At 45.8% G+C, this 133,653-nt stretch overlaps 4 protein-coding genes and 1 non-coding gene across 11 annotated transcripts; 2 read left to right on the forward strand and 3 right to left on the reverse strand.

Moving 5' to 3' along the window:
* Positions 1-15,115: 15,115 nt before the first annotated feature.
* Positions 15,116-19,365, reverse strand: cfap20.L. The gene is made up of 3 exons (XR_005962078.1): positions 19,108-19,365; positions 18,824-18,914; positions 15,116-15,146 (listed from the first exon to the last, which is right to left on the reverse strand). It is a non-coding gene; the product is annotated as a cilia and flagella associated protein 20 L homeolog (transcript).
* Positions 19,366-27,079: 7,714 nt separating this feature from the next.
* LOC108719489 (heat shock factor protein) lies at positions 27,080-51,435 on the reverse strand. 6 transcript variants are annotated; one of them, XM_041566701.1, is made up of 15 exons: positions 51,201-51,434; positions 49,087-49,272; positions 41,549-41,657; positions 40,694-40,830; positions 39,862-39,986; positions 39,333-39,408; positions 38,765-38,826; positions 38,134-38,230; positions 37,030-37,133; positions 36,717-36,944; positions 35,662-35,748; positions 35,270-35,375; positions 34,981-35,046; positions 29,885-29,951; positions 27,080-29,765 (listed from the first exon to the last, which is right to left on the reverse strand). In XM_041566701.1, exons 2-15 carry the CDS (start codon positions 49,192-49,194, stop codon positions 29,569-29,571), a joined length of 1,569 nt encoding a protein of 522 aa, XP_041422635.1. In that variant the 5' UTR covers positions 49,195-49,272; positions 51,201-51,434; the 3' UTR covers positions 27,080-29,568. The 6 variants fall into 6 exon arrangements, with proteins under 6 accessions (XP_041422635.1, XP_041422633.1, XP_041422632.1 ...); XM_041566699.1 differs by having other exon boundaries at positions 35,647-35,748; positions 49,087-49,246; positions 51,201-51,431; XM_041566698.1 differs by having other exon boundaries at positions 35,647-35,748; positions 49,087-49,259; positions 51,201-51,431.
* Positions 51,436-51,723: 288 nt separating this feature from the next.
* bop1.L (BOP1 ribosomal biogenesis factor L homeolog) lies at positions 51,724-82,006 on the forward strand. 2 transcript variants are annotated; one of them, NM_001086889.1, is given in 16 exon segments: positions 51,724-51,883; positions 52,161-52,343; positions 54,894-54,995; positions 76,068-76,222; positions 76,436-76,553; positions 76,706-76,807; positions 77,405-77,617; positions 77,827-77,988; positions 78,582-78,662; positions 79,582-79,651; positions 79,734-79,866; positions 80,004-80,184; positions 80,492-80,780; positions 80,887-80,971; positions 81,253-81,360; positions 81,552-82,006. In NM_001086889.1, coding segments are annotated over 16 exon segments (2,187 nt in total). In that variant the 5' UTR covers positions 51,724-51,832; the 3' UTR covers positions 81,706-82,006.
* On the reverse strand, positions 66,152-74,204 carry scx.L (scleraxis bHLH transcription factor L homeolog; the record flags this gene model as incomplete). The annotated part of the gene is given in 2 exon segments (NM_001098682.1): positions 66,152-66,417; positions 73,684-74,204. Coding segments are annotated over 2 exon segments (543 nt in total). The 3' UTR covers positions 66,152-66,378.
* A 15,400-nt stretch (positions 82,007-97,406) lies between the features above and the next one.
* Positions 97,407-103,908, forward strand: XB5884357.L (uncharacterized XB5884357 L homeolog). The gene is given in 6 exon segments (NM_001095868.1): positions 97,407-97,425; positions 99,646-99,859; positions 100,272-100,337; positions 101,416-101,559; positions 103,126-103,302; positions 103,475-103,908. Coding segments are annotated over 5 exon segments (603 nt in total). The 5' UTR covers positions 97,407-97,425; positions 99,646-99,806; the 3' UTR covers positions 103,638-103,908.
* Positions 103,909-133,653: the final 29,745 nt, after the last annotated feature.

A 133,653-nucleotide genomic window follows, 5' to 3' on the forward strand; every position in this document is an offset into this window, starting at 1 on the left:
GGTCAGGTAGAATGGCAGGTCACTGTGAGTTGGATGATCGTTGCTTTGGTTGAACAAAATCATCATCATTTATTTATATAGCGCTGTCAAGATACGCAGCGCTTTAACAAAATGTAGTCGTTGAGCCCCCAGAAGATGGTCTCTGAATTTGATGTTTTCCATGTCCAAATGAATTAAACATGGTTATAAGATGTGACTCTTCAGAAAAGAAGGAGAAAATTCACTGGCACACAAGACTTCAGTAATAAACGAAAAGGTCTTGTCTTGCACTAAGCAGTCCTAATGTAAGAAACTTACCTATGCGGCGGGGACGCCCGCCGCATGGTCCTCGAGCCGGCGCTGGCGCCGGCGCCATCTTGGAATCTAGGGCGTGCGTGACGCGCCTGCGCGCCTCTTAAAGGCACAGGCACGCTGGCGCATTTGCACCAGCACATTTTTGACGCCCGTTTGGCGCGAAATTTGAACCTATTTAAGGCCCATTCTGTTTCCCAGCCAGTGCCCGTGATAGGATTTGTTTCCTGGTGCTTCTGAGCCTTAGTGCATCTGTTCTTGTTATTCTGTATCTTGATTACCCTTGTTTGACCCTGCCTGTTCCTGACTACTCTGAACTCTGTATCCTGACCCTCATCTGCCTACGACAACTCTTCCTGCTTAACCCCTTGATTGACAACCCGGTTTGACCCTTGCCTGCCTGACGATTCTGATATCCGCCTGCCTCGACCCAGCCTGTCTGACCATCCTTCTGCCTAATCCTTTTGTACCGTGACCTTCGGCCCAAAAAGACTCTGCTAACAGCCGTGCCCCTTCGCCAGCCAGAACATCTCGTCTTGTACCCCTCGTTAAGTCCAGGTGGCACCCAAGTAAGCTGAGGGCTCCTCCTCCCGAAGCCCAACGGTGGTCACACTACTGGTGAAGCTGAGTCCAGGGTGCTTGGCATTTGTTCTGGTATCGGGTGCCGGCCGTGACACCTGTGTGCCGGTGAATTTTCTCCTTGGATTCTTTGGAGGGTGCTGAAACCTCCATCACGGTGCACCAAGCTTATCTTACTGGGTGAGGTATAGGTGCGGTCACTCCACATGTTTCTGTGACTCTTCAGAAATGCCCTTTATATCCAGGAGCATTGCAGGAGGGGCCCTGTGTGTTTTCAACCAAAAGTTCTTGTTGACCTCATCATGGATGAGAAGTCCTGTCCCTGAGAAGTTCTCTTCAGGCATTCCGTGTCCCAACACATGAAGAACACACACACAGATGTGTCACTTCTAGTTCTTGGCAGGAGCTGATGGAGTTAACAGTGACAAAGTCTCCTCCCTCCTGAGCTCAGAGACAACAATGCAGCCGCTCCTGTCGCTTCCTGACAACAGAGATCCTTTCACTTTCATTTCTTGGAGCTTTCTATGATGGCGACCGCAATGAGTGCTGAATTGACCTGCTCTGTGTGTCTGGAGCTCTATAAGAATGCCATGATGCTGGAATGTGGCCATAGCTTCTGTCAGAGCTGCATTGAGGAGGTCTTAAAAAGCCAAGATGGACCTGCAGTCTATACCTGCCCTCAGTGTAGGAGAACATTCCATGAGAGGCCTTCACCCAAGAGGAACCTTGTAGTGTGTAGCTTAGCTGAGCATTTCTTTTCCACTCACCCTGAGCAGGACGGGACCAGGATCTTCTGCACCTACTGTGTCCTCTCTCCTGTACCTGCTGTTAGATCCTGTCTCCTGTGTGAGGCTTCTCTGTGTGATACCCACCTGAGGGTCCACAGCAAGTCAGCAGAACATGTACTGACCCAACCCACCGACTCCTTTGCGAAGACCAAATGTTTGCAACACAAGAAGCTTCTGGAGTATTACTGCTGTGAGGACTCTGTCTGTATCTGTGTGTCCTGTTACATGGTTGGAGAGCACAGGGGCCACAGGGTGGAGCTGCTGAGTGAGGCCTCTGAGAAGAAGAAAGAGACACTGAGAAAAGTTGTGGAGAAACTGAGGCCAGAGAGAGAGGAGACTGAGAGAGGAGCCCAGAGACTGCAGGAGCGCAGGAGAGAAGTGGCAGAAAAAGCAGCCGGTGAGACAGAGAGAGTCACTGCCCTGTTTAGAGACATCAGGGAACAGCTGGAAGCCCTAGAGAAGCGACTCCTGAGTGACATCTCCAGCCAGAAAGAGAAGCTCTCACTCACACTCACTGATCTGATGGAGCAGCTGGAAATAAAGAAGGACGAGCTGTCCAGGAAGATCCGTCACATTGAGGAGCTGTGCAACATGGCAGATCCACTCACTGTCCTACAGGAACGGGAATCACATGGAGCTGCAGATAATGAGGGGGGCAGAGAGGGACATGATATAAAGGTCCCTGCTGTAGGGGATCTGGATGTGGATCTGATCTCAGAGACATTACTCACAGGCTTAGCTGCCATTGTGACTGGGGTAAATACAAAATTAGCCCATCATTTGGGTACATCAACCAGTGGAGGAGAAGGCTCAGAACTTTTTGTGTCATTGATAAAAACAATACCAAGTATTTCCCCATTAAATTCTATTACTAACAGTAGATTTGACCCTGTGTATGGGCAGGAGGCTACAGACCTGTTACTGGATATAAACACGGCTCATAATAATGTATCTGTATCAGGGGACAGGAAATCTGCTTCCTACTCACCCACAGACCCGCGTTGCCCACAATCCCCAAAGTTTATTAAGGATTGGGCTCAGGCTTTGAGCAGCAGGAGTTTCCCCTCGGGGCGACATTACTGGGATGTAGAGGTCAGTGGCTCTAAGTTGTGGGGGGTGGGAGTAACGTATGCCAATATAGGGGGAGCAGGGGAGCAGCCCAACATCGGACTAAATAGCAAATCCTGGGCTTTGATCCGGAGGGACAATAATTATATTGCAGTTCGGGAATCTAAGGGGTTCAGTGTAGCCTACGCCCCTTTCTGCAGGAGAATCAGGGTCTCACTGGACTACGAGGCCGGACGTCTGTCCTTTTATCATCTGAGTGACCCCATTAAGCACCTGTTCTCCTTCACTGCCACCTTCACTGAGCCCCTCCGTGCTGCTCTGTCTATAGGGGAGGGGAGGCTGACATTCCTTACTTAGGGAATTCCGCAGGGCACGGCAGTTGAGTTGCATCTCTTTTATACAATTTATACAATAACTTTACTTTTGGCAACACTGGGAATAAAACAAATGTGTTATATTGACTGAAATGAATCATTATACTTTGTACCACTTCATTCCTATAGACAATCATTCTGCCAAAAATGTCTGATTCCAACACTACATACAATATAATCACAAATTGCCAGAAATAGAGAGTTGGCAGTTTACAATGTCCTGGCAGCCCCCGCAGCTAAATTCTTTGGTGAAAATAAAAGTAATAAGCTAAATAACTTCAGTCAGAGTTTGACTTTCCCTTTAAATAATCTCAATAATCTTCTCATGTAGGTGATTTTATATCAGACATTTGAGGAATTTGATTGGCAGTTTCTTGATTTACTGATATTCTTTTATAAATCTTTATATTGTGATTGTCAAATGTGAACTGTGTCATTATTTCAGTTATAAAATGTCCTTAAATAATCAATAACATTTTATATATTGATATATTTGTGATTTTACTGTACATCTCACAGACCTTATATAAATATTCAATATACATACAGGAATAAGTATATTTTTATTTACTATTCAGTGTTTCCATAACCTTGTTATGAGCTACTGTTACCCCAATGTTTCCTTGTGTTTATTTGTGCCCTGGGTACCCCTGGAACTATAGCAGGGTGACACCCCAATGTTTCTATATATCTGTAACCTTGTTATGAGCTAAGGGGGCCCAGTCTGAAGGTCAGTTAGGGGGAGATTTGGGGTGAGTGCTTATTTGTACCCTGGGTACCCTGGAACTATAGCAGGGTGGACACCCCAATGCTTCTATATATCTGTAACCTTGTTATGAGCTAAGGGGGCCCAGTCTGAAGGTCAGTTAGGGGGAGATTTGGGGTGAGTGTTTATTTGTACCCTGGGTACCCCTGGAACTATAGCAGGGTGACACCCCAATGCTTCTATATATCTGTAACCTTGTTATGAGCTAAGGGGCCCAGTCTGAAGGTCAGTTAGGGGGAGATTTGGGGTGAGTGTTTATTTGTACCCTGGGTACCCCTGGAACTATAGCAGGGTGACACCCCAATGTTTCTATATATCTGTAACCTTGTTATGAGCTAAGGGGGCCCAGTCTGAAGGTCAGTTAGAGGGAGATTTGGGGTGAGTGTTTATTTGTGCCCTGGGTACCCCTGGAACTATAGCAGGGTGACTGTTACCCCAATGTTTCTATATATCTGTAACCTTGTTATGAGCTAAGGGGACCCAGTCTGAAGGTCAGTTAGGGGGAGATTTGGGGTGAGTGATTATTTGTACCCTGGGTACCCCTGGAACTATAGCAGGGTGACACCCCAATGTTTCTATATATCTGTAACCTTGTTATGAGCTAAGGGGGCCCAGTCTGAAGGTCAGTTAGAGGGAGATTTGGGGTGAGTGTTTATTTGTGCCCTGGGTACCCCTGGAACTATAGCAGGGTGACTGTTACCCCAATGTTTCTATATATCTGTAACCTTGTTATGAGCTAAGGGGGCCCAGTCTGAAGGTCAGTTAGGGGGAGATTTGGGGTGATTGATTTGTTGTATTCCTCAGCATTTTCATTAGACTCTGGGAATCAACTTTCCTACCCACAATCTGGCTTGGAATGATCTATGCATCTCATTTTATCTATTGTAGCAGATATTGTATTAAATCAAATCATGGGGACACATCCAGAACAGCATGGGGAACTGGTTTTGGGATGTTTGCCCAAGGGTATGGTGGAGTTTCACAGCTAGGCTTCCTGGCCAATCACAGCAGAGCATGGGCACCTCCACCTTTTTGGTTCCTGGCATATACATAAAATCCTTGCCCTAGATTGCAGCAAGTAATTCAGCCATCACAGGCGCACTGAGCATGCTGGGACACCAGGAAATGAAGTGTCTTGTCCAACATCACAAGGAGTTGCCACAGGGAATTGATCCAGGGCATCTGACATTAGATTCCTTTTCAAAGGCTGGTCACTCAAGTGTAAGGATGATAAGGAAAAAAGAGCGAGAGGGAGCATGATGAGGGAGAAGGAATGATGATGGAGGAGTGGGGATGATGAGGGAGAAGGAATGAAGATGATGGAGGAGTGGGGATGATGAGGGAGAAGGAATGATGATGATGGAGGAGTGGGGATGATGAGGGAGAAGGAATGAAGATGATGATGATGGAGGAGTGGGGATGATGTCAGAGAAGGAATGGGGATGATAAAGGAGCAGCTTCATATATTTATCTTTTTGGAATGAGGCAAAGAGAGTTGTTAGTAAAGGTCAGACTATTGGGTAGAGAAAGCGTAACAAGTCCCTGGTCTCAGTACAGAGAGCACTTACCTGCCCCTGAGTCACATGTGGGACAGAATGTGGGAGTCACATTGCATTATGGGTGCAGGTGGGTGATCTGGGCTCTGTTGTCTCTCTGTACTTGTGAGGGATCAGTTGCCCAAATGGTAAGAGAGGGAGGAGCCTATGACAGATGTTACTGGGGTACCTTTCATACTTAGTACGAGGTTACATGGGTATTACTTACAATAATCTGGTACCACTATGATATTTGCTCCATTTTGTGCCAATGTCTATGTGACCTAATGGGAAGTTGAGTTCATTGAGTGTTTTATTGATGATGTGGATTTGGGACGGGGCAGTGGGGGGCAGGGGGTGCTCAGTTCATGGAACATAATTATAACCAATCACATAACAGTGACACACAGGGGCCCAGAGAGGGAGGGTGGGCGGACACTTCCACAAATGTGGCTGAAAATGATGCTGACAAAATAGTCCCAGTGCTGCAGGATACAGTGAGGTGAGTAAATAGTCAGGTACTTGTGCCTTGTTACTCCCAGTATTAACTGTACCCCATGGAGAAGTGGAGGTGCCGGTCGGGAGTTGATATCACTTTGTGCCAATCAACAGTCAGTCCAGGCCCAGGGAAGTGTGGGTGCTGGGAGTTGGAGCGTTACCATTTGGGTGACCAGCCATCCAGTTACAGAAGATGAATAATTCAACACTGCAGAGAGAGTATTGGGGGGCTAGGGGGGGCCCTTTGTATGTGTGAGGGTAAATAGGGCAGATTTGCCAGGGGGAGGGGCAGTAGAGTAACAGCACACGGGATATTGAGCCCCACTTACTATATAAAGGGAGACTGCAGTTATTTGTATTATTCTATTAGTATTAATGACAGTCCCGTATGTAAATGACAGATACACTGACAGGTGGGGAACAACATCCCATTATTGGGGGGTAACGTCTGTGTCTGTTTCTTGGCACAGCCCCCATTGCAGGTTCTATAAAGTAAAGTTTATTATTGGGCCTTTTATCATTTCTTCCCAGTTGGTTGGGCCAGTGTTTGGGCAGCATGTGTAAGATGGGGGTTATGTGTAAGATGGGGGTTCAGTGTAAGATGGGGGTTCAGTGTATGATGGGGGTTCAGTGTATGATGGGGGTTCTGTGTATGATGGGGGTTATGTGTATGATGGGGGTTCTGTGTATGATGGGGGTTCCGTGTATGATGGGGGTTCTGTGTATGATGGGGGTTCCGTGTATGATGGGGGTTCTGTGTATGATGGGGGTTCAGTGTATGATGGGGGTTCTGTGTATGATGGGGGTTCAGTGTATGATGGGGGTTCCATGTATGATGGGGGTTCCGTGTAAGATGGGGGTTATGTGTATGATGGGGGTTCTGTGTATGATGGGGGTTCCGTGTATGATGGGGGTTCTGTGTATGATGGGGGTTCAGTGTATGATGGGGGTTCTGTATATGATGGGGGTTCCATGTATGATGGGGGTTCTGTGTACGATGGGTGTTCTGTGTATGATGGGGGTTCCGTGTATGATGGGGGTTCAGTGTATGATGGGGGTTCCATGTATGATGGGGGTTCTGTGTACGATGGGTGTTCTGTATATGATGGGGGTTCCATGTATGATGGGGGTTCCATGTATGATGGGGGTTCTGTGTACGATGGGTGTTCTGTGTATGATGGTGGTTCCTTGTATGATGGTGGTTGCGTGTATGATGGGGGTTCCGTGTATGATGGGGGTTCCGTGTATGATGGGGGTTCCGTGTATGATGGGGGTTCCGTGTATGATGGCTGCTTATAACTGATGTGGGTGAAGGAATTTTTTGGTTCTGAGTCAGTAATTTCCATGCACAGAATCTGGTTTTGTATCAGCAGGTGTGGGTGCAGGTGTGGGTGCAGGTGTGGGTGCATGGGTGCATGGGTGCTGTAGTCAGCTGCACTGCTGGGTGATGTACAATATGTGACCCGGGTGCTGCTGTTGATCCGTTTCTGGTTTTCCAATAGTTAGAGCTTCTGGCCTGTTCCAGCATGGGCTGCACTGGTGACTTGGGGATACAGATTTAGGGGGTTCCAGAGTCGCTAGTGTTACTTTGGCAATTGAAAGTGAAGATTCCCCTGCAGTTCATTCCTGTCTGGCGCAACTTCGTTAGGGGTCTTCACTCAGGCTAATTTACATACAGTGGGAAATAATAAAGTGCAATGGACGTATATGTTGCAGCAAATACATTACATTACACAAGTCCAGGGAACCTTAATAAAGACAATAGTTGTTATATTGCCCTACACATGAGCCCACTGTATAGTTTATGTTCCTTATGTTAGAGAATGTAGGGGGGACCCAGTTACCCAAAAAAAATGAAGGACTTTTGCAGCCTGTCACTCTGAAAAAGGAAAAGACCCCAGTGTTTTTAGGGAAACTTTTTCCACTAAAAAATAAGATGTAAGTGACAGAAGACTGAGGAAGATCCTTTCACTCCAGTGAACTTCTTCTGTCTGAGCTGCTGACGGCAAGTCTGGCGAAAGAGGGAACGTTCAGTAAAATCCGCATTTCATTTTCGGAGTAACGACCATTCGCCAGAGCGAAAATTCGTCTGCCGATAGATTGTGAATGAGCGCTAGTGTCTGTGTCTCTCGCTAGCGAAGTTACGCCTGCGCCGTTAGTAAATTTTCGATGTAACAATAGCGAATTGACGCTAGCGTTAACCACTTCACCCTCAGGATAATCTGCCCCTTAGTTTCTTAACATTTTGCCCCAGTGCTTTTCATCAGCAGCAAGTTTGGTTGATCCGCTGCTGATCTCTGGTTGGTATTGGGGTGTGGCTATTGTCAGTATTGGGGTGTGGCTATTGTCAGTATGGGGGTGTGGCTATTGTCAGTATGGGGGTGTGGCTATTGTCAGTATGGGGGTGTGACTATTGTCAGTATTGGGGTGTGGCTATTGTCACATGTCAGTCCACAGTGCCCCACCCCAAGTGATTAAAGGGATTGTTCCCCTTTAAATTAACTGTTAGTATGAAATAGAGAGGCATATTTTGAGCCAATTTGCAATTGGTTTTCATTTTTTAACATTTGTGGTTTTTGACTTATTTAGCTTTTTATTCAACTCTTGAGTTTGGAATTCCAGCAGTCTGGTTGCTAGGGTCTAAACTGTCCTAGTAACAGGCAGTGGTTTGCACGAGAGACTGCAATATGATTAGGAAAGAGCCTGAATCAAAAGAGAAGTCATAAATGTAATAATAGTTTTTTGGCTGCCGGAGTAGAGACTAAATTAACCCTTTCCTGTCTCTGACATGTATTTCTTTCTTACAATTTCATGGTAGAAGCCATTTCTGTGCTCAAGAACAAGGGAAGAGACCACCCAGACCAGGGCCCCCCGGGAATTTCCGGGCTCCCGACAGGCCAGTCCCACCGTTATAACCAGTACAACTCAAACCCTTCAGAGTCATCTTCATTTTGTGAATGTAGCCCAGGAGCTGACACTCTACATTGCCCCACACATCCCACCAATCCTTTTTGAAGCCCCATTCCTAATGGACCAACTGCACTGCTGTGTATTCCTGCAAACTGCGTTACTTTCAGGGGCCGGCCCAGCTCACAGCCCATTATATATATAATATTGTCCATAGCCCCAACCCCAACTGGGACTCACACAAACACACTGCACTGAGAACAAAACTAACACTAACCAGACAGATTTCATTATCTTCAGGATTCACTGTTACTGTCCCTTTAAGACCAGACCAGTCTACTGCACTTGATGATGGGGGTGCACTTGTACTGGCCACGGGGCAACTGATTCAGAACATTTGGCACATGAATTCAACCCAAATACTGTCCTGCACTCGAAAACAACTCCTCCCTCAGTACTGACCAGTGTCATTCAATAAGGAGCCGACCCACAGAGAATTAAAGGGCAACTTTACCCAAACACTTTGTTGCCTAACTTCCCAATATCCATTCATTCCTCATTCTCTGCACTGCTGCCTCCGACTCCTGATACAACTTCCCAATATCCATTCATTCCTCATTCTCACTGGGTTTATAGTCTGTGTAACTGTCATTGTGTCTGTCCCTTTCTCTTCTCTGCACTGCTGCTTCTGACTCCTGATACAACTTCCCAATATCCATTCATTCCTCATTCTCACTGGGTTTATAGTTCTGTGTAACTGTCATTGTGTCTGTCCCTTTCTCTGCACTGCTGCCTCTGACTCCTGATACAACTTCCCAATATCCATTCATTCCTCATTCTCACTGGGTTTATAGTTCTGTGTAACTGTCATTGTGTCTGTCCCTTTCTCTTCTCTGCACTGCTGCTTCTGACTCCTGATACAACTTCCCAATATCCATTCATTCCTCATTCTCACTGGGTTTATAGTTCTGTGTAACTGTCATTTTGTCTGTCCCTTTCTCTGCACTGCTGCTTCTGACTCCTGATACAACTTCCCAATATCCATTCATTCCTCATTCTCACTGGGTTTATAGTTCTGTGTAACTGTCATTGTGTCTGTCCCTTTCTCTTCTCTGCACTGCTGCTTCTGACTCCTGATACAACTTCCCAATATCATTCATTCCTCATTCTCACTGGGTTTATAGTTCTGTGTAACTGTCATTGTGTCTGTCCCTTTCTTTCTCTGCACTGCTGCTTCTGACTCCTGATACAACTTCCCAATATCCATTCATTCCTCATTCTCATGGGTTTTATAGTTCTGTGTAACTGTCATTGTGCCTGTCCCTTTCTCTGCACTGCTGCCTCTGACTCCTGATACAACTTCCCAATATCCATTCATTCCTCATTCTCACTGGGTTATAGTTCTGTGTAACTGTCATTGGTCTGTCCTTTCTCTTCTCTGCACTGCTGCTTCTGACTCCTGATACAACTTCCAATATCCATTCATTCCTCATTCTCACTGGGTTTATAGTTCTGTGTAACTGTCATTTTGTCTGTCCCTTTCTCTGCACTGCTGCTTCTGACTCCTGATACAACTTCCCAATATCCATTCATTCCTCATTCTCACTGGGTTTATAGTTCTGTGTAACTGTCATGTGTCTGTCTCTTTCTCTGCACTGCTGCTTCTGACTCCTGATACAACTTCCCAATATCCATTCATTCCTCATTCTCACTGGGTTATAATTCTGTGTAACTGTCATTTTGTCTGTCCCTTTCTCTGCACTGCTGCTTCTGACTCCTGATACAACTTCCCAATATCCATTCATTCCTCATTCTCACTGGGTTTATAGTTCTGTGTAACTGTCATTGTGTCTGTCTCTTTCTTGCACTGCTGCTTCTGACTCCTGATACAACTTCCCAATATCCATTCATTCCTCATTCTCACTGGGTTTATAGTTCTGTGTAACTGTCATTGTGTCTGTCCCTTTCTCTTCTTCTGCACTGCTGCTTCTGACTCCTGATACAACTTCCCAATATCCATTCATTCCTCATTCTCACTGGTTATAGTTCTGTGTCACTGTCATTGTGTCTGTCCCTTTCTCTTCTCTGCACTGCTGCTTCTGACTCCTGATACAACTCCAATATCCATTCATTCCTCATTCTCACTGGGTTTGTAGTTCTGTGTAACTGTCATTGTGTCTGTCCCTTTCTCTTCTCTGCACTGCTGCTTCTGACTCCTGATACAACTTCCCAATATCCATTCATTCTCATTCTCACTGGTGTTTATAGTTCTGTGTAACTGTCATTGTGTCTGTCCCTTCTCTTCTCTGCACTGCTGCTTCTGACTCCTGATACAACTTCCCAATATCCATTCATTCCTCATTCTCACTGGGTTTATAATTCTGTGTAACTGTCATTGTGTCTGTCCCTTTCTCTTCTCTGCACTGCTGCTTCTGACTCCTGATACAACTTCCCAATATCCATTCATTCCTCATTCTCACTGGGTTTATATTCTGTGTAACTGTCATTGTGTCTGTCCCTTTCTCTGCAACTGCTGCCTCTGACTGCTGATACAACTTCCCAATATCCATTCATTCCTCATTCTCACTGGGTTTATAGTTCTGTGTAACTGTCATTGTGTCTGTCCTTTCTCTGCACTGCTGCTTCTGACTCCTGATACAACTTCCAATATCCATTCATTCCTCATTCTCACTGGGTTTATAGTTCTGTGTAACTGTCATTGTGTCTGTCCCTTTCTCTTCTCTGCACTGCTGCTTCTGACTCCTGATACAACTTCCCAATATCCATTCATTCCTCATTCTCACTGGTTTATAGTTCTGTGTAACTGTCATTGTGTCTGTCCCTTTCTCTGCACTGCTGCTTCTGACTCCTGATACAATTCCCAATATCCATTCATTCCTCATTCTCACTGGGTTATAGTTCTGTGTAACTGTCATTGTGTCTGTCCCTTTCTCTGCACTGCTGCTTCTGACTCCTGATACAACTTCCCAATATCCATTCACTTCCTCATTCTCACTGGTTTATAGTTCTGTGTAACTGTCATTGTGTCTGTCCTTTCTCTGCACTGCTGCTTCTGACTCTGATACAACTTCCATATCCATCATTCCTCATTCTCACTGGTTTATAGTTCTGTGTAACTGTCATTGTGTCTGTCCCTTTCTCTGCACTGCTGCCTCTGACTCCTGATAAACTTCCAATCCATTCATTCCTCATTCTCACTGGGTTTATAGTTCTGTGTAACTGTCATTGTGTCTGTCCCTTTCTCTGCACTGCTGCTTCTGACTCCTGATACAACTTCCCAATATCCATTCATTCCTCATTCTCACGGGGTTTATAGTTCTGTGTAACTGTCATTGTGTCTGTCCCTTTCTCTGCACTGCTGCTTCTGACTCCTGATACAACCTTCCCAATATCCATTCATTCCTCATTCTCACTGGGTTTATAGTTCTGTGTAACTGTCATTGTGTCTGTCCCTTTCTCTGCACTGCTGCCTCTGACTCCTGATACAACTTCCCATATACCATTCATTCCTCATTCTCACTGGGTTTATAGTTCTGTGTAACTGTCATTGTGCTGTCCCTTTCTCTGCACTGCTGCTTCTGACTCCTGATACAACTTCCCAATACCATTCATTCCTCATTCTCACTGGGTTTATAGTTCTGTGTAACTGTCATTGTGTCTGTCCCTTTCTCTGCACTGCTGCTTCTGACTCCTGATACAACTTCCCAATATCCATTCATTCCTCATTCTCACTGGGTTTATAGTTCTGTGTAACTGTCATTTGTGTCTGTCCCTTTCTCTGCACTGCTGCTTCTGACTCCTGATACAACTTCCCAAATTCCATTCATTCCTCATTCTCACTGGGTTTATAGTTTCTGTGTAACTGTCATTGTGTCTGTCCCTTTCTCTGCACTGCTGCTTCTGACTCCTGATACAGTTTCCCCAATATCCATTCATTCCTCATTCTCACTGGGTTTATAGTTCTGTGTAACTGTCATTGTGTCTGTCCCTTTCTCTTCTTTTGCACTGCTGCTTCTGACTCCTGATACAATTTCCCCAATATCCATTCATTCCTCATTCTCACTGGTTTATAGTTCTGTGTAACTGTCATTGTGTCTTTTCTTTCTCTGCACTGCTCCCTTCTGACTCCTGATACAACTTCCCAATATCCATTCATTCCTCATTCTCACTGGGTTTATAGTTCTGTGTAACTGTCATTGTGTCTGTCCCTTTCTCTGCACTGCTGCTTCTGACTCCTGATACAGCTTCCCAATATCCATTCATTCCTCATTCTCACTGTGTTTATAGTTCTGTGTAACTGTCATTGCAGGGCTGTTAATCAGCTAACGTCTACTTTGTTTCATGAGTTAGAAGCAGCAATACAGAGAACAAGTGTTTATGTGGAGTTTCCTTTTAAATGAATTGGCTTTTGAACTTGGGTGTTTAACTCTGTAATTCCCTTGGGGCGGAGCTACTGGCACAAGCCTGGATTGGCTGGAATGGACTGACAAACACACACAAATAAATTAGAATATTTAATATAGAAATAAACCTTCATCTCTCAATGGAAACAGATTGAGCTGAGCTGCACGAGGGGAGCTAAATCTTCTTACTCCCAAAACTATCATCACTTCCTGGGGCCCCCAGGAGCCACTGCGCAGGTTAATAAATGGAATGAACAGAAAGAGTTAAAGGGTCGGACTGGGATTTTTCTTTTGAAATCCATAATTGATCAAGGCACAGAATTCAATGGCGGGTTGAGCTGCTTGTGGTCGGCTGGAGTCGGGCCCTAAGTCAGCGCACGGGGCCAGCCAATAGAAGCAGAGGATTATGGGCTGAATAAATCCATTCGACTGGGAGGAAGGGGGCGCTGATGGATCTGTCACTATATAAAAATTTTTCTATCGGTGACCTCAGGTTCTATTGGAAAAAGAATAAAGTGGGGGGAGAATAAGTTACTTGACAGGGAGAATTAGGGCAAAAAGGGAGGTGAAGAGGATGGAGAAGGGGGAGGGAAATGGGGGGAGGAGACACACTGGGGGGAGGGAAACAGTGAGGAGGAGAGAATAGGAGAATGGGGGGACCAGCAGCTGAACACAAGTTGATGGTTAGAAATGCGTATGGGGGTGAGAATAGAGTGCAGCTCATTTCCCTTGGCTTTTCTTACAGGAAAGATAGAGTTAAATTCAGCTGGAAGCTTCATTCGGAATAAAAAGGCAGAGAAAAAACTCTACGGATCCGACAGTTTGCGTGAATCTAAAGGACCAGAAAATTTTCAGAACCCCATGTCACGGGGCTCATTAACTCTGCGTTGGAATTGGGGGGAAAAACGGATTCCCTGCAACCAACGTTCAATTTAGTTGGTCCCTAGGCGCGTGAAGTCCGCAGGTTGAACTGGATTGGTTCCCGCCGTCTCCAGACCCTCGGGCATCGTGCAATAAATGTTTCACCCTCGTCGTACTTGGTAATTATCGCCCCGGAAAACCCGGGCACGTTCTTATCATCCAGACCTACAAACAACATAGAAACCACCCATCACCCTCAGTGCCTCCCTCCTGTTTCACCCTGCAGTGGAGGGCAAGACTGGGGGGGTACCACAATGAGCGGGCAGGAGGGGAGGAGCAAAAGGGGGCCACTGAACCAGGTCCATACCGAAAGTAAAATATTTTTCAAGTTTTTGATAATTCATCAAGGAAGGGAATTTGATGCAGTGTTTTAGGGTGGCTGGATGTGTTAGTGGTGCTAAAAAGAACAGGAGAGGTTGCCAGTGGGGGAGAATTGTTTTAGTCCCCCCCCCCTGTCCCCGGAACCTCCCCCAACCCCCTCCCCTAATTAAACCCCTTTTTATTTCAAGAATGTCACTCTGTTCAGATGTATAATCTGGCCAATGGGACGGGGCGTTTCACTGGACACACCCTCACTGGATGGACTATTCTGATGAGGGAGGGGCTAAATACTTTATTCCCAGTTCTCAAGCCAATGAGATGGAGGGTTTCACTGGGCACTCCCTCAGATGGACTTTGCTGAGCTAGGACAGTGATGGGGACCCCAAGCTAAGGAAACGGGGGTACCCAGACACTGTAGAAGGATTAGAGCTTATAGTACAGTGTGATTGGTCGGGTCCCTGTGGGGCTGAGCAGGAAGAGCTCTGGGGGCCAAAGTTGGGAATAACAGTATCACCTGATTCTTCTTAAAAGGGGCCAGGAGTTATTCATTTCATTCAGCCCATTCCCTAATGAACAACAATGAAAATAAAGAGAATTCTTACCTGACATTTGTCCCCTTAAACTTCCAACACCGCGGTGAATTATTTTGTGAGCTTGATGTGTCCGTTCCGCACCTTCCCAGAAACAAAACAAATTCACCCCATATGCCCCAGGCCAGAGCCATGAATACCCCAATGCCCACTAATAAAACCCCTGCTCCCCCAAGGTAGTGTAAATCCTGATCCTCACCGGTCAGTGTTAATCCCTGCATCCCACGGCTCTGTTAACTCCCTGATTCCTCAACGGCTATGAATCCCTGCATCCTCCAACGCTCAGTGTTAATCCTGCATCCCCACCCGGTCAGTGAATTCCCTGCTCCTCCACGCTCTGTTAAATCCTGCACCTAACGGCTCTTATAAACTCCCTGATCCTCACCGCTCAGTATAAACTCCTGCATCCTCAAGGGTCGTGTAAACTCCCTGCATCTCCAACAGTTCGTATAAATCCCGATCCTACAGGGCTCAGTATAAACTCCCTGCATCCTCCAAACTCATTAAATCCCGATCCTCCACGGCCCCTAAAACTCCCTGATTCACCGCTACATAAAACCCCTGCTCTCCCGCGGTCCTGTCTCCCTGCATTCAAGGGCTAATATAAACTCCCTGCATCCTCCAACAGCCAAGATAAATCCCTGATCCTCCCGGTACTAAACTCCTGCCCTCACACGGCTCACTATAAACTTGAACCTCCACGTAACTATAAAATCCCTCATTCACAGGGTCACTATAAACTCCTTGCATCCTCAAGCGGCTCATGTAAACCCCTGCATCCCACACGGTAACTAAAAATCCCTGATTCAACGGTAATATAATCCCGCTCCTCCACGGGTATAAAACTCCTTCCCTCACGCGGCTCATATAAATCCCTGCTCCTCCCCCACGGCTAACTATAAATCCCCTGCCTCACAGGGCTAACTATAAACTCCCGCATCCCACACAGCTCAGATAAATCCCTGCATCCTCAGGCTCATAAAAACTCCCTGCATCCTCACAGGTCACTATAAACTCCCTGATCCTCACACGGTCACAATATTATCCCTGATCCTAACACTAGTATAAAACTCCCTGCATCCTCACAGGGCTCACTATAAACTCCTGCATCCTCACAGGGCTAACTATAAACTCCCTGCATCCTCACAGGGCTCACTATAAACTCCCTGCATCCTCACAGGGCTAACTATAAACTCCCTGCATCCTCACACAGCTCAGTATAAACTCCCTGCATCCTCACACGGCTCACTATAAACTCCCTGCATCCTCACACGGCTAACTATAAACTCCCTGCATCCTCACAGGCTAACTATAAACTCCCTGCATCCTCACAGGGCTCACTATAAACTCCCTGCATCCTCACAGGCTAACTATAACTCCCTGCATCCTCACAGGGCTCACTATAAACTCCCTGCATCCTCACACAGCTCACTATAAACTCCCTGCATCCTCACGCGGCTCACTGTAAACTCCCTGCATCCTCACAGGGCTCACTATAAACTCCCTGCATCCTCACACAGCTCAGTATAAACTCACTGCATCCTCATACGGCTCACTATAAACTCCCTGCATCCTCACAGAGCTCAGTATAAACTCCCTGCATCCTCACAGAGCTCAGTATAAACTCCCTGCATCCTCACACGCCTCACAATAAACTCCCTGCATCCTCACAGGGCTCACTATAAACTCCCTGCATCCTCACAGGGCTCACTATAAACTCCCTGCATCCTCACAGGGCTCACTATAAACTCCCTGCATCCTCACAGGGCTCACTATAAACTCCCTGCATCCTCACAGGGCTAACTATAAACTCCCTGCATCCTCACAGGGCTCACTATAAACTCCCTGCATCCTCACAGGGCTAACTATAAACTCCCTGCATCCTCACAGGGCTCACTATAAACTCCCTGCATCCTCACACAGCTCAGTATAAACTCCCTGCATCCTCACAGGGCTAACTATAAACTCCCTGCATCCTCACAGGGCTCACTATAAACTCCCTGCATCCTCACAGGGCTCACTATAAACTCCCTGCATCCTCACAGGGCTCACTATAAACTCCCTGCATCCTCACAGGGCTAACTATAAACTCCCTGCATCCTCACAGGGCTCACTATAAACTCCCTGCATCCTCACAGGGCTCACTATAAACTCCCTGCATCCTCACAGGGCTCACTATAAACTCCCTGCATCCTCACAGGGCTAACTATAAACTCCCTGCATCCTCACAGGGCTCACTATAAACTCCCTGCATCCTCACAGGGCTCACTTATAAACTCCCTGCATCCTCACACAGCTCAGTATAAACTCCCTGCATCCTCACAGGGCTCACTATAAACTCCCTGCATCCTCACACAGCTCACTATAAACTCCCTGCATCCTCACAGGGCTCACTATAAACTCCCTGCATCCTCACAGGGCTCACTATAAACTCCCTGCATCCTCACAGGGCTAACTATAAACTCCCTGCATCCTCACACAGCTCAGTATAAACTCCCTGCATCCTCACAGGGCTCACTATAAACTCCCTGCATCCTCACAGGGCTAACTATAAACTCCCTGCATCCTCACAGGGCTCACTATAAACTCCCTGCATCCTCACAGGGCTAACTATAAACTCCCTGCATCCTCACACAGCTCAGTATAAACTCCCTGCATCCTCACACGGCTCACTATAAACTCCCTGCATCCTCACACGGCTAACTATAAACTCCCTGCATCCTCACACGGCTAACTATAAACTCCCTGCATCCTCACAGGGCTCACTATAAACTCCCTGCATCCTCACAGGGCTAACTATAAACTCCCTGCATCCTCACACAGCTCAGTATAAACTCCCTGCATCCTCACACAGCTCACTATAAACTCCCTGCATCCTCACGCGGCTCACTGTAAACTCCCTGCATCCTCACAGGGCTCACTATAAACTCCCTGCATCCTCACACAGCTCAGTATAAACTCACTGCATCCTCATACGGCTCACTATAAACTCCCTGCATCCTCACAGAGCTCAGTATAAACTCCCTGCATCCTCACAGAGCTCAGTATAAACTCCCTGCATCCTCACACGCCTCACAATAAACTCCCTGCATCCTCACAGGGCTCACTATAAACTCCCTGCATCCTCACAGGGCTCACTATAAACTCCCTGCATCCTCACAGGGCTCACTATAAACTCCCTGCATCCTCACAGGGCTCACTATAAACTCCCTGCATCCTCACAGGGCTAACTATAAACTCCCTGCATCCTCACAGGGCTCACTATAAACTCCCTGCATCCTCACAGGGCTCACTATAAACTCCCTGCATCCTCACAGGGCTCACTATAAACTCCCTGCATCCTCACAGGGCTAACTATAAACTCCCTGCATCCTCACAGGGCTAACTATAAACTCCCTGCATCCTCACAGGGCTCACTATAAACTCCCTGCATCCTCACAGGGCTCACTATAAACTCCCTGCATCCTCACAGAGCTCAGTATAAACTCCCTGCATCCTCACACGCCTCACAATAAACTCCCTGCATCCTCACACAGCTCAGTATAAACTCCCTGCATCCTCACAGGGCTCAGTATAAACTCCCTGCATCCTCACAGGGCTCACTATAAACTCCCTGCATCCTCACAGGGCTCAGTATAAAGTGAGAGACAGTTGAGTAGAGGGATATTATATATATATATATATATACATATACACAGTAGGATATTTAATATATAAATATACAGTATGAGGAGAAACAGAAGGCAGAGACTGTCCATTACCTTCTTGTCCCAGATCTGGAGGGGTTTGCTGCCGATACTGTACAGGATGGAGAGGAATCCGGACTGGAAGGTGTTTTTGAACATGATGAGTCTGAGGGGAGACACCGAGTGTGAGTGGCTGGGGGAGGGGTCACTATGAGGAGTAAATGAGGGAATATTGGGGGACACAAAGTAATGGGAGGATTGGGGGTGAGGCCTGTGCTCGTGGCCCCTGAATGACTCGGGGAGTGACAGGGATAAAACTCGCTGGTGGGAAGGAGACGTTGACTGGAGATTCCACTCACCCGGTGCCGCTCTCTCTCTCTGTGTCTCTCCGTGTGTTCAGGCCGCGCGCCCGTTGCTATGGCGCCTCTCTAGGCCACGGTTACCTCGGTAACGCCTCTTCCTGCCCCTCGCGTCGTCATGACAGCTCGTTCCCGCCCCCCGCGCTCATGTTTGGTCTTAGCGTCGCTTTGGAGATGTGCCGGGCACGTGATCAGGAAGTTGGCCGCTGCCGGTTTAAAAATCAACCATGTTGGATCCTGGCATTGACAGTGCAAGCCTAGAGCAAGCGGACATTTTTGTTTCTGGTAGTGAGTGTCTCCCCCCGTGCTACTATTTGGACACAGCGAGCTTCCGTTTATCAGTCCCACCTTCGCATTAAAACCCCATCCCTTCACTAACTGGCGGTAACTTCTGACCACGCCCATTAAATGAAGGAACCAGAGCAAAATATACATCTGGTTTGTTTTACCTCTTTATTTCTCAAATAACATTCACAGAGGTAAAAATCAGGAAATACAATATAAAATGGTGGGACCAGAAATACAAAATGTAAAATGAGGTAAAACTCATGGGAAATTTTTTTCCCCAAAACCCATCAGTTAATAGTGCTGCTCCAGCAGAATTCTGCACTGAAATCCATTTCTCAAAAGAGCAAACAGATTTTTTTATATTCAATTTTGAAATCTGACATGGGGCTAGACATATTGTCAATTTCCCAGCTGCCCCCAGTCATGTGACTTGTGCTCTGATAAACTTCAGTCACTCTTTACTGCTGTACTGCAAATTGGACTGATATCACCCCCCCCCCAGCAGCCAAACAACAGAACAATGGGAAGGTAACCAGATAGCAGCTCCCTAACACAAGATAACAGCTGCCTGGTAGATCTAAGAACAACACTCAATAGTAAAATCCAGGTCCCACTGACACACATTCAGTTACATTGAGTAGGAGAAACAGCAGCCTGCCAGAAAGCATTTCTCTCCTAAAGTGCAGGCACAAGTCACATGACTGGGGCAGCTGGGAAATTGACAATATGTCTAGCCCCATGTCAGATTTCAAAATTGAATATAAAAAAATCTGTTTGCTCTTTTGAGAAATGGATTTCAGTGCAGAATTCTGCTGGAGCAGCACTATTAACTGATTCATTTTGAAAAAAACATGTTTTCTGGTGACAGGATCCCTTTAAGGGAAATGAGACTGGACCTGAAAGACTGAGCTAAGGCTGGAAGGTCAATGTCACGTGTATCCCGGACTAAGACATTGGGGGAAGAAGCAGGTGGGCACAGAGAGTAAGAGATGGAAAATGTGACCAAATTGTGATCGGAAAGGGGGAAGGGTTCACTGTTAAATCCAGAGAGAGAGAGAGTTTTAGTAAACACTAGATCCAGAAAGTGGCCGTCCTTATGAGTAGGGGTGTTTGTCCACTGCTGGAGCTCAAAGGAGGAGATTAGTCGGAGAAAACGAGAGGGACAGGGTTGTGAAGAATCATCAATGTGGAAGTTGAAATCCCCAGGAATGATTGCAGGGCTGTCAGTGCAGAGGAGGAGGCTGATGGGGGTCTGTAAATGACAGCTACACGCACAGAGAGAGGGGCGAATATGTGAAGGACATACACCTCAAAAGAGTTAAATGAGAAGGCTGGAGGAATAGGAAAAGGTTTGATCTGACAGCGAGAGGAGAATTCCAACTCCCTCACCACTTCCAATGGTTCGGGGGGTGTGAGAGAAAGATAGACCACCATGAGATAGAGTGCAGCCTCAATGGAGGTATCATTGTGTGAGAGGCAGGTTTCTGTTAGTGCAAGAAGACTAAGTGAATTAGAGCAAAAATGATCATGGATTAATGGAATTAATTGGGCTGATAGTTTTGTCTCATCTGCAAACACTGATACATTACTTACAATCCCCTCCCCTAAGTCATTAATGAACAAGTTAAATAAAAGTGGCCCCAATACTGAGCCCTGGGGGACCCCACTAAACCCAATAGGTTTTGCCTCCAATAAGGATTAATTATATCTTAGTTGGGATCAAGTACAGGCGACTGTTTTATTATTACACAGAAAAAGGAAATCAGTTTTAAACATTTGGATTTTATGATTATAATGGAGTCTATGGGAGACGGCCTTTCCGTAATTTGGAGCTTTCTGGATAATGAGTTTCCAACAGGCCCAGACTGGCAATCTGTGGGTTCTGGCAAATGCCAGAGGGGCTGCTATAAGGTCCCATAGAAAGTCACTATTTAATGGGCTGGTGGGGGCTGTTTGGGCCTCTGTGTACCTGAAATGCCAGGGCCTATTTTAATTCTCAGTCCAGACCTGGTTTCCAGATAACCAATCCTACACCTGAATTGGGCAGCTTTGATTTTTTTTGCCAGGGCTGCTTTTTTCTCCTACTCTGGCCCTGGCTGAACTATACCTCTATACTGCCCAAAGATATAAACTAAAGGAAGACAGACGCCAGGGGTTCTTAGTGAATTTAAAGGAGAAACAAACCCTTTACCAAAAAAACCCTGACCCCACCTCACATAGACCCCCCTCCCTCCTAACCCCCCAGGTAAGTTCTGAGCTTTTTTTTAAGTGTATTACAAATTACTGGCAACTACATTGAGGGTAAATTTGTAATACCGGTCCCGGCTTTGGCAGGTATTTTACCAGCTATGCCAATAAAATACCGGCCGGGTGGCAACCCTACCAAAGACCTGGAAGATGGCTGCATGGAAATCCAATCCCTGAATCTGCACGAGGGATACGTAAAAAGTTAGGGGAATACTTAAAGGGATTCTGTCAAGTTATTTATGGTTTAGTTTTTATTTCTAAATTACCCTGCAAATAATTCACTGTACAATATAAAATGTCATTCCTGAAGCAGCAAGTGTATTTAGTTGTAATATTGGTGTGTAGGTGCATCTCAGGTCATTTTGCCTGGTCATGTGATTTCAGAAAGAGCCAGCACTTTAGGATGGAACTGCTTTCCATTTAAAACACACGCAGCATGGTTTTTATTGACGCGTTTCGGGCACAAATGCTTATGATTAAAGGCAGATGTGCCCGAAATGCGTCAAGAGAAACCATGCTGCGTGTGTTTTAAATGGACAAATAAAGATTTGGCTTTTAACAGATGGCCCAGCGTGCGGATCTTCACTTTTCCTCTCTTCCCCACATGTCCGGAAGACCCCAAAGTTAGCAAATTTGACTAAATGGTTTAAAGTCCATTCGCCTGAATGTAGATCTTTGCAGCTTAAAAAGTCTGCCCTGAGGTTTGAGAGACCCGAGATACAGTAGGACGAGCGGAAAAGCTGGTTCCATTCTGCCCATTTGAATATTTTCTTTGTTCTTTCAATAAGATGTTGACTTCTTAAACCCCCTTGGTGGTGGAACTAATATGTCATTGCTACATTGTCTGTATGAATGAGAACATCTTTGTTTCTTATATTCTTATATATGGAGGAAAAACTTTTAAGGCTCTCCAAACAGCTCCCAGTTCTAAGGAATTTGATGGAAGGTCTGACATACCCTTCTCCCGGACACCTTGCTTTGAGAGGTCTTGAAGATGAGCACCCCAACCTCTTTTGCTTGAGTCTGTTGTGACTTGGGTTGCCACCCGGCCGCTAAAATACCTGCCAAGGCCGGGGCCGGTATTACAAATTTACTGGCAATGTAACTGCTGGTAAATTTGTAATACGATCAAAACTAGCCCTCGGCCTGCCCCCAATCCCCTGCAACTTACCTTTTCTTTTGCCTCTTCTAGCGTCCGTGGTGTGGCCCGCCCCTTTTGACGTCACATCCCGCCCCTTTGAGGCCCCGCCCCCCAGCAGCCAGTAATTTTTTTTTTATAAAAGGTGGCAACCCTAGTTGTGACTAGGGTTGCCACCCGGCCGGTAAAACACCTGCCAGGGCCGGTATTACAAATTTACCGGCAATGTAGCTGCCGGTAATTTGTAATACCATTTACAAAATCCCCTGGCCGCCGATGAAAACTTACATTTTCGTTGGCTTCGGCCAGTGGCCCTGCCCCTTGTGTGATGCTACTGCACATGGCCCCACCCCTTTTGTGCCGCTACTCCAAATTACCCCACCCCTTTTGTGATTCGACTCCCCCATGGCTCTGCCCCTTTTGCGGCGACCCTCATCGGCTCCACCCCTTTTTGCATCATGCCCCGCCCCTTTCTTTTCCGCCCCCCCACCATGGCCGGTATTTTTTTTTTTTAAAAAGGTGGCAACCCTAGTTGTGACTAAGATTGTGGGTGCAGGAAACAATTGGGTCCCTTTCATGAGGTTTTCTATCTGAAGCCACCAAGAGAGTGACCTTTTTAGATCTCAGGGTATGTTTACTTTTTTGTTTAAAGATTTCTTTTGATGGTCCCACACCGAATTTAAGAATTGTTTAAGATAAAGGATTTGCCCAATGCTTTTACATTACCTGTCTGACTCTCTGTGATCACCTATGAGGGGGCTGCCATACTTGTGCAGCAGGAGTCCGTTACCATTAGAAACTGACAGGCCGAGATGTGACAGTCAGGTTGGCAAAACAGTCAAGTTTTGAAACTTCAGCTAACAATAACTTACAAAAACAAACCTCTCTGCAAAAAATGATCAACATGACCTATAGGTAACTTTTAATGTACATTCATATTTTAAAAAGTAGTTTTTTAGTGTCAGTATCACTTTAAGGCACCGTCTTCTTTCTTATCCATCAGTCCCGCACTATTTTTAAGAGGAAGTGTGGTTCTTTTAATTGTCTCTGCTACTGGAGGATCCAACTTTGGGGCATTATCCCAAATCTGAGAATCAGAAACATCAAAAGGAAAAAGCGTATTCCATATTTTTGAAGGATATCCAAGTTAGATTTTTTTAAATTTTCCCTTTAATAGCTTCATCCTCTGGGAAACATGTTTTACGTTTATTGATAATAGCAAAATACTTGCTTGTTTTTTTAGGGGATTCTGAAGCATCGTCCAACCCATTTGTTTCTCTCACAGCCGAGATCAAAGAGTCAATATCCTCTATAGGAAAAACATCCTCAGAATCAGAGTATTCTCCTTCCTCACACTCATCCTTATATTTGGAAGAACGGCTTCCACAGATTCATTTGTTGAGCCATTCTCATAAAAAGGGCCGGCTTCTGCAGGCATATCTTTACTCTTCTTAAGGTGGCCATAGACATAGACATCTGCAGATCTCTCCCCGATATGCCCACACTGAAGTGGGCAATAGGCTGATCCGATCGTGGGCCCTAGGGCCCAACGATTGGAGCAAAATGGATCTGATACGGGTGGTCGGATCATGGGACCACATAAACGCATAGATGTGGCCGCGATCCAACGAGATTTTTTTACCTGCCCGATTGAGAACTGGCGACTTTTCTCGGATGGCTCCAGACATGGGCCAATAAGCTGCTGACTCGGTCTGTTGGCAGCTTTTATCGGGCCGTGTATGGGGGCCTTACGTTTGTTTAAAGGACTCAAAGGCTTGTCTCATGCTTCATACCAGTTCCTCAGTCCCAGAGGAGCCACAACCTGCAGGATTTTATCTTTACAAACACCAGAAAGCTTGGTGTGTTCTGCCTCAGTTTGTTAGTACAGAGTAATTGTAGAATGTTTTCGTAGACCTCCTGGCTATCACTTTCTTATCCTTAGGGGGGATTCAGATGGAGAATCTGTTTTTGGTGGTCTCCTTTGCCTTGTTTTTAACCTCCCCCTTGTGAGGTGCAGTATCAGCCATGCTAAAAGACACAAGCACAACAGGAGCTCAAATACCGCACTCCCGAATAAACCTAAAACATTGCCCTGGATTCAGATTTACTTGTAGAGTAACAGCACAGCGTTTGGTGACCCAAATAGCAATGTGTACACCCAGGAGTGGCAATCTATCGCTCTGCCGCACGGTGTAAATAGACGCCAAAGACCCGCAAGTGACCAACTCGCATCTTATCCAACGTCATTTTCCTTATGTGCACAACCAGGGCATCTGAAAATTACTTATGCGATTGTGGAGCACCACCATCTGAATAGCGTCCCAACTCCATTCCTCGCTGACTCTGCATCACTATCTGAAGGCACAGTCATCTAACTAGCGCCCTGTAAAAGCTCCTCCCTCTCTGTAGTCGTTTTCTCCCGGGGCACAAACATCTGTGTGGCTCCCAATCTTAAACGTTCCTTCTTTTTACTCGGAAAACAACACTGAAGGATACAGTTAGGTCCATAAATCTTTCAACAGAGACAACATTTGTCTAATTTTGGTTCTGTACATGACCACAATGAAGATGCAGTTGAACTGCAGACTTTCAGCTTTAATTCAGTGGGTTGAACAAAAAGATTGTATAAAAATGTGACAAACTAAAGCTTTTATTTAACACAATCACTTCATTTCAGGGGCTCAAAAGTAAATGGACAAGAGAGTCAAAGGCTATTTCAAACAGAGAACCCTCCTATGATGTTCCCAAATCAAATGTATAGATACCGGTAAGTGTCCTGGAGGTCTATCCAGTCTACATGGCAAATCATTTGGGCAACATACCGGAGGCATTGAAAGATTTGACATTCAGATATTTGTTAAAGTCTTTGAGGTGTAAATCTTTTACATTTTGAACTGGTTCTGGCAACTTGGGTTTGTCAGAATATACAAATTTTCCCTTGGGAAATTCTTTTTGATATAAGGCATAGCCAGTGGTTTTAAGTGTGTTGAGCCCACATTTCCATGAATTCTCTTAATCTTCTACTCACCTTGGACAGTGGGGCTCACATAATGTAACTTGATTTTTGGTTGATTTTCCTGGTCTGTATTGTTAGGGGTCTTGAAAGGAATGTTTCCTGAAGGGTTTTCTTTCTTTTTTTTGTCTTGGGAAAGAAAAGTCAACTTGCCCACTGAAGCCATTGAAATTTGATCAAGATGTTCACCAAAACTGTCCTTTAAAAAGAAGCTAACAAAGATTATGTTTGGACTGGGAGTCAGCATGCCAATGTGTTAGCCACAGAACCCTGAGGGCAGCAACAGTTTGCCCCATAGATTTTAAGTTGAAAACCATCCATCAAACTTCTGTAGCAAAGTCATTGACCATTTTAATGTCCTGCACCACATCTAGCAACTTCACTCTCTCTCTCTACACTACCGTATCTTCCCAGTTCACCAAGTGATTTTAACACCTTTTTTGTTGGCAGATCTAAACATTTTGTCGTGTCTAGGCAGATCCTCAGCTTTGGCTACATCAGAGTCTTTAAAAATACATCTCTTCTTGGTCTACATAGATCTACTGCCAGTTCCTGCCTATGTCCTAAATGCCACATCAGTTTATCAGTGATCTGATCAAACATGTCATTCATCCATTGCTTGAAGGTTGATTTCAGCCGATCATCTTAAGGTCCGACAGTTCATGGTGCATCGGCACATGAGCAGGTGAAGAAGAACCGCAACTCCCATCTCTGTCCTATTCTCATGTCATGGTTTCCTATTCCCAGCCTCAGACTTCTCTTCCCATAGAAAGTAAAGGCAGACAAAGCTGGTGGGAATAAGGAGCGTATTTGGAACCCCAACTCCTATATACAGTACATATGTATTTAATAGGGATGCATCGACGCCAGGATTTGGTTTGGGATTCAGCCAAGATTCGGCCGAATCAAAAAACCATGTGACTTTTCGTCCCACAAACAAGGCTAGGCGCGGAGCGAGCTATTCTTGCCCACCTCCCCTTTTCCCTAATTTAACTATGCAAATTAGGGTTCAGATAAATAGTGGATTTGGTGCATCCCTAGTATTTAAACCATAGTGTCTATACCATGCCCTATTGACTATGTACAATATATAGACCATCCAGTACCTATCGGCTTCTACATGAGCCATCCCACAGGCTAGCGGGGAAGGACTCTGTTCACAGTGGGTGCTGCCATGTTTCCTGATGTGTATGTAAATGGGATAATTCTAATGTGGAGGCATTGCCAGGTTCAGTTGCTGGTATGTCCCCGGTGTCATTGTGCAGCACAAAAAATTGGCACAAACATTTATACACAACTTTATATTATTTGTACAGAGAGGAATATACAGAAAATGTAAAAATCCCAAATAAAACACACATATTAACAAACCAGTATGTAAATATACAGATGTGTCCGCTCTGCCCTCCTACACAAATCCTGGGTACATTGAAGGTGCTCTGTGCCCCCACAGACACAACAACTCCAAGTAACAGGAATAGGGCACAGTTACCCAACTCCTGCTCATTGCTCTTTCCTCCAGTCCCAGGCACACACATTACACAAATAGCAAAGTACCAGCTCTTCTCCCCAGTATCCTGGGTGCCCAAAAGTACTAACTGTTACTCCATCATACTACCTTACAAGAGCCCTAACAACTCAGCAACCAACAAACCAACCAAGTGACCTAGTCACCAGGATCTTCTATTTTCCTCAACCCAACCAACTGGCCCAGTTACTTGGATCTTCTACCTTCCTCAACCCAACCAACCGTGCTAGTTACCAGGATCTTCAATTCTCCTCATCCCCCATCAACTGGCCTAGTCACTAGGATCTTCTATCCTCCTCAACCCAACCAACCGACCTAGTCACTAAGATCTTCAACTCTCCTCATCTCCATCAAATGACCTAGTCAGTAGGATCTTCAATTCTCCACAACCCAACCAAAATCAGCAGGATCTTCAATTCTCCTCAACCCAACCAACTGGCCCAGTTACTTGGATCTTCTACCTTCCTCAAACCAACCAACTGTGCTAGTTACCAGGATCTTCAATTCTCCTCATCCCCCATCAACTGGCCTAGTCACTAGGATCTTCTATCCTCCTCAACCCAACTAACTGACCTAGTCACTAAGATCTTCAATTCTCCTCATCTCCATCAAATGGCCTAGTCAGTAGGATCTTCAATTCTCCACAACCCAACCAAAATCAGCAGGATCTTCAATTCTCCTCAACCCAACCAACTGGCCTAGTCAATAGGATCTTCAATTCTGCTCATCCCCATTAACTGGCCTAGTCAACAGGATCTTCAATTCTCCTTAACCCAACCAACTGGCCTAGTCACCAGGATCTTCAACCCAACCAACTGGCCTAGTCACCATGATCTTCAAGCCTCTTCAACCAAACCAACTGGCCTAGTCACCAAGATCTTCAATTCTCCTCAACCCAACCAACTGGCCTAGTCACCATGATCTTCAATCCTCTTCAACCCAACCAACTGGCCTAGTCACCAGGATATTCAATCCTCTTCAAGCCAAGCAACTGGCCTAGTCATCATGATCTTGAATTCTCCACAACCCAACCAATTGGCCTAGTCACTAGGATATTCAATTCTTCTCACACCAACTAACTATCTTCATAGCCCAACATACTGGTCTGTTCTGTAGGATCTGGACATCTCCACAATCCAAACTTGCTGTTTATTTTTTATCCCTGGATGCTGGTTTGATATTTTTTGGTGGCAGCTGCTGTTCATTCCCCTAGACGTAAGATTCATTATTCAATGAGGAGAGATTAAGTAAAATGTGAGAAATGGACAAAGCCTGGGGGTGAACAGTTAGAGGGCCACAATCAAAAGTGTATATTTATTCTAGAGCACAAGCAGGCCCATAGTTGCAGGAGGTTCTTACACTTTCCTGATATTAACATAGAACGTCGGCGGTCATAGACCTGGTGGCCCAGTGTCATTGGCTGGGGTATAATAAGGAGAGGGGGCTGTTTGATTGGTTCAAGTCTGCAGGAAGCACAGGTTTGGGAGACAGAGGGGCAAATTTAAGAATATTATAGGGGGCAGGATTTAGCATGGGGTGAGCACACACACGAGTGGTGTCTCATTTCAAGCCAAACCTGTACTACAGAGGGGGCAGTGTTAAGCCTGGGGAGTCCCAAAGGCACAAGAATAAAATCTGAATGATAAACCCCCAGTGCAATGAAAAGGGGGTGAGAGACAATCACATAATTTGGAGAGAGTTGATTGGTGTTTGGTGGTGGCCATATTTTGCAGCTGCACCAACTTTGTAGTCTGATGAGCCCCAGCATTGGTGTAGGAGGGTAAATAGGAAAATGCAGAACCCTAAAACCAGAGCTTTGGGGCGAGAACTCCAAACTCAAGAAAAATAATAATAATATGTAACGTGTCACATGACATGAAGCCATCAGAACTGCCCTAAATCTTGGAATAAGTGCTGGAAAATAGCAGAACCCTGGATACTGTGTAAATATGCGAGTACTGGCCCGAAATCTCACAGATCCCTACGCAGTCATGATGGGTGGGAAATCCCAGGGTTGTGGCCTGAACCCAACCAGAAGGGGGACCTGTTCCCAAAGAGCCACACCATTGTCTCCACTATAGAAAAACACACAGAACAAGCTGAAAGCAGCCATCCGATTGGTCCATCTTGCAGCAAGATGAGAACACGCAGGAGGCCAGTCCCCGTTGGCACAGTTGGCATGCAGACACTCGGGCAGAATTGGGCAGCAGCAGAACCACACGCACTTCAGTAAAGTCCCCTCCATTCCTAGGAGATGTTGGAGCCTGCTGACTTGCTCTGGGGGTCCCATGAAATCAGAGAGAGGGTGGGGTCCTCTGAATAATCATCCCCTTCTTCTGCAATGTAAGGCTCATCCCCCTCCAGCTCCAGGAAAATGGGAAGGTCACAGCTACTGGAATCCATAAGGATAAGGGGCTGAGCCGTATAATGGACAATCTGCTTCCCTGCAGGAATAAAGAATAGGAAAAGATGAAGGGTGAGACAACACAATTACCCACAATCCTCTCTGCTGCAGGTCACACACATCTTAATTGGGCTGAGCATAAACTGCAGGAGACTGTACCTGTGTCAGGTGTTCTGGACTCTGTCTCTGACTCCTTCTGATCCTGTGACGACAGCAGCTCCTGGATCTGAGACACATGGGGCATTAGGTAAGTGAGCCGGGGGCATTAGGTAAGTGAGCCGGGGGCATCATTAGCAGAGCTCTAGCAGACTGCCACAATGGTACAGGGGGGGTAATATGGATTCCATATTTACATATTAGAGGCATAAGAAACGAGCTGGGAGAAGTGAGTAAAAGTCTGGGGGAGGGGGGGCCTAAGGGAGTAGATGCATGTGACCGGAGCTCCGCTAAAAATGTATCCTGATAAGCCCTTACTATCCTCAATTTGAGCTGAAAGACCATCATTCAGCTACCACACTGACAGCCAACCTACCTGCATCGATGGGAGGCAGAAGTGGACCGAGGAATAAGCCAGACGTCGCCCAAAAACTCAGCGTGTACGCAAGAGATACAGGCCAAGATGGCGGCTCCGACACGAGACGGCCTTTCACCCCCACCGCCCAGCAACCAGCACCTCTGACCGAACCTCAAGACCTACCGATTAACCAGGTTCTAACTGCAATTGCGGAGTGCCAGGCAACACGGATGTCTGCTTTTACAAATAAGATAGAAGAGCTCCGTGTGGAACTTTCCATCCTGCGCCAAGACACTCAGAACATAAGGGAGTGTACTGCCGCAACTGAAACCCGCATAAGTAACATGGAGGACACCTGCGCTCCGCTCCGGGGTGAGGTACAGCAGCTTCGCACTCGGATCAAACAAGCGGTGGCCCACATAGAAGACCTTGAAAATTGGTCAAGGCGGAATATGAGGGTGGTTGGCCTAACGGAAGGTGTGGAGGGGAGAGACCCAGAGGCCTTCTAAACGGACTGGCTGAAACAGCACCTGGGTGAGTCCAAGAGCCCACAGGGTCCCAACCAGGCCAGCTCCCCCAGGAGCCCCCCCCGCACCCCTTCCTTGCTAAACTCCTAAATGATAAGGACAGGGATGCAGTGCCGCAAGAAATATAGGTGATGTGCAATCCCAAGGGTATAAAATCTCACTTTACCCAGACTTTTCATGTCGCATACAGAAAAAAGAGCCTCCTTTGTTGGTGCCAAAAAGCACCTGAGAGACAACAACATATAACTATGGGGGGGTTGTGGATGCACACCTGAGGCCAATTTCAAAAAGTTTAAAGCCCTGTCTAAATGATTCAAGTAAATATACAAGTGCATGTAATTTTGAAACAGGGGTTTTTTGTTACAAAGTTATGATCATAATATTGATAAGCCACCATACCACGTCAAGGTAAAACCCCACATGGTGGTCCCTAACTTATTTATCTTTAGTCATAGTAAAAAAGGAACATTACCTCTCTGTAGTAACAATTCTTAATATAAACATCTCCAGTGCTTTGGTTTCAAACTCTGTGCTAAATCCTCCCCCGCCAACTGCTGAGCGGCTTTTAAGAGGGAGAGACGGCCTTAACCAACGGCCATTTTAGAAAAGTAGAAGTCAGGTGTTGTAATTAAAAACAAAGTAGAGTGATATGTGCAGTTGCACAATAGTGTATATACATGTGTAAGTGAAATGTGAAGGTGTGTGTGGTAGTGATAAGGGAAAAGTGTATGTGTATTTAGGGATGTGTATGAATGTAAAACTAGAATAGAAGAGTGTAAAGGAGAACTAAATGAGAGACATAATAAGTGTATGTGTACATAGAGAAGTGTCTAATGGGACGTTGGTTTTTTCACGGCTAGATCCTCCCATGCCGCCAGCATTTATGGCTTTTAAGAGAGAGAGATTGCACAAACCAAGGCACAACAAGTGAGGGGGACCACCAAAAATATAAAGGGGGGGTATGAGGGTGCAATAACCACATGAGCTTGGCCAAAGCTTCCGGCAAATACATAACCATGTGGGGTTTTACCTTGACGTGGTATGGTGGCTTATCAATATTATGATCATAACTTTGTAACAAAAAAAACCCGGTTTCAAAATTACATGCACTTGTATATTTACTTGAATCGTTTAGACAGGGCTTTAAACTTTTTGAAATTGGCCTCAGGTGTGTACCCACAACCCCCCCATAGTTAGACAACAACATATGTTATGTAATGCTGTATCCAGCCAAGATACAATCGGATTGCAAACAACTTCTTCACTGACCCACAAGAAGTGAATGATTGGCTAGACAGCAAAGGCTTAAATAAAGGTGCCACCATCACCTGCAACTGACTCTATGAATATTCGGGCAGATGCACTAGAAACAAACACAGGTTCCTATGGCTCAAGAACCCCCTGCACAAGGCACCTGTGAGGATGGATCAGAGATACTCTTGGCCAGTAAGGTTTGTTACTTCCACAGATAGTTATAGTTCAGGGCAGTATCTCTGTTTAGGATGATACTGGGTGGGACAAGGTGTATCTTGAGTGAATTTTTTCTTTTTATTTTGTTTCACCATTATATATAATTGATGACCATATTATTGCTTGCACGGTTTTGTATGTGAATATGATGTATGTGACAATGACAGTACAGCGGCACCTATTCCCCCTCACTATTCCCTGCCCTCGTGAGTAAAAGCAAAATCAGACGGACATCCTGGAATGTCAGAGGTTGAAGTGATAGGATTAAGTGCACGATGTGCTAAAGTTTCTTATAGGTCACAAATCAGATACAATTCTTTTACAAGAGACACACCTGAGAGGAAACAAGATGATGTCTCTTGGGCAGCACATCACTATCATGCACATCACTATCATGCACATCACTATCATGCACATCACTATCATGCACATCACTATCATGCACATCACTATCATGCACATCACTATCATGCACATCACTATCATGCACATCACTATCATGCACATCACTATCATGCACACTACTCCTCAGGCTCCTCAGGCTCAGCCATTTCAGAACGGAAAGGAATTCCATTTACATTGAAGCTACAGTCAGACTCAAACGGTCGCTTCCTGATACTGCATTGTATTTTAGCACACACTCCTAGATCTATAGTTTGTATATATATAATCTGCTGCATCAAATATCTGCCAAGCTTGCAAGTCCTGACACATTACAACTAGGGAGGTCCAATTTACAGAGGCAACACACGGGAGGGGGGGGGGAGGGTTTTTGCGCCAACTAGGTTTCCTTCCCCTTTAAGAGGTATCTACAGTCAATTGCTCTCCCCGCATTAGACACTGAACAGCGACTAGAATTAGATGCAGATTTTACTTTGGAGGAAATTGAAGCCGCTTTCGCCTCCTTCCCGTCCTCTAAAGCCCCAGGCCCTGCCGGCCTACCCTCAGAATGGTACAAGACCCATGTGAAGCTCCTGGCCCCCAAATTACTCAACTTATTTCATTTGGCCTCCAAAACCAACTCTCTACCACAATCCTTTTATCAGGCAACTATAACACTAATTCTTAAACAAGACAAAGACCTTGCGCAATGCAGTTCCTATAGACCCATCTCGTTGCTAAATATGGATGCCAAAATCCTAACTAAAGTGCTGGGCACACGCCTGAACCTAGTAATCAAAACCCCGATACACCCTGACCAGACAGGCTTTATACACAACCACTCTACATATACGAATATAAGACGCCTGTTCCATAATTTGGATATAAAACATGACAACACCTTGCACAGGGCAGTAGTATCTTTGCGTGGGTGAAATTGGTATATCACTCACCGCAGGCCTCTTTCCTAGTAAATGGGCTTCTCTCAACACCCTTTCAACTCACTAGAGGTACCAGGCAGGGGTGCCCTCTCTCTCCCCTACTTTTTGCCATAGCAGCGGAACCCCTAGCAGGCTCAATTAGGAATAACAGACATTAAAGGACTGCAGATCTCACTTTATGCCGACGACACTCTAGTCTAGTTTATTTGGCAGACACTAATAACTCTCTAGATTAGTGATCCCCAACCAGTAGCTCGTGAGTAACATGTTGCTCTCCAACCCTTTGGATGTTGCTCCCAGTGGCCTCAAAGCAGATGCTTATTTTTAAATTCCAGACTTGGAGGCAAGTTTTGGTTATATAAAAACCAGGTGCACTGCCAAACAGAGCCTCAATGTAGGTTGACAATCCACATAGGGGCTACTAAATGGCCAATCACAGCACTTATTTAGCACCCCAAGAACATTTTTCATGCTAGTGTTGCTCCCCAACCCATTTTACTTTTGAATGTTGCTCACAGGTTCAAAAGGTTGGGGATCCCTGCTCTAGATCAACCACTGCAGCTGGTAAAGCAGTTTGGGGAATACTCAGGTCTATGGGTTAACTGGAATAAATCCAGCATCCTCCCCCTTGACCATAATCCACATCCCAGAGCGGACCTCCCTTTAAAGTGGGCGACCAAATTGAAATACCTCCAATCTTTATTGTGGGCTAATGGACTCTTTTCACATGTTTTGGCTGTGTGTCCAAATTGAAAAACTATGGAAGGATGTCTGGAATTCCATGCATACACGTTTATATCTACCAAATATAGTCACACCCTAAATCAGTTTGCTGGGTACAACAGAGGAACTACCTCTTAAAAGACCTGAAAGATTACGGCTTCTCCAGTTATTATTTTTTGTTAAAAAAAACCTTACTCCATTGGAAAGACTTCCAAGCTACAACAATCGGTGAATGGAAGCAACTTGTGAACACTAACTTAACTCATATAAAAGCAATTTATATTTCCAGAAATTGTCCCAGCAAATTTGAAAAAAATTGGGCAAAATGGACGGCTCTGGATACTCCGGGAGTGTAATTCATAAGGGTCTCAGCCTACATGTTGGTATAATGTGATAGTGAGGTGTATGAGGTTTCTTATTTGTGATTGAGGTGACTCACCTAATGACCTGACAGCTCATCCACCCCCATGAGGACTGACTCAATGGTTAAACGTACCCTGTTTAATTGTTGGAAGCGGTTAAAAATGATACATTTCAAACATAATTTACTTGGAAATCTTTTTTTTTTTTTTTTTCCTTTTCTTTTGTGGGTATGATTGCTGTAAAATGTAAATCACAAATAAAAAAAAAAGACTGGGGGATTCACACAGATATAAATATATCAGACTACACACACGTATATATGGGGGTGCTACTCACACTGGCGAGGCTGGAGTCGGGGTCTGGGAGGGACAGATCTGGGATTCCCAAGGACGGACTGAAGAGCTGGAATGAAACACAGTAATGAGTGAGGAGACCAGGATTGTGGAATTGGGGGAAGAGCAGAATGAAGAGAACACTGGATGAAGGGGCCAAATAAAAGAGCAAAATGAGGAGACAGAAACTGGGGACCGGACAGGAAAAGGGGGTACAGAATGGAGGGACTGGGAAGAGATGGTAGGGGGGTTATTTTTAGGGAAGTTTGGGGGGGGGGGGGGGGGTCACTCACATCCATGAGAGCGCTGGTATCTACACTGAAGCTCTGGCCGGTGAGAAGGTTCTGCAGGTTGTCCAGGTTGAAGTCAATGTTGTCCACATGGTCATTTAGCTCCGCCCTGAAGGAAAGGGAGAATGTGAGGAGGCGGAGACTAGAGAAGGACACAAGGGGGGCCATGATGGAAATGGGGCAATTGTGGGAGGGAGGATGACAGGGAAATAAGGGGGGGGTTGCCTAATTGCAGGTAAAGCTTTAAGCGACATGAGAAAGTGAAGTTGGGGGAGAGAAGGAGAGAATGTGTGTGGGGGGGTGAGATCAAATACAAATAAATACAAGACAGCGTGGGGGGGTGTTTAACAGATGAACGGGGCAGAATGTAAGGAACATACACAGCCATATCTAACCCGGGGGGCTCCGCTCTGCCCGGCACTGAGGAACAGGACGTGGGGAACAGACGAGCGACCTCAGACATCTGACGGCTCAAAGAGATGCTGAAAGAGATAAAGACAAGAGTATGGGAACCACACAGAGGGCATGCTGGGAAATGTAAGTGCAGCATACAGTAAAGCACTGACACCAGGGCATGCTGGGAAATGTAAGTGCAGCATACAGTAAAGCAGTGACACCAGGGCATGCTGGGAAATGTAAGTGCAGCATACAGTAAAGCAGTGACACCAGGGCATGCTGGGAAATGTAAGTGCAGCATACAGTAAAGCAGGGAGAGGGCATGCTGGGAAATGAAAGTGCAGCATACAGTAAAGCAGGGAGAGGGCATGCTGGGAGAAGGGAGTTGCAGGTGCAGATAAAAAATAACATGGGTCGGGGGCACAAGGGCTCAGCTGGGGGAGGCCATTGGCTCAGGGACTATAATATTTTCGGGCAGAAAACTAATTACTGTAACTTGGGAGAAGGTACATACAGGTGGGTCAATATATATTTATATTGTCATGTAGAATTAATAGCCCAGATGGGAAATATTTATAAAGAATAAGGTGAAATAATCTGATCACTTGTCAGGAGAGTGAGGGGTCAGGGCCCAAGATCACGTTTATAATGGGGCAAGTGAAGAACCCCAACCCCACCACTTTAGAAGCCCCCCGTAGCCACTTACTGTCACCCCCAGAATCCAACCCCAAGCTGAACCCCACAACGTAACTCACACATAATATATTACTGGATAAGCACATGCTCTGCAGTCTGATAGGGGTTCATTATAGGGGTTCATTATAGGGGGGCAGTCTGGTGGAATAATTCCCCATCCCCAAATAATACAGATGTGAATTTAAAGGGAGAACACGGGAAAGGACAAAATCACAGAGTGATAAACCGTCACTCGATGCCCCGCCCCCAGCGCTTCTATAAACAGGAGATGGACTTTATGTAGGGGAGCAGCGACCCCCATGTAATAGGCAGGAGTGGATGTTGGGGGGGTCATTAGGGACCCCAGGGCAGGACATACTTGTCTAGACAGGCGACACTCAGGCAGGGCTCAGGGGGGTGCGACTCTGACATTTCATCATTTTTATTGCCCCCGGGACACACACTGGTCTCAGTCTCCAGCAGAATTGAGTCTATGAAAGTGGAGGGCGATATTGGGGTGTCGTCCAGTTTAGGGGGCGCAGGACTCTGCTCAGGGCTCTGGGATGGAGTGAGGGGCTCCGTCTTGATCAGAATCACTGGACTGGGGCTAAACGGTAATGAGAGAAAGGGGAGATTAGCACATGGGGTTAAGGTGCCCACCCCCCACCCCATTCACCCACCACCCTATTCACCTGGCCTCTAAACTGGGACACGGAGAGGGGGAGGGGCTGGACTCTGGGAGTTCCGTCACATCAGATATAATGGGTCCTGCTGAGGAGTCTGTGAATCCCGAGACCTGGAAACAGAAAGAACAGTCAGCAGAGGTGGAAACAGACACAAAATTGGGGTGTAACAGGGGGTGCAGGAAACCTGGGGTCTCCCGAGTGAGACATAGAATAAAAGAAGAAATACCTTAAAGGGGAACTTCTCATTTATATTGACTTTATTATTTTACAGACGGACCTAAAGGAGCAACATTTAAATTTTTCAGAGCTGTGGAGTCGGAAGCAATTTGGGGGTATCTGGAGTCGGAAGCAATTTGGGGTATCTGGAGTCGGAAGCAATTTGGGGGTTTCTGGAGTTGGAAGCAATTTGGGGGTTTCTGGAGTCAGCAGCAATTTGGGGGTTTCTGGCGTCGGAAGCAATTTGGGGGTTTCTGGCGTCGGAAGCAATTTGGGGGTTTCTGGTGTCGGAAGCAATTTGGGGGTATCTGGCGTCGGAAGCAATTTGGGGGTATCTGGATTCAGTGAAAATAACGACGTAAGGGATTAATGAAGGAGCATCAGGCAGAAGTAATTGTGTTTAATACTTGAGTCCATGTTATACAGATATACGTCGCCTTCCTTTCATATAGAAGTGATTTTAGGTTTTTGATTTATGGAATTTCACTTTGACTTCGCTTTACATTTACCAAACGATGTTATTTATATATTTGAGCTTTGCCAGTGATTTAATGCCGTGTATGTTGTGAACTTTACTGCGTTTAATCAACATGGAAAACTCCACAGCCCTGTGATATTAGAATGTTATAGGATTGTTGGAGGGGTCACTGACCCCAAGTGCAATAAACGGCTTCACTTTACGGTTATTGGGTGTGTGCAATATTGGCCCCTCCTACTCATCTTCTAATTATTATAATAAAAGATTTGAAAAACTTGCCTGTGGTTGCTAGGTAACTGCACAACCAACTGTAACTGAAAAAAGTGGAAAATAGGAAAAGCACCAAGCGAAGAGGATCATCAATGAACCAATCATCATCCGACCTTCCTCCCACTTACAGACAATGATTCACTTACTGGGTAGGAGGTGCTGCTGGGCACGTGCTCCAATGAGTACTGACGACTGTACTTGGGAGGGGAGTGGCCTGTGCTACTGTCATTCAGCATGAGGGGGCTGCAGGAGGAAACGCACCAATCAGAGAGAAGATAAAATGTTATTCCCTTGGGAGTTAATGGTTTCATGCACCTTCCACAAACACAATTCAGCATGGCAGCTCCCACATTCCTGCTTCCTTTAATATAAAACCTGCTGCTGTATTTTAATATAAAAATGGGAAACCATAGTAATAAGTACAGTGAACTCATTAGATATGGGAGGAGCCACACAGAAGAGATAATGATTAGAATAAACTGGACTTGCCAATAACTAGAGCAGAACAATCACTTGCAATACACAGGCATTTCCTGCAGGTGGCGCTGTAGAACCAAAGAAACTTCTTAAATGTATTATAATAGGCTCATATTACACCATTGTACTTCATAGAGTAACACTCTCCTGCTTGTAATGCCCTCACCATACACTCAGTACATGGAGTAGCAATGGAGCAGAACTAAGGGGACAAGTGACCCAGGTACTAATGTAACAGAGGAGCCACTTTGCTCTATTTACCCCCCTCTCCCCACACATCGGGTCCCTTGTGGCTCTTACATTTTCCTCTTTACCCCCAGGATCCGGTTGGACTGGACCAATGAGACCAGGAACTGGATGAGCTGCAGAAAGAAGAGGAATTATTATTATCGCCCAATATAGTCTCCTCCCACCTTGATGCAGCACCATCTGTATATATTATATATATGTGTCTATATTGTGTATATGTGTGTGTCTATATTGTGTATATGTGTGTGTCTATATTGTGTATATGTGTGTGTCTATAGTGTGTGTGTCTATAGTGTGTGTGTCTATAGTGTGTGTGTGTGTGTGTGTGTGTGTCTATATTATATATATATATATATATATATATATATATATATATATATATATATATATATGTGTCTATATTATATATATATATATATGTGTGTGTCTATATTATATATATATATGTGTGTCTATATTATATATATATGTGTGTCTATATTATATATATGTGTGTCTATATTATATATGTGTGCCTATATTATATATGTGTGTCTATATTATATATGTGTGTCTATTCTATACGATTATTATTACATATATGATATATATTACAATAATCCCATGAGCTCAGGCTCACCTTATTGACAACTTTCTGCTGCTGAGTGTGCTTCTGCCTCAGACTCACTACCTCCCTCCACAGGGCCTCGTTCTCACTGCAGAGCATTTAATACAAGTTAGTCTGTGATTATTAGCACTCACTCACAGCCCAACACTCACTCACAGCCAGCCCTCACTCACAGCCAGCCCTCACTCACAGCCAGCCCTCACTCACAGCCAGCCCTCACTCACAGCCAGCCCTCACTCACAGCCAGCCCTCACTCACAGCCAGCCCTCACTCACAGCCAGCCCTCACTCACAGCCAGCCCTCACTCACAGCCAGCCCTCACTCACAGCCAGCCCTCACTCACAGCCAGCCCCCTCACAGCCAGCCTACTCACAGCCAGCCCTCACTCACAGCCAGCCCTCACTCACAGCCAGCCCTCACTCACAGCCAGCCCTCACTCACAGCCAGCCCTCACATGTCCACTCACAGGTGTCCCTCAGAGACAGCAGCAGTGACTTACAGTTGAGTCTAAGGGTAGAATCTGGGTGATTTGCCCACTCACTGTTTCATGGAGAGTAGCCGGCCGTCGATGCTCTCCTGCTTGCCCTTCATGCTCTGTACATCTGAAATTAATTTACTGACATTGTCCTGTCGCACCTTCCCCTCGTCGCTCTTACTCGCAGACATCTGATAATAAAGAGACGGGTCACTGGGCACCCCAATATGTTCCCTGTCTCTCGCCCCATCTCATTCCCACTAGTTCTCTATTAGCAGAAGTGGAAATATCAGTCTTATTTCTGATTAACTCAATTCTCCCGAGTATCAATACTCTCAGCAGTACCAATACCATTATACACAGAATTACAATTGTAGGAGTATCATTACTGTATCATTACTGTACCACCAACACAGCCCCCCATTCCCAGGAGTAACAATTGGGATTCTTTTGACTCCCAGATAAGCAGAGTATTATTCCTTCATTCCCAGAGTAGTAACACTAAGCCTCTCATGAGTTCACTATCACTTCTCTATACTCAATGTTACACAATCTTATTCTGCTATTGGCAAGAGAACCAATCATATAGAACTCCATCATGAGAGCGCTAGTGCCAGAAGGAGCAGAGTGGGCCCTGCAGTCACCCCTCGCTACCCACTGTCCTCGCTACCCACTGTCCTCGCTACCCACTGTCCTCGCTACCCACTGTCCTCGCTACCCACTGTCCTCGCTACCCACTGTCCTCGCTACCCACTGTCCTCGCTACCCACTGTCCTCGCTACCCACTGTCCTCGCTACCCACTGTCCTCGCTACCCACTGTCCTCGCTACTCACTGTCCTCGCTACTCACTGTCCTCGCTACTCACTGTCCTCGCTACTCACTGTCCTCGCTACTCACGTTGTTGACTTTGCGCTTGATGTTCTCCAGAAGTTGCTCCTGACCACGGATGAAGTAGGGATGCTGGAACTCTGTATCATCTCTTTCAGGTTTCACCAAACCCCCTTGTTCAATATGGACAACCTTCCGAAACCCATCTGAGAGAGAGAGAGAGAGAGCAGAACAGTGAGTGAGTGAAGGAGACAGTGAATGTGACTGGCACTGATTAGGGAAGTGATTGAGGAGAGGCTACACTCTGGTCAATATTACACATCCTTATTCAGAATTTGTCCCAGAAACACAAAGAATACGTGGTCGGGAAAACAAGAAAATGGGAACATCAGTGCAGAGACCAGAGTGGGAGAGAGCGCGGCGAGAGTGGGAGAGAGCGCGGCGAGAGTGGGAGAGAGCGCGGCGAGAGTGGGAGAGAGCGCGGCGAGAGTGGGAGAGAGCGCGGCGAGAGTGGGAGAGAGCGCGGCGAGAGTGGGAGAGAGCGCGGCGAGAGTGGGAGAGAGCGCGGCGAGGAGTGGGAGAGAGCGCGGCAGGAGTGGGAGAGAGCGCGGCGAGAGGGGAGAGGAGCGCGGCGAGAGTGGGAGAGAGCGGCGGCGAGGAGTGGGGAGAGAGCGCGGCGAGAGTGGGAGAGAGCGCGGGCGAGAGAGCGGCGAGAGTGGGAGAGAGCGGCGGCGAGAGTGGGAGAGGGAGCGGCGAGAGTGGGAGAGAGCGCGGCGAGAGTGGGAGAGGGAGCGGCGAGAGTGGGAGAGAGCGCGGCGAGAGTGGGAGAGAGCGCGGCGAGAGTGGGAGAGAGCGCGGCGAGAGTGGGAGAGAGCGCGGCGAGAGAGGGAGAGAGCGCGGCGAGAGCGCGACAGAGACACTTACACATGTTGAGTTGCCGTACAAAGCTGGCCATGTTGTTGTGCTTGAAATACTTTGGAAGAACCTCTTTGGCAAACTGTCCCTGGTCAAACACATGGAAACTGTTCCCTTCCTGGGGAAAGAGGAGAAGTATGGTCAGCAACAGGACGGGTCAGCAACAGGACGGGTCAGCAACAGGAATGGTCAGAGACATGGCAATAGCAGGACATGGTGTCATTATGGGAGAGCACAGCTGAAAGTGCTGTGTGTTCTGTATCACTCATAGCCACACCTCTATAGAGTGGATGACACGGACTATTGAAACCTGTGTTGGCCCCGCCCCTGCGGAACTGCAATGTGCCACTCACAATTCTTATGAGAATGAGGAAACAGACAATTCACTCCTCTGATAATAAAGCCTATGGGATTGTCTGGGAATTTCACTGAACTGCCTGGGAAAATTGTTTAGGGGACAAAAGGAAAAACTGCTGCCCTCAGTTACAGATTCTTGGGGCCCCCGGAGCCCCTACTGCACAAATCTATGGTTAATACACCGACTAGTGATACCCCGAATAGTCACAATTATCATTCCTTGTTAATTATCGGTCCTTTATATTTTAATTTGCTTAACTCCTGCTTGTTACGGAGTTCCCCAGCAGCAAAGACACGTCTGTTAATCAGCTGCCTTGTCTTACATTGTATCAACAGGCTGAACCAGCAGTGCAGAGACTATAAAGGGACAGACACTGCTTGCAATATCAATACATATACACATAACTTATAAACCATAGAAAATGTGTAATAAATGCTTGCTTAGAATTAGGTTTTCTTTTATTATGCAAAATATTATGTTTTGGGTTGATATTCCCTATAAAAGGGTTGTTCCCCTTTAAATTAACTGTTAGTATAATGTAGAAAGGGATATTCTGAGACAATTTGCAACTGATTTTCATTTTTTATCATTTGTAGTTTTTGACTTATTTAGCTTTTTATTCAGCAGCTCTCCAGTTTGTAATGTCAGCCATCTGGTTGCTAGGGTCCAAATCCGCCTAGCAACCATGCATTGATTTGAATAAGAGACTGGAATATGAATAGGAGAGGCCTGAATAGAAAGATGAGGAATAAAAAGTAACAATAACAATATATTTGTAGCCTTACAGAGCATTTGTTTTTTAGATGGGGTCAGTGACCCCCATTTTAAAGCTGGAAATATGCAAATAATTTAAAAACTATAAAAAATAAACAATGAAGACCAATTGCAAAGTTTCTCAGAATTTGCAATTCTACAACACACTAACAGTTAACAGTAATGAGAAGGGTACTGTCCTGTATCCGCCAGTATTTGCACCTTGTGTTGTACGGCGCTGCAGGGCATGTGGGCGCTATACTAATAATAAATCCAGCCCTGGGGCAATACACGGGGCAGCAGAGCTCTAACACGAGGATTCATGAGAGGTGGAACTGCAGACAGGGGTCCTGGGGGGTCACTGCTTGGCATATGGTTTATTCATGAATATAACGTACATAGGGGGAACCCCCAGTGCACCACTACACCGCTGTTTTCCCCAGCCAATGAAAGTGCCCGCCAGAAACATCACCAACACTGTTTGCCCCAATATAGAGATGACAAGCTGGGAAGTGACAGGGAAGCAGAACTGCGCTGATCCAATACCTGTCTGATCCAATGGAATGGGACCATAACCTCCTACTGTGCAACCAAAGGGACAAATTGCAGGGACGTCCTCTGTGTGTGTGTGTGTGGAATTATGGATACAGATGGTGCTGGGGTACAGGGAGGGCTGGGGTACAGGCAGGGCTGGGGTACAGGCAGGGCTGGGGTACAGGCAGGGCTGGGGTACAGGCAGGGCTGGGGGTACAGGCAGGGCTGGGGTACAGGCAGGGCTGGGGTACAGGCAGGGCTGGGGTACAAGCAGGGGTACAGGCAGTGCTGGGGGTGGTTACCTTGTGTAATGCTGGTTCTGTATCACATGGGTCGGGGGGGAGGGTGTCTGACATAGTGGAGCCAATACCTTTCGTTCTGGTTCTTTTGGGTTATCTTTGTGCCTAAAGCCCCAATGTAACAGAAATAAAAGTGCCGCAGAATTGGCAGCTGTGAAAGTGTCACCTCCTGACTGCCAATCAGGGAGCCGGTGTTAATGTGCCTCCCTTGTGTGTGTGTAATAATTAATGATAATGTGCGGAGAGGGAAATACAAATGTCAGCTCTGTGGGCCAGATTCCAGTGGCAAGTAGCAGTCTCTTTCCTAATACAATTACTGGCCCCGGGCTCCCCCTCTCTCTCATGGAGCGGCTAGCAGTGGCCGGGACCCTGTTGCTCCAGCTGATCCCTCTATAAATGATCCTTCTGTAAATGAGATCCATGTGTGAGCGGCGCAGCTCAGGTTTCTGCACTTGGCGAGCGACACAGGAAATATTGAGTCAGAGATGAGAGAATGGGGAGCAACTGAATCCAGACACAGTTACAGCTACTGCTCCTGATCAAACTGTCAGCCACAACTGCCTCACCCGCTATTAACCCCTTCCCCATATCTCATACACACTGCCCCCAGTCACATTAACCCAATCATTACCACTTTCTTGTGATTAATGAAGCATTTTCTGGGGTTCCCCCCACTGCCACCCCAACACACAGAATAAAATATGAAATAAACCTTTGTGCCCTCAGTAACCTTCACCTTCATACTGTTCTATATGGCACCTCCTCCTCCCATATGTATAAATACAAATATACAGAGAAGGAATGTTCTGGGCACACAATAAGCTATACCCTCATACTGTACTGTCTAAGGGAATCAATATGGCACCTCCTCCTCCCATATGTATAAATACAAATATACAGAGAAGGAATGTTCGGGGCACACAATAACTATACCCTCATACTGTACTGTCTAAGGGAATCAATATGGCACCTCCTCCTCCCATATGTATAAATACAAATATACAGAGAAGGAATGTTCGGGGCACACAATAAGCTATACCCTCATACTGTACTGTCTAAGGGAATCAATATGGCACCTCCTCCTCCCATATGTATAAATACAAATATACAGAGAAGGAATGTTCTGGGCACACAATAAGCTATACCCTCATACTGTACTGTCTAAGGGAATCAATATGGCACCTCCTCCTCCCATATGTATAAATACAAATATACAGAGAAGGAATGTTCGGGGCACACAATAACTATACCCTCATACTGTACTGTCTAAGGGAATCAATATGGCACCTCCTCCTCCCATATGTATAAATACAAATATACAGAGAAGGAATGTTCTGGGCACACAATAAGCTATACCCTCATACTGTACTGTCTAAGGGAATCAATATGGCACCTCCTCCTCCCATATGTATAAATACAAATATACAGAGAAGGAATGTTCTGGGCACACAATAACTATACCCTCATACTGTACTGTCTAAGGGAATCAATATGGCACCTCCCAGGAATGCAGTGGGAGTTATCCCCATATAATAGGGGAGACTGAGTTAAGGGGTAACAGAAGTGTAGGTTGAATCCTTCCTAAAAAGAGAACAGATGTGTCCCTATTTGAGTGGGGCAGAAAAGGAAAAGGGAAGAGGAATTACAGGAATAACAGGAATAACAGGATGCTGGGATTGTAATTTTGTGGTTGGATAAAATAGACGACGGCTTCTCTGGCAGGTTGAAGGGCAATAAAAATGGGAAGAGGCACACAGCCAAGAAACACAAAGAACCCTTCCCCAGGCTCACACTGACAGGAGGAGTAGTAGAGTATGGCTGATGCTCTGGGGGGCAGTGGTAATGAGAATAGTGAGATGCTGCTGGTGAAGCCCCTTACAGAGCACAAGCCCAACACTGAGTGAAGAAACAGAACATTCCACAGCCTCCACCTCACAGCCTCTCATTAAACCTCTAATGAAGCCTCTCACCCAGCCTCTAATCCAGCCTCTCATCCAGCCCAAATACATGTCATTGCCATTTGTAGACATTGTGCCTAAAAGCACAGGCTTGACCTCATACAGGGGCAGTGGAACTGAATCTCTCAGCTGCAGTTGCTGAAGAATAGTCCAGAAAACACATTTTAACATTACCAATTCGGTGTTTCTGGTAAGGAAAGAATATCGTATGAAGTTATACTTCCCCTTTATGTACTGAAGTGTGCGAGTGAGTTGGTGGGCGAGTAGGTGGGTGTGTGAGTAGGTGGGTGAGTGAGTGGGTGGGTGTGTGAGTGAGTGGGTGGGTGTGTGAGTGAGTGGGTGGGTGTGTGAGTGAGTGAGTAGGTGGGTGTGTGAGTGAGTGAGTAGGTGGGTGTGTGAGTGAGTGAGTAGGTGGGTGTGTGAGTGAGTGAGTAGGTGGGTGTGTGAGTGAGTGAGTAGGTGGGTGTGTGAGTGAGTGAGTAGGTGGGTGTGTGAGTGAGTGAGTGAGTAGGTGGGTGTGTGAGTGAGTGAGTGAGTAGGTGGGTGTGTGAGTGAGTGAGTGAGTAGGTGGGTGTGGTGAGTGAGTGAGTAGGTGGGTGTGTGAGTGAGTGAGTAGGTGGTGTGTGAGTGAGTGAGTAGGTGGGTGTGTGAGTGAGTGAGTAGGTGGGTGTGTGAGTGAGTGAGTAGGTGGGTGTGTGAGTGAGTGAGTAGGTGGGTGTGTGAGTGGGTGTGAGTAGGTGGTGTGTGAGTAGGTGGGTGTGTGAGTAGGTGGGTGTGTGAGTAGGTGGGTGTGTGAGTAGGTGGGTGTGTGAGTAGGTGGGTGTGTGAGTAGGTGGGTGGGTGAGTAGGTGGGTGGGTGGGTGAGTAGGTGGGTGGGTGTGTGAGTAGGTGGGTGGGTGTGTGAGTAGGTGTGTGAGTGTGTGAGTAGGTGGGTGGGTGTGTGAGTAGGTGGGTGGGTGAGTGAGTAGGTGGGTGGGTGAGTGAGTAGGTGGGTGGGTGAGTAGGTGGGTGTGTGAGTGAGTAGGTGGGTGTGTGAGTGAGTAGGTGGGTGTGTGAGTGAGTAGGTGGGTGTGTGAGTGAGTAGGTGGGTGTGTGAGTGAGTAGGTGGGTGTGTGAGTGAGTAGGTGGGTGTGTGAGTGAGTAGGTGGGTGTGTGAGTGAGTAGGTGGGTGTGTGAGTAGTTGAGTGTGTGTGGGAGGGTATGTGAGTAGGTGTGTGTGAGTGAGTAAGTTGGTGTGAGTGGGTGTGTGAGGAGCAACAAGGAGAATAACCGGGCAGTTTACATTTAAACGCAGGATATTAATAGTAAGGAGTCTCCTCCCTAAACAACACTGGGCTGAATCTTATGACACAGACACACTGAGCTATTGATACTGATCTGCTCCCCAAATCATGATCTCTCTGCTCATTCACACTCAATGTATCACTAACCATCCTGTTATCTTAATGGTGAAAATCCTGGATCCAAAATTGCAGCAATCCCAATAAATTACACAGCCCATGGGCCCCCTGGGAACTGATCCATAACACGGGATCAGAGAGAGCAGCCCAAGTATCTACTGGTACCAGACCCATAACACGGGATCAGAGAGAGAAGCCCAAGTATCTACTGGTACCAGACCCATAACAAGGGATCAGAGAGAGAACCCCATGTATCTACTGGTACCAGATCCATAACACGGGATCAGAGAGAAAACCCCATGTATCTACTGGTACCAGATCCATAACACGGGATCAGAGAGAGAACCCCATGTATCTACTGGTACCAGATCCATAACACGGGATTAGAGAGAGAAGCCCAAGTATCTACTGGTACCAGATCAATAACACGGGATCAGAGAGAGCAGCCCAAGTATCTACTGGTACCAGATCAATAACACGGGATCAGAGAGAGAAGCCCAAGTATCTACTGGTACCAGATCCATAACACGGGATCAGAGAGAGCAGCCCAAGTATCTACTGGTACCAGATCAATAACACGGGATCAGAGAGAGCAGCCCAAGTATCTACTGGTACCAGATCCATAACACGGGATCAGAGAGAGAAGCCCAAGTATCTACTGGTACCAGATCAATAACACGGGATCAGAGAGAGAAGCCCAAGTATCTACTGGTACCAGATCAATAACACGGGATCAGAGAGAGAAGCCCAAGTATCTACTGGTACCAGATCAATAACACGGGATCAGAGAGAGAAGCCCAAGTATCTACTGGTACCAGATCAATAACACGGGATCAGAGGGAAGACCAAGTAACTACTGGTACCAGATCCATAACACGGGATCAGAGGGAAGACCAAGTAACTACTGGTACCAGATCCATAACACGGGATCAGAGGGAAGACCAAGTAACTACTGGTACCAGATCCATAACACGGGATCAGAGAGAGAAGCCCAAGTAACTACTGGTACCAGATCCATAACACGGGATCAGAGAGAAGCCCAAGCAGACTGGGGGTTATCAAGGGAGACACTCACCCCTTCTCTCAGATTTTGGGATGTTTATTGTGAAAGGGCTCCACACCGTGAGCAATTTGGGGGGCTCTTATTAAACACAAATTGCCGTTACACCTTAGTTTGACTGCAATACACTGAAAGGGTTAATATGAGCGCAGGAGAATGGAGCCCAATTCTGGATCTAATAGTAATGAAGGTCCCTCTCCTGATGTATCCAGTGCTGGTGTCTTACGAGGAGCCAATGAACACAGCCGTTTGCTTCCAGATTAACCCTTCCTTGGCCAGAACCAATTGTAGATGCTCCAATGAGAGGGGTAAGAGAGCGCTCTAACAGACTTCAGATGGAGTCATACGGAGCAGGATTATGGGTAAATGGATTAACTGTACCGCTCCTCTAACCCTGCCACATTACTGGCCACTGAGCGGGCAGCTATTTATAACAATTAACAGTAAACGCGGGGTTACAGGAAGCCGTCCGGAGTAGACACACATATGTATCGTTTATACGGGCGAATGGAGAACCTCTGCCCACCGACACCAGCACCAATGTGTCACGTGCATTTCTATCCCTTACACTCTGTGCACCAACACTATGGACTACAACTCCCAGAATGCATCTCTTCACTAGAAAACAAGGGGAGGGAGGGGTGTGCATGACACTGTGAGCATAAGGGGGTGGGGAAATGGTTTCAGTGTTTTTCCAACAAAACTCAACTGAATGAGCTCAAGTCAAAAAGGGGCACATTTTCCCTTTGAGCAGAGGATTTATCAATAGAATGACCCCATTCTATAATGTAAAGTTCTGACCCACCGGACAGCACCTGTCTTATCTACAGATACATCAAGTCTTGGCAGATCTTTACTTCCCCTTTAGTAGAACCAAAGCAGCACACACAGAGCATCATTTCACCAGGAGATTTATATGAAATCACATATGTGGAAGCTACCATACTGACTCATGTAATAATACACTACATCCATATACCCCAAACAGACAGTCCCTCAGTAATAACCCGGCACTTATCTCTATCACATTATGTCAGCTCTGTGTTACAGTTAAATAACCAGCCAAGCAGAAGTGCAATTTGCCTCATACACTTGACTTGGGCACGTGCTGATGCGGCACAATCTGCGCTACAAAGTTGCAATGAGACGCATATAGAATAAATATGGTGGATAAATTATTCTTACCGGGCTCCAGCAGATTAAAGGGTCTGTCTCCGGGTTTTCCACCAAAGTCCAGAGTTTGGCAAGGAAAGCGGGTACATTGCTGCCCCCGCAGGTCGCGTTGGCATCCATATGGAGGGTGTAGTACGGACTGAGTGCTGGAGCCGAGTGCTGGAGCCGAGTGCTGGAGCCGAGCGCTGGAGCCGAGCGCTGGAGAGAAAACAAAATGTCAGTGGTACGTGGATGACATGGGAAAAGGAAATAAGGGGAGACACAGGGGACAGGCACCTTATTACAGGAATTTCTGGGACACTGTATATGGAGAACATTCCCAGAATAAAAGGGGCTGCACTGGAGGATTCTGGAATTAACCATACAGATCCTGGGCAGGAATATGGAGAAGAGAGTGGGGCATGACCTGGGGCAGGAAAGAATCCTCATGGGGTAATTTGGGAATCAGGCTCCTTTAGAACCATAACTTGGGGTGTAAATAGTATAATAGTAAATAGCCATTTAGACTGTAAGCTCTACGGGGTAGGGTCCTCCAGCCTTTTGTCTCCTTGACACTGAGCACTTAATCTGTAGTGTAATTATATTTTATATTTATGTGAATTGTATTTCTAATAATGCACTTATTGTTACTTATTATTCCAATGGCCCCTTGTTTGTTACTACTAATTTATTGTTTTGCTGTACAGTGTTTTGCCCCAAGGAGCGCTATACAAATAAATAAACATACAGGTATATATATATATATATATATATAACAAGGGAAAGTTGTGCTCACCACTAATTATAAAACCATTAGGCGGGGGTGCAATGAGGCTGTGACCACAAAATACATATAGACAAATACAAGAGTCCTCTGCACTCAACCCATTATCAATATATTTAAGACAGCAACATACTGCTACTAAAAAATGCCTTACCCTTTAAACAACACAGGGATTGTTTGTCCATATATTGCAATATATTTAAGCTGAACAACTACGTCACAGTCATCCCATATCTGGCCAGTCCTACGCTCAATTTTCATCTGATTCATTAAGAATTCTATAGTTTCATTATACATTTTATAAAAGGGACTAAGTTTTACCTGCAACTTACTTGCTGCTTTCAAAGCAAAACTCCCAAACTTGGCTGCCCTTTTATTAGACACCAGTGGGATCACCTGACTATAGCTGGGAAGGGGCACTCTTGTAGTTGTCTATATGTTTTTTGTGGTCACAGCCTCATTGCACCCCCGCCTAATGGTTTTAAAAACTAGTGGGGAGCACAACTTTCCCTTGTTTGTTCTAGTTATACAGGTCAGGTGATCCCACTGGTGGCCAATAAAAGGGCAGCCAAGTTTGGGAGTTTTACTTTGAAAGCAGCAAGTAAGTTGCAGGTAAAACTTAGTCCCTGTGTAAAATGTATAATGAAGCAATAGAATTCTTAATGAATCAGATAAAATTAAGCGTAGGACTGGCCAGATATGGGATGAGTGTGACGTAGTTGTTCATCTTAAATATATTGCAATATATGGACAAACAATCCCTGTTTTGTTTAAAGGGTAAGGCATTTTTCAGTAGCAGTAGCACAAAATGTCTCTGTCTTACATATATTGATAATGGGTTGAGTGCAGAGGAATCTTGTATTTCTCTATATATATATATATATATATATATATATACACACACACATGCATACGTACATATATATATATATATATATATATATATATATATATATATATATATATATATATATATAGTAAGGGGGTGCCAGAGAGCAGGTCTGGGATTCAAAATTGGCCCTGAAATTGCAAGTAAACAAAGGCCCAAAGTGAACAAAGTGAGTCTGACTGAGTCTCTCACAGCAGCCCCCCAGCCATTTGCCACAAGTCACACAACTGCCAGTCTGGGCCTGTATGAGGGGCTACATATTACTAATGAGACAGGGGAGCAGGCACGTGACATACGGAGGGGCAGTAGTATCAGGAGTATTAGAATAAAGGGGCAGTAGTATCAGGAGTATTAGAATAAAGGGGCAGTAGTATCAGGAGTTGGGGGTATTAGAGTAAAGAATAAAGGGATAATTAGGCAAATAACCCACCGCGGGGCCATTACCAAAGTCTAGGGGACAAAGAGGCAACTCACGTAGAGTTTAGGGGTAAAATCACTTCAGGGACAGGTTGGCAATGTTATCCCCACAGCAGGTAACTCCTCCGCGTTTTCCTGACGGGGTCTCCGACTCAGGCCCACTGGCCCATCCGCGCACAGTCACAGGCCGAGGGAGCCATGGTCAGCGCCATCTTGTGACGTATCAACCAAGACCAGCAAATGGCACATAACGCATGCGCAGTCCGCCATCTTACTCCACTCACGCTACACCCATCTGGCACCGCCCGGAAGTGCATTGTCCCCTACCGCCATATATGTACGCACTCGGCTCAAGAATGCTATTGCTTGTCCGCCATCTTACTACACCCAACGTAGTTTTCTCATTTATTATTGCTTTTTTGTCTAGTGCCCTGACTTGAAGTCCCTGAATAGGACTAAACGAGTTATAGTGCGCTGAAGATCTATTCAGATATAAAGATGTAAATGCCACAGGTAAGATGGTGGTGCACTTGTTCCGGCGAGTGAGTGGGCGGGTTTAGCGGAACTTCCGGTGTGAAGAGACAGGGAGAAACGTGTTTGTGCAAGTGGGACTGTGCCACTGTTCTCTTACTCGTTGTTACCCTACAACCGGAATCGATTCAATTGTCCCCCCGAGTCCTGAGTGAAACATGAAGAGAGGGAGCAAGAGAGAGTCTGGGGGCCCCCTCACTGAGGAGCCGGTAATCTCACACGTGACTGACACAAACTGCATTTACATGTGGGGCCTGTGATTAGACACTACCTGGGGGGAGAGGAAATGAGCAGTAATGGTAAAATATTGGGGCCCTCCTACTAGATATTTTCTCTTTATGGAAACAACAGCCCTTTCCACTAACATGAAGTAATCAGGACTTTATTGTAATTGTGCCTCTGCATCATGTGACTGTGGCCCCTGCAGTCCTTCTTCTTCTTCTTCTTCTTCTTCTTCTTACACATTATTCCATGTTTCTTGCCTAGGAGCCTCTCTTCTCTGAGGAGAACAGGAGTTTGCAGGATGGAAACCCATTAGATGAGAGTGACAGCGAGGAGAGCCAATACTCTGGCCTTGAGGATTCTGGGACTGACAGCAGTGACGATGAGGAGGATCACAGCTCTGAGGAAGTACAAGATCCAGGGAAGTCCCCAAAACAGATCAGAAAGGTACTGGTACCATGTCTCCTCCTGTCTGTCACTCTGCACTGGGAGGTCCATATGCCATGAACTCGTTTCCCTTCTGTCTGTGAAATAATACAAAGTGACCGCACTTGCACAACCTGGCTCTCCAGAAAACGAATGCCAGTGCTCTGTGAAGGAGGTCTCGGCAACCTCAATTTTCATAAGTAGGAAGAATTTCACAGGCACTCAGGTTCAATTCAAGCAGGTACAAGCCCTTGCTGAGTTTATTTTACGAAGGTGCAACAAAGGGGTTTACCCCGAAAACGTTGCACCTTCGCAAAATAAACTCAGCAAGGGCTTGTACCTGCTTGAATTGAACCTGAGTGCCTGTGAAATTCTTCCTCCCTTCTGTCTGTGTCACTCTAAAGTAGGAATGCACCAAATCCATGATTTGGTTTGGGATTTGGCCTTTTCTTTTTGGCTAAATCCAACTGCCTGGCCGAACTGATTCCAAATAAAAAAAATCACGACTTTTCATCACACAAACAAGGAAGTCAAATTTTTTTTAGACATGCGCTGTGCACACCGTTCTTTTTCCCCCCTCATTTCCATAATTTACAGATGCAAATTAGCGTTCGAATTCAGTTTGGGAATGACAAATGATTAGGGATTTGGCCAAATCCTAAAAGTGTCATAAAAATCATAAAATCCAATAGGTTCCCCATTCTCTGTTTCATCCTTTAAAGGACAAGGAAAGGCAAAAAAATAAAATCCCATTTTTACTTTCTTTAATGAAAAGAAACCTTTCTCGAATATACTTTAATTAAAAAATGTGTACTGTTTTTATAAGAAACCTGACTGTATGCAGTGAAATTCTCCCTTCATTTACTGCTGTGGATAGGAATTGTCAGACAGTCCCTAACTGCTCTGCAGGGAAACAATCATACTTATGTACAGCAGGGGGAGCCCCCGCCTTACTTCCCAGCCATGCAGAACTCAAACAGCTTTGTTTGACGATCCCTAAGCAGCCCAGACCACACTGAGCATGTGCAAGGTCAGGCCAAGATGTATAACAAAGTTACAAGATGGTGACCCCCTGTGGCCAACTTTGAAAGCATAAATCATTTGTTTGATTAGGCTTGTGGTGCAGTAAGTTCATGTTTATGTTTAGTATACAAAATACAGCATTTCTAGCCTTATTCTATTTTAGACTTTCCTTGTCCTTTAATGGGAAGTAGAGACTCAATGTCCCATGGTTCCTTTCTGTGACACTGCAGCGAGAAGGAAGACGCCATATCCCAAATTCCCTTCTGTTACTGGACAGTAGGAAAGTCTTGCTCACGATCTGTTTCCTACTTTGCCTGTAAGTGCACCACCCGGTGGAGGCTGCGGCCTGGGCCATCTCTGTGCTTCTACTCTAGAGGAGCTGGCGAATAAGAAGACATTTCTGGTTTTGCAATTATATGGAGCTTCCTGATCTGGAATTCACATTAGGTACTTTCCTTTCGCCCACAGCTTGTGAGAAGCGCTGACTCTGGGTTGAGCATCTGGTGCCTGTTTTGTTTTTCTGCCCTTTCCTGATGTTCCCTAATGTTTGTGGAACCGCTTCGTTCTTAAAATATCTGGGCCACATGGACACAGTATAAGGCTGAAGAACCAGGCCAGCAGGCAGCTTGTCCCCATTACTTCCTGCGTGAATATATATTTTATGTTCTGTATCTGATTATGGTCTTCTGCTCAACCCAAGTGGTGTGTTGTCTGTCATACAGCAAATTCATCCATTAATTCACCCTCACACCTTCCAACTGATCCAAAAAGGCTGTTTCAATTGCTCAGTTACGTCACTTCCTTTCATTTACCTCCCTATACAGCCCTGTACCCTGCTCTGACTTTTTCTATTGCCCAGTTATATCATTTGCTCATGTATATCCCTATATACAGCCCAGTGCCCTACCCATCACTAAATTCATTTTTACTCCCTATACAGCCCCGTTCCCTGCTGCCTTTTCCTTGGTTTCACCAATGTAAAAGCATTCTGTACACTACGGGCTGTATAGGGAAGAAATGGGAGTGAATGATGTAACTGTGCAATAGGGACAGCCAGCAGGGAACTGGGCTGTATAGAAGGGAAACAAGATTGAGTGATGGTTAGTGTACTGGGCTATATATGGGGAGATGAATGAATAATGAAGTGGCTCCTTTTTTCCCTATACAGCCCGGTTCCCTGCTGGGTTTTCCTATTGCCTGCTCACATCACTCACTCTTGTTTCCCTCTCTATTCAGCCTGGTACCCTTCTCTGAAATTTCCTATTGGCCAGTTACATCACCCATTCATGTGTCTCCCAGTATAGAGCCAGTACACTACCCATCACTCACTAGAGGTTTCCCTATTGTCAATCTGACACTCCTATCTCTTTTTCCTGTACAGCCCAGTACTTTTCTTCGTTACCTATTATCACTGTCTGTTTTTATTTTTTCACCAGTTTTGGCCCTTAACATAAATATAGTGCAACTCATATGGTTTCCACTGCTTTACAGGGTGCCACAATAGTGTAGGTAACTCTTATTTGCTTACTAAGTGCTTTTCTCTTATAGGTTCCCCACAGGACCAGTAAGTCTCAAGCTGATTCTCCAGCAGATGAGGAGGACCAGCCCAATGAGATCAAGGAGTATGAGAATGATTCTTCTGATGAGGAGGTGAGTCACTGATGTGTGTGATTTGTATGGGGTCCTTCTGTGTTCCAGAAACCTATAGACTGTATCTTCTTCCCCTCATCACGCTGCTTTTAGTAAGGAAAGGAAAATCCCTATTCTATTTGTTTTGTCAAAAGGCTACTGAGTCCTATAGTATTTTGTGCCAAGTCTATGCTGCCATAGTTTTATGGTCTCTCTGTACAGACTATGAGCAAACTTAGGGACTGTTCCTGCTGAATTGTGCTTAGTACAGGGAATACCTATGTACCATAGTTTTATGGGATCTCTCTGTATAGACTATGAGCAAACTTAGGGACTGTTCCTGCTGAATTGTGCTTAGTACAGGGAATACCTATGTACCATAGTTTTATGGGATCTCTCTGTATAGACTATGAGCAAACTTAGGGGACTGTTCCTGCTGAATTGTGCTTAGTACAGGGAATACCTATGTACCATAGTTTTATGGGATCTCTCTGTACAGACTATGATCAAACTTAGGGACTGTTCCTGCTGAATTGTGCTTAGTACAGGGAATACCTATGTACCATAGTTTTATGGGATCTCTCTGTATAGACTATGAGCAAACTTAGGGGACTGTTCCTGCTGAATTGTGCTTAGTACAGGGAATACCTATGTACCATAGTTTTATGGTCTCTCTCTGTACAGATTATGAGCAAACTTAGGGACTGTTCCTGCTGAATTGTGCTTAGTACAGGGAATACCTATGCTGCCATAGTTTTATGGGATCTCTCTGTACAGACTATGAGCAAACTTAGGGGTTTTTCCTGCTGAATTGTGCTTAGTACAGGGAATACCTATGCTGCATATTCTCTTAAACAGGAGGAACCTTTGCTTGTCTGCTTAGAAGGAAGATGTTTACTACCTGATTCACCTGTGCTGGTGGGATTATGTAGTAAACAATTATACAGACACTTAATAATCAGCCATTCATCATGGGAATTTTATAGGTGTTTAGAGTTAAAAAGTAGTAACACAGCCATCCCATAATAGGCTTACTGCAGTGCTGAACAGTAATGGGTCTGGCTGCATATCATATGGTGGGTATGGAAGCCAATGCAATAAACAAAGGCAGGGCCCTAGCATCTCTGCTAATACACCCAGCAAGCCCATGTCCCTTCAGGAGAGGTGTTCAGAGGCCCATCAGTATCTGCTCTTATTGACCTTCACCCTATATAAATACATGTTAATAATAATAATAATAATCCCATTGTTGTAGTGGATTGCAGAAATAGTTAATACCTGTTCGGAATTTCCAGCTGTCACTGATCTATGTCTGACCTATGATCAGAAACTTCCCAACTATCTGCAGACCTGATAACTAAGTGCAGGTGCTTTTGCTTTTGCCACACTCTAGTAAACTGACTCTACCTGTATTCTTGCACTGGGCCCTCTACTTTCAAGGCATAAGGGTGGTACCTTTTTAAAAAATACAAAAACTGCAGCGATTTTAATAATTGTTTAGTTAATATAGTTTGGTATTGGATGGAGTATCCAACCCCAACATATAATTTGCCAATTTCCAAATGAAATTCTTAAATTATGGCTTTGTGCATCCTTAAATTTGACAATATTAAAGGGGTTGTTCACCTCTGAGTTAACTGTTTGTATGATGTAGAGAGGGATATTCTGAGACAATTTGCAATTGGTTTTCATTTTCTATTATTTGTGGTTTTGAGTTACTTAGATTTTTATTCAGCAGCTCTCAAGTTTGCGATTTCAGCCATCTGGTTGCTAAGGTCCGAATTCCCCTAGCAACCATGCACTGATTTGAATAAGAGACTGGAATATGAATAGGAGAGGCCTGAATAGAAAGATGAGTAATAAAAAGTAACAATACATTTGTAGCCTTACAGAGCATTTGTTTATATTAGGGGTCAGTAACCCCCATTTGAAAGCTTCTCAGAAGAAAAACTATAAAGAATAAATTGGGAAGACCAATCGAAAAGTTGCTTTTAATTGGGCATTCTATAACATACTAAAAGTTAACCTAAAGATGAATCGCCCCTTTAACAAATTGTACAAGATCCAAATGGTCCAATATCGTTGCAGGTGGGAGGTGTGGGGCAACGTTCTGTGAGCTCCATGCAACAGTCTTTTCAGCTGCCCAATTCTTATGGCTAGTGCCGTGTAAGGATTGGCCTGTTCACACTAGTCCTTTTTATCCTGTTATAGAGTGAAATGGGTGATGTTTTGCATGTTAGATTTCATTTATTACTTATCAATGTTAGATTCAATTTATTTTCTTATTCAGTCAGTGGCTTCAGTGAGTCAACATCATAATTTATAATATATAGCGCCAGCAAGTTACTTCACGGGTCAGGCAACTTCAGGACATTACTTGCAAGAGCTTAAAATGAGTCTAAAAGTAGAAAAAAATCTTACCTAGCCATCTTTTTTTTTTTTTTTATACAAAGTTAGAGATAGTCTCTTGCCATAAAGCAGGACAGGACTGCTGCTTACAATGGGGATCAGACAGGACCTGTGCAGCCACTGGGACAGAATGTTCTGTTATACAGATAGCTAGAATCTCAGCTGCCATAAAGCAGGACAGGACTGCTGCTTACAATGGGGATCAGATAGGATCTGTGCAGCCACTGGGACAGAATGTTCTGTTATACAGATAGCTAGAATCTCAGCTGCCATAAAGCAGGACAGGACTGCTGCTTACAATGGGGATCAGACAGGACCTGTGCAGCCACTGGGACAGAATGTTCTGTTATACAGATAGCTAGAATCTCAGCTGCCATAAAGCAGGACAGGACTGCTGCTTACAATGGGGATCAGATAGGATCTGTGCAGCCACTGGGACAGAATGTTCTGTTATACAGATAGCTAGAATCTCAGCTGCCATAAAGCAGGACAGGACTGCTGCTTACAATGGGGATCAGATAGGATCTGTGCAGCCACTGGGACAGAATGTTCTGTTATACAGATAGCTAGAATCTCAGCTGCCATAAAGCAGGACAGGACTGCTGCACTTGGTGAGAAAGGAAGGTGACAACCTTTTAGTATTATGATGTACAAGCAGAAATGAAGACAACTTCATCAAAATGTATGAAATTATAAATATTATTCCACATTACCTCAATAAAATGAAGCATTTCTGTTTAGTAAGTGAATGTCCCTTATCAGGGCTCAGTGTAAAGTGATTATGGGTAATATCTGATAGGGACAGCTCAGCTGGACTCCCGGGTGTTACCCCAAGTTGTGTAGGGTTGTACCCCGGGTTGTGCTGCTGGAGTGTTGGGGTGATTATATGTAGGTCGGGAGTGGGGAAGGTTGTGCAGGATTATTTGGGATCTGATCCTCTTTCCCTGCACTTTCTCCTCTCCCCCCTGTCCCCTATTAGGAGAAGTATTTAGTGAGCACAAAATGAGTTTTGCAGCTGCTGCAGGTAATGAATGAGACTCTGGGCAGTCGGAACTCCCCGCACACCCCCTCCTGTAACACACACGCACTCCCCGCACCCCTCCTTCCCCCAGTGTCTGACCCTGGCTCCAGAGAGAGGTGGGGGGGGAGAAGTGGTTCAGTAGCTGCTCGTTGTGCGGTGCCCCCCCTGTACTTGGCAGTCTCTTCCGTCCCCCCCTTTGTGCTCTTTATAAAATTGGAGGGGATTCTGGCCTGACACTGATTCAGCCTCTTCACTTTCTTAACCCTGGCATGGCCAGACACTGCTGAATTGTGACTTTATACTCTTTATATTGACATGCTGCTGGCCCTGCTCATGGGCTGATCCGGGGGATTTTCCTCAATCTGACTACTAAACACGGGCCGGCTAATATGTATATGTGGCTTGCACAATATTCACCCTATGTAACCCCAATGTATACAGTACCTGCCACCCTCTGCTGTCTCACTAATGTCCCTCCATTATCCCAGCATGCCCTGCTACTGTGTATCCTGTGCTTGAATGTCTGCCCCCATGGCTACACAGCAGCTTGTTTATATAAACTATAGTAGTACTTATCTGTTATCTACTGTGTATCCTGTCCTTGAATGGCTGCCCCCATGGTTACACAGCGGCTTGTTTATATAAACTATAGTAGTACTTATCTGTTATCTACTGTGTATCCTGTGCTTGAATGGCTGCCCCCATGGCTACACAGCAGCTTGTTTATATAAACTATAGTAGTACTTATCTGTTATCTACTGTGTATCCTGTGCTTGAATGGCTGCCCCCATGACTACACAGCAGCTTGTTTATATAAACTATAGTAGTACTTATCTGTTATCTACTGTGTATCCTGTGCTTGAATGGCTGCCCCCATGGCTACACAGCAGCTTGTTTATATAAACTATAGTAGTACTTATCTGTTATCTACTGTGTATCCTGTGCTTGAATGGTTGCCCCCATGGCTACACAGTGGCTTGTTTATATAAACTATAGTAGTACTTATCTGTTATCTACTGTGTATCCTGTGCTTGAATGGCTGCCCCCATGGCTACACAGCGGCTTGTTTATATAAACTATAGTAGTACTTATCTGTTATCTACTGTGTATCCTGCGCTTGAATGGCTGCCCCCATGGTTACACAGCGGCTTGTTTATATAAACTATAGTAGTACTTATCTGTTATCTACTGTGTATCCTGTGCTTGAATGGCTGCCCCCATGGTTACACAGCGGCTTGTTTATATAAACTATAGTAGTACTTATCTGTTATCTACTGTGTATCCTGCGCTTGAATGGCTGCCCCCATGGCTACACAGCGGCTTGTTTATATAAACTATAGTAGTACTTATCTGTTATCTACTGTGTATCCTGCGCTTGAATGGCTGCCCCCATGGTTACACAGCGGCTTGTTTATATAAACTATAGTAGTACTTATCTGTTATCTACTGTGTATCCTGCGCTTGAATGGCTGCCCCCATGGTTACACAGCGGCTTGTTTATATAAACTATAGTAGTACTTATCTGTTATCTACTGTGTATCCTGTGCTTGAATGGCTGCCCCCATGGTTACACAGCGGCTTGTTTATATAAACTATAGTAGTACTTATCTGTTATCTACTGTGTATCCTGTGCTTGAATGGCTGCCCCCATGGTTACACAGCGGCTTGTTTATATAAACTATAGTAGTACTTATCTGTTATCTACTGTGTATCCTGTACTTGATGTCCATTGGGCAGGGTTAAAAATTCTGTTGGATCAAATACCGCATTGGTTTGCTGATCCTTGATTGGACCATCTTTATGCTCTTCGTTGTTTTCAGGATCAGACCAGACTGATATCGCTCACCTCAATGTTGGGTGAGGGGTAGATCTGCTTGTTGTATAGAGATGTCACCAAACAAGCGGATCTCTGTATGTATGGCCAGCTTTAGTCTTGTGATTTTAAGGGCAGAGACACGTGGAGATTTGGGGAGATTCTCCTAATGTGAACGGGGTGGCACTCGGAGCACTTTGTTTTCCATAGTCGCCCGAAGTTACCTCACAAGGAACCTTTGGGCGACTTCGGAAAGCCAAAGTGATCCTAGTGCCAACCTGGCCAGTGATTTTGATTCTAGCTGGCGGGAAGGCAGTTCACAGAGATTAGTAGCCCGAAGAACCGGTGATTTTTTTTGCTGGGAGCGACTAAATCTCCCCGAATCTTCGCGTGTGCCCTTATTCTAAACCTTGGGGTAACTCCTACTCTCGTCTGTTATTCCTCCATAATCCCAGCATTCCCTGCTATGGTACATTTACTGTGACAGTCTCTTATCCCACTATCCTTGTTATTAAAGGGGAAGTTCACCTTCCAAACACTTTTTTCAGTTCAGTTGTTTTCAGATTGTTCCCCAGAAATCAAGACTTTTTTAAATTTCTTACCATTTTTTGCTGTTTTTTCTAAATCTAACTTGAATGTCCCTGTCTCTGGATTTTGAGTCTGACAGCTCAGTAATTCAGGTGCAGACGTTGTTACATTTAGTTGATACAATTCATTGATACATTTAGTTGATACATTTAGATGTTATATTTAGTTGTTACAATCAGTTGATCCATTTCTCATCTCTGGAGTATCAGTAACTATTGTATCAAGTCTAACAGCTGCCTGTAATGAAACCCAGAGATTCTGCTCAGCAGGGACAAAGATAAGAAATGTATCAACTAAATGTATCCATTTAGAACAGTTTACAGGGTCGGCGACCCCTTCCCCAAGGCTGCTTCAGAATGTGAAAAATTACACTTGATGCTTCAATATTAGAAAAAGAATGACACATAGAAAATAGTAAGTAATTGGAAAAAGTCTTTATTTCTGGTGATCTGTCTGAAAACAAATAGTTGTTTGACGGTGAACAATTCCTTTAAAGGGCCAGTAACCCCAGAGAGTAAAATCTTTCATGTGCAGTTGTTGGACATTTCCAGGCAGCACCAGATCCGGTTAAAGGGAGCAACTATGTCCCTGATTCAATTGGCCCCTGGGGCCCTGTTTATCTCTGCATTAGCTGATTATATTAACTGTATGAGTGCTGGTGTAGCCAACAGATTTGTGGCTGGTTGGGGTTGCTACCAAGTGTCCCTTGGCCTCCGGTGCTGCTTCTGATGCTGGCCCTTTAAGAGAGCAACGCAGTAACATTAGACAAGTGCTGTCAAATCTAACTGGTCTCATGGAGCAGGTATTTTGGGCACTGACCCTGCCAAACCCACTCCCTCTGGCACCTCAGCACAATGAGCTCACTGGGTTATTCTGAGCTGCACGCCCTGTCCTTATGTACTCACACTCTCTGCTGGGATTGAGTCACGTGTACAAGGGGCCTTATTGGAGCCTTGTGTCAGCTCCCGGACTGGCAATCTGTCTATTCTGGCAAATGCCACAGGGGCTGTTGTGAGATGCCAAATGCAGTCACTATTTATTGGGCCCATCTTTGCCTGTATGTGTGTCCTTGGCTGTACTACCCCAGACACAACAATGTCCTACACAGAGTGGCACCTATATATGAACCATCAGTCTGTGCCACCCAAGTATCCCAGGTATCCCTGTACCTGTCTCCCTTCTGCGCATTTATACACAAGCGCATGCCTTGCTGCATTTGTGTTGCACTTGTCATTGCAGCTCATTGTGCTCTCATTGCCAGAAAGTGTGTGTGTAGACACCATACATTACACACGTTACATATGTTACACACATTACACACATTAGCAAGTAGACAGTAGTCAGTGTGTGTGGGAGGGGAGTGAATAAGTGGGTGCACCTGCTCATATCCTGGTAGTACAGACTGTCTGGGTTCAGGAACTCTCAGTACTACCCCCCCCCCCCCACTAGGTCTGTATCCCAACCATTAGATCACTCATTTCCCCTGTCCCATATCGGGGGCCGGAATTCCAGACACCTATAAAATCACTTCCTATGTGTGTAAACAGTCCTGTACCTCCCCCTTGTAACCCCTTCCCTGCTGTAGTCTTGTGTCCCTGTATATAAAGGCCATTCTGTAACCCCTTCCCTGCTGTAGCCTTGTTTCCCTGTATATAAAGGCCATTCTGTAACCCCTTCCCTGCTGCAGCCTTGTGTCCCTGTATATAAAGGCCATTCTGTAACCCCTTCCCTGCTGCAGCCTTGTGTCCCTGTATATAAAGGCCATTCTGTAACCCCTTCCCTGCTGTAGCCTTGTTTCCCTGTATATAAAGGCCATTCTGTAACCCCTTCCCTGCTGTAGCCTTGTGTCCCTGTATATAAAGGCCATTCAGTAACCCCTTCCCTGCTGTAGCCTTGTGTCCCTGTATATAAAGGCCATTCTGTAACCCCTTCCCTGCTGTAGCCTTGTGTCCCTGTATATAAAGGCCATTCTGTAACCCTCCTGTTGTAGCCTTGTGTCCCTGTATATAAAGGCCATTCAGTAACCCCTTCCCTGCTGTAGCCTTGTGTCCCTGTATATAAAGGCCATTCTGTAACCCCTTCCCTGCTGTAGCCTTGTTTCCCTGTATATAAAGGCCATTCTGTAACCCCTTCCCTGCTGTAGCCTTGTGTCCCTGTATATAAAGGCCATTCTGTAACCCCTTCCCTGCTGTAGCCTTGTGTCCCTGTATATGAAGGCCATTCTGTAACCCCTTCCCTGCTGTAGCCTTGTGTCCCTGTATATAAAGACCATTCTGTAACCCCTTCCCTGCTGTAGCCTTGTGTCCCTGTATATTAAGGCCATTCTGTAACCCCTTCCCTGCTGTAGCCCTGTGTTCCTGTATATAAAGGCCACCCTGTATAACCATGTGAAGTACATACAAGTTACATCCATTTCCACATAACCACTCAAATCTGCAGTCTCTCGCTCAGCATGAAAGGGGTTAAGGAGTCACCTGCAGCGGGGGCAGCAGACTTGTAGTTTGGGGGGGGGGGGGGAACGCCGGCTCCTTGTAAAGTGATCCTGGGGCTGAGGAAGAAGGGAAGTGGGGGAGAAGTTATTGTCCCATGGGGAAGGGGGGAGATGAGGAGAGAGTGAAGTGTTCCAGAGGTGAGTGGGCTTCTTCCCCCCCCCCAGACACACACCAGGGACCCCCCCTCACAGCTGGAGCAGTTTAAGTCTAGTGCAAGTTCCAGTCTGATTGAGAAACCCAGAGCTGCTGCCGCTCACACTCACTTTCCCATCAATCACATAGGGCACCCCATAGTGTTATTCTCTGTGTGACACCCTAAAGTGTCTGGGGGGGGGGGCTGGTGCAGAATCTTGTAGCCCCTTATGTTCTCTTAGTGGAGTCTTGGGCCTGTGGCACATATTTGTGGGACATTTGGGTCGTTAGCAGAACCTTCTCCAGAACCCCGGCCTATTGTTGCTTTTATTTAAGAGGAATGGCAGTTGCTGGAGAGGTGACAGTTGCAGAGAGCAATGGTCCCAATCCCACGGCAGTTTTGGGCATTTTCCTGCCACGTATTTCCCCCATTTCTCATTGAATCTGCTTCCCAGCTTGCTTATTAGTGAGGCATAGAAATGGCAATCGTTTTATTTTCCTGTATCATTAGGGCTCAGCGCTGGTCACTGTCAGATTCCTCCTCTAATTTAGGAATATATTTTGGGTACAGACAAATATTTACTTTTCCTGTCCTGGGCTCCGGACAGAGTGGACCAAAATAAACTGAGAAGAAGCCTTAATTCCTTCCCAAATATTGAGCTTTATAATCACTTGGTCGTCTCTACTTGGAACAGACACTTCAAGCTCCCACTGTTTAGGGGATCTGGTTAAACCCATGCGCTGCTCCGACCAGACTGGGACAGCGAGGGTTAAACCCAACTGAGGTCAGATAGGGAGGTGACATTGGATGTATAGAGATGACCCTGCAGTGGGCGGGGAAACTCCTCCCTCCATGTTCCCAAACTAACAGACAATATTATTCCTTATTAATAACCCCCTGCAATGACCTAGATATGTTGTACCCTATTAAAGGGGTAAGTTAACTTTTAGAAAGTTATAGAATGTCCATTTCCAAGCAACTTTTCAATTGGTCTTTGTAAATTTATATATATATATATATAATCTATCTCTTTTGACTTATTTGCTTTCTTCTTCTGACTTTTTCCAGCTTTCAAATGGGGGTCTCTGACTAGTTATGTGCAGGCCGACCTGAAGCCCGTGGGGTCAGGCAGGTTCGGGATGACTGACACACAAACTTGCACTGGACCTACTCCTTTATATATATATATATTTGCATATGTGTGCCCCACCCCCTTCCATGACATCAGTACAGGTATAGAAATAGGGGCTCATGGTGGGTTAGAATTGGGTGCGGGTTCTCTGGGGTCGGTGCAGGTCGAGTGTGTATTGTTATTGCTAGGGATGCACAGAATCCAAGATTTGGTTTCGGGATTTGGTCAGTATTCTGCCTTTTTCAGCAGGATTCAGATTCGGCCGAAAAATCCTAATTTGTATATGTAAATTAGGGACGAGGAGGGAAATTGCGTGACTTTTTTGTAACAAAACAAGGAATAAAAATTTTCCTCTTCCCACCCCTAATTTGCATATGCAAATTAGGATTTGGTTCGGTATTCGGCCGAATCTTTCGCGAAGGATTGAGGGGTTCGTCCGAATCCAAAATAGTGGATTCGTTACATCCCTAGTTATTGTTACTTTTTATTCCTCATCTTTCTATTCAGGCCTCTCCTATTCATATTCCAGTCTCTTATTCAAATTAGTGCATGGTTGCTAGAGGAATTTGGATCCTAGGAACAAGATGGCTGAAACTGCAAACTGGAGAGCTGCGGAATAAAAATAACTTAAAAATCGCAAATAATAAAAAATGAAAACCAATTGCAAATTGTCTCACTCTCTATATCATACTAACAGTTAATTTAAAGGGGAACAACCCATTTATTGATCTTTATTTATGTCCAATCCATGCTGTGCCCTATTAATAATCCCTATTTGTGCCCAAAACATTATGTGCCATATTTATGATTCCTGTTTGTGCCCAAGTCATGTTGTGCCCTACTAATATGGGCTGTTTCTTGAGATCCCAGTACCGTCTCGCCCTCCCGCTGGATTGTGCCCAGTTGGACCAGTGATAGTCACAGTGAATAGTAACATATCTCTCTTTATTAAACCTTTATGCAGACACAAGTCTTTAAATAATGGCAATATATACATTTAGGGGCCGCTGGGTCCAATGACGTCTAAATAAAGAGGTAGTATCTTGGCCAGTCCCAATGCCACCTTGTATATGAGGGTTCTGTATATGGGATTCTGTACTTGGGGTTCTGTATATGGGGTTCTGGATTTGGTACAATGTTCAGGGTGGGGACAAGGCAATATCGATGGTAATGGAGGATTTAGGGCAGGCACTAATAGTAAGTGCAGAGGGAAATGTGTGGGTGGTGCAGGGTTACACGTGCTTGTGGGGTGTTGGGGTGCATAGAACTTGCTGGCACCCGTGACTTGCCCGTCTCTGAAACACAGCGGATCATTTTTACTTCTGGGGTTGTCTTTGGGGTGTGTCTCTGGGGTGAGAACATTGGGTATCATAGAGGTTCATCTGTTTGGGTTCAGTCTGTTGCTGTCACTACCTCTGCTTTCCATGGTTATGATATTTGTGGGGTCGCACCCCATCTTTCTTCACTTTATCCCTCCCTCTCTTAAAATCTGCTTTTATCCACCCCCACAACCAATGCCCAGTGTTCCCTTATTACAGAGTCCCTCGCAAATCTGGGGGGGGGGTGGGGGGCATGTGTCTCTTTTTTTCTCACATTCTGGGGGCTTTGTTGCCTCTCACCCCCTCCCAGAGCTAAAGATGGGCTTCAGTTGGTTTCCTGCTTTGTCTTATTGAGGAGCACTGCTCCCCTAATTCCTTCTCCATTGGCCGCAGTGTGATTGGCTGCTGCTCCTCCAGTTGCAACTGGTGATTGGTGCAACTTCAGGATCTGGATCTTGGGGTCTCTTCAGGGGATCCCCGTTCCACAGATGTTTCTTTTAGGTTCGGATGGCAGTTTTCCTCTCTTTGTCTTTACCCTGTCAGGAAAAAAAAAACAATAAATAAAATGGTAGGGGTGAGTTGAGTTCTAGAACCCCATTTCTGGTGCACCCCAAACTGGGAGAAACCATTGAACCCTTAAAGCCACATAACAAAGCACTTTATAGTGGGCAGGCTGGCAGCTAGAGGTAACCAGAACTAATAGCAGAATATGTGAATATAATAAAGAGGGGAATGTAAGTAAAGTCAGTATCCCTTTAAGTGTTCCTCGTAGGCCGGCATTTTTGTGAGAGCTGTTTCAGATGGTTGTGTCCATGGGAAGGGGCTGCTGAACACTAAAACACAAGCCTGTGTGGATTTATAGCATTAACCCCCCTGTACCCACTGTGCCAGTTTGGTTACGGCCAATGAGGAGCCACGTGAGCAGTTTCTCCACTGGTGGAAATTTCCCTGGGCTGACATTGGCCTTCAGCCGTTTCTAGCGACCCCTTTACCTCTTAAATGAGAGTGCCCAGCCCCGTGCCCTGAATGCCCCAGTACAGAAGCTCCTATTGGTTTAGCTTTGCCTTTACAGAGGGGCAGTAGAAAGGGAGTGAAGAAATGGAACGGATTCCGAGCAGCCGCACGTTTGGCTTTGATTAAATCCATCTGTCGTTGCTGAACTATGTGTCAAACTTCACCTTTAATCTACTTTTCATTCACAACACACCCCACATGTGAGCCCGTCCCTGCCCCAGAAATCCCCCAGCAGCCCCTCTCCAGCAGTGCGACTGGGCAAATACCATCCGGCCAATGGATTTCCCCTCCCAAACAGTGAAATGGATCCCCCCCTAAACGCTCTGGCCGGAGGTATCGGGAGTCCAAGGGGAGCCAATCACGTTCATGCTGAATAACTGCCACTCTACCAGCAGGTGATGTCATGAAATAGCAAATCCATCACCCCCCCCCAAAAAAAAAACTCCCTGTAAGGAGGGGGGCAAGATGGTGGTGGTTCTGTTATTCTCTAGCAGAGTCTGCTCCCATTGAGTATATTTATTATACACGTCCCAAATCTTCTGGCTTTCTTTGTTCTGCCCCCACCAAGTGTCCATATCTCCCCCATAGAGCCCACAGCATGTCATTGGCTGACACTTGCACTATCTGTCAGTAAAGCCTGTGTCCGACCCACTGACAGAGCTGAATATATAGAATCCGACTTTATATTTTATATCTTGCCTCTTCTACTGAAACCTCTTATGGGCCCCCAAACTGCACTTCATGTCATATAACTTAACCCTTTATTTACTGGCATCATTCATTTCTCTGTCCTGCATTTAGATTAGGAATCCCTGCCATAAAGCAAGACAGCTCTGCCGCTCTTGTGCCAGTGAGTAAGTGGAGATAAATGGCCGGGACACCTCTCTGTACCTATAGTAACACCACAGAGTGCAAGCCTTGCTACACAAAAAAACAATCTCTGGGCACTACGTTATTTAATGGGGTTCTTCAGCTTTGAGTATACCGTTAGTAAGATGTAGAGAGTTAAATTCTAAGATAATTTGCAATTGGTTTTAATTTTTTATTATTTGTTGTTTTTGAGTTATTTTTTATTCAGCAGCTCTCCAGTTTGTAATTTCTGCAATCGGGTTACTAAGGTCCAAATTCCCCTAGCAACCATGCACTGATGTGAATAAGAGACTGGAATATGAATAAGAGAGGCCTGAATAGAAAGATGAGGAATAAAAAAGTAACAATAACAATATATTTGTAGCCTTACAGGGCATTTGTTTTTAGATGGGGTCAGTGACCCCCATTTGAAAGCTGGAAAGAGTCAGAAGAAGAAGAAAAATAAAAGTTGCTTGAAATTGGCCATTCTATTACTACTACCAGTTAACTTAATAGTGAGCCACCTGTTTAACATGTTGGTTCAGTTGTTATTAAACGTGAGTCCTGGGGCTTCTATGTAACTGGCGTGTGCCACCTTTGCCCCCGGGTGGCAGTAGAATTAGCGGCACAAAGAGGGGGTGCGCTGATGCTGGGGGGCTGCCACGTTAGCATTTTATTTTCACTTTAACATTGTCCAGTTAACAGAGGAAAAATGTTTTAAATATAAATTGTATTTTGACTTGAGACTGAGTAGTAGGAATATCTTTATAGACAGAATACTCTGCGTAGAACAATTTTATTGCACCGGGGCCAGCGTTTTTTGGTTTCCCCACCCCTCTTGGGGCACCCAGAAGTTTTATGTGAGAGACAGGGGTAGAGCAGCACAGAAATATGCCCCTGATCATGCAGGATTTATACAGGTATGGGACCTGTTATCCAGAATGCTCAGGAACTGGGTAATTTGGATCTCTATACCTTAAGTCTACTAGAAATTCATATAAACATGAAATAAACCCAATAGGCTGGTTTTGCTTCCAATAAGGATTAATTATATCTTAGTTGGGATCAAGTACAAGCGACTCTTTTATTATTACACAGAAAAAGGAAATTGGTAAAAAATAATTTAATTAAAATGCATCTATGGGAGACGGCCTTCCCGAAATGCAGAGCTTTCTGGATAACGAATCCCATCATTTAAGTCTATTGCAAATTCTCGAGCGTTGTTTAGTATGAAGTGTAGTTCTCAGCATGTGAAAGTCCCTTTGGTTCCGGTGAGTGTGTTGTTGCTGCTAATTCCCCAGATAAAGATAATGCAGCTATCATGTGTACTGTGTGACCCAGGACAAGCAGGACTTGTCTGTACAGCTATGGGATCTGTTATCCAGAAAAATTACGGAAAGACCCCATAGACTCCATTTTATTCAAATAGTTAACATTTTTTAAAATTGATTTCCTTATTCTCTGTAATAATAAACCAGTACAGGTATGGCATCTGTTATCTGGAAACCTATTATCCAGATAGCTCCGCATTACATGAAGGCCGTCTCCCGTAGACTCCATTTTATCCAATTAATTCAAAATTTTAAAACTGATTTCCTGCAATGATAAACCAGTACAGGTATGGGATCTGTTATCTAGAAATTCATATTGCAGAAAGCTTCGAATTACGGGAAGGCCGTCTCCCATAGACTCCATTTTATCTAAAGAATGCAGATTCTTCTGTATAATAATAAAACAGTCGCTTGTACTTGATCCCAACTAAGATATAATTAATCCTTATTGGAGGTAAAACCTATTGGGTTTATTTCATGTTTACATGATTTTCTAGTAGACTTAAGGTATGAAGGTCCTTTATCCAGAAAACACCAGCATTCTGGATAACAGATCCTATACCTGTACTACGAATGCTTCATACTAAACAAGGACTGAGAATTTGGAATAATTGTGTATTGGCTGAAGCATAGGCCGTAGTGCAGGCAAATAGCAATCACAATATTTCCCTATAGAACCCTTTAGACGCTTGTAAGCTCAGTGGGTCGCTGCAATATATATATTTCTGATGGGCTGGACCCCGCTCTGCACGTGAGGGATATAAAAATATATATATATATATATATATATATATATATATATAATTATATATATATATATATATATATATATATAATATATATATATATATATATATATATATATATATATATATATATATATTATATATATATATATATATATATATATATATATATATATATATATATATATATATATATATATTTTGTACTAGGGATGCACCGAATCCAGGATTCAGTTCAGGATTTGGCCTTTTCAGCAGGATTCGGATTAGGCCGAATCCTTCTGCCGAACCAAATCAAAATTGGGGCGGCCAGACTTTTTGTCACAAAATAGCTAAGTAAAAAATGGTTTCCCCTTCCCACCCCTAATTTGCATATGCAAATTGGGGTTTGGTATTCGGCCGAACCTTTCGATAAGGATTCGGGGGTTCGGCTGAATCCAAAATAGTGGATATGGTGCATCCCAAATATATACGTAGGTACATGTTGCTGTGCCAGTTTGTTGTGGGTTGAGCAGATGGTACCATGGATCTTGGTTCTGGCAGGGAAAATAAATAGGGCAGATTGGATCGCTGACTAATAAATAAATAAATATATATATATATATATAATATTGCTCATCCCCTGAATTCCCTCTCTTTAAAGGGAAGGCCAAATCAAAAAAACAACACATTTTTGCCCAATAAAAGAACCGAATTCTAAGCAATTTTCTGATTTACATTCATTACAAATGTCCTTATGTGTATATGTAATGCTATGGAAAGCAGTGTCTGTCCCTTTCTATTCTCTGCACTGCTGGTTCAGACTGTTAGTACAATGTAAGACAAGGCAGCTGATTGACAGACCTGTGCTGCTGGGGAAACAAGAGTTGCAGCTTTCAATCACAATTGTGTTTACAAAGCATTGTTAATAAATGTATAATGGGAAGTTGCTCAGAACGAGGTTTTGTTTAATAAGGGACATTTTTATTTTGGGGATTATTTGCCCTTTAATAGCATTATCTTATGTTGGAGGAAATGTCACTGTAATCCAGGGCAAGGGTCCCCAACCTCCGGGGCGAGGACAGTCCTGAACTGGGCCACCGAACACTTAACGTGGTGCGCCGAATTGGACGCGGGCTCATCCAAATTGGATGCTGACCCCCCCCCCAGTCCTTGGGAAAAAAAATTGGCTCTTTTTTGGTCCCTGGGCCAAAAAAGGTTGGGGACCCCTGATCCAGGGGACAATGGCCCATAAACCGCACGGGGCCCATTCAGCTCCCATTCCTCCTGTGCAGTTGAGTGGGTTTTGGGGCACATGGAACGATGGTTTCCTATTGGCTGCGGTGTTTTTCCTTCCTCTCCTGACCGTGTGTATGGAATATATAAGTGCCCTACAACTCCCGGGAGCCTCGGATACGTCCCTCCCTTGTAATGTATTATTATATATTGGTCTCATGGAGTTACAGCGCGTGTTGGGGAGCAGAAGTGATGGGGGTTCCTTTAGCTGAAAGTTGGGTAAGTGGCCAAGCTTGTAGAACCCCCAGAATGCTAATGGCACATTATAATGTAACGTTCCCTACTGACGGGCACCTATTGAACATACAGTCATGTTAACATTACACGTGCTGTTGCTATAGAAACCAGGTCTGTCTGTCCCTTTCTTGCCTTACCCACTGGCTCACTTACACCCACATCTACTTAGTCATGTACCAGCTGATACACATACACACTGTACCCCACATACCCACTTACATCTACACCTCATGTACCCAACAAATCACACACCCCACTTTCCCACTGACTCACACCTTCACCCACCTCATATCTACTTAGTCACACACACACACACAGTCACACACACACAGTCACACACACACACACACACAGACACACACACACAGACACACACACAGACACACACACAGACACACACACACAGAACACACAGACACACACACACAGACACACACACACAGACACACACACACAGACACACACACACAGACACACACACACAGACACACACACACAGACACACACAGACACACACACAGACACACACACACAGACACACACACACAGGCACACACACACAGGCACACACACACAGACACACACACACACAGTCACACACACTCACACACACTCACACACACTCACACACACAGACACACACAGACACACACTCACACACACTCACACACACTCACACACACTCACACACACAGACACACACTCACACACACTCACACACACTCACACACACTCACACACACTCACACACACAGACACACACTCACACACACTCACACACACTCACACACACTCACACACACAGACACACACTCACACACACACACACACACACACAGACACACACACAGACACACACACAGTTACTCAGGATTGTGCCATAGAGCCGCCCCGTCTCCTGCGTGTGCCACTGACGTGTGCCAGGCCGCTATGCCCAGTAACTGCCCAACTCATCTCAGACTCTGTCCTTCCTCACATAATGGAGCTGAGCCACAACCCTGGCCCCCAGTTCTATACCCGCCTGTGCAGTAATGGGGTGTCCTGATGCCGAGACATTCGCTGCCATTGCTCCTGGTGGCGCTGCTGTTGTTACTGACTGTGTGACCTTTAATGCCCGTCTGGAGTGGAAATGGGCACATTCACATCACAGTCTGCTTTGGGGATGGGCAATACTGGAATTCCTCCCTGAGCCGTATACATTACATCCGTATATATATATATATACCCCAGCCCTGGGCAACTCAAGCCTCCAACTCTGCAGCTGAGCAAACACTAAATCCCCCTGGACCCTAATTATATCAATAGAGACGGACGACCCCGTGATTCAGTAACTTAAAAGGCTTGTTCTCCTTCCAAACACTTTTTTTTTCAGTTCACTTGTTTTCAGATTGTTTGTCAGAAATAAAGACTTTTTTCAATTACTTTCCATCTTCTATTTTTTATCATTTTCCCAAAATTGAAGTTCAAAGTTTGTGTCTCTGGTGTTTCAGTCTGACAGCTCAGTGATCCAGGAGCCTCTCAACTGTTACACTTTGTTATATTTAGTTGTTACTTTTAGTTGTTACTTTTAGTTGTTACATTTGGTTGTTACTTTTAGCTGTTACATTTAGTTGTTACATAAAGGGTTAGTTCACACGACGAGATTTGGGGAGATTTTGTCGCCTCTTCTTCTGGGCAACAATCTCCCCAAACTGCCTCCTCGTGTCTTCCCATCCGCTATAATGAAAAGTCGCCTTCGCTAAAGCACACGCGGCGCTGCATTTTAAGAAGCCGCCTGAAGTTGTCTCACAAGGAAACTTCGGGCAACTTCTGAAAATGCAGCGCCGCGTGTGCTTTAGCGAAGGCGACTTTTCATTATAGCGGATGGGAAGACACGAGGAGGCAGTTTGGGGAGATTGTTGCCCAGAAGAAGAGGCGACAAAATCTCCCCAAATCTCGTCGTATGAACTAACCCTTAGTTGATACAATTAGTTGATACAATTAGTTGATACAATTAGTTGATACAATTAGTTGATACAATTAGTTGATACAATTAGTTAATACAATTAGTTGATTAAATAGTCTGTGAAAAATGAAACTTTACACTTCAATATTAGAAAAACGGTCAGACATAGAAAATTAAAAGTAATTGGAAAAAGTCTTTTTCTGGGGAACAGTCTGAAGCAACTGAAGGTATTTGATAGTGAACAAGTGTGTGGATTGGTTCATATAATAATACAGTATAAATCCCCTGATCTGCAGCTGTTGCTGAACTACATGTCCCAGGGGAGCCAGTGGTGGGACAGCAGGTGTAGGGGAGCAAGAGCTGGAGGGGCAGGTAAGGGGCAAGTAATGGGGGGCTACTACTCACCATTTTCCTCTGGGTGCTGAGGCAGAAGGTGCAGATGAGTTTGGGTTGCTGGCTGTCGGGGTGCTTGGGGCTGGCAGCAGAGGAGTGTGGGTAATATTGGTTGTGGCAGGGTTGGCCGTCCCCGCACGTGTCCCCGAGGAGCAGGACGTTGCCCAGGTGGGAGATGTAACTGGAGGCCAGACGCAGGGTCTCGATCTTGGAGAGTTTTCGGTCTTGGGGTTCGGTGGGGATGAGGGTGCGCAGTGCAGTGAAGGCGCCATTCACGCTGTTGGTTCGGTCTCTCTCGCGGGCGTTGGCCGAGTGGCGCTGGCGGGGCTCCCGATGGAGTCGGTGGCACCTCTTCTCTGCCCTTTTGGCCAGTCTTTCGGCCGAGTGAAGGAAAGACTTGTCTTCACACTCCGAGCTGTCGTTGGCACTCTCCTCCTCCTCCTCATCAGACATCCGAGAGATCTCTGGGTATAGGAAGCGCCCCGGGGGGGCATGGCGCAGCATGGCAAAGGACATAGTGCCCCCCGAGATGAGACGACTGCTGCTGCCAACTGCTGGCAACTCTCTCCTGTCTAATGCCTTCTTCTACCCCTGTCTCACCTCCTATTTGCCTCTGTCTCTCACCTGTCCCTGTCTGTGTAGAAGAGACTGTCTCTATAAAGCATTCTGGGGCCACTAGCTGTAACTCTCCTTGAGCCACTCTGAGAAGTCCACGCACTCTCCTCCTACTCTCTACGCTCCTCTTCTCTCCCACTGTCACTCCCTCAGCTTCTCCCTCCGCACTCTCTCCTACTGTCACTCTCTCTGATTCCCCTTCACACTCTCACAAGTTCCACCTCTGCGCTCTTCTACTCCATCTCTACTCTCTGGCTTTTGTTTTCTGATTCCTTCCTTGCTGTCTGTCTTACTGTCACTCTTGGATTCTTTGTGCTGTCACTCCCTCAGCTTTCCCTCCACACTCTCTCCCAACAGGTGACTCTCTCTGCTTCCCCTGCAGTCTCTCCTACTGTCACTCTGTCCTACTCTCGGATTCCCCCTACACTCTCTTAATGTCACTTCTCTGATTCCCCTGCACTCTCTCCTGCTGTCAGTCTCTCCTACGGTCACTCCCTCAGATATCCCACCTCCACTCTCATGGTTTCCCCCTCTGTCCTCTCTGTTGCTGTCTCTTTAGGATTCCTCTCTGCACTCTCTGAGCTGTTGGCGCTCTCTCATTCCTTCCTTGCCGTCACTCTGGTCTTGTCTGTCTCCGGCTGTCACTTTGTTGGGTTCTCCTTGGCAGTCTCCCCCACGTGCCAGAGAGTGCAGAGAGTGCAGAGAGTGCAGCGAGTGCTGGAGGTGCAGCTGTGATTGGGTTTATATAGTGACCCAGGAGAGAGGCTCTGGGCTTCCTTGAGCGGCAGCAGACACAGACTGGGGGGGTTTCATCGGAAGCTGAATGGGGGGGGGGAGTCCCCAGACAGCTGTGGGATTTAACAGCCTAGACTTTCCTCTGCTCCTTCACCAGACTCCACATTAACTGTTTCATTGCCTGGGCCACAGGAGAGACACGTATCTGAGTTCTGGGAGGGAGAGTGGATCTGGGCAACAGCTAAATGTGTGATTCCACCTTCACTTTGGGGCTGGTCACCAACTGGTTAATGGTAATTCAGTGATCTTTTTATCTGGGGGTTTGCTCAGCACTGTACAAAGGGAATCTGGGGGGGCAGCAATGGGACATTGGAGATCCCTGACAGTGAGCTCAGTGGCTCCATTCTGGGAGTCAGACCCCTTTCCAAATATGGACGGGAGGAAGATAAAGGACATCAGGCTTTGACATAATGGTACATTTTCCTACCCCACAGAGCTTGCACTCCAATGTATCTGCAACTGCACAAAGGCTTTAACTGATGGCCTGGCTCTGGAGATAGTGAGGTTAGTTAGACTGAAAATACCACTCTCTTTAGCTGCACAATGTAATGCCCCGTGGTACAAGGAAAGCGCAGGGTGGGGGTCTCCCTATTGCCAGTCCTGCGCCCCTTCCATTCAGTTCTACATTGGACAAGGGCTAGAAGTTTCTGAGCCTTTATAGCAAGCCATTAGCCAGAGGCATTTATATGGCACCAAATAATCCGCCGTATACAATAAAGTACAAGACGTGGCATTAAGGGAAAGCACTAAATATCAGGCGCTGCTGATGGAACCCAGACGTGTTTGGGATGAGGCCCGGCGTGTGTGCGAGCGTCTCCGTTGTGCCGGGAATACAAACAGTAATGGGGTCAGGGCTCAGAAAGCCAAATTGCACTACTGTTTCTCCTCCCTGAGTCTTTGTGCCGTTCAGGTCCAAGTGCTGAGTCAGAGCCGCGGGTATCTCTCTATCCTCTCCCAGGCTCAATGGAATCTGCTTCTCTTTCCAGGACATCAGGAATACAGTGGGCAACATTCCCATGGAGTGGTACAAGGATTTGCCACACATTGGATATGATCTGGATGGGCGCAAGATCTTCAAGCCCTTGAGGAGTAAAGATCAGCTGGAGGAATTCTTGGACAAGATGGAGAACCCAGACTACTGGTGAGAGATGTTCTATCTGGGCATGGGGTGGGCACAGTGTGGCACCAATGTTCCCATGTTTAGTCTGAAAACACTACATTTAGAATTTATTTGCACCAGTGTTGCACCTATTTATAATTAATATGGTAAAGATGGCAGTGCCTGGGCATGGGTAACCGAGCGTGGCACCCGTTAGAAATAGATTGGACTCCTTGTTCCCTTTTTTCTTCCCAGGCGGACGGTTCATGATAAGAAGACGGGGCAGGACATCAAACTGACCGATGAACAGGTGGATTTGGTGGAGCGGCTGCAGAAGGGGCAGTTTGGAGATCTAAACTATGATCCTTACCAGGTCAGTAGCAAGTAGCCCGTTTGCTGGAGACCTCTAGTGTGTAGGGGCAACTGTCAGCCCACACCTCCTCATTTAACCCCATCCTTCCTTGACTCCATTTGTACTGCCACCCATCTTCACCTCATTCACTTGCCTTTTTGCTCCTTTCTCAGCCGGCTATTGATTTCTTCACTCATGAGACAATGATTCATCCGGTGACCAACCGACCAGCAGATAAACGGAGCTTCATCCCCTCCCTGATTGAAAAGGAAAAGGTTAGTAGGGAAGGGGCATCTGTTCATTCTCTCCAACTAGGTCTCAATTCTTCCTCTCTACTTAAACACACTCCATCTTGTTCCTCCATTGTAAGTCCTTTCTTATTCCTGCACTCTGTAACCCTCTCCCCTCTTCTTTCTGCACAATACCCTCTCCCCTCTTCTTTCTGCACAATACCTTTTCCCTTTATTCCTGCACAATATTTCTTCCCTGTTCAAGTCCTGCACTATACTACACTCTTGCACTGTTTACACTCCCTCTAAGACCTGCACCATCCACTTTCTCATGTTTTCTATTTCACTGCTGTCTATCTCTCTCTTATCTTTCTCTTATCTATCTCTCTCTTTCTCTCATTCTTACTCTGCATTTATTTCTCTCTTGTTGCTGCACTCGACGCTCTCCTTCTGGATCTTGTTCTGTACACTCATTCCTGCACTATACATGCTACATTCCCGATCTGTACAATGTATTGTTCCCCAGTCCCGGCACCAGCAGATTTTGTGTAGAAAACAATTCCTGGCCAGTAGTTGACTCTTTCCCGTCGTCTCCCCTTCATTCTCTGCACCAAGAGCAAAGCAGTTGTGTTTGTGTTGCAGGTCTCTAAGTTGGTCCATGCTATAAAGATGGGCTGGATCCAGCCAAGGAAACCCCGTGACGATACCCCCACTTATTATGACCTTTGGGCAAAGGAAGATCCCAACGCCATCCTGGGCAGACACAAAATGCATGTTCCTGCACCTAAACTGCCCCTTCCAGGACATGAGCAGTCCTACAACCCCCCTCCAGAGTATCTAATGAGTGAGGAAGAGGTAAATGTTTTTGAAATGTTCATACATATTATAATAATGAATGTCCTGTGGGTTCCTCACTGCCCAACTTTCTCCTGGATCAGACTAATGTATGTTCCATCTCACTTCCTGCTCAGGGGAGCCCTGTGTCCCTCCCAGGATCTTCCCTTCCTGTTTCTGTGGTTGGATCATAACTGAGTAATTGTCCCCATGTTCTCTCTGACCCACAGCGTTTGGCCTGGGAGCAGCAAGATCCAGAGGATCGAAAACTGCCGTTTCTTCCCCAGAGATTTAACTGCCTGCGGGCTGTGCCTGGATACGCCCGATTCATCCACGAGAGGTTTGAGCGATGCCTGGACCTGTACCTGTGCCCGCGCCAGAGGAAGATGAGGGTGAGTGGCTTGGTGTTTGAGGGGGGATACATTAGAACTGGGGTTATTATATTAAAGGAACGAACACCATAAGATGAAAGTGTTTTACAGTGATTAAACTATAATGTATTGTTTCCCTGCACTGGTACAGCTATAAACACACTGCTGTGTAGCCATGGGGGCGGCCATTCATAGCACAGGTTGCACAGCAGATACCAGATGCATCTACTGAATCCCATTGTATTCTATTGCTCAGCTGATCAGTTGTCTGCTAAATAGCCTGTGCCCTTTCTCCTTTTTTAGCTTGGGCTACACAATAGGCAATTTACATATACTATTCTTGTCTTTCTACAGCAAGTGCATAACCTTTACCAGTTCATAGCAACAGTACATTACTTTAAAGTACTTTTATTTTTTTGGTGTTTCTGTTCCTTTAATGATAAATCCAATAGAAATTGTGACTTTGCTGATATTTAGCTGGAAGGAGACGTTGTAACAAAATCAGAAGTTTCATTTGGTTCGGAATGTTCTGTTCCTACACAGCAGGATTCAGTTCCTCCCAGTCCTTAGCCAGGTTATACTGTAACTACATGTCTTACTTGTGTCTGATCCAGGTCAATGTGGATCCTGAGGACCTGATACCCAAATTACCCAAGCCTAGAGATTTGCAACCCTTCCCCACAATACAGTCCATGGTGAGGGCAATTTCTTTACTCTTTCACCTCCTCCTTTTTAGCTTCTTTTGCAGCTTCCTGTTCCTTCTGCCTCCTAATTGGCTCCTTACTTTCTCCTTCTTCAATCTGAACATTCACTCTTTGCCTTCCTTTATTCACAGCCTCCTCCCTCCTTTATTTGGAGCCTTCTCACTTTCTCCTCCCTCATTTCCTCCTCCTTTATTTGGAGCCTCTTCATTTCCTCATTTCTTTCTCCTCCCCCCTCCTTTATTCTGAGCTTCCTCACGCCCCCTTCCTCCATTATTTGGAGCTTCCTCATTTCCTCCTCATTTCCTCCTTTATTCAAAGCCACCTCGCTTCCTCCTTCTTCTTTTATTTCGAGCCTCCCTCTTTTCCTTCCTCTATTGTGAGCCTCCTCATTTCCTCCTCCCTCCTTTATTCTGAGCTTCCTCACTTCTTCCTCCCTCCTTTATTTGGAGCCTCCTCATTTCCTCCTCCCTCCTTTATTTGGAGCCTTGACGCTTCTTCCTTCATCCGTTACTCTTAGCTTTCTCCTCCTTTTTATTCTGTGCCTCCTCGCTTTATCCTTCCTCTATTCTTAGTCCCTTCTCTTTTTCCTCCCTCTATTCTGAGCCTCCTCAATTTCTCCTCCTCTATTATTTGGACCCTCCCTCTATTACTCGGAGCTCCTCCCTTATTCCTCCCTCCATTACTCGGAGCTCCTCCCTTATTCCTCCCTCCATTACTCGGAGCTCCTCCCTTATTCCTCCCTCCATCACTCGGAGCTCCTCCCTTATTCCTCCCTCCATCACTCGGAGCTCCTCCCTTATTCCTCCCTCCATTACTCGGAGCTCCTCCCTTATTCCTCCCTCCATTACTCGGAGCTCCTCCCTTGCACATATCTGTAGAACTTCATCAGTTTCATGTTGTCCTTCCTCAGATTTACAAGGGACACAAGGATCTTGTTCGCTGTATCAGTGTTTCACCCTCGGGGCAGTGGTTGGTCTCTGGTAAGTGATTGTTCCTTATCTGCCCCGTCTCCCCCCATTCCCTTCCTGCCCCTCATTAATTCTCTTTACTGCCCCCCAACAGGCTCTGACGACTGCTCCGTGCGGTTCTGGGAGGTCAGCACCGGGCGCTGTATGAAGTCTGTAGTCCTGGAAGGCGCAGTTAAAAGTATCAGCTGGAACCCAAATCCAGTGCTGGTTCTGGTGGCGGCATGTGTGTGAGTTGCCACTTTGTGTTACACAATAGCCACTTCTCTATTCTGACGCACTTACACACGCACACGCTAAGCACTGACACACATGTTATTTGTCCCTTCCTCTCACCCACTTTGTGTTCCCCTTTTTTTGCCCCCAGGGACCGCTCCGTGGTGCTGATTAACCCGGGCCTGGGGGACAGGTTACTGTGCAGCGCTACGGACCAGCACATAAGTGGCTACCAGCCCCCCGAGGAGGAGGTCCAGCAGCCCGTCACATGGGAGGAAGCGGAGGGAGCCGAATATTCCAGTGGTCTGAGGCTCTGGATCAAACACCAGAAGGTCTGTGCCAAATGCTTCTTCTGTATGTCTGTCACCCCAATCCCTGTGCCTCGTGCATTAGCCTCTCACCCCAATCCCTGCGCCTCGTGCATTAGCCTCTCACCCCAATCCCTGCGCCTCGTGCATTAGCCTCTCACCCCAATCCCTGCGCCTCGTGCATTAGCCTCTCACCCCAATCCCTGTGCCTCGTGCATTCGCCTCTCACCCCTCTCTTTCTCTTCCCACTGTTGGTCCCTGTGCCTCGGGGGTGCTGGACTGTTACAAGTTATCAGACATTTTGGGTGACTCTGATGCTGTTTCTCTGCAGGAGGTTAAGCAGGTGACGTTTCACGCCCGGGGAGATTACTTTGCTGTCGTCCTCCCTGATAACGGCAACTCCCAAGTCCTCATTCACCAGCTGAGCAGGCGCAGGAGCCAGAACCCCTTCCGAAAAAACAAGGGTCAAGTGCAAAAGGTTTTGTTCCACCCCACACGCCCCTTCTTTTTTGTGGCCACCCAGCGATACGTCCGAGTCTATAACCTCCTGAAGCAAGAACTGACCAAGAAGCTACTGACCAACTGCAAATGGGTGTCCAGCATTGCCGTGCATCCAGCAGGTGAGTGCAACCCCCCCGGGTGAATTGGGCAAAAGGGAGGGGCAGCCACTACATCACGTGACAGTATAAGATTTGTTTTAATATTTCCCCATTGTGTTGGGCACAGGGGACAACCTGATCTGTGGAAGTTACGACTCTAAACTCGCCTGGTTTGATATGGACTTGTCTACAAAACCCTACAAAGTGCTCAGGTGAGCAAAACCCGTCCCTGGGGTGCAAAGGAGGAGGGGCCAGCGACAGGAGGGGTCTTTTTACTTCCCTTCACATCTCTGTGTCAGCCCCACCAGCCCCTGACTCCCCAGTCTGATCCAGTCTGATCCTGACTCATCTCCCAGTGTGGCCCCTGAATTCCCAATCTCATCCTGTTTTATCTCCCAGTGGGGCCCCTGACTCCCCAGTCTGATCCTTAATCATCTCCCAGTGTGGCCCCTGACTCCCCAGTCTGATCCTGCCCCCTCTCAATGTGTTTCAGGCATCACAAGAAAGCTCTTCGGGCCGTGTCGTTCCACAAGTCGTACCCGCTCTTTGCCTCGGGGTCAGATGATGGCAGTGTAATTGTGTGTCACGGGATGGTGTACAAGTGAGTGTGGGATGAGTATTGGGGTAACTACATAGAGGGACCAGTATTGGGGTAATTGTACAAAGAGGGGGCGAGTATTGGGGTAACTACATTGAGGGGGAGTATTGGGGTAACTATACATTGAGGGGCAACTATTGGGGTAACTGTACATAGAGGGGTGAATAGGAATGTGATTCCTGGTTGTTTTGCAGTGATCTCCTGCAGAACCCACTAATTGTTCCGGTGAAAGTTCTTCGGGGCCACGCGATTCATCGTGATCTTGGGGTTCTTGACGTGATGTTTCACCCCACTCAGCCCTGGGTCTTCTCCTCCGGTGCCGACGCCACAATCCGATTATTCACATAACTCCGCCTCCTATTCTGGACTTCCCATGAATAAGCCCCCCCCCCCAGTGCCCTCATTCAGAGGTTGCTCAGTGCCATCTCCGGGGGGGGGGGTGAAAGACTGGTGGCTAATAGCCCACGTAGCTCTCTGGCCCACACAGAATGGATCTCCCTCAACCAACAGTTTCAGTGCAGAAGATTAAGGTGCAAAATATTCTTGTTTGGTCTTTGGTTACCATGGAGACCGAGTCTCACTCCCCTGAGTCCTCACTCTGTTGCTGCATATTCAGCGCCAATAAAAGTCTTTTACAGTAAAACACCAATAGTTTCCTGTGGTTTTGGTAAAGTGGGGTGTTAGGGTCTGTGCAATATATGGAGGTGCCAGAAGGCTGTACCCCCTCATTACATCTGTGATGTTCCTTTATTCTGCCTGTCCAATAAACATCCAGACTCCCGTGAGATGTTCCACTGCAGCTTCTGGGGGGGTCTGGCCCCAATATGTGACCGATTCCTGATTGTTTTTGTGAAGTTTGTGCACATGTATATATAAATATATAACGGAACCATACAACAAAATGTTGGATGCTTTATTCACCAGTAGCTCCTCCCAGCAGACAGGAGGGAGCCAATGAGATTAGAGGAGGGAAAGGGGTGTTACAGGGAGAGCTGGGAAGTGAATCAGTGGTACAGGCTGATACATTAGATAGCTACAAGGAAGGGTCGGATGCTTTATTCACCAGTAGCTCCTCCCAGCAGACAGGAGGGAGCCAATGAGATTAGAGGAGGGAAAGGGGTGTTACAGGGAGAGCTGGGAAGTGAATCAGGGGTACAGGCTGATACATTAGATAGGTATAAGGAAGGGTCGGATGCTTTATTCACCAGTAGCTCCTCCCAGCAGACAGGAGGGAGCCAATGAGATTAGAGGAGGGAAAGGGGTGTTACAGGGAGAGCTGGGAAGTGAATCAGTGGTACAGGCTGATACATTAGATAGGTAGAAGGAAGGGTTGGATGCTTTATTCACCAGTAGCTCCTCCCAGCAGACAAGAGGGAGCCAATGAGATTAGAGGAGGGAAAGGGGTGTTACAGGGAGAGCTGGGAGGTGAATCAGTGGTACAGGTTGATACATTAGATAGGTACAAGGAAGGGTTGGATGCTTTATTCACCAGTAGCTCCTCCCAGCAGACAGGAGGGAGCCAATGAGATTAGAGGAGGGAAAGGGGTGTTACAGGGAGAGCTGGGAAGTTGTGGGAATCTCTCAATGGACAAGTTATAGAGGCAGATAATGTAACTTGGCTGGAGTTGAATGTGTGACTGGGCGGGGCCTAGGGTGTCTGTGTTGATCTAAATGAAGAGACACAAAAGGTTGTGGCCTATTTTGACACAGTTCCTGGAGGGGTGTGATCTCATTTCCTGTCCTTGCTCTTTGCTGATTCGCTGCCTGAACGGACCATTGCCTGTTACCGACTAATCTCCTGACTCTGAGCCGTCTGATTCCATTGCTGTTCTTACTCTTCCCCCAGTTCCTCCAGTCACATATTCCAGTTCCGGTATTTGGCCAGAATTCTTCCCAGTTCTGTCACTTTAGGTCCTCGGGCGTCTCAGTAGCGGTGGCTCCTCCCCAAACGCCATTGGTTGTTACAGACGGGACCTCAGCGTTTGTTCTGGATTTTGGGATGTGGAACGTGACGGATTCATTAGATAAGAACAAGGAAGGGACGAGGGAGTCACTGGTCCTGATCCATTTGTCCCTTTTTTGAGGAGAATCACTGGGAATAATAATTATTTCAGTTTATGGACCTGGCAGCACAGTTATTTAGTCTTTATTATTTATTATTAGTAGTATTAGCAGTATTGTTATTATAATATTATTATTAGCAGTATTATTATCTTATAATTAGTATTATATTATTAACATTATTATTATAGTATTATTAATATTATTATTTGTATTTTTATTACTATTATTAATAATATTATTATTATTATTACATTATAATTAGTATCATTATATTATTACTAATAGTATTATTATATTATAATTAGTATTATTATATTATTAGTAATTAGTAGATCTGGATGGTTCTGCCCGACCCATTTACACGACTCCCTGGTGCCCTGGACCCTGTATGGGTGATGTGGGGCCATTTGGCCCTTGGGAGTCCCCAGACTTATGTAATGTTTGGGGGTATTGGGGTGTCTGTTAGTAAATGCTGAGTCTGGTACTGCAGGGCTTCTGTGCACCCCAAACTTAAATACCCCTGTACCCCTGGCTCGGGTTCCCTTTGGTGCAAATGAGATCCTGGTCACAGGAGCATTGGGTTTGGGGAGACACTTTCCATGAGTGGGGTACAGACACCGGCAGTTGTGACTCCTGCACCCTAAATACATTATATTAGCAGGTTGGATGAGAGTGAGGCTAAGATTCTTATTCCCATTGGATAATCCTCCTGCCTATAGAATGACACCGGAACCTTGTACTTCTATGTGATTCGCTGGGTACAAAGTGGCTGAAAAGATTTTCATTGGCTGATCCAAGTCCAAGCTCTCTAGTCAGGCTCCTATTGGCTGAGCATTTACTAAAGGTGGCCATACACGAAGAGATCTCTCTCCGATATGCCCACCTTGAGGTGGGCAATATCGGGCTGATCCGATCGTGGGCCCTATCCTAACGAATGGGAACGGGCGGTCGGATCCTGGGACCGCATCAACGAACAGATGTGGCCGCGATCCGACTGGATTTTTTGTCCCATCCAATCAAGATCTGGCCGACTTCTCTGCTTTTCCTGCAGCCCCCCCACAATGTAAATCGTCTCAGACTGAAATACTCACAGCTGATTGGTCAGAGACACTCAAACTTGAATCATCCACAGATTCCCCCCCCCCCAGTCTATGAGACACATTCCTGTCCATAGGTTGATGACACAGCCCCTCCCCCATATAACACACAGACTGGACATAGAAATGCAATGGAGGGACAGACAGACGGAGCAGTAAATGGTAAATCTTAAAGGACACTAAATGTTCCAGATCGACTTGTTTAGTCTGATCCTCCTGCAGGTGCAGCACCAGGAAACCTGCCAGAGCCAATAGCAGACTGTCTCTATGGTTCTGGGTCATTCTGGCTCTATGGTTCTGGGTCAATCTGCCTCTATGGTTCTGGGTCATTATGGTTCTGTGGTCTTTCCCCAAGAGAAATAGTGGAGCAGACTCATAACATGGAGACCCCTAAATGGCCCAGGTTTATCCTCATGGACTCACATGGTGGAAGAAGGGGCGGATCCGAATGGCCGTGTGAATAAGCAGAGAGCGGATGTCCTTCTCCTGTACAAGTGACGGCAGGAGGCACAGACTGGACGTGGCCTCTTGGGTGACAATGTGCTCCAGATCTTCTCTATCATCCCTGGCGTTGATCATAGAGGTGAGGAGCTGGGAGCTTACGGACCTGCACAACATCAGGATCATGAGTTCTGTACAATACAAGGATGTTCTAGCCAGTCATGCCGGGTCTCTCCTTGTCTGGAGCTCCAGGCGCCATATTGTCCAGTCCCCGCAGGCTCAACGTTCTCACAGTCTCACTGGTGTCGAGTTGTCCATTAGGGGCACAAGGACAAGGAGGTTCCCCAGGTGACGGTTCTGCAGTTGATACAGGATCTCAGGCACCGCATTTTCATTCTACCACTTTATTCCCAGTGGTACCACAGGGGGGCGATGTTGGGCCAATGGTCAGACTGTTAGGGGCCACTATTTGGAGTGGGACACTATGGGGGGAAGGGAATCAATACATTATTGTCATTACTCTCATTAGGGATAAAGAGAAAAGAGAGAATTTAACCCTGACATTGGATGAATTAAGGGCCACATTGTGTCTCTCGGGGCCCCGGCTCTATCAGCTGCACCATCTCAGCTCCCAGTAATAAAGAGAAATGAGGGGTCTGGCTGAGAGAAGGGGGTGTGTGAGGCCGAAGGGGGAAAACTTGCTGCTGAGTGTGGCCCCAGGCCAGGGCTTGTCTCCCCTCCAGCAGATAAACAGCCCCAGCTACTAGTGTTACAGGATCCGCTTCCAGGACGGTGGAGATGGAGAATCAGTGGTTTGATCCAAGTCCAGGGCCGGTCCAGAGAGAGAGGAGCTTGGCTGGAAGCTGAAGGCATTTTCCATGACCCAAAGTCCTTGGCTCCGCTCAGCCGTGATGCAAGTTCTTTGTCTCCGTTTGTTAAAGGGAAATATCCTGGAAACTTATAGCGTCTCCTGCACCCCAAGTATCTTCCCTAACCCCGTGATATATATATATATATAACCCTATATGTGACATTTTGTATCCCCCAACCCTAGTCTATAACCTACTTATTATATATGTGACCCCCTAACCCTACAATATACTCTCATTATATATATAACCCCCCTAATACTACGCTATACTCTCATTATTATATATGTGACCCCACTAACCCTATGCTATACTCTTGTTATTATATATGTGACATAGACACAGACGGAGGAGTCGGTAGAAATAAAGGGAAGGACAGACGGAGGAGTCGGTAGAAATAAAGGGAAGGACAGACGGAGGAGTCGGTAGAAATAAAGGGAAGGACAGACGGAGGAGTCGGTAGAAATAAAGGGAAGGACAGACGGAGGAGTCGGTAGAAATAAAGGGAAAGAGCTGGGAAAAGCCAATGAAAGTCAATGAATAATAGTTGAGGCAACAACATAGAAATCATCATAGAACACTGGATCCTGCCCCACCCCCTTCTTACCCCTCTCACCTGCTCAGAGAAGACTCCCCACTTTCCAAACTGCACCCCACCTCTTCACTGCCCCCCCGGTCAACATGAACTTCAGCGCCTCCACCCCAGAGTTGCCCCCGAAATGAGCAAAAATACAGGAGACAGCAATGAGCAGAAATAATGGGGCACAAGTGGAACCTGCTGAAACAAATCACCCCCTTATTCTTGTGTTATGGAATGAGCCAGCTGTCCCCCCTGTTTCTTGTCTGAATGGATTCGTCCCCTATATTGTGGCACATGGAGCGGCAGGGAAATCACTTGTGTTGCTGCTATTAAAGGTCAAATAACCCAAAGGAACCCCCCAAACTTTCAGTAATGATTTATTTACCCATAGGGGTCCAGGTCTCTGGATGGGGGGTGTCTGACCCTTGGAAGGTCCCAGGTTCTTTGGCAGTTGCACCCCAATCATCAGACTGATGCAGAGAAGGAGGGTGACAAAGAGTTGGGGGTAACGTTCCTGCACCTCAAGGGCGGAGTCTGGCACGAGGCCTGCAGAAAGGATGGTCACATGTCAGCTACTGACCAATGGAAACGATCCCCAAAGGGAGAATGGAGACGGCTATGGGACCTCTGCAAGGAATTATGGGACATGGGGTCAGGGGGACAGAGGGAACTATGGGAGATCTCAATGTACTGCTGCTGAGTGGGATACACATGGGGGGCTCAGGTTTCAGACCTTTGGCTTCCAGGGGCCTCACTCACTGGGAGAATTAACCCTGTAGCCACTGGACAGGTGACGGGGAATTGACTCTATGGCTGTGGGTAAAGGAGAATTTGGTGTTTAATGGCAGTTTTATTGGTGACGTCACAATGGCACGAGGGGGGCAGGGGGAGGGGTTTAGGTTGAAGAGACCCCCACACTGGACTCTTATTGGCCACATTGTGAAACTGCAGTTGGTCTCCTGGGGGCCGAATGATTGGATGAAGCAGATGTATCAGTGTAGGTTTAGGCAGTGTGACCCCCAAATCTGTAGCAGAGACCCCCAAACTCCCAATGACCTCAGACACCGCTATTTTCTCCTCCCCTCAGTGGGATTATGGGTAATTGATTGTTTGTGCCCGCGGGGGGGTTGGAATACAGCAAGTGTCCATCAGGGAATGGGGGGCAGCACTATTTACTATAACTAGAGGAGGGAACTGGGAGTAAAGGGAAAGTAAACTCACATGAGAGATGGAACCCCCACACCCGACTCTGTGTGACACCCCCAATAATATTCATGAAGCCAGAGGGAGGGGCAGATGAAGAAGGGGAGTGGGAAACACCTGCATGGGGGGGGGGAATAACTGGAACAGGGAATAAAAGAATCCAGACCCACGTTCCAGACTCACCCCCCCCCCCGGTGCAGGAAATGAAGATGTTGCAGCTGCTGAGTCTGGAATGAGGCTCCTGTTCTGCACCAGCCCCCCCCCCCCCTTACTCATCTAATAACAGCCCCCCAACACTCCTGCACATGAACCCCAATTCCTTTATCCACCAGCCCCTCATAGTATAAACCCGCCCAGCACCCTCACCAACTGCCGTCATGTGCACTGTGTGTCCCATAATTCCTCCTGCAGTGGGAGGGGCAGACTGTGTGTCCCATAAAGTGGGGGGGGGCAGACAACACAGGGGTTGAAGAGCACTAGGGGAACAAAATTGCAGGGGGGGGGGTTACAGAGATAATTAGAGGGAGCAGCACGGGGCTCAGCACAGAGGTTTTTCTCCCCTGGGACATCGACACTCATTTTCCCCATTAGCAGATCCAACACCTGGGAGGTAAGTGGGGGGGGGTCTGAGGATAGCGCCCCCCATAGTACACACGTCTCACTGAAACGCACGGGGGGGGCAAACCATTAGACTGGGGGTCAAATAACAGACTCAAAAGATAAACAGTATGAGATGGGGATAAGCACAGACAGTGATACAGACAGACAGACAGACAGTGATACAGACAGACAGACAGTGATACAGACAGACAGACAGACAGACAGACAGACAGTGATACAGACAGACAGACAGTGATATAGACAGACAGACAGACAGACAGTGATACAGACAGACAGACAGACAGTGATACAGACAGACAGACAGTGATATAGACAGACAGACAGACAGACAGGTGATCAGATAAAAAGGACCCGGGGCTCTTACCTGTTATATTTGAGGGGGCAGGGCAAGAGGATACAGACCACGCCTCCAGGTGTTGTGTGGCCAAAATATAAATATGAACCTCGACTTTGTTCCCGTGAGTCTCCTGCGTCTCCTGCAGCTGCTCCTGAACCCGAGTGATGACGTCGGGCACCTGTGGGGCCAAAGGTTTGGGAAGGGTTAGGCCTCAAATCTCTTGTATGTGATTGGCCAATCCTGGCCTGCGGGTCTTGTGTTTAACTCCTCCTAATGAGAGTATCTACAAGCCCTGCCTACTGAGGACCCCTATAACCCCTCCCACTGGGAGCAAATAAACTCTCCTACTGGGAGTATTATACAAAGCTACAAGTGGAGTATATAGATATATAATATATACTGTATGTAACCCCCTCCTACTGGAACTATATGATCCCTACTGGTTGCAGCAAATAAACTCACCTACTAGGAACATTATACAAACCTACACAGAGGGACCAGCCCCCGAAACATTGTGTATCATTTGGCACATTTAACACATAGGGGTTAATCCCCTTTTGCATTTAACCCTGTGTGTCGCTTCCTCGTTTGTTCTTCCCAGTGGATTCAGGGGAGTCTCCCCAGAGGAATGAGCAGCAGATTGTGATATTGAGGAGGGCCCGGGGGTGTGAGTAACACTTTATCCATCACTTCAGCCAACACACAGGTCACTAGTGATGCCAATAACAGGGAAACATCTCTACTCCCCAGTAGTAAAGCGCTGAGAGAACCCGGGACCCCTCACTACATGGATCCAACTCCACTCACTACACACACAGCTACTCACATTTACATTCAGCTTGTGTAGGAAACACTCCAGCAGGGCGGCGCTCACTTCCATGGCCCAGTCCCTCTCATGTTCTTTACTTGATTACTAGGACCTGTCACAGACTCATTGAGTGAGTATAATGGTACAACAGAGAGTAAGTGACTCATTGAGTGAGTATAATGGTACAACAGAGAGTAAGTGACTCATTGAGTGAGTATAATGGTACAACAGAGAGTAAGTGACTCATTGAGTGAGTATAATGGTACAACAGAGAGTAAGTGACTCATTGAGTGAGTATAATGGTACAACAGAGAGTAAGTGACTCATTGAGTGAGTATAATGGTACAACAGAGAGTAAGTGACTCATTGAGTGAGTATAATGGTACAACAGAGAGTAAGTGACTCATTGAGTGAGTATAATGGTACAACAGAGAGTAAGTGACTCACTGAGTCAGTATAATGGTACAACAGAGAGTAAGTGACTCACTGAGTGAGTATAATGGTACAACAGAGAGTAAGTGACTCATTGAGTATAAAATGACTCTCTAGAGAACTTGGCCTACGTGTTACAGTCACAGAACCTGAAACATCTCCTGCAGTCCGTGTGGCGTCAGGTTCCAGAGCAACAAGTTCCGGAGTAAGTCCTTGAGTGACTCCAGCGTGTCCAGGTACAGGGTCTGTATAGACAAAGTCAGAGTGGGATTAGCGCCCCCGGCAGGAGAAACGTGGCCTGTACTAACATTTAAGATAATTACACGGGGGCATAAGTAGATTTGGTAGGAATGAAGTGCAACAGACACAGACAAGTAACTGCAGTTGGAACCTGTATGTGAAACTCTCCTGGGCCCCGGGGCCCACTGGTGGGAGGATGAAGACACTGGAATTAATTAACAGGAATTAATGAACAAAACAAACTCCTCCCCCCAGGTGTAACTGATCCCCAACTCCTTCCCTCCCACTGAGTGCAAGTGATCCCAAATTTGTGTATCAAACCATTCCTTTCACTGGGTCAGGGCTGAGCTCCCAGGGGCCCCTATTCTATGGAACATCAGACTGTAGGGGGCAGCACACTCAGTGTTAAAACCATTATCTAGAGTTTTTGGCTACAAGACATTGAGAAACCCCAACCAGTCACAGTTGACGTGGCCCAATGCCGGGGCCCCAGTTGGGAGCTGAGGAGACACCAGGTAAGTGCCGGCAACCAGGTCAAGTTGTCACAGAGCAGATTTCAGACTGTCTGGCACCTCCGACTTTATAAATTACTGACGAGAATCAGAGACAGAGAAATGACAGTGATGAACCCCCAGTCCCTGCACAGACCCCTCATGTGCCCTTCACATATCCATGTACCTGGGACAGACGGACACTTGGCAACTGAGCACCCAGAAACTCCACCGACACTCACCTTCCTGCCCAGCACCCATCTCCCCACCATCACTCACGAGCACCCATCTCCCCACCATCACTCACCAGCACCCATCTCCCCACCATCACTCACCAGCACCCATCTCCCCACCATCACTCACCTCTCCAGCACCCATCTCCCCACTATCACTCACCAGCAGTGGAGACAGGAGCTGAGCTTTGCAGGAGAAGTGGAAGAAGCCTGGGTGACAGACCAATCATAGAGATGGTTCTAATGAGGCAGAGCTTGAGAGACAGGTCCTGCTGGAGCAGAAGGAAAGAGACAGGGGAGGGGGTGGAGAGAGAAGGGTTAAGTTGTATTAACCCCTTACAAACAGGAATCACAAGGCACAGGGTAAAGGCAAAGAGTTTTGGCCACAGGAAAGTGAAGCAAATCCAGGTGCCGGCAGCTCTCACTCACTTATTTACACTTCTCTGAATATGGATTTGTTGCACTTCCCACCATTAGTGAGTGTGAGTTGGAACTGGGAGGAGAGGGTTAGTTTAACATCATTGATTGAGTGTAAAGTAGGAAAGGGTTAACATGCAGTAGGGAGTGAGTGTGTAAGATTTGGACAGAAGAGTGTGCATTAGTGAGTGAGCAGGTTTAGGGTTAGGGTGAGTGTGAGTGACTGAGTGTGCAAGGCTCAGGCAGGGAAGATTTACTTGTCAGGCGTGTGTGTTGCACAAGGTTGGCCTGAGTTAAGTGCACACTTGGGCTGTGTGGGAGTGAGGGGTCCCCAGTGAGTGATTGGGGGGATTGGACAGAGGATCCGCTCAGCGGAAACTATTCTCGGCCTGAGGAAGTGCACGGACTCCCGGGAGGCTCGTTAGTGGGCAGTTGTTAGTGGGCAGTTGTTAGTGGGCAGTTGTTAGTGGGCAGTTGTTAGTGGGCAGTTGTTAGGGGGCAGTTAGTGAGCTGCTATACAGTGAATATTCACCAGCTCCCCCTGGGTATTTGTGGGGATTCAAACAATGATGCTATAGACCCCCCAATCCTATGCTGTAAGAATGATTTTCCTTTATAGCCAGAGTTGTTTTATGACCCCCCTCCTGCCCAAGTTGTAGATGAACAGCCTCTGATTGGCCAGGAGCAGGGAGGAGAGTACAAAGCTGGGCTCTAAGGGAAATAATGGGGGAAACATGAGGCACCCCCAGCTCCAATCTCTCCTCTCTGCTCCTGAAGTGCAGCAGGTGGGCCCCAATTCTTTCCTCCCCCAGGGATTATCAGGACCGGGGCCCCTTTAGTTTCCCTCCCCTGACACCTCCTACTGAACAAGGAATAAAGTTCCTCCAGCAGAAACAAACATCTCCATCTGTCCCAGTCTGAGGTTCTCTACTGCCCCCTGGTGGTGGGATTGGGGCGCTGCCATTTGTGCTGAAATCGAGGGGTAACTGCGCCACCAGGATGTGCCCCATCAGGCAATCTGTGGGTTCTGGCAAATGCCAGAGGGGCTGCTATAAGGTCCCATAGAAAGTCAGTATTTAGTGGGCTGGTGGGGGCTGTTTGGGCCTCTGTGTACCTGAAATGCCAGGGCCTATTTTAATTCTCAGTCCAGACCTGTGCCCCATATACAAAGCACAGAAATGGGGGGCACACACATGCCCATAGAGGTGTCAGGCACTACTAGTGTGTTAATAAAAAGCACCCAGATTTTTGCAGCATTAATCTGTGTTTGGCCTCTTCTTACAATTCTCCTTTACTGAATTATGAAGCTTTATCAGACGGAAGCAGTAAAAATCGGCCAAAATTTGAGAGAGAATCATTAGCCTACGTATACGGGGTATTTTATCTACATTCACATTCTGGTGTCCTGGGATGGGGGTGACCAAGAGGATCCCAACCCCCCTCAATTATAGACACTCCAGACTTCCAGGAGAAAATCAGTCAGTCTGGGGCATTTTTTGATGCAATTACCTAAAAGACAGGTGAATAGTTACATTTAATTATAGATACAAAAACGGTTAAACGAGACTTTCAACCTAAATAAGAATTAGGCAATGATTGTGTTCTTATCTGTAAAGGAATATAAACAGCTGTTATATATATATATATATATATATATATACAAGCAGCTCATATTAAACTCTTCATTTAACCCTTAGGATATACTGTATCTGCTCTGCAACTGCCACATCCAATAACAATAAATGTTTCTTATCCTGACTCTGTTCAGCTTATTTTTTGGATTTCTGTGGGTTCAAAACAAGTGTTTGTCTCTCTCATACTTTCCTTTTTATATTTCACTGAATTGGTCTTGAATTTCTACATGAGAACGTACCAGTAGACTGTTCTGTAGAGTGATCCGCTGTCTGTTGTTGGATCCAAGGTTTGATTAATTGTCCAACATTTATCCCTCTCCAATGTGAGAATAAAGGATTAGCCTGAAACAAAAGTCCATATTTGGGGTCTGGTTTTAATATTCCCCAGTATTTAAAAATAGTTATTTTACAAAAAAAAATAATTATTATCAAAGGAACTGATGTCATTTATTTTCATTATTCTACTGTAATGAGCCAATAAAACACTTGAAACGCAACAGAAACCTGTTTGTCAGTGTGCTATGGTCGTATGGACTGAATTTATTTTCATTAGTGGACTTTTTTCTAAGAAGTTCTCCCGTAGGGATTTCTTGTCCCTCCTCATTTTTAGCTGCACGTTTCCCTTATCTTATCCCTTTTCTTTACATTTAGTTACCATTGTAGCAGTTTCTGTATCATAGAACACGTCAGCTCTTGGAACACGTCTGATGCTTACGGGGCTGACTTTTTGGAAAGCCTATGATAAGCCCGGGGGGATGAAAACGACTGGGTCTTAATAGATTGTTTCTATTGGTTTAGTGTAGGTGACAAATACTGATCATGTGAATATAATATTTACATCCAGAATTCTGTGGGATTAGATTCAAGGGGAAACTGAATTGTACAGTGATTGTTGATATTTGAGAAAGTTAAATGCTTCGAATGTACGAGACCAAAGAAAAACATCCACATATCGCGTGTAAACGTGGATAAACTTTGCATATTCATCATTGGAGAAAATTTACTTTTGTTTCTAATTAATCCATACAAATATTAGATTTCCCCCAATACTAGGGATGCACCAAATCCACTTTTTTGGATTCGGCCGAACCCCCGAATCCTTTGTGAAAGATTCGGCGAATACTTGGTAAGTAAGGAGAAAACCTTTTTTACTTCCTTGTTTTGTGACAAAAAGTCACGTGATTTCTCTCCCCGCCCCTAATTTACATATGCAAATTAGGATTCGGTTCGGCTGGGCAGAAGGATTCGGCTGAATCTGTATCCTGCTGAAAAAGGCTGAATCCTGGATTCGGTGCATCCCTACCCAATTCACACACAGGGGTATCTCTACCCACCAATAAACAAACACACACAGGGGTGTCTCTATCCCCCAATAAACACACAGGGGTGTCTCTACCCACCAATAAACACACAGGGGTGTCTCTATCCCCCAATAAACACACAGGGGTGTCTCTATCCCCCAATAAACACACAGGGGTATCTCTACCCACCAATAAACACACAGGGGTATCTCTACCCACCAATAAACACACAGGGGTGTCTCTATCCCCCAATAAACACACAGGGGTGTCTCTATCCCCCAATAAACACACAGGGGTGTCTCTATCCCCCAATAAACACACAGGGGTGTCTCTACCCACCAATAAACACACAGGGGTGTCTCTATCCCCCAATAAACACACAGGGGTGTCTCTATCCCCCAATAAACACACAGGGGTGTCTCTATCCCCCAATAAACACACAGGGGTGTCTCTATCCCCCAATACACACACAGGGGTGTCTCTATCCCCCAATACACACACAGGGGTGTCTCTACCCACCAATACACACACAGGGGTGTCTCTACCCACCAATAAACACACAGGGGTGTCTCTATCCCCCAATAAACACACAGGGGTGTCTCTATCCCCCAATAAACACACAGGGGTGTCTCTACCCACCAATAAACACACAGGGTGTCTCTACCCCCCAATAAACACACAGGGGTGTCTCTATCCCCAATAAACACACAGGGGTGTCTCTATCCCCCAATAAACACACAGGGGTGTCTCTACCCACCAATAAACACACAGGGGTGTATCTACCCACCAATAAACACACAGGGGTGTCTCTACCCACCAATAAACACACAGGGGTGTCTCTACCCCCCAATAAACACACAGGGGTGTCTCTACCCACCAATAAACACACAGGGGTGTCTCTACCCACCAATAAACCCACAGGGGTGTCTCTACCCACCAATAAACCCACAGGGGTGTCTCTATCCCCCAATAAACACACAGGGGTGTCTCTACCCACCAATAAACACACAGGGGTGTCTCTACCCACCAATAAACACACAGGGGTGTCTCTACCCCCCAATAAACACACAGGGGTGGCTCTACCCCCCAATAAACACACAGGGGTGTCTCTATCCCCCAATAAACACACAGGGGTGTCTCTACCCACCAATAAACACACAGGGGTATCTCTACCCCCCAATAAACACACAGGGGTGTCTCTACCCCCCAATAAACACACAGGGGTGTCTCTACCCACCAATAAACACACAGGGGTGTCTCTATCCCCCAATAAACACACAGGGGTGTCTCTACCCACCAATAAACACACAGGGGTGTCTCTACCCACCAATAAACACACAGGGGTGTCTCTATCCCCCAATAAACACCCGATTGTATTCCAATCCGTTCAGGGGAATGTGCGTCTCCTGCCAGAACAGACCGAGCTTTTCTCTCTCAGGCAAGTCTGTGACCTCTGCAGCCTCCTGCTCCAGTCATGTGACTCAGTGACAGGCTCCTCTGATTGGTTCTGAAAGTCACCTGGGGGAGTGGCTCAGAAAAAAACCCCGAGCAGAGCACATGACTGTTCCCCGGGCCTGGGTTTATTTGGCCACGTGATCTCCGACTCATCATCGCCCTCTATCGGGAATAATGAGATTGGGCAGTTCTGTCCCGTCAGCTCGCGTTGTTATTGGTGAGGTCGGCCATGTTTTTGGTTGGCAAGCTATTAGACTAGGCTGATCAACAGAGAGTGGAGACTGTGGGACTGCAGGGACTGATTGAGAAGTATACATTGATATTCTGAGACAATTTGCAGTTGGTCTTCATTTATAGTTTTCTGTCATTTTTAAATTCTTTTATCTTTCCAGTTTGGAATTTCAGCAGCTATCTGGTTGCTAGGTTCCAAATTACCTTAACAACCAGGCAGTGCTTTAAGTAAGAGGCTGGAAAATGAATAGGAAAAGAAGTGAACATAAGGATAAGTAATAACAAGTAACAGAAACAATACATTTTTAACCCCAGAGCAATACATTAGCCCCCCCCCATTTGAAATCTAGAAAGAGGTTGAAGAAGAGAGCAAATAAATGACGACCAATTGAAAAGCTTCCAAGAATATGCTATTGTGTAATTTATAGGGGAAATACCCCAGCGAGTGACTCTCAGATAACATTTGTCCCCTTCCCTGAATTAAACAAGGTGGAAACTCTGAGTATTTCACCCCAGGACTGGGGGACACTTGGCCTTTAATTTGCCCTGTGGGTGGGACTAATGAAAAGGGTGTTGTTGCCTTTATTTGGGGCATTTTCCTTCCAACACAGGGCGATTCTTTTCCTCTCTGGTGATATTTCTTCCCTTTCCCTGAGGCCGTTTATCCCTGGGGCCAGAAGCTGTGGGGGGAGTTTATGAGCAACTGGGGGGGGGGGTAGGGGCAAGTTCCAGAGCAAAGAGCTGACAGTCCAGAGGGTGTTCCCTGGGGCAGGAGAGACAACTCACCCCTTTATATAATACCAGTGTCGTGCTGTACTCATGGCTATATATATATATATATCTACTGTATATAGTTTCTATTCCGTGGGGTGTGATAGGGACATTAGAGTGTCAGCTCTTCTAGGGCAGGGACTGATGAATAATCTGTGTCTCCTTCTGTACCAACATGTATGACAAGCACAAGGTGGGGGTAGTGGGGAGGATTGGGAAGGAAATAGCTTGTCACACTGCTGCCCCCCGGCAGCCCCCCGCTCTGTCCCGCACACACTCTGCCATTGGTCACTCATGGCTAGAATTCATTTTGAGGCATGGCTGCACATAAATCTGTTCAGTCTGCAGCATGCATCTAAATTAACTGCTAATTAGCCATGGAGGATGTGGATTTAATATGTGGCCCATTCTACTCCCTGACTGGGCCCAGGTGACCAGAGGACTGTATTATTGGAGCCCCATGATTACTGGCCCTGACCCAACTCTGTTATTACAGTGGGAACAATATTGTCAGGAACCGTTTCTGGAGGGACAGAAAATGTATGGCACCAGGTGTCCTGTGTTGTAAGGAGGCCGTGGGCTCCATGTTGGTACAGGCAGCAGGAGTTCATATTGTCTGTGCAGCTCAAATCCTCCTTGTGAGGAAATAATGAACAACCCATGTAGTTCCCCTTCTTTCCCTTTCATCCCTGTCTCCAAACAAACAGCACATTAACAATAATCAGAGGCAACATTACACACAGGCACCTCCTCAGACACCCCAGGGGTCCTATAGCATAAAAGGGGCGGGGCTGGAAGAAGTGCCAGATGCTGCAGGATTGAGAGGAAGCGACTCAGGGAGAGGTGAGTGAGGGCTTTCTCTCTCTCTCTCTCTTTCTTTATCTTTTCTCTTATACACTGAACTACAACTCCCACTGTCTTTTGTTCTCCCAGGACCACAGTGCTGCTAATTGTTGTTTCTGTGTAATTTTTTGTCTGACTTATTGCTGCCTGTTCCCCAGCTCCCAATATTAATGAAACTTGTTAGAGAATTCTGGGAGCTGTAGTTCCACTTCTTCCTTTGTTTTCCATTTATATATCCTCCCCCCCCCTTCCCCAGCAGCTCCTGAGCCCCAGGGAGGCAAGTCACACACAACTCATTGATCTCCATTACACTCCCATTGTCTCCTACAGACTCAATAACCTGCTGTCACCTCTGTGCGACTGATACATGTACCTACTACTCCTTCACACACCTTAACTGATTCCATATTCACATTAGCTCCCTGTGATAAGTCTGATCTGGAACATAAACATAGAGCTGCATATCTTTTCCCTCCATGTTTTATGCCTTTATATGGTCACAGAACAACCCCTCAGTGACTTCTAATATCCTTATCATTTACAGTAGGGGGTACATTATCCCTTATAATACATGAGTGATACTCAGAGTTCCCTGTAAAACTCAGCCTGCAGCCTTGTGCCTTTATATGGTCACAGAACAACCCCTCAGTGACTTCTAATATCCTTATCATTTACAGTAGGGGGTACATTATCCCTTATAATACATGAGTGATACTCAGAGTTCCCTGTAAAACTCAGCCTGCAGCCTTGTGCCTTTATATGGTCACAGAACAACCCCTCAGTGACTTCTAATATCCTTATCATTTACAGTAGGGGGTACATTATCCCTTATAATACATGAGTGATACTCACAGTTCCCTGTATAACTCAGCCTGCAGCCTTGTGCCTTTATATGGTCACAGAACAACCCCTCAGTGACTTCTAATATCCTTATCATTTACAGTAGGGGGTACATTATCCCTTATAATACATGAGTGATACTCACAGTTCCCTGTATAACTCAGCCTGCAGCCTTGTGCCTTTATATGGTCACAGAACAACCCCTCAGTGACTTCTAATATCCTTATCATTTACAGTAGGGGGTACATTATCCCTTATAATACCTGAGTGATACTCAGAGTTCCCTGTATAACTCAGCCTGCAGCCTTGTGTCTTTATATGGTCACAGAACAACCCCTCAGTGACTTCTAATATCCTTATCATTTACAGTAGGGGGTACATTATCCCTTATAATACATGAGTGATACTCAGAGTTCCCTGTATAACTCAGTCTGCAGCCTTGTGCCTTTATATGGTCACAGAACAACCCCTCAGTGACTTCTAATATCCTTATCATTTACAGTAGGGGGTACATTATCCCTTATAATACATGAGTGATACTCAGAGTTCCCTGTATAACTCAGCCTGTAGCCTTGTGCCTTTATATGGTCACAGAACAACCCCTCAGTGACTTCTAATATCCTTATCATTTATAGTAGGGGGTACATTATCCCTTATAATACATGAGTGATACTCAGAGTTCCCTGTATAACTCAGCCTGCAGCCTTGTGTCTTTATATGGTCACAGAACAACCCCTCAGTGACTTCTAATATCCTTATCATTTACAGTAGGGGGTACATTATCCCTTATAATACATGAGTGATACTCAGAGTTCCCTGTATAACTCAGCCTGTAGCCTTGTGCCTTTATATGGTCACAGAACAACCCCTCAGTGACTTCTAATATCCTTATCATTTACAGTAGGGGGTACATTATCCCTTATAATACATGAGTGATACTCAGAGTTCCCTGTATAACTCAGCCTGCAGCCTTGTGCCTTTATATGGTCACAGAACAACCCCTCAGTGACTTCTAATATCCTTATCATTTACAGTAGGGGGTACATTATCCCTTATAATACATGAGTGATACTCACAGTTCCCTGTATAACTCAGCCTGCAGCCTTGTGCCTTTATATGGTCACAGAACAACCCCTCAGTGACTTCTAATATCCTTATCATTTACAGTAGGGGGTACATTATCCCTTATAATACATGAGTGATACTCAGAGTTCCCTGTATAACTCAGCCTGCAGCCTTGTGCCTTTATATGGTCACAGAACAACCCCTCAGTGACTTCTAATATCCTTATCATTTACAGTAGGGGGTACATTATCCCTTATAATTTACAGTAGGAAAGCCTTTAATCTCCTGACTGACCCTTGTTTATTGTTCCTGCAGGCTGATGGCTAAATAGTTGGACCCCCCTCCCAGCACCGGTGAGCGAGTCACAGACTTGTAGTTGAATTGTGCCAGATGATTGGGGGCGGAGCTCAGTACATATGAACAGGGGGTCAAACCTGATTGGTTCCAGTGATCTCGGGACCCAACTGCAGCTCAGGATGAGACTGACGGGAGCGCAGCGGCTTCAGCAACGGAGGAGACAGGGGACTGGGTAAGGGATTGGGGAGAAGGTGCTGATTGGGGGGTTTATATCACTAGTATTACACACCCACCTCCCTTATAAATCCCTTGTACTGGGGGGCTGGACTCTTTCTATACACAGGCCGTGTCCCTACAATATCCCCCTGTATCTTGTATCTTACACCCCTCGTTGAATGATTTATGTTAATGGCTCTTCCCTTTGCCAATATCTCCCACCACCCACCCCTGTTATTATTCCCACTAGACCCCCCCCTTCTAGATTTCCCTTCCAAATCATTAGCCTAAAGCTGGAGCTGCCCCCACGCCAAAGTCTTGTCATGTCATAACCTCCCCCTCCCATTATAACTTCTATTAGAAATTCCTCTGGGACTGAAGGGGTTAAGTGTGAAATCTCTCATGTGCTGATTTGTTTCCTCTCCCAGAGTGTCGCCCCCCAGCCGTACAAACACCCAGATGAGCAGCAAGAGGCGAAATGAGGAGGAAGAAGAGTAAGTGTCAGCAATGGGGTATCAGCCCCCCCCTGTCTCCTTCACTCTATTCCATTGGCTTTAAAGGGGTTTGTTCACCTTTAAATTAACTGTTAGTGTGATGTAGAGAGGGATATTCTGAGACAATTTGCAATTAGTTTTAATTTTTTATTAATTGTGGTTTTTGACTTATTTAGTTTTTTATTCAGCAGCTCTCCAGTTTGTCATTTCAGCAGTCTGGTTGCTAGGGTCCAAATTCCCCTAGCAACCATACACTGATTTAAATAAGAGACTGGAATATGAATAGGAGAGGACTGAATAGAAAGATGAGGAATAAAAAGTAACAATAACAATACATTTGTAGCCGTACAGAGCATTTGTTTTTAGATGGGGTCAGTGACTGGATGTGTAACATAATAGCCAGAACACTACTTCCTGCTTTTCAGCTCTCTAACTCTGAGTTAGTCAGTGACTATAAGGGGGGCCACATGGGACATAACTGTTGCTTTTGAATCTGAGCTGAATGCTGAGGATCAATTACAAACTCACTGAACAGTTATGTCCCATGTGGCCCCCCTTATAGTCACTGACTAACTCAGAGTTAGAGAGCTGGAAGTAGTGTTCTGGCTATTATGTTACACATCCAGTCACTCCAGCCTTTATACATTACATTTTTGCCTAACTAACTATATTAGATACAGTTTTTATTTTGTACAGCCTATTTATTTACCCAGTTTTTATTTTTATACTGAACTGTTCCTTTAAGACATCTCATGTAGGGGCAACCCAAAGAAAAAAAACTCACCCTCGTATGGTGACCCCCATTTGAAAGCTGAAAAGAATCAGAAGAAGAATCAGAAGAATAAGAAGGCAAATCATTTAAAAAACAGTTTTATAAAAAATGAAGACCAACTGAAAATGTGCTTAGAATGAGCCATTGTATAACATAGAGTTAAGTTAAAGGTTTAATACAGGCTTGACTGTCACTCACATTAGCCCCTCCCCAGAGTGTGCGGGCCCCTAATACACTGTGTGGGCCCCAGGCTGCCTCTGTATTTGCCATTGAGATTTGATTTCTAATGATTTGTTCTGCCGCCAGAGGTCCGGCCATGAAACTCTTCCTATCGGAGGACGTCGTGTCGGCCCGACTCCAGCGCCTCAGTTTGGACAATGACCACAGCTACGGGGGCAGCGGCTTCCCCAAAACCTTCAAGCAGCCCGAGCCCCAGTTCAGAGAAGTCAGGTGAGTCCCTAATATGTGTGGGCCCTACAGTGGCTAGTACAGTGGCTAGTACTTGTATATAGCAGGGGCCACACTAGGGTCACCAGTTATAATACAAGTCCTACTGTGGGTCACACACACTAGAGTCCTGCAGCGGGTCGGGTACCCGCGGGTTACCTGCAAAAACCTGCAGTACCATGCGGGTTTTTCATTGAAGTTCAAGGTGCGGGTATACCCGCGGGTCAGCGGTTCTGTGGGTTTGCGGGTTGCGGGTCGGGCTGCGGTTTTCTCAATATCAATATTTACTCCTTTTTTCTGGTCACGTCCACTTCCGATGATGTCATTTCCGGTACACAATGACAGCACTTCCGGTTTTACCCCCTTTTTTCTGATCATATCTACTTCCGATTATGTCACTTCCGGTTTATAATGACAGCACTTCCTGATTCTTGATGGTCAGCGGGTCGCGGGTCCGGGTTGCAGAGAAGGTACTTGCGGGTCGGGTTGCGGGTCCAAGCAGGTAAGAAGGCGGGTTGTGGATTGCCGGTTGCGGGTACGGGTCTGGTTCGGGTCCCAAAAAATGGACCCGCGCAGGACTCTAACACACACTCCATGCAGTGCAGTAGGGGGGCACCAAATGCTCATACGAGCCCCACAGTAGAGTCGGGACTATTTAGGGTTTAGATTAGGATCAGCCAAATTCTACATTCAGAACATCGCAGGTTAATAGAGGTCCAGCAATAGGGTCACCTGGTAGTGAATAGAATGGTACAGTAGGGTGAGCCAGTGCTAATACGGCTGCTACAGTAACTTAACCCATCATTAACTCTTCTCTCACCGGATATACAATTCCCAGCCTGTAATTTGTCCTTCCCTCTTCTCTGTACGACCCCATGTCATTCCCTTCCCCAATCTGCTCCTCACGGAATATTGACTTGTCTTGTACATCAGTCCCCACCTTCTGTTCTGCAATACAACCCCCTTGTATTTTTGTTCTGTTACTTTATATAATTATATAAATGGGCAGTGGATGTTGGGGTTCTGTGGGGCCCCTTGGAGCCCAGTCCAGTGCTGTCCCCCTAAACATGTAATTTATCCAGAACATGATGCTTCAGGGATGGATCTTTATTGTTTGTGCTCTGGGCTGGGGGAATGCGCCCTTGGTTAGAGCTGTTTTGGGCAGGTTTCTTATGTGTCTCCCACTGTGTCCATCTCCCCAAATCTCCTGTATCCGTCATGTAACGCTGCATTCATTCATTACCCACAATCCTCTGTGTGACCTCTCTGTCCCTTTTAGGGTTACCACCTGTTCTGGAAAAAAATCCCGGCCTTCTTGTATTTTTATGTTTTTTCCCTATAAATAACATTGGCCTCAAGGAATATTTTTACTGGTCAGATGGCAACTCCCTTTGTTCCCCCCTGGGCCCCATAACTGACCCAGAACCCTCTGCACCAGCTCCTTCCATTCCTTCCGGCCTGGGAATTGGGGTTTTCCCTGCTTATTGCTCTTCTTCTTTTCTGGGGGGTCTGTAGGCCACTCCCCCTGGCAGTCCATTGAGCACCCCAGTTCTGCTCCGTGTCTCGCAGGTCTTCTAATGGGGATGAGAAGTTGGAAGAGACAGAAGAGGAGGATAATGTTGTAGTCGACCCGGGGGAATTCTCCATGAATCACGACAAGGTTCTGAGTGTCTCCCCTTTGCTGGAGGAAACCCTACGGCAACACCGAGCTGGAACAATATTACCAGAGAAAATCCTGCACTCCCTGTAAGTCTTCTACCCATTAACCCATGAACTGCCTCCACTGAAGCCCCGCCCCTATTAACTCCCTGTGATATTCATTGTATTCCCTCACTGCTGCCTCCACTCCCATGATGCATAGCAAACCCACAGCCCTGTGTGTAGCTGCTGAATAACTTGTGTCCATTATCTCTTTTAGATCCTCCCCTTGTATGGAGCTTGTCTTATGGTCGCCCCCTTCAGGCCACATGCAGCAGCTCATTCGTTCCCTGACTGGGACTCTAGAGCCTCCCCCGCACAATCTTTCCTCCAATCAGGTTACTAAGGAACAAGAGGAGCAAATGGAGCAAATGGAAGTGTGAGGGAACATGTGTCTGTATCATATGGAGCCCAGGTCTCATAGGACAATTCTACTTGTGGGACAGCAGTGGCCTGGAGGTGGCGCCTTTCTCCCAAGCAATTGTGTGTGAGTTTGGTGATTGGAGTTGGGAAAGTCTCCACCCCCGAGGAACTGGACTGATCTTTGTACTGTGATTTCTTTTATTGACCCTCACAGCTCTTTCTTAATGGGACGTGCAATATAATCAGGAGCTTAATGTTCCTGTGCCTGTAAATAAATATTGTTATTACAGACACACTGCTTTAGTGTTCCAGGGGTATCCAGCACAGCCAATCAGCACTCACCCCAAATCTACAGGAAGCTCAACTTGGGCCCTCATCCACTGCTTTAAGTTTCCCCTAGACTCCAGTCTAACTTCATTATATACCTGTACAGCATCAATATATGTGTGAGATACAGATCATTATCCCAAGGTTTGGGGGTGCAGGAGTATAGAGGGACAGTAGGGTTCCTGACTGATGTACAATATCAATATATGTGTGAGATACAGATCATTATCCCAAGGTTTGGGGGTGCAGGAGTATAGAGGGACAGTAGGGTTCCTGACTGATGTACAATATCAATATATGTGTGAGATACAGATCATTATCCCAAGGTTTGGGGGTGCAGGAGTATAGAGGGACAGTGGGGTTCCTGACTGATGTACAATATCAATATATGTGTGAGATCCAGATCATTATCCCAAGGTTTGGGGGTGCAGGAGTATAGAGGGACAGTGGGGTTCCTGACTGATGTACAATATCAATATATGTGTGAGATACAGATCAATATTTCAAGGTTTTGGGGTGCAGGAGTATAGAGGGACAGTGGGGATCATGACTGATGTACAATATCAATATATGTGTGAGATCCAGATCATTATCCCAAGGTTTGGGGGTGCAGGAGTATAGAGGGACAGTGGGGTTCATGACTGATGTACAATATCAATATATGTGTGAGATACAGATCATTATCCCAAGGTTTGGGGTGCAGGAGTATAGAGGGGACAGTGGGGTTCATGACTGATGTACAATATCAATATATGTGTGAGATACAGATCATTATCCCAAGGTTTGGGGTGCAGGAGTATAGAGGGGACAGTGGGGTTCCTGACTGATGTACAATATCAATATATGTGTGAGATACAGATCATTTTGGGGGTGCAGGAGTATAGAGGGACAGTGGGGTTCCTGATTGATGGGTAATATAGATGAGACATACAGGTCTATCTGACGGACACAGACTATCACATAATCTGCAGTGAGATTTGGGGGGATATATAAGTGTAAAAGGAAAGAAGATAATCGCACAGTGGAAAAAGTAAGAGGCGACTGGGTATCCCTTATGTGCACCCCTCACTCACTGCTCTACGACCCTCACACCCCCTTGGGGCACAACTACACCCCCTTCTTACAAATACCCAGAGTCAATTATGGGAATAAACTGATTTACGTACGACCTGGGACTCCCCTCCTTTAATAACAAGGGCCACTCTGGTGCTTAATTCTACAATCCTGTTGCCAAAAAGAGTAAAATATGAATAAGGAGAGAATGGGAAGATTTGGGGATCAGTGAATTTAGTGGCAAATATTACAGATCAAACACTGGAGGAGAAATTAAATTCTATTGTTTCTGAGGAATTTCTGCTCATTGTGACGTCGGTGACACGTTTCCAGAAAAGAGAAGCAACGACGGGAAGAACTGCGTCATGTTAAACGCCAGCCGGGATTGGGCGAAATCTATCGGTGACATCACCATTAAATATCAATAGCTTTTTTCTTACAGTGACTTTTAAAGGGAAAGCTGAATCGATGTGATTAATTGTACAGCTTTTGTCAAAATCTCCTGTTTATTCCGTAAACACAATAAAACCACCTGGGGGAACATGAAGAATAATTGGCACCAGTTCAGTGACATGATTGGGGGTCCCAGATGTAAAGATGGGGAGGGGTTCCCCACTCTGTGACACTCTGTAGGAATGTGTAAGAATAACGTAAGATTTCACAGCAAATTTTTTAATTTCTCCGTTTCAGCGTTTGTTGTCTCTGTACAATTTGCCACTAAATATTTACTGATCTGCAAATCTTCCCATTCTCGTCATATTCACATTTTACTTTTATTCCAGAGATGAAAATAATGAGATTCCCACAATGGATCATTACAGATTTATTAGTAAATACAGACAGGTGGGAGACATTAGCCCAAGTATCAGGTCCAAGTCCAGATTTGACTCCATATTCACACTGGCTCCTAGTCCCAGGGGCAACTGAAACACAAATATTTCTCCTGTACATAGACAACTGGGGGCTCTTCTGTCTGACTGTCCCACCTCAGCTTGTCCTGTTATTCCATGGGGGGGGGAGACTGCTGATGGCTATATGGGTGAGCTGACCATAGAAGTGCACATTATAGTCTATGTGGGACAAGTGATTGGCAATACAATACAATACAGACAACACATGCAGAGATATCATCAATAGCCAATATAAATCTTTCAATCTGTCCCATCAACTGAACAACCGATCTTCATGGTAAGAAAAATGCCTGAACAATCCACACACAGTCCGAAAATTGTATGAACAATTGTTTTGTGCGATGGTATATTTGCGTCTATGGCCAGCTTTAGGGTGGGGGCTTTGTAGGAAATGTGCTTGGGGAACTCATAGGGAGATTTGGGTGATTATGGGACCAAATGACACATTCATGGAGTGGTGTAACATAATGCTATTCATAGAGTTCTAGTGGTAGACCTGTGGACTGAATGCTCCAGGAGACATTAATGGGGTTGGGTGACATAGATGAAGATAGTAATATGGTTGACTGATAGACTTATGGACTGAATGTTCCAGGAGACATTAATGGGGTTGGGTGATAGACTTATGGACTTAATGCTATAGGAGATATTAATGGGGTTGGGTGATAAGACTATTGGACTTAATGTTCCAGGAGATATTAATGGAGTTGTGTGATAGACAATTGGACTGAATGTTCCAGGAGATATTAATGGGGCTGGATGACATAGATGAGGATAGTAATATAGTTGGGTGATAGACTTATGGACTGAATGTTCCAGGAGACATTAATGTGGTTGGGTGATAGACTTATGGACGTAATGTTATAGGAAATATTAATGGGGTTGGGTGATAGACAATCGGACTAAATGTTTTAGAATGTGAGATAGACAATTGGACTTTATGTTCCAGAAGATATTAATGGGATGGGGGTGACATAGATGAAGATAGTAATATGGTTGGTGATGGACAAATAGACTAAATGTTCCAGGAGGTATAAATGGGGTTGGGTCATGGACTTAATGTTTTAGGAGATATTAATGGTGTTGGGTAATGGACAATTGGACTGACTGTTCCAGGATATATTAATGGGGTTGGGTGACATAGATGAAGATAGTAATATGGTTGGGTGATAGACAAATGGACTAAATGTTCCAGGAGATATTATGTGGTTGGGTAACAGACTTATGGAGTGAGCGTATCATGGGATACTAATGGGTTCTCAGATAATAAACTCATGAGACTGGGAAATAAACACACTATTCAGACTTTAGGATTGTTGGATAAAAAGTTTAGAGGGAGATTTCATAGAAACAACAGTGTTCTAGAAGATATTGTTGGGGATAAAGAATTTGTCACAGAAAATTCATAATCTGGATATTTGTATTTATACTCATTAGTGGGAATTACCATACTATGATTCCCAAATGAACCATTATTTATGCCTACCATTAGGCAGGGACCTGCACCAGTACTGAACAGTCTAAATGGACAGTTGGAGAGTGGGTGAGACCATTCAGGGTGGGGGAGGTTGTGGGGAATATTATGAAGACAGGGGAAATGGGGGGCAATGCAGATGCTGGGAGTGGCTGTACTGGGGTAGAACATACAAAATGGCAGGTAGTTATTGGGCAAAGACTCTATACAGATATATCCACACACATATTGGGAATTTGGGGACTGTTTGTTGGGAGATGGTACATGTACAAGGATTTATAGAGGAGAAAGGGGACCATTCGTATTGATGGGTTTCATTTTCCAGCTGAAAAAAGACAAAAACATGGATGAAACAAAGAAAGATATGACATTGTATCATCTAGTCATGTGACACTGCATAATCTAGTCATGTGACATTGTATTAGAGTGAGAAGCACCTTGCTCTTCCATTGCTGCAAAGGTAACATTTGTGCAAGGGGTGAGGCCCAGTTTGTACCAGTATGAGGGTGGGGCTTAGAATGGAATTGTTCAATAAATGTGGGTGCATGGGTGGGGCTATAATTACCTGGAGATGTGAATGACTCCTCAGATGCAGGATCTTCATCTGAAACAAAATAAAAAGCCACATATAAAAAACAGTAATTTATGGGAGATTATGGGGAAATCTATTCTTTTAAATTACCCACTTTCTTTAGACTCCATAGACTCTGTAGGCAACTCAAGAACTGGACCTGAAAAAGATAGCAAGTCTGTAGGTTACAGTACCACCAGTGGGATATGGAGGAGCGAGAGGGCAGTAGGTTACAGTAGTACTGGTGGGATGTGGAGGAGCGAGAGTGCAGTAGATTACAGTAGTACTGATGGGATGTGGAGGAGCGAGAGTGCAGTAGGTTACAGTAGTACCAGTGGGATGTGGAGAAGCGAGAGGGCAGTAGGTTACAGTAGTACTGGTGGGATGTTTAGGAGTGAGAGGGCAGTAGGTTACAGTAGTACTGGTGGAATGTGGAAGAGTGAGAGTGCAGTAGGTTACAGTAGTATTGGTGGGATGTGGAGGAGCGAGAGGGCAGTAGGTTACAGTAGTACTGGTGGGATGTGGAAGAGCGAGAGTGCAGTAGGTTACAGTAGTACTGGTGGGATGTGGAGGAGCAAGAGTGCAGTAGGTTACAGTAGTACTGGTGGGATGTGGAGGAGCGAGAGGGCAGCTGGTTACAGTAGTATTGGTGGGATGTGGAGGAGCGAGAGGGCAGTAGGTTACAGTAGTATTGGTGGGATGTGGAAGAGCGAGAGTGCAGTAGGTTACAGTAGTACTGGTGGGATGTGGAGGAGTGAGAGTGCAGTAGGTTACAGTAGTACTTGTGGGATGTGGAGGAGTGAGAATGCAGTAGGTTACAGTAGTACTTGTGGGATGTGGAGGAGAGAGAGGGCAGTAGGTTACAGTAGTACTGGTGGAATGTGGAAGAGTGAGAGTGCAGTAGGTTACAGTAGTATTGGTGGGATATGGAGGAGCGAGAGGGCAGTGGGTTACAATAGTACCAGTGGGATGGGGAGGAGTGGGAGGGAAGTGAGATGTGGAGGAGTGAGAAGGCAGTAGGGTTACAGTAGTACTGGTGGGATGTGGAGGAGCGAGAGGGCAGTAGGTTACAGTAGTATTGGTGGGATGTGGAGGAGCAAGAGGGCAGTAGGTTACAGTAGTATTGGCGGGATGTGGAAGAGCGAGAGTGCAGTAGGTTACAGTTGTACCGGTGGGATGTGGAGGAGTGAGAGTGCAGTAGGTTACAGTAGTACTTGTGGGATGTGGAGGAGCGAGAGTGCAGTAGGTTACAGTAGTACTTGTGGGATGTGGAGGAGCGAGAGGGCAGTAGGTTACAGTAGTACTGTTGGGATGTGGAGGAGCGAGAGGGCAGTAGGTTACAGTAGTACTGGTGGGATGTGGAGGAGCGAGAGGGCAGTAGGTTACAGTAGTATTGGTGGGATGTGGAGGAGCGAAAGTGCAGTGGATTACAGTTTACCTGAAGGATGTGGAGGAGTGGGAGGGCAGTAGGTTACAATAGTATCCGTGGGATATGGAGGAGCTGGAGGGCAGTGGGTTACAATAGTACCAGTGGGATGGGGAGGAGTGGGAGGGAAGTGAGATGTGGAGGAGCGAGAGGGCAGTAGGTTACAGTAGTACTGGTGGGATGTGGAGGAGCGAGAGGGCAGTGGATTACAGTTTACCTGAAGGATGTGGAGGAGTGGGAGGGCAGTAGGTTACAGTAGTATCCGTGGGATATGGAGGAGTGGGAGGGCAGTGGATTACAGTAGTACCGTTGGGATGGGGGGAGTGGGAGGGCAGTGGTATCAGTGGGATGTGGAGGAGCAGGAGCGCAGTAACTTGCCGTAGTACTAGTGGGATATGGAGGAATATGGCAGGAATGAGGTGTTAAACCCATCAGAAATCTACTACTCCCCAAATCCATGCAATTCCAAGTGGAATTTAACTTGCCTATTTGCTCACCTCCCTGCATGACTTCTACATTGGAGCTCTCACTGTTCTCACTGTTGGAGGAGTCACTGTTGGAGGAGTCACTGTTGGGGGTTGCACTGCTGACCATCCCATTGGTCTGTAATCTGTGGCCCCCAAGGAAACTGATTGTTTGCTCTGTGGAAGACAATGAGAAGTTCCATATGGGCCCCTTGGTTATACAGTGGGGTTTCTGATTGGGACAGAATATTTGTCTTACAATGGTCCTTGTCAGTCAGTTTTCCTGTTCAGGGGACCCATAGAATGAATCACAAATAGATCATAAAGCAGTTGCTACAGTCATTTCCAACCAGATAATGTGTCACACAGGGTTAGGCTTAGGTTCAGGGTCAGGTAATGGTTGGGATTAGGGTTAGGTTTGGAGGTTGGACATGTACTTGATTAGGGCAATGTAAGGGGGAAGCATTTGGGGAAGTCACTCACCTGATGAGGCTGGGGCACCCTCTGTCACAGGCCTGGGCTCGGCTGTTGGAGGAAACACACAAGATACAATGAGCTCCCAATATAACATGATCTTTATAGAAATGTATAGCACCCCCAGAGTTCTGTTATGAGGTGATACATGGAGTTTGTACAAACGGAGAATGACTCTGGGCCCCAGTGTAGTATTGGGAAGGCTCTTGGTATTTGGGGTGTAGGTATATTTGGGGTAGAGACTAATCAGATCTGTGATATCAGAGAAGAAGCAGAACTGGCCCAGTAGGACCTGACAGAATCTTCTCATCTTATCCACCCTCCTCTGGTCTGTGTGTTCTATTGTTGTCTCACACTCTCTCTAGTTATTTCCCTCTTTTGGGCATGATGGAACCCCAAAAGCAACTCCCTGTGCCTGTGCCCCACCCCCTGTTCTGATCCAATAGAGGGGCAGCACCAAGAGTCACACTGTGTTGTGAATTGAGTCTCACTTTCTTGGGGAGGTTCTGTTACTTCTTCGTTCTCTGTCGAAATGAAAAAGAAAAGGTAAAATATAACTAGCACGTTCATGAGAAGTTACACAACTACACAACCAGCCCAATGGGACACAAACATACCGGCACCGACCCACAGCTACACAACCAGCCCAATGGGAAAAACACATACAGACACAGACCCACAGCTACACAACCAGCCCAATGGGAAAAACACATACAGACACAGACCCACAGCTACACAACCAGCCCAATGGGACACAATCATACAGGCACCGACCCACAGCTACACAACCAGCCAGGCAATAGACAAACCAGATTTAGGGAGAATTCTGACTGGTAGGGGCATCGGTGTCCACAGAAGGGGGCGAGAGGGGGCAGTTGCTCCACCCTGACTTCTCCAGTTAGTTCCAAGAATTTGTTAAATTAAATTCCAGGGTAGAACGTTTGATATGAAACATAACAAAAGTGGTGTGAAGTTGATAAATTTATTGGCTAACTAAGATGATAATCAGAGCAAGCTTTCAGATTATTGCAGTTCCTTCTTCAAAGCTTAGTTAGCCAATAAAGGTATCACCTTCACACCACTTTTGTTATACTTCATATCAAACGTTCTACCCTATCATTTTCTCAACGAGCTAACACGGTACAAAAAAATGTTACCTAAATTAAATTCCCAACAACACAAACCATTTTTTATATCTCCCACCCAAAGGCAAGCATTCCGTAGGTTATCTCCTGAATTGTCATGAATGGGTTCTCCGGTGGGTGCTACCCTATGTGATATTAACTTACCCCTATGTGATATTAGCTTACCCCTATGTGATATTAGCTTACCCCTATGTGATATTAACTTACCCCTATGTGATATTAACTTACCCCTATGTGATATTAACTTACCCCTATGTGATATTAGCTTCCCCCTATGTGATATTAACTTACCCCTATGTGATATTAGCTTCCCCCTATGTGATATTAACTTACCCCTATGTGATATTAGCTTACCCCTATGTGATATTAACTTACCCCTATGTGATATTAACTTACCCCTATGTGATATTAACTTACCCCTATGTGATATTAACTAAACTCTATGTGATATTAACTTACCCCTATGTGATATTAACTTACCCCTATGTGATATTAACTTACCCCTATGTGATATTAACTTACCCCATGTGATATTAGCTTCCCCCTATGTGATATTAACTTACCCCTATGTGATATTAGCTTACCCCTATGTGATATTAACTTACCCCTATGTGATATTAACTTACCCCTATGTGATATTAACTTACCCCTATGTGATATTAACTTACCCCTATGTGATATTAACTAAACTCTATGTGATATTAACTTACCCCTATGTGATATTAACTCACCCCTATGTGATATTAACTTACCCCTATGTGATATTAACTTATCCCTATGTGATATTAGCTTACCCCTATGTGATATTAACTTACCCCTATGTGAAATTAACTTACCCCTATGTGATATTAACTTACCCCTATGTGATATTAACTTACCCCTGTGATATTAACTTACCCCTATGTGATATTAACTAAACTCTATGTGATATTAACTTACCCCTATGTGATATTAACTAAACTGTATGTGATATTAGCTTACCCCTATGTGATATTAACTAAACTCTATGTGATATTAACTTACCCCTATGTGATATTAACTAAACTCTATGTGATATTAACTTACCCCTATGTGATATTAACTAAACTGTATGTGATATTAGCTTACCCCTATGTGATATTGTCACATTTACCTTGAAGTGAGTTTTCCACAGAGGGCGTCAGGTCAGCGAATGTTACAGGTTCCTCTAGGGGGAGACAAAGAGACAGAGTTTTTTTGGCTGTGGGCAATTAATATTTATTAATTTGTAGTGAGTGAGTGAGGTGGGAAGGACTATAGGACTTATCTGGTGCCCATCATTCTATCTCTACTCTCTGCTCCCCCTTATCTGCCTATGTGCTTATGGGGGCACAGTGTGGCCAATGGAGAGACTATGGTCGCAGGGTCCTCTCCACTAAAGGGAACAGATTATTTACCTATTGGTCACATGGGCTCTACCATAGCCACGTCCATTGTGCTGTAACCCCTCCCACAATCCATCCAAACCCCGCCCACTTACCTGTTAGGGTGGTGCCCCACGGCCAGATTTAGTTGCCTGACATAAATTTTCTCTACTGCGGGCGACTAATCTCCCCGAAATGCCTTCCCACCAGCAACAATGTGAATCGCCAGCGGGATGGAATAAGCGTCAGTTTTCCTGTTTCCTTGTGAGAAAACTTCGGGCGACTTCAGAAAACTAAAGCGATGCTTATTCCATCCCGCTGGCGATTCACATTGTTGCTGGTGGGAAGGCATTTCATGGAGATTAGTCGCCTGCTGTATTAAAGGCCACTAAATCTTGTTGTTTTTGCCACCACCCTAAAACCCCACCCCTTATTGACCCAAAAACTGTCGTTTAACATCTCAGAGCCCCCCCCCCAAGGCAAGGTATACCGACCCCCCCCATATATCACAGAACCAGCCAATGAGATCTCTTGTGAAGGAGTCACATCCCCAAATGTTAGAGATTCCCCTAGAGAGACAGAGAGATATGGGGCACATTCCTATTGCTCCTCTTTCTTGGGTAATTTAGGGCCCTGATTTGTTACATTTGCTTCCAGAGGCTGAAAACTAATGACACTGATATGGGAAATACATGGACAGACAGACAGACAGACAGATGCAACAAATAACAGAGGTGATAATAAAAGGGCAGCCAGTTATAGTGCTGGGGCTCATGAATGGCACCTAACGGGACCCCAAAAATTGTGCAGTTTCAATGTATAGTTATGAAGTCATCTTTCCTGTGTTTTTGGGGCCCTATAAAGATTGTGTATGGGGCCCAGTTAGTTCCCGCTGGATAGGGAGGAGGAGCTTACCCTGGGCAGCCACACTGGAGGAAAGGACGGCAGAGATGAGGGAGAGCATTAGGATCCTGTGGGAATAAAGAAAGGTCTTTAGAATTAACCCAATGATGCCCATGCACAAACATGATGGGATTCTAAGGGAAGTGAATATCTGCATTGTGCTAATTGCACATTATTCCTAAGTGAGCAACTGGGCCAGAGGCTGGAGACACAACGGTGCCTGGCAGGAGATGAAAGGCCGGTGAGTCTGACACTGCCAGTGCAGAACTACAATAGACACCCAGACAATGTCATGATCCCAGGGCTGCTGGTTCCATTCCAAATATCCTTTAAGTTCTATCAGCCCTATGATGCGCCCACTCTTTCCACCCTCGCTGGGCTCTCTGGAAAATCTTCTGTGTTCAAAATGCCGTCTTAGCCTGGTGAATGCACCCAATGTTTGGGAACTCTTGATTTGGCCAGTGGATGTGGTTTCAGGGAAACAGGATAAATTTCCTCTGCCCTTCAGCCCCATCATCTCCCATAGATCTCTTTAGTACCTACTGTCTCCCTCCCACCTACTGCCACTTCTGCTGGGAGTCAGTTCCCTTCACCTACTACCCTATCAGCAAAATAGCATTTCCCTCTTATACCCCTTCCCACCTCCAACTCAGTAGAACATACTTTATGTCCCAGTACATCCCAGTAACTGCCAGCTGATCCCACTTTGTCCCAGTACATCCCAGTAACTGCCAGCTGATCCCAGTTTGTCCCAGTACATCCCAGTAACTGCCAGCTGATCCCAGTTTGTCCCAGTACATCCCAGTAACTGCCAGCTGATCCCACTTTGTCCCATTTGGTGCCAGTAGGACAGGTGGAGAGGTACCTGGTTATTCGGCTCATGGTCGCTGCAGTTACAGAGGAGGAAGTGAGACTCAGGGGCCCCACTCTCTATATTTAGTGACCCGCCCCCCAAGTACTGAAGCATGAACAGCCAATCAGCTTTCACCCAAAACTCACAGGGCCCAGCTCAGAATTCCCCTCCCAAATCCCCATCAGATTGGGACACTTTACCCACTGTCTGCTGGTGTAGGCATTAACCCTTCCAGTACTAGCCCCACCAGCCCATATCTAGCTAATAACCCTTACATTGCCAGAGAGCACTCCCCCCCAACCATGCTTGCTCCCTGGGTGTGCATGGCAGTGGAAGGGTTAATAGGCACCTTAGTTCCACAAATGTGGCATTTTTGCTGCTTGTACTTTAATTGCCTTTCCTGGTTCCGTATGGATCTGTAGGAAGAACCTAAACACAGGCCGATAAAAACAGTGACAGACAGTCGGCAGCTTATTGGCCCGTGTGTGGGGCCCTCGACGGGCTTTCCCGATCCATATCTGATCTCCATCGGGCAGGTTAAAAAATCCAGGAGAATGACGGCTGCATCTGTGCATTTATGCAGTTCCCCGATCCGACCGCCCGTATCGCATGTATTATGATCTGATCAAGGGGCCACGATTGGATCAGCCCGACATCACCACCTCAATGTGGACATGTGTCGGGGAGAGATCACCAAACCATCGGATATCTATGGATATGGCCCACCTTTAGTTGTGAGATTTTGGCCCTACTGTCACTATTCAGTTTCTGTATCTAATGTCACAGGGAGCAGGAAGGGGTTAAATCCCTGGGGTGTCAAACTCCGATCATGTGACGCACCCGATTGGTACTGGGGGGGGGGGCTTTGGGAATGGACCCGGGCATTTTATTCTTATTTTGGGCTTGTGCCTGTGATTTCCCTGAGTGTGAGTGTTAGTGTGGGTGTTAGTGTGAGTGCATGTGATTGTGATGCCAGTGTAACACTCACATCATTCAGCACTCACACTCCTCTGTACTCAGTGTCGGACTGGGGTTCCTGAGCTACACACACAACTATACACACACACAACTATACACACACACAACTACACACACACACACACACACACAACTATACACACACACACAGACACAGGTATATGAGCACAGAGGGTCTCTCATCACCATTTCATTCCTCTAATGGCCCCCAATTAAGATCAAAGGCCGAGCATGAGATTTGGGGGTTTCCTCACTCCCCTGCCCCCAGCAGTCCCTGATTGTAGAAGCCTCCCCTGTAATCATGTCGGCAGCAGCGGGGGTCCCCAATTACAGATTCCTCACATTCTCCTCGTGTAGAACAACAGCCCCTGTGTTTCTGTCTGAATGGGCCATTGTCTCCCCGCACACCTGTTCCCTTATAAGGAGGGGGATCCTGTGTCTCATTAACCCTCCCCCTGCCACTGCCCATGCTCTCTCCTTCTACCTGCATCATTAACCGTCTCCCTGCCAGACATATGCTATCAGGAGGCAATGTGGTAATCAAAGGATCCCAGAGCAAAGCCTTTTTGTGGGCCCCATGCACCCCCTGTATGAACCCCAATTCCTCAGAGTGACTGCATGGCATGGACAATGGCACCCTGGTAGCAAAGGCTGCCCCCCTTTAGATTTACTAGCGCAACTCCCTGAGGCTGGGGGTCCAGCAGGCCTTGTGCTGCCCCCTATTGGCTTTGTGACTATGTTTTATCTATCCCCCCATCTCTAAAGTTTGATGTACAAAGGGAAAGTAACAGCTCAGTTTGATCAAATCTCATTGTAACATAATAAGTTAACTTGCAAAAAGACACACGTCCATCAACTTCAAGCTTTTAACTTTTTTAACCTGCCAGTACCCCTGATTCACTTCCCAGCTCTCCCTGTAACACCCCTTTCCCTCCTCTAATCTCATTGGCTCCCTCCTGTCTGCTGGGAGGAGCTACTGGTGAATAAAGCATCCGACCCTTCCTTGTACCTATCTAATGTATCAGCCTGTACCCCTGATTCAGTTCCCAGCTCTCCCTGTAACACCCCTTTCCCTCCTCTAATCTCATTGGCTCCCTCCTGTCTGCTGGGAGGAGCTACTGGTGAATAAAGCATCCGACCCTTCCTTATACCTATGTAATGTATCAGCCTGTACCCCTGATTCACTTCCCAGCTCTCCCTGTAACTCCCCTTTCCCTCCTCTAATCTCATTGGCTCCCTCCTGTCTGCTGGGAGGAGCTACTGGTGAATAAAGCATCCGACCCTTCCTTGTACCTATCTAATGTATCAGCCTGTACCCCTGATTCACTTCACAGCTCTCCCTGTAACACCCCTTTCCCTCCTCTAATCTCATTGGCTCCCTCCTGTCTGCTGGGAGGAGCTACTGGTGAATAAAGCATCCGACCCTTCCTTGTACCTATCTAATGTATCAGCCTGTACCACTGATTCACTTCCCAGCTCTCCCTGTAACACCCCTTTCCCTCCTCTAATCTCATTGGCTCCCTCCTGTCTGCTGGGAGGAGCTACTGGTGAATAAAGCATCCGACCCTTCCTTGTACCTATCTAATGTATCAGCCTGTATAACTGATTCAGGGAGACAATTCCACATCTTCACAGCTCTCACTGTAACAAACCCCTTCCCAATATTTAGGCGGAACCTCTTTTCTTCTAATCGGAATGGATGACCTTGTGTCAGCTGGAAAGACCTACTGGTAAATAAATCATTAGAGAGATTATTATATGATCCCCTTATATATTTATACATAGTTATCATATCTCCCCTTAAGCGCCTCTTCTCCAGAGTGAACATCCCCAATTTGGCCAGTCTTTCCTCATAGCTAAGATTTCCCCTTTACCAGCTTAGTTGCCCTTCTCTGTCCCCTCTCTAATACAATAATGTCCTGTTTGAGTGATGGAGAGCAAAACTGTAGGGCATATTCTAGATGGGGCCTTACCAGTGCTCTATACAGTGGGACCCCCTCCTCCCGTGACTCTCTGCCCCATTTAATACAAGTCAAGACCTTATTTGCCCTTGATGCTGCTGACTGGCATTACTTGCTACAGACAAGTTTATTATCTACAAGGACTCCAAGCTCCGTCTCCATTATGGATTTGCCTAGTGCCGTCCCATTAAAGGAATTGTTCAGTATAAAAATAAAAACTGGGTAAACAAAGAGGCTGTGCAAAAAAAAAAATGTATCTAATATAGTTAGTTAGACAAAAATGTAATGTATAAAGGCTGGAGTGAGTGGATGTGTAACATAATAGCCAGAACACTACTTCCTGCTGTTCAGCTCTCTTGGTTTCCACTGATTGGTTACCAGGCAGTAACCAATCAGAGAATTGAGGGGGGGCCACATGGGACATATCTGTTGCTTTTGAATCTGAGCTGAATGCTGAGGATCAATTACAAACTCACTGAACAGTTATGTCCCATGTGGCCCCCCTTATAGTCACTGACTAACTCAGAGTTAGAGAGCTGAACAGCAGGAAGTAGTGTTCTGGCTATTATGTTACACATCCACTCACTCCAGCCTTTATACATTACATTTTTGGCTAATTAACTATATCAGAAACATTTTTTATTTTGCACAGCCTTTATTTTTATACTGAACTGTATTAAGGGTATCAGTGGATATTGTTACATCCCAGATGCAGCACTTTCCTATCCACGTGCAAACGACTTCATTAAGCCCAACAGACCTTAGTTTAGAAAGCAGTCGTTTGTGGGGCACAGTATCAAACGCTTTGGCAAAATCCAAATAGATCTACTGCCCCCCCACTGTCCAGCATCTTACTTACCTCATCATAAAAAGCAATCACATTAGTCTGACATGACCTATCCTTCATAAAGCCATGCTGATTGTTGCTCATAATGACATTCACTAGGACAACATTTTGGATGTGATCCCTTAACAAACCTTCAAATAATTTGCCCACCACAGACGTCAGACTTACTGGCCTATAATTGCCAGGCTGAGATCGGAATCCCTTTTTAAATATTGGATTAACATCAGCTTTTCTCCAATCCATAGGCACCATACCAGATGACAGTGAATCGGAGAAAATCAGAAATAGGGGCTGGTCTAAAACTGAACTAAGCTCTCTTAGAACCCGGGGGTGTATGCCATCAGGCCCTGGAGCCTTGTTTACATTAATTTGTATTAAAGCTTTATGAATCATATCCTGAGTCAGCCACTGACTAGATTGAGCTGAACCATTAGTGCAGTTATAAAGTGAGCCTGGGAACTCAGACTCCTCTACACTCCTGTTACAACCATACTGGTACCATTATTTAATGGAGCAACACTCTCAACCTGCATCTTTTTACTATTAATATACTTAAAATTTTTTGGGGGTAAGTCTTTCCCTCCGCTGCAATGCGCTCCTCACTTCCTTTCTTAGCCTTCCGGATTGCTGATTTACAACATTTATTACAGTGTTTATATTCATTAAATGCAGCTTCTGTCCCTACAGATTTGTAGTTATTAAATGCCTTTCTCTTCTTTCCCATTAACTTCTTTACTTCTGTATTAAGCCACACAGGATGATTCTTAAAGGACCAGTAACATCAAAAAAAAATGTTCAAAAATTCGTTAGAGCACAACAAAAAATGAACACAGAGACAAATGAAACTTTTAAATAGCAAAGACTTTATTAAGAAATAACTTACAGAAAATCCACTTCCTGTCCTCTTCAGAAACGGCGAAAAGGCGACCATCCACACTGCAGCAATCGATTTCTTCTCCCTGGATATTCATCCTCCTCTCGTTGTGTCCAACAGCAGCTGGTTTGTTCCTGTGCTGGCGGCGATGAACTGACAGCAGCGAGTCCTCTCGCTTCCCTTCCACTGGCCTGGCCGTCTACAGTCTCCCAACGGCACACTTGTTCCTGCACTTTCACTGTGCATCGGCTTCCCTGCTCCGCTCTCCTCACCTCCCTCTCCGTCTCCCCTCCTCCCCAAGCTGCTGCCTTATCAATGGGCTGCTATAGACATCACGCGTTACTGTGAATATAAAATGTCTGGACTAGCCGGCAGTGCAGCATGCATGTGTATATTTTCAGCAGCAGTAGAGCCGATCCTGCCCAGACCCTAGGGAAGCAACTTCATGTACAATCAGCGCGCCAAGCCACGTACTTCCATTCCGACCTGGATCGAGTCTGGTTACTAGCTGCCCTTCTCTTCCTCCTCCCTCACTCACACCAGCGAGCGCCACGATCGGCTTTTGGGAAGGAAAGCTCAGGAGGCAGCGGCCGCGCTGTGGGAAATGCTGCCCCGGATTCCAATTCCAGCGCCGGGGGAAGTGAAGGCAGAGCACGGAGCAGAGATCCCAGACGCACAATCTGTCCCCTTCCCAGAGAGGAAGGGAAGCCGATGCACAGTTGAAAGTGCAGGAACAAGTGTGCCGTTGGGAGACTGTAGACGGCCAGGCCAGTGGAAGGGAAGCGAGAGGACTCGCTGCTGTCAGTTCATCGCCGCCAGCACAGGAACAAACCAGCTGCTGTTGGACACAACGAGAGGAGGATGAATATCCAGGGAGAAGAAATCGATTGCTGCAGTGTGGATGGTCGCCTTTTCGCCGTTTCTGAAGAGGACAGGAAGTGGATTTTCTGTAAGTTATTTCTTAATAAAGTCTTTGCTATTTAAAAGTTTCATTTGTCTCTGTGTTCATTTTTTGTTGTGCTCTAACGAATTTTTGAACATTTTTTTTTGATGTTACTGGTCCTTTAAAGCTTCTACGTTTAGTCCTTAAGGGAATAAATTGAGAACAGTAATGATTTAATATCATTTTAAAGGACAACCATTTCTGTTCTGTGTTTTTAGCTGAAAACCTAATGCCCCAATCAATACTCTGTAGGGCAGCCCTCAAGGCACTAAAATTAGCTTTTCCAAAATTCATGGTGTGTTGCCCCAGTATATATTTGTTTTTGCACCAGACATTAAATGATATAACATTATGGTCACTATTACCCAGGGGTTCAATGACTTGCACATTTGCTATAAGTTCTGGCTCATTAGAGATCACTAGATCCACAATAGCATTTTTTCTGGTTGGCTCCAACAACCTGTGCCATAAAATTGTCATGTAACAGTTTATAAACTTGTTCCCATTAACTGATCTGGCAGTTCTGTTGCTCCAGTCAATATCTGGCTAATTAACCCATTATCATTACTTTACCCAAACTAGCAGCCTTTTCTATTTGCATTAGGAGCTTCGCCTCCTCATCGTCACTTACATTAGGGGGTCTATAGCGACTCCCACAATTAATTTCATCTTGGAATCTGTATGCTATTGTGGATCTAGTGATCTCTAATGAGCCAGAACTTATAGCAAATGTGCAAGTCATTGAACCCCTGGGTAATAGTGACCATAATGTTATATCATTTAATGTCTGGTGCAAAAAACAAATATATACTGGGGCAACAAAAACCAGGAATTTTGGAAAAGCTCATTTTAGTGCCTTAAAGGAATCAAAATATAATGCAGTGTGCCCCTGCACTGGTAAAACTGGCGTGTTTGCTTAAGAAACACTACTATAGTTTATATAAATAAGCTGCTGTGTAGCCATGGGGGCAGCCATTCAAAGGAGAAAAGGCTCAGGTTACACAGCAGATAGCAGATAAGCTCTGTCTGTCTAATGGTGTTATCTGTTATCCATTTGTTAACCTGTACCATATAGCCGTTTTTCAATTTCCGCCATTGCTACTCAGCAGCTTGTTTATATGAACTATAGTAGTGTTCCTGAAGCAAACAGATCAGTTTTTACCAGTGCAGGGTACATTATATTTTCATTACTTTTAAACACTTACATTTTTTGGTGTTACTGTTCCTTTAAGGGCTGCCGTACAGAGTATTGATTGGGGCATCAAGTTTTCAGCTAAAAACACAGAACAGAAATGGTTGTCATTTATAATGTTATTAAATCATTACTGTTCTCAATTTATTCCCTTCAGTAGTAAACGTAGAAGCTCTAAGAATCATCCTGTGTGGCTTAATACAGAAGTAAAGAAGTTAATAGGAAAGAAGAGAAAGGCATTTAATAACTACAAGTCTGTAGGGACAGAAGCTGCATTTAATGAATATAAACAATGTAATAAATGTTGTAAATCAGCAATCCGGAAGGCTAAGAAAGGAAGTGAGGAGTGCATTGCAGCGGAGGGAAAGACTAACCCCCAAAAGTTTTTAAGTATATTAATAGTAAAAAGATGCAGGTTGAGAGTGTTGCTCCATTAAATAATGGTACCAGTCTGGTTGTAACAGATACAGAAAAGGCAAATGTGTTAAATCAGTTCTTTTCTTCAGTGTATACAATAGAGGCGTGTGAGTTCCCAGGCTCACTTTATAACTGCACTAATGGCTCAGCTCAATCTAGTCAGTGACTGACTCAGGATATGATTCATAAAGCTTTAATACAAATTAATGTAAACAAGGCTCCAGGGCCTGATGGCATACACCCCCGGGTTCTAAGAGAGCTTAGTTCAGTTTTAGACCAGCCCCTATTTCTGATTTTCTCAGATTCACTGTCATCTGGTATGGTGCCTATGGATTGGAGAAAAGCTGATGTTAATCCAATATTTAAAAAGGGATTACGATCTCAGCCTGGCAATTATAGGCCAGTAAGTCTGACATCTGTGGTGGGCAAATTATTTGAAGGCTTGTTAAGGGATCACATTAAAAATGTTGTCCTAGTGAATGTCATTATGAGCAGCAATCAGCATGGCTTTATGAAGGATAGGTCAGACTAATTTAATTGCTTTTTATGATGAGGTAAGTAAGATTCTGGATAGTTGGGGGGCAGTAGATCTATTTGGATTTTGCCAAAGTGTTTGATACTGTGCCCCACAAACGACTGCTTTCTAAACTAATGTCTGTTGGGCTTAATGAAGTCGTTTGCACATGGATAGGAAACTGGCTACAGGATCAGGTACAGAGGGTGGTTGTTAATGGGACATTCTCTACTTGGAGTAAGGTTCTTAGTGGGGTCCCCCAGGGCTCAGTATTGGGGCCACTTTTATTTAACTTGTTCATTAATGACTCAGGGGAGGGGATTGTAAGTAATGTATCAGTGTTTGCAGATGACACAAAACTATCGGCCCAATTAATTCCATCCAGGATGTGGCACTTGCAACAGGATCTTGACTAACTGGCAATCTGGGCAGCTAAGTGGCAAATGAGATTCAATGTTGATAAATGTAAAGTCCTGCACCTGGGATGTAACAATATCCACTTATACCCTTAATGGGACTGCACTAGGCAAATCCATAATGGAGACGGAGCTTGGAGTCCTTGTAGATAATAAACTTGTCTGTAGCAAGTAATGCCAGTCAGCAGCATCAAGGGCAAATAAGGTCTTGACTTGTATTAAATGGGGCAGAGAGTCACGGGAGGAGGGGGTCCCACTGTATAGAGCACTGGTAAGGCCCCATCTAGAATATGCCCTACAGTTTTGGTCTCCATCACTCAAACAGGACATTATTGTATTAGAGAGGGGACAGAGAAGGGCAACTAAGCTGGTAAAGGGAAAATCTTAGCTATGAGGAAAGACTGGCCAAATTGGGGATGTTCACTCTGGAGAAGAGGCGCTTAAGGGGAGATATGATAACTATGTATAAATATATAAGGGGATCATATAATAATCTCTCTAATGATTTATTTACCAGTAGGTCTTTCCAGCTGACACAAGGTCACCCATTCCGATTAGAAGAAAAGAGGTTCCAGGTAAATATTGGGAAGGGGTTTGTTACAGTGAGAGCTGTGAAGATGTGGAATTGTCTCCCTGAATCAGTTGTACAGGCTGATACATTAGATAGGTATAAGGAAGGGTCGGATGCTTTATTCACCAGTAGCTCCTCCCAGCAGACAGGAGGGAGCCAATGAGATTAGAGGAAGGAAAGGGGTGTTACAGGGAGAGCTGGGAAGTGAATCAGTGGTACAGGCTGATACATTAGATAGGTACAAGGAAGGGTCAGATGCTTTATTCACCAGTAGCTCCTCCCAGCAGACAGGAGGGAGCCAATGAGATTAGAGGAAGGAAAGGGGTGTTACAGGGAGAGCTGGGAAGTGAATCAGTGGTACAGGCTGATACATTAGATAGGTATAAGGAAGGGTCGGATTCTTTATTCACCAGTAGCTCCTCCCAGCAGACAGGAGGGAGCCAATGAGATTAGAGGAGGGAAAGGGGTGTTACAGGGAGAGCTGGGAAGTGAATCAGGGGTACAGGCTGATACATTAGATAGGTACAAGGAAGGGTCGGATGCTTTATTCACCAGTAGCTCCTCCCAGCAGACAGGAGGGAGCCAATGAGATTAGAGGAGGGAAAGGAGTGTTACAGGGAAAGCTGGGAAGTGAATCAGGGGTACAGGCTGATACATTAGATAGGTACAAGGGAAGGGTCGGGATGCTTTATTCACCAGTAGCTCCTCCCAGCAGACAGGAGGGAGCCAATGAGATTAGAGGAGGGAAAGGGGTGTTACAGGGAGAGCTGGGAAGTTGAATCAGGGGTACAGGCTGATACATTAGATAGGTACAAGGAAGGTCGGATGCTTTATTCACCAGTAGCTCCTCCCAGCAGACAGGAGGGAGCCAATGAGATTAGAGGAGGGAAAGGGGTGTTACAGGGAGAGCTGGGAAGTGAATCAGGGGTACAGGCTGATACATTAGATAGGTACAAGGAAGGGACGGATGCTTTATTCACCAGTAGCTCCTCCCAGCAGACAGGAAGGAGCCAATGAGATTAGAGGAGGGAAAGGGGTGTTACAGGGAGAGCTGGGAAGTGAATCAGTGGTACAGGCTGATACATTAGATAGGTACAAGGAAGGGTCGGATGCTTTATTCACCAGTAGCTCCTCCTAGCAGACAGGAGGGAGCCAATGAGATTAGAGGAGGGAAAGGGGTGTTACAGGGAGAGCTGGGAAGTGAATCAGGGGTACAGGCTGATACATTAGATAGGTATAAGAAGGGGTTGGATGGTGTTTAGCAAGTGAGGGAATACAGGGATATGGGAGAGAGCTCATAGTACAAGTTGATCCAGGGACTGGTCCCATTTTGGAGTCAGGAAGGAATTTTTCCCCCTCTGAGGCAAATTGGAGAGGCTTCAGATGTTTTTTTTGCCTGCCTCTGGATCAACTGGCAGTTAGGGAGATTAAAAAAAAAACCGAAAAGGTTGAACTTGATGGACGTGTGTCTTTTTTCAACCTTACTTACTATGTTACTATGTAAACCCCAGCGACATCTCTGACATGTAAATACTGCCTGGAACTGCTGCTCTAACAGCACATACATGTGACACACAGTGATACCGACATTCCCACTTGCTCAGCAGCTCTCACACTCACAGACTTATTGAGGTCTCAAACCCTCTCTCTCATGCCCCGTCTGTCTCTTGTACTTTGTGTCTCTCTCATGTACCCTGTCTCTCTAACGTATCTGTTTCCTTACAGTGAGACATACACACATCATATACACATACAGTATATACATATATATAGTGAGAAATGGAGGCACGTTTACTACAGGGTGAAAGTGAAAATTTGCAGTAGTTTCATCAAAAATGAAGATTTCCCTCATCATCGCTAATTTACTGAAAGGAGAATCTAACAAATTTTGGAGTATTAACTTCACAGTGTTGTAAATCCGCTTCTCTTCTCCAGGTGAAATTTCTCCCAGGGCCGGAACTAGGGGTAGGCAGAGTAGGCGGCCGCCTAGGGCGCAATCATGATGGGGGGGCGCACTTTTAGGGGGATTTTGTTTTCTTTTTTTGTAAACCCTGGTTTGATTGGCCTTTAATAGTTTTTTAATTTTATAAACCGCCTATTCCAACCCCCTCTTGCCCTTGATTTGTACTGTGGGCACTCCCCACCTCCCTCTTGGCTGCTGCTGGCACAGCTACATATTTGTGGGCAATATGGTGGATTTTTGGCTCCTGCTGGCACAGGTACAGGTTGGGGGCAATATGAGGGATTGGCTGCTGCTGGCACACGTACAAATGGGGGCAATATGATAGCTGCTGGCACAGGTACACAGATGTTTGGGGCATTATAATGGATTTTTGGCTTCTGCTGGCACAGGTACAAATTAGGGGCAATATGATGGATTTTTTTGGTTGCTGCGGCATAATTAGAGACTGGGGGTAACACTATGATGGATGTTTTGTCTTATGCTGACACAGGTACAGATTAGGGGTTTGGGGGTAATCTGAGTGATTGACTGCCGTTGGCACAGGTACAAATAGGGGTAATATGATAGGCCCTGGCACAGGTACATGGGGCAACATAATGTTTGCTGGCACAGGTACAGGGGGCAGTATGAATGGTAAGATGTAAAAGGATAATTTAGGGCCGGTGGGGGGGGGGCACTGATTGAATCCCTTGCCTAGGGTGCCAAAATACCTTGGCCCATCCCTGCTTTCTCCAGTGAAAATTGTCCAGTTCACTAAGAGCACAAGAATGTATTTCTGCTTGAGGCTGATGAACTTCCAATACAGCAGCATTAAATCTCATTAAATCATTGCCTCTAGACATTGTATTGTATGGGGAAATATACTGGTGAATTGTCATTGAGAATTGACCACAGGAGGAATTTCACCAGGTTTCTCTTGAAGAAGTGACTTCTGATCTGTAGTAAATATGAGATGTGTTGTGATAATAATCCCCTGGGGAAATGAGAGGAAATTTGGTGAAGTTAAATGAAGAGAAATTCCATCTTTAATAAATGTACCCCATGTTGTGGAAGAGCTGAACCAGGCTATGTACTGATATATTCTCTAATGTGTGTATATAAAGAATGAAATAATGTTCTCTACTCTTTGCTGTTTAATAGAACTAATATAAGCTTACATGAATAATAGATAGAACCCCTGGCACCATCAGTTCAAAGCAACTAAAGTTGCAGTTCAACTACATCACCTTTTCTCCAGTCACTGTCTCTCTGGTAGAGCTGCCATACTGCTTGCTTGTTACATACACACCAAGCTGGGCCCATCAGGAGATCATTTAGTCTGTGAGGCCCTAGTCTTTACAATCGAGAGGGGAAATAGGGGACCCAGTCTGCAGATCAGTAAGAGCCACAGGATGAATTAGTGGAACCCTAATATATAGATAAGTTAGGGCCACAGGGTGCTGAAATGATGGAGATATCAGAAGAATGACTTGAAGGCAGTTCAATCATCAGTGGTCCCAGTGTGATTGTGTCAGTGGTTTAGTTAAATCAATCACTTGAGGGGCTCAGCCAAGAGCTCAGCGCTGCAGTACCAACCTCAGCCAGCAGGTGGTGGCATATGACTTCTGATAAATTCCAAAATGAGGAGCGCACTCAAAAGTAGCAAATACTGTGGTTACATTTATTCAAGGCCACTACAGGGTCCTTAAACCCTTTATCAAGTGTCGTATGACTTCTCTTTACATATAGCGCCACTGGGCTACAACACAGTAAAATAGAGACAAAGGATGATGTCTCGTTTGCCCCTAGAGCTTACAATCTAATTTTCATTGATTTCATAACCAATGTTTTATTATATGGGTTTTAGGGTTGAGTTAAGAGCTGCACAAGTCAGTACATCTAGGACAGAACTGAGCTTACACTCTTGGTGGGGGCTGGATATGTAATTGCCTTTTTAGGCTCATAATGATACAATCAGTTGACCTGCTGGGGGGTTTAGTTCAACAGCACCTGGAGGGTCACAGATTGGGGGCCCTGATTCAGACATATTTTTTGTTATTATTTTGCCTCCTCTCCCAATCCTCCATATCTGCGTATGTGTTTGGTGGCTGACACACAGGGAGACAGGGACCCATAGGGCATAATGGAGACAGCAGGGCAAGATAAGAGACAGCAGGGAAACAGTAAAGCAAGAGGGAGACAGTAGGGCATGAGGGAGAAAGTAGGATAATATGGAGACAATAGGGCAAGATGGAGACCGTAGGGACAAGATAAAAGACCGTAGGGACAAGATAGAGACCGTAGGGACAAGGCGGAGAGAGTAGGGCAATATAGGGGCAAAATGGAAAAAGTAGGACAAGGTGGAGACCGTAGGGCAAGATGGAGACAGTAGGACAAGATGGAGACAGTAGGACAAGATGGAGACAGTAGGACAAGATGGAGACAGTAGGGCAAGATGAAGACAGTTGAGCCAGATGGAGACATAGGACAAGATGGAGAGAGTAGGACAAGATGGAGACAGTAGGGCAAGATGGAGACAGTAGGGCAAGATGGAGACAGTAGGACAAGATGGAGACAGTAGAGCAAGATGGAGACAGTAGGTCAAGATGGAGATAGTAGGAAAAGAGGGAGACAGTATTACAAGAGGGAGACAATAGGGCAATATACGGGCAAAATGGAAAAAGTAGGACAAGGTGGAGACAGTAGGACAAGGTGGAGAAAGTATGACAAGATGGAGACAATAGGATAAGATGGAGACATTAAAGTAAGATGGAGACAGTAGGACAAGATGGAGACAGTAGGACAAGATGGAGACAGTAGGACAAGATGGAGACAGTAGGACAAGATGGAGACAGTAGGACAAGGTGGAGACAGTAGGACAAGATGGAGACAGTAGGACAAGATGGAGACAGTAGGACAAGATGGAGACAGTAGGACAAGATGGAGACAGTAGGACAAGGTGGAGACAGTAGGATGGAGACAGTAGGGCAAGATGAAATATGTTTTTTGTATAAATGTATTATGTATAACACACAGTCACAGCAAAAGGTTGGTAGGGGCTGATGGGAGTCCTACAGTACAGTCCTACTCTGACATTACTACACAGAGCACTGGGGCCACTTTACACTATGACCCCCAGCTGTACAATGACCCCAGTGAATTTCCCACGCACCCAAATATGAATTATACCCCCTCCGATGACACAGTGTGACCCCTTTCACTTTAAGCCCGGCTCATTCTAAAGAGAGAGCACAATGGGCCCCAAAGAGCAATGAATGGCTCTATTCTTCTGGGGAGAAAGGGCACCGGTTGTGCAGGGGGGGCTGCGGGGGTGGGATAAGGAACAGCTTGTGCTGCCATTGTGATTGCCTGCCTTCATCTTGGCCTGTCCCCCCCCCTCACATTCCTGCCCATTGCACTCATTTATTAGCCACACTCACCCCACCCTCAGACACACAGACAGACTCACAGCCGATGAGAATGTTCTAGGGTTCTGACAGTTGTAGGCCGAGAAACCCCAGAAGAGACACGTGCTGTACCCAGAAGGAGCCCAGTGATTGGCTACAGAGACCCAGTTGTGTTCCAGTCATTTCCAGAGAAACCAGTGGGGTCTGGGGAGCGTGGGCACAGGCTGTATCTTGTCTGGTGGTCTCAGCCTGGGCAACTGATGGAGCCACCAAGTCTGGGCATCACCCACCACAATGGGACATTTACCTGCCATCTGCCCTGGCACACTGAATATTAACCCAGCGACTACTGGCCGTGTCATGTGCCTCGTGCCCATAAGGGTCCGGCTATACAGAAAGGAAACCTTTATAGCTGGGCCCCCAAATGTTGTATAGGGCCCCCACATAAGATGTGGCCCCAGGTACAAGAGCCAGAGGAGGCCCCATGCACCAGTCTATTGTTGCAGTTTCACTGCGCATGGCAGAATTCAGCCAACCCTAAAAGGAAACCATATTATAGGCGGAGGGGGGGGGGTTCACTGCTAATAAAATTCCATTGTGATGCAACTGTATCCTGAGTCTGTTTCCATAGCGACACAGTAATGATGCAGGATAGGAAATATGACAGTTGGTATTGGAGACAACTGGGAAGCCAAATAATTCTGCCCCCGGTGGAAAGTCCTTTCTGACACTGCTCCACTTTCACTGCCAAACTGGACACTGCACAGACCATAAGAATAAAGACCAACTGCAGGAGTGTCACAATATGTATAATGTCATTGTTGTACACAGCCAGAACTGACTGTTCCCTCTTCCATCCGGCAGATTTATTATATAAGTAGGGACCTCAGTCTCCCTTTAACCCCCAGTATAACTGGTCAGTGGTGAGGGAGGTAGTGGGGTATTGGCTCTTGTGTTGGCCAATAACAATGTACAGGGCCGTCTCCTTACACCTCTATCTGAATGATATTGTCTCCTTCTGTATTCACTAATGCTACTGCCCCAGCCTGATATAGACATTTTTTTCAGTTAAGATCACTTTACATTTAATAATCAACAATTCACAAACTATACAACAAAGCAAAAATAACCAAAAGTCCCACAAACCCACCCATACACCCTCCAGCCCGCAGAGTCCATCCCTCTGTCATTGGCAACTTTCCATCAAACAGACCAAATCAAAGGCCAGTTTGCAAAGTCTCCATTTGTCCATTCGGCGTTCCTTCCCCCACCACCAACCCAAATGAGTATTCCAGAAAAGTCTTTCCTGAACCAACCTCCTCCAGTTTCCAATCACCCAACAAAAACATCACACTTTCATATTCATATCTGATGAGGGAAAGAGACGGGGAGAAAGTGTGTGAAGGGTTACTGCCTGATCTGCTTATATTTTATCTTGTCCTACTGTCTCCATCTTGTTCTATGGTCTTCATCTTGTCCTACTGTCTCCCTCTTGTCCTACTGTCTCCCTCTTGTCCTACTGTCTCCCTCTTGTCCTACTTTCTCCATCTTGCCCTACTGTCTCCATTTGCACTACTGTCTCCGTCTTGGCCTACTGTCTCCGTCTTGGCCTACTGTCTCCGTCTTGGCCTACTGTCTCCGTCTTGGCCTACCGTCTCCATCTTGCCCTACCGTCTCCATCTTGCCATACCGTCTCCATCTTGCCCTACCGTCTCCATCTTGCCCTACCGTCTCCATCTTGCCCTACGGTCTCCATCTTGCCCTACGGTCTCCATCTTGTCCTACTGTCTCCCTCTTGTCCTACTTTCTCCCTCTTGTCCTACTTTCTCCATCTTGCCCTACTGTCTCCATTTGCACTACTGTCTCCGTCTTGGCCTACTGTCTCCGTCTTGGCCTACCGTCTCCGTCTTGGCCTACCGTCTCCGTCTTGCCCTACCGTCTCCATCTTGCCCTACCGTCTCCATCTTGCCCTACCGTCTCCATCTTGCCCTACCGTCTCCATCTTGCCCTACCGTCTCCATCTTGCCCTACCGTCTCCATCTTGCCCTACCGTCTCCATCTTGCCCTACCGTCTCCATCTTGCCCTACCGTCTCCATCTTGTCCTACTGTCTCCCTCTTGTCCTACTTTCTCCCTCTTGTCCTACTTTCTCCATCTTGCCCTACTGTCTCCATTTGCACTACTGTCTCCGTCTTGGCCTACTGTCTCCGTCTTGGCCTACTGTCTCCGTCTTGGCCTACCGTCTCCATCTTGCCCTACCGTCTCCATCTTGCCCTACCGTCTCCATCTTGCCCTACCGTCTCCATCTTGCCCTACGGTCTCCATCTTGCCCTACGGTCTCCATCTTGCCCTACGGTCTCCATCTTGCCCTACGGTCTCCATCTTGTCCTACTGTCTCCCTCTTGTCCTACTTTCTCCCTCTTGTCCTACTTTCTCCCTCTTGCCCTACTGTCTCCATTTGCACTACTGTCTCCGTCTTGGCCTACTGTCTCCGTCTTGGCCTACTGTCTCCGTCTTGGCCTACCGTCTCCGTCTTGGCCTACCGTCTCCGTCTTGCCCTACCGTCTCCATCTTGCCTTACCGTCTCCATCTTGCCCTACCGTCTCCATCTTGCCCTACCGTCTCCATCTTGCCCTACTGTCTCCATCTTGCCCTACCGTCTCCATCTTGCCCTACGGTCTCCATCTTGTCCTACTGTCTCCCTCTTGTCCTACTGTCTCCATCTTGTCCTAATTGCACAATGTAAAACAATCTGATGAAATAGTCATCGCTCGAAGTCATCGCTGGAAGTCAGAGATGCAGCACTGCTGGCTGGAAGGCATGTGACTGATTGAAGAGTCAGAGAGAGACATTTGGAGGGTATAGTCCAAGCACAATAGCTCTGGCCCTAGGCACATGCTGCTACTAGAACTAGTCTGAGCATTGCTACTCACTGGCTATTGTTACAGTGGAACCAGTGGGTAAGACAGGGGGCCCTGTGCTTATATTTAGTGACACCAAAATACAAAATCTGCCCAATCTCCCAGACTGAAGTTTGATGAGACGGCACGTCGTATCTGATTGGGTGACAGAACGGCGCTTCCATTCTTGTGCAGATTATACTTGATAGCGACTTTGGGAGAGAATGATACGGTTGTGTAATTTTTGTGCTGAAATAGCTGCTACATTGGGCTTTATATTTAGAATTTCTCTATTGAATAACTCGGCTCCTTGTTGAGTTTATTGGGCCAGATGTAAGTGCTGCTATTTCTGTTGACTTCTTTCCACAGCCAAGCCAGGACATTAATAGAACCAGATTGGTACCATTAGCCAAGCAACTGGCACATGATAAGGATGGCACCAGGCTGCCCAGCAACAGAGTTACCCCTACTGTGTGCCACCATCTCACCCTGACTTGCACTCAGCTTTGGACCCTCTGAGATGTCATTCTATTCCCATTACTTCTATCTATGGACTGCCTGCCTACATCATATTCTTTGTATGGATACATTCATAGGGATAAGCCCCTCCCCAAATGTCAGAGTAAGGCAAGGAAACCCCCTGTACCCCAACTCTATTCCTCCTCAAGCCCACACTGATCCATTGAGGATATGATACTGATCCACACTAACAGCTCATGTCTCCATATATAAACCCAAATGATGGGAACCAGAGGTTAATTTCCCCTGTACTTGATGATGATCATATCTCCATAGCAAGAGCAGGTCATTGCTTCAATGTTACATCATCCCCTTTATTAATTTAGTTGTGCTACTGGGACCTCTGTTCTCTTGTTTCCTACAGATGCACCAGTCCTGATTTATATATTTATATTTATATACATGTTAAATGATGTCAATACTTTAAGTTCTTCTCTTGATGCCTTTATAGGCCCAGCCTGGCACAGTGCAGCTATTATAGTGCCATATATATGCCTTCCGCTCACAGCCCAAAAGGAGTCCAAAGGATTTTCTATTACCCTGACTCCCTGCACTGGTGGTATTAACCCTCTGTGGGGGGGGGGTCACAGTCCTGGAGGGAAGGAGGCAGAGGGAATCTGGGACTTTAACTGCTGTTGGGAACAAACCAGGGACCAGTGAAGTTACCCTAATGCTATGGAGCTATGGACAGTGAATTTACATTGTGCTCCTACTATTTAAAGGGCAAGTGCAGCTTAGCATTGACATTTGGCCTGATTTGAGCACTGAAGTGGGTGATATTCTGTGGCAATTTTGATTGAAACTTCTTATTCTTCTTCTCTACAGTTAGGAAACTAAATGGTTATATAGTTGCCTAGCAACCAGGCAGGGGTCAGCATGGTATGTTTGAAACATGGATGCCAGCGTCTGAATTAAAATTATAAAAAAAAAATATTAAATTGTCTAGCTCAATGATTTTGTATACTGACTTCAATTCATCTTCTATGTTCTCATTCATACTACTGCCCAGTTACTAGGTTAAACTGGACCCTAGCAACTAGATAACTAATTCCAAACTGGAGAGCTGCTGTTTCAGGCCCTCTCCTATTCATATTCCAAACTCTTATTCAAATTGGTGCATGGTTGCTAGGGTAATTTGGACCCTAGCAACCAGATTTCTGAAACTGCGAACTGGAGAGCTGCTGAATAAAAAGCTAAATAACTCAAAAAGCATAAATAATAAGAAATGAAAATCAATTTCAAATTGTCCCAGAATATTCCTCTCTACATTATACTAATTAATTTAAAGGTGAACAACCCCTTTATTTCTGCTCAGTCTATACTAAGTATACACCACCCATCTTACCAATCAGATTGCAGCAGTGTTTCTGAGAGCCACTCAGTGGTAAATATGGAGTTACGGGGTTCCTCAGTCTGCAATCCATTCATCCCAAAATCATGCCCCTCCCATCTGACCAATCAGATTGTACCAATCCATAGTATGAGAATACTAATCAGCAGGGCAAACTCCAGAGGGATGATATATGACACATATATACACAGATATACATATATATGTGTGAGTGTAGAATAG

The sequence above is a fragment of the Xenopus laevis genome, chromosome 6L, assembly GCF_017654675.1.
Source record: "Xenopus laevis strain J_2021 chromosome 6L, Xenopus_laevis_v10.1, whole genome shotgun sequence".
NCBI classification, from domain to species: Eukaryota; Metazoa; Chordata; class Amphibia; order Anura; family Pipidae; genus Xenopus; species Xenopus laevis.

Excerpts from the sequence above, each read along its gene's own strand:
- LOC108719489 (XM_041566699.1), bottom strand. The coding sequence starts at position 49,194 with ATGGATGCCAACGCGACCTGCGGGGGCAGCAATGTACCCGCTTTCCTT. Across the intron at positions 41,658-49,086 it reads CTTTAATCTGCTGGAGCCCG|GAAGGGAACAGTTTCCATGT; the intron begins GTAAGAATAATT and ends CTCTTTCCCCAG. Across the intron at positions 38,231-38,764 it reads CTGGGGGTAAAGAGGAAAAT|CCCCCTCATGCTGAATGACA; the intron begins GTAAGAGCCACA and ends TTCCTCCTGCAG.
- bop1.L (XM_041565278.1), top strand. The coding sequence starts at position 75,267 with ATGTGTGATTCCACCTTCACTTTGGGGCTGGTCACCAACTGGTTAATG. Across the intron at positions 76,808-77,404 it reads CCCTGATTGAAAAGGAAAAG|GTCTCTAAGTTGGTCCATGC; the intron begins GTTAGTAGGGAA and ends TTTGTGTTGCAG. Across the intron at positions 79,652-79,733 it reads GGGGCAGTGGTTGGTCTCTG|GCTCTGACGACTGCTCCGTG; the intron begins GTAAGTGATTGT and ends GCCCCCCAACAG.